The sequence below is a fragment of the Xiphophorus hellerii genome, chromosome 16 (genome assembly GCF_003331165.1).
Source record: "Xiphophorus hellerii strain 12219 chromosome 16, Xiphophorus_hellerii-4.1, whole genome shotgun sequence".
NCBI lineage: Eukaryota > Metazoa > Chordata > Actinopteri > Cyprinodontiformes > Poeciliidae > Xiphophorus > Xiphophorus hellerii.
In genome coordinates, this window is record NC_045687.1 from 3613027 (window position 1) to 3757205 (window position 144179).

Sequence of the window (144179 nt, forward strand, 5' to 3'; positions counted from 1 at the left end):
GTCTAAGTAATATCTTATATGACTTGTTTTTTCAGCCTTCCTGGTTCTGGAGCAGACAGCAGAGGCGACGAGTGGGTTTGGTCCCGGAGGAGCATAAGGAACGAAGTGAGTCATTCTGAGAAAGATCTTCCTGGTGATTAGAAGAGACACAGCTGAAGCTCCAAACTGAGCCTCCCAAAAATAAAAGGATGTTCCTCACAGTTAGAGGTGTGGATTAAAAACAGCTGGGCACGGAAAAATGAGGTGATGTAATGTTGACACAGGGATCATCCCTGAAATACAGAGACAGATCCAGTCAGCTGGTCCCAATGGAACAACTGGGAGACGCCCAGTAGCTGCGTTTCCTTTGGCCTTAAAATTGAGCAATTTGACATTTTGAAAATAAATTGGCTTAATGGAAACACATCACTTCTGAAAAAACTAATTTGCTTTTTTTTTAATAAAACGTTTTTGCAGTAGGATTAGAGTGTTTTAGAGCATTTCACAAAACTGCAAAGAAAACACTTTTTTCATATCATACGAGTCAACAGGATGTTACTTCTGGCAGAAACGACAAAAAGACGTAGACAGGAAGTGGTTGGAGGACGATGGCGCTGCATGTTTTTAACGACTTATTGCATGAACAAACTTATTTACGTGTGATTTTAATTGCGTTTCTTATTGAAAGGAAACACAGCAATTGTATTTTTTCGACATTAGTGGAATATTGACAAAGTTTTGGGCACATTTGTAATGGAAACACAGCTACAAATAGTTTGTGTTTCTCTAACATATCTGTTACAGAAACATATATTATACATTTTATGAATACTCAGAGTTACAAGTGATATAAAAACTGAAGAAAAGACTTTTCACATAAAACACAATAAAAATACAATTTCTGGCGAGGAATGAGTTAGAATACCCTCAGATTTATTTTCACTTGAAATGGCTAAAGTCAAAATGCTATAAACTCTGAATTATGAACGAAGTTTGCACTGTTTAAAAAATCCAAGACATTTACGAGACTGAGTCTCAGAAAATCTGAAACATTTTTTTTTTCTTTAAATAGTCTACAAATGTAACAGTCAAAGCAGCAGCTACCATACTCAGCTATGAGGCAATAAAGAGTCAAAACATGTCAAATAAAGTTTATAGTATCTTTGCTTGTAAAAACACACCTGTACGGTTGAAGTAGATAAATTTATTATTATATTGTGCTGTCATGAGAAAGTTGTGTTTTCATTTCCATTTTATTCATATTTATACATTTTATAGTTTCAAAATATGTTTCATAGCTAAATATTTAGCTATTATCCAAATTCACTTGCTGAAAAGCTCTCAAAGGAGTTTAGATGTTCGTAACGCCAGCTTTTATTTTGATAGTCCACATCCGCTTATATCGGCCAGTGAATTAGCATAGCATCCAAATATTTAGCTTCAAATTAGCTTTCTAACTAAATATTTAGTTTGAACCTGTGACATTTACGAATGTATGAATAAGATGGTGAAAATATGACTGAGTTAATCTATTTTTTAGTCTTTTGATGCCATAACTGAATAACCGAAATTGCTAGCTAGCTAGCTTGCTATGTAAATCTTTGGCTGCTGGTTTAACCGTTTTCCATATTTTTAAACATAATTTGAAATTACATGGACAACAGGAATGAATTTATACACAGTAATCACTACATTTTTATACAGTTACAAGTCAACTGTATATAATTTTTACTTTACAGAAAAACTTAAGCCTGATAGTCAAAAAATATGACTGTCTCCAATAAAACGGCAACCTCTCCAGTAGAGGGCGCTAAAAGAATCGTTTTGATTAAATTATTAATCGTTTAATTCTAAGATTAGGCCATTTCTTATTTAATTTCACTTATACAGAACACCTGTCTTCTGGTCATATCAGATTATACTTTCATTAAGACTTTAGAAGTCATTAGAAGCTTTATTCTGTAACTTTTATTCCCCTTTAAGTACAAGCTTATCAATAAAGCAGATTTAAAAACAACTGGAATTTTACAGAACAACATGAGTCTAGTGAAATAAAAAAAACAAAACAAAGACAAGTAAAGTAATAAATACTTTATTTTCCACATTAGTAGTAAAAGTGCAGTCGCCTGCAGGTCAAAGTTTCCTCTTTACTGTACAGATTTTAGATGCACAACAAATATGTTCTTCCTTAAATAGCTTTATGTACAGCAGATAAAAACTGAGAATTATTATTCAGTGAATGATACCGGGAAAAAAAACTAAACAAACAGCTGATCATCGACCACCTCCGTTGGCGGCTCCACCCCCGGCGCCGCCGCCTGATTGGTCCTGGGCGCCTGACATCATCAGGAAAAGAACGAGAGGCACGATGTACATCCACTGCAAGAGAAGAAAAACAGACCTTGTATAAATAACTACTATAATTTACATAGAATTAACTGTGATCACTTGCATGTATTTGGTAAAAGTTGCTGATTTATTTCCTCCCAGATAAGGTCAGATTTATTTCTCAACAGAAAAAGAAAATGTTAAAATATTCCAGGAGGGTTAGAGACTAGAGAGTCAAACACCAAAAACTTTTAGGCTCCACTAACTTTCTAAAGGTTTGGATTCAGTCGATTTTTAGAAACTATCAGCCTAAAATGTATTTGGTTTTAGACTTTAGAGGAGGGCTAACAGAGGAAAAAGAAGGAATAAGTGAGAAACTACAGTTTGTGGTTAAACACAAACGGAGAAGAAGAATAAAAGGAAGAGGAGGAGGAGGAAGAGCCACAAGTAAGGAAACTGTACTTCAGTGGGAATCAGCTCTGCTCTCTGCCGCCCCCTGCTGGGGGCTGTGCGGAATTGGTGAGCATGAGGAAGATGGCACCTCCCAGAATCAAATACCACTGGAACACAGCAACACAGTCACTGGACACACAGTGAGGCACAAACACGGCACAGAACAACCGGACCGGGCCGGGCCGCACAGAACCGGGCCGCAGGAACCCAATAAAATTACCAAAAAGAGCTCTGCCTACTGCAACAGCATATTAGACAGAAAAAAGAGGAGTGAATTTACACCAAAATAGGAAGAAGGTTTTAGATTGAGAGAAAATGTTCTAGAAAAAAAACTGGTAAATATTTGAGTTTTCAAAAGTTGACAATTTTCTGAAAAAACTCAGAAATTTTGTGATTCATCAGAAATTGTCTTGAATTTTTTCTTTTGGATATTTTAAATTTGAAAAGCCGAAAATTTTCCGAAAAATGGAAAAAAAGAAGAAATTTTCCAGAATTTCTTTAGAAAATTTTTGAGCTTAAAAAGTCAAATCTTCTAGAAATTACAATTTTCCAAAATTGGACATTTCTTAAGTTTGAAACATCAAAAGTTTTCTAGAAAACTAACTTGGAAATGTAGACCTTTTCAAAGTTAAACATTTGCTAGAAAAAAACTTTGAATTTTGACATTAACCTAAAATTTCTTAGGGAAAAAACGTGGAACTTTCTGAGTTTCAAAAGTTAAAAAAAACTATAATCTCAAAATGTTAGTTTTTTCTAACAAATTTTCAACTTTTCACAGTCAGAAATGACAAAGTTTTTTGGGGTGAATTTACTCCTTTTTTCTTTGTCTCCAATGGCCGTCGAACTGCCTGGTGCTTTACATTTGATTTAGCAGGTGAAGGAAAGTCAGTCTGTAACTTAATTATTTTAGTTATTGATTAATGTATTGATTGTCAGAATAATGGATTAATCAGATAAAAAAATAAACATTCTCCAGATTTTTTATTTAACTGCTTAAGCCTTTTTTATTTAATATAAATTAAACTATGCAAATAAACACTTTAATTCCTTTTTTAAGTAAAAGAAAAAAACAACCTAAAATGAAAAAACAGAATTCCTTCAGTAAATCTGAACCAGGTAAAGAAACATATTTACAAACAAAAGTGTTTCTATCTTAAATTCAAAATATATATATTTTGTACTGTTTTGGGTTAATTCCTGCTCTGAATGTTGTTGTTTTTCAGTAAATGGCCTTTGAGTCTCTATTCTCCAGTTAGCAATCAATCAATTACTAAATTAGTTGTTGATTATTTAAATAGTCGATTAATCATGATTTCAGCCATGAAGGAAAACTTTGCAGCTCTGAAATGGTTTAAAATGTTTCATAATTTCTGTGGCTGGAAGCTCACATTTACAAGACAGGCTGGAAAAACAGAAAGCATTCTGTTATTTTAGCCAAAAGCAGCCGATGAGCTTCATGCTTCCTCCGTCTCTGCAGAAGCTGCACACAGGCAGAAAGTCATGCTGAGTGAGAGAATCAATAAATATAGCAAATCTGGTATTAGAGGCTCAGGGCTCGAAAACTTTAAGAAAATATAACATTGTTCAAAAACGTAGAATAACTGATCCCACTGCAGCTAAAATATGTTGATCATTATGGATGATTCATTGATTAAATTAATTAATTGCTAAACAAATTGATCAATTGCTCAATAATTTTATCAATTAATCAAATTTTTGGTTTTTGAAGATTTCATTTGTGGAAAATTGAGATTTGTTTTCCTTCAGTTTCCAAAGGTCAGAGTGATGTCAGCGCAACCAGGGCGGCCATCTTGTTTTACAGCCTCTATTTACTTTGAATTTGAGTTCATGTCAACTCTACGACAAAATATTAGGGCTAGGCTACGATTTTCTTTTTCTGATTATGAGAGTACAGTCGTAATATTACCAGAATAAAGTCGTAATTTTACGAGAAATCTTACATGAAAAGTAAAAGCTTTAAATGAGGAAAGTTGAGCATCTTGTGAAGGTTTAGAGATAATACTTAATAGAACTACTTAACACTTTAACACATCAGCACTAAATTATTATCAGCAGCAACAGCTGAGTCTATTTCCAAAGAAGAACAACACAAACTGAGCAGATCCTGATAACTCAACACGTTTTTTTCTCATTAAAAGGTTTTTTCTCGTAATTTCAAGACGTTTTTGGTGAAATTGCGTCTTTATTCTCTTAATAATTTGCCTATAATCTCTTAAACCAAAATTCTCGTAGCCTGACGCTAATAACTCACAGAAGGGACGTTTGAAATAAAAACAACTCTGAAAATATTTTTGTAAAATAAAATAAAAATAAAACATTTATTAAAATCGGATTTGGTGTGAAAACAAAAATCTGAGATTTTATCTTTAAGCCATATCGCCCAGCCGTATCTATAAGATTTATTTCTTGGCGTTGGTGGAAGATCAGTTAGCGAAAGTTTTCAAGTCCTGCATCAGCCAGCTGACTGGCAGTGCACAGCCAACATACTATCTACACTATTAGCCATAAAACAGTGATTACTTCATCTCTGATCTGATATTAAACACGCTAAACGCTAACTACGAACTGACTGTGACTTTTTAAACCTTTTATGAACCCTGACAGCTTTGGCAGAAACTCGGATCGCTCTTACGTATTTGGCGAAGAACGATTTCTGCTCTTGTGGATTCTTTCCTTTCTTCTCAGATTCTTGTTCCATCCGTTCCAGGAACAGAGCCGTCTCCGGTCTGGAAAAACAAAACAAAAGAAAACAGATTTAAATTAATCAGTTTTCAAACAAATTGAAACTGAAAAAAATAAATTATAAAGTTACAAAATAAGAAAACAAAAAAACAGAAACGCACTGACGTTTTCTTTGTCTCAGTGGATTATATGTAACTAAGCAGAAACATTAAGATCACGGGTGTTCAAAGTGGGTTTGGGGGCCATTTTTGGACTCTGAATTGACGTTATGCGGCCCTCCCAACCACAATTCAAAAATAAATTAAATAAATTAGGACAAAACTATGATTTTTAAATCAAAATCTAGTCTCAAAAATGTTAGATGCAACACAAACTGATCATCTTTTCCTAACTTTCTGCTTTCCTTTTGTTGTCATGGTAACCAGGACCACATCGACCCGTCGACTTGCACACTAAATTACACCAAATCTGGTTTTACTTGCTGTACCAAAACTCGGCTAAATACACAAAATGTTTTCAAATGAGGACTGCCGTAGATCCTAATACAAAATATTTTGTTCAGTTTCCTTCAAATTGAGCCCAAAATAATAAACAAACTGGATCCCTTTCATTTAACATAAAAACATTTGAAGTGTTGCATCTACAAAAAACATAAATAAATCAAGTTACTTTGTTTAATTAAAATAGTTCAAGCTCTACTTAAGCAACAATGCTTAATTTATTGTTGCTTAAGTAAAAAGAAAAGAAAAACAATTTTATTTTCTAACTATTTCTTATGAATCAGAACCAAATGAAGCTTAAAGACTAAAGACTGACCCTGGAGCGTTTACAGGAGCCATGATGCTCAGAGTTGTGTTGTAAACCTCCAGGTCGACTTCATCCTCGACCTCGGCGCCTCTGCAGGCTCCAGGTAAGGTTACTATGGAGACGCCGATCAGGTATCCCGACACGTCGGTGTGGAGCGTGATCACGTCGCTCAGGTGGGACTCGACCATCGCACACTGGGAACGACAACAAAACAAAACTTCTTCACAGAAACCTTCATTTTGGTGACTTCTGTTCCGTTTTTGCTGCCATTTTTGAAGCTGAACACATACGGCTCTGACGAACGCTGTGAGGTAACCGTCCATCTGCCACTCCGTCTGTCTGTCCGCCTGCAGGAAAACCCGAGGCACTCGGATTCTGTACAAGCCGTCGACTGCAGCCACTTCCTGAGGAGACCACACCAGACAAAGGCATCGCTTTTTAAAAAACAAAAACAAATCCAGAGGTCCCAGTCAAAGATTGGTTTTTCAGTTTCACCTTCAGCTTGGAGCGGTCGTCTTCTGACAGCTGGTTCTGAGTTAGAGAGACGCTTGGCTCCCGACCCGTTTTCAGCAGCAAGGATCCACGCGACTGAAACTTTGCAACATCATCTGAAGACAAAACAGAGCAAACAACTATGAGCATAGATAATTAAAAAGCAAAACGGAATCATCAACTTTTGAGTCGGAGACAGAAAAAAAGTCACTTCCTGAAAAAAAAAAAAAAACTTATTCAGAGCAGAAATTAAACCAAAATGGCAAAAAATTTGCTTTTAAGATCAAATAAAACAACCTTTGTCTGTAAATATGCATTTTAGGCAATACATTTTTTTTTAAAAAATGTTATATTATATTTTTGTTTACTTAATTTCCTCTTGGGATCATAAAATATTTTTTTTTAAAAGGAATTAAATCATTTATTTGTATTTTTTAATGTATTTCAAATATTTAATAAAAAGGTTTAACCGGTTAAGTAAAAAAATCTGTAGAATTTGTCAGAATAATCAATGGAATCGATTACTAAAATAATCAGTAGTAATTTGGTAATCAGAAGAGCTGACAGCCGACCCACTGTGATTGATAATATGAGGCGTTTATGTTCAAATACTGATTTTGACTTACGTTTGATTTTCCTCAAACACAGCCAACATCATTAAACTGTTATCATTGTACTCATGTCTTCAATAAATTAATTAGTATTTTTGCATGTTTCCCCCCTCACGTGACTTGTTTTTGTTTTCTTATGGGTTTTTACTGTAAATTACATTAATTTTAGCCACATATTGCAATCTTTCATAAATGACAGGTCATGTATGCTGATTTTAGTTCTTTTTAATCCATCCAATCAACCTGCTACATGAAAATTAGCCTGATCATCTTTTCCTAACTGGGCTAAATCTAGTATATGTATATTCATGTTGACAAATATACATTATCCTCTTTATGTAGTAAATAAAAATTCTAATTTATACGTTAGTTTCATGTGTTGGAAGCGTGTTTTTGCAGAAGTCTTTCATTCAGATGCAGCTTTGCAAACCAAAGTCAAGCCACCATCTTATTCTTCAGTTCTTCCAACGAAGACATATTTGTTCCCTCATGAATTTAAACATTTGCCATGCTAACTGGAGCTATTGAGCCTGAACTTAAACTTTTGGGTTATTTATAGAGTTGTCATAATAACAATTTTTGCTATGTAGACAAATTTAATATGCGATATCATTTCATGTTGTCCCCTAATCTGAACATGTTTGAAATTCTTGAAAGGGAGCGTAAGTGCAAAGTTACATTATATTCTGACTTGTATATTTACATTTTTTTAGATACATTTTAAATAAAGACAAGGCTTTATTACATGCCAAAATTACAACGCCTGGAGGTAAAGTTGAACATTAAATTTTATTCAACCTGGTCAATAAACTTCCAAAGCACAAACTATGACACAAACTATATATATAAAATCACAAGAAAAACAGAATGTCTGTCCTTAGAATGACAGACAACGGAAATTGCGTTAGCTTGGTGAGCACAAGAATACTTAGTTAGCAAACTAGCATGAGTTATGTTCTACACGCTTCTGTTTCTTCGCAATTAAAATATCTTCTCACCGAGTTCAAACGAGTGTTCAAGCGGCACAGAGAATCCACTGAGTTCGGCCTCCAACGGATCACCGACCTGAAAATAATCAAAATCTGCGTTTAGCCTCTATCACACAATGCTAACGCTAACTCGTTAGCATAAATAAAATAACCCTCATCGCTTTTTTTGTTAAAAATATATTTACGAATGATTATTTAACTCTTACCCTTCGGCCGTTATTACATGATACTAAATTTGCGCATATAAATAACAAAACAATGGAAATAACAGCAACATTAAGCGGTAGCAGGCGAGCCATTGCTGCTAACTGTGGACACCGGAAGATGGCTAAAGAAGTAACATCTGCATTTTCAGAATAAAAGCACATTAACTAGTCTACGTATGTAAGTATGTGCACGCTGCGTTTTTGATCTTTATTTTGAAATCTTTGGCTTCACATACATCTTTAGTCTGTTATTTACCGTGAATAGTATATTCTTAAAACGGATTTATAAAAATAATGTAGTTATTTTATTATTGAAAGGTTGTTTACATCAATACAATATACTTTATTGATACCCAATGCGATTTGTTGACAAGCTACTCCATCCAAAGTGTTAAATATTAGTAAATACAAATATAACCACAAGCTTTATAAAATTTATATAAATATATATATGAGATATTGTAAGTAATTTAAATTTGTCTAAATATAAAATAAATTAATAAATAATAATAATAACAAGCATACACATAGAAATACATTAATCTATAAATTAATACAGAGAAAGTTAGACATTGTAAAATTTATTAGTGCCTGAAATGTTTCAAATCATTTCATGCCTGAAACAATATTAATTAGTATTTTTACGTTTCAAATCAACTTATAATCATACAAATGACTCTAAATCTACAAAATGATTTAGTTATTAAAGTTAAATTATTATAGTTAAAGGAGTTCTAAAATACAAATGTACATAAGACAGACAAACTAAAGGTTTTAGACAATATTTTTTGATAGATTAAAATAGAAATAGTCTTTATTTATGTAACATTGTGTTCATTTGTTTCAAAAACTACTTTTTATGCATTGTTATTAATGTCTTTTTCTGTTTTAGGGTTTCAGAATATCATACAAGTGTGATATTTAACTCACCTTTTCCTTAGTTGTTTCTGTTTTCTTGGCACCTTACATGATCAGAAATGAAATATGAATATAGTAAAATCAGTCTGAGTTCAAACTGATGATCACGTTTGAACCAGCAGAGGTTGCTAACAGACCAGAAAAAACTTCCTCACCCCCTCTGTGATCCAGCAGTCCTTTTCACAAGAAACACTAAATATTTATGTCCCGCTGGAAGGAAAGTAATTCATGTTTTAAAATTCTTTAGTCAGCACACATAGCTCCGCTTTTGCAAAAAAAAAAAAAAAAATAGTTTGTCAAATTCAAGGGGTGAGTTTATGCTGGAGCAGCTCCTGGCTGCTTTAATCCCAAGCCTTGGATGAAAGTTTTACTGCGACATTTTAAGCTGGAAAGGACAGCTGTCCACATCTGGCCTCTGTCCCCAGAGAACCGCTGCAGCTTTTTTACCCGGATAAAATAACTTCTCCAACTGTGGGAAGCTCTGAGTGGTTTATGTCTGACATATTTACCAAAAAATCTCACACATCCAGATGTGTGGAGAGATCTGGATTTAAATTATGACAATATGAGATAACGTTGTTTATGAAGAAAACAGGGCTGCAAATGTTAACACTTTACGATCTTTCTATATCATAATAATATATCAAGAATGATAAGTAAATAAGCAAGTAATTTAATTAAACTTACACTATTTCATCAATCACAATAATTATATTAATTCTAAGAATTATAAGTAAATAAATAAATGTGACATATAATAATAAATTATGCAAAATATATTGAAGTAATTAAATTAGCTACCACGTTTATCGCTACATAATATTAATAACAATGAATGTGGAATAGATTAATAAATGTAATAAATATATAACAAGTAACTGAGTAAAAGTATTAGTTACTTAACTATTGCTGAATTATTCTGATTATTTTAAGATAAGTAATTAAATTAACGCTATTGCTACTAATAAAATAATAATCCTGAATGTAATATAAATTATAGAATAAATATGATATGTAATAAATAAAATGTAAATAAGCAAATAATGTAGTAAAAATATTAGCTACTATCACTATTGCCAATACATTGCCAAACATGATAACTACTACTAATAACAGTATTAATTTATAATTAATGTACTATAAATTAATTTAAAAAATATAGTATATAATAAATAATAAAATGTGAATAAGCAAGTAATTAAGTAAAAATGTTACCCACTATCACTACATTTTAAATATTATTATCATTATAAAGGAAATAAATGAATACCATCACCACTATTACATCAACGAACATGACGACTACTACTACTAATAAAATAATAAAAAAATGAATGCAAATAAGGAATAAATAAATAAATGAGCAAATTATTAAGTAAAAGTGTTAGCTATTAACACGATTGCCACATTATCATGATTATAATTATCATTATAAAATGAATAAGTAAATAAATCAACACTTATTCACTGCTACATCGAGGAGTTTGGGTCATCAAAAGGGCAGAAAAACACAAAGTTTAACAGAAAGAATCAAACCTTTCAAAAAAAAAAAACATGATGAAAATATTTTTGCCAAACATAATTAATGTGCTCTGTGTTTATTCCTGTCTGACCCACAAATAAACCCAGCTCAGACAGAAGTGGAAAGCCTTCATCTGCCTGCTGAAAAAGCACTTTCATTTTGACAATAACGATCCTAAAGTCTGAAAATTCAAACGTCTGAGCTATTTTTGGGTCTCTAACTTGGTTTAGACTTTGGTGCGCAGAACTCTTGTCAAATCTGCTCTGCTGGAGATTGTCACAAGACGCAAGTTTATTTTTCTGTCTGACACTGACATTAAAGACATTTTTTAGCTTATAATGTTTGTTTTACAACAAACCCAGATTTTAGAAAAATAATCCACAAACCTTAATTCAGTCCAGACAAATCCGATCTATATGTGAATATATGTTACATAAATTCATTTAGCACTCTAGCATTTTTGTTAACGATGAAAATGTTTAGCTTCCACTAAATAATTTTTTTCTGGATAAATTATGATTTACTTGGCTGGTTTGTAAACTTTCAGTTGAATAATGTTTCAAATCTGTGTTGAAGTTTTGTTATAGATTGTAAAAAATTGTTCAGGTATTTAGACGTTTATATTTATGCTCTTATTTTGAAGAGAGTGAAACTTCTGTTTCCTCTGCTCGCGCTCCCCGCCTGGGAAAAAAAATCCAGAAAAGTATGTTTATTCGGTAGAGTACAGATCAAAATCGACTATTATCCTGCGTGATTTTTGAGAGAAGCTAAAGTTTATGATTAGCGTTTTAGAATTAGCTCAATTCTTTTTATTTTCAATTATAATTATTTGCTAGCTAAACAGCAACTTATTCTATACTTTCCAGCTAAATGAGTTGCTTGCTATTTAGCTAGCAAGCAAGCTAACTATTTATTTTGCTAACAAAATATTTAGATTGCTAGCAAATATTTAGCTAATATGTAAATTAGCTTGCCCATTAGCAGAAGTGGGATATCAAAATAAAAACTGGTTTTGCTGACCACTAAATAAACTGTAAAGATTTTTTTTAAGTTGCAAAATATCTAGCAATAATCTTAATATTTAGGATATTGCTAAATATTTATATTGAAAAATAAGCATTGTTTGAAAAGTAGTTATAGAAAAATAAATATTAAATTTTGAATTAAATATATAGTTAGAAAAATAAGCATTTAGTTTGAAATTTAGCCATAGCACAGTAAATATTGAATTTTGAACTGAATATTTAGTTAGCAAAATATTAAAATGTGCAAACTAAACATTTAGTTTGAAAATTAGAATATGTAGAACAGACTGAGACATTTAGTTTCCTCATTAAATATTTATTTTGAAATTTGTTCATAATTAATTTAATAAAATATTTATTTCTAAATATGCTAGAAATTTAGTTCCCAACTTAATGTTTAAGTCTAGGCTAAATATTTAGTTTTCTCCAAATTAAATGTTTATTTTACTAACTAAATATTTATTTATTGAAATAAATATTTAATTTGGTCCTCTGGCATCTATAAATGTAGGAATAAGATGGTGAAAAAATGACTTAAAAAAATTAATACACACATCTTTTCCCTCTTTAAGAGGCTAAATAAACCAAATTTCTTCTGTTAGTTTTGAATTGTGTTGCTTTACCACCCCATCGGTCAGAGCCCTTGTTGTAAGAACTCGTTTCAGATGCTTGTTCAGTCTCTTTTTCTACTCCTCCTCTCCGTTTTTTCCTCGGCTCGTTTTAAAAACGAGGCCTGCTGCTCTGGGAAGGAAACTTGAACTCCATGTTTGGCTTCTTGGAAAGCAGATTCGTCCCCAGAGTCTCTGATGTGGAGCTTCGACACAGAAAAAACGCTGGGAAACTCTCAGCTAATTTCAAAACTCAACCCAGGTTTCAGTTATGCTAATGCTGTAATAGCTGCAGAGCCTGAATGCGTCCATTAGGACTGAAATCAGTTTAAGATGTTCAGCCAAGTTACATTAGGAGAACGCTGAGATTATTTCCCACAACATAGAAAACATAATATGCTAGGAAACTGCTCTCTCCTTCCCACGTCCCTTCCTTCTGTCCTAGCTGAAGTAGAAATTTGTAATTTCTTGTGTTTTTCCTTCAACACATCGCAACACAAGAAGTTAAACATCTTTCCTCTTTAGCCAGTTAAAGAGGAGCAGCTGAAATTAAGTGTTGTTCTGGTTTTTATTCATATTATTAGTTATTGATGTTTTCTCCCAATTTTGAAATTGTGGTATTATTTTTACTGATCTTTATTTTATGTTTTATCATTTATCTACCTGTGATGTTTTGTTTGTTGTGAAGCACTTTGGTCACCCGCGGCTGTTGTAAATGTTTCATATAAATAAACTTCCATCCTTCTTTGTGTCCTTTCTTACTTTCCTTCTCTGGATCCTTCCTTTTATGCATCCTTTATTCTTTCCATCTTTGCATCCTTCCTACTTTCCAGCCTCCTTCCTTTTTTCTGCCCTTTGTTCTTTGTGTCCTTCCTTCTTTGCTTCCTTCCTTCCCTCTTCGTGTCCTTCTTCCTGTTATCCTTCCTCTTTCATCTTCCTTTTTTTGTTTCTAGTCTTTCCAGGCTCCATATTTTTAAACCGTACTCTGTAGGAAGATCTACCGTAAATTCATAGTGAACTTTAATATTTTATAAAGAGATAAAAATAAACACGTCTTCATAATTGTTTTATGTATTTTTTAGAAGGGTGAAATGTTAAAGTCATAAGTTAGTTTTCAGTTTCATATTTATCTTGATGCATCTGGATATAAACATTAAAATAAACCTTAGAAATGTTAGTTTTAGTTAACTATAATAACCTTTCTTCTCTGCTCCTTTACTGCTACTGCAGAATGTATTTGAAACTACTGACGAATAACAAAAACCGAGATTGAGAAAACATTTTTGTTTTAGCTGAATTAAATAAAAAGGTAATTAATGGGGAAAATCTACAACTGGCTGGAACTAGATTGTGCGTTTGTAACACTAATAACTAAAGCATACTGAAATTAAAGATATAATATCCTTCGTTTACTTGTTCATAAAGCTGCTTGTTAGCATTTCGAACTGATATGTAAACACAAGCAGTTTACGTCATCCGTCGGCAAATTACGGCACTTCCGCTAGTTCGCGAAATGGCGGCGGCAAAAGTTGGAAGAAATCACCAGAATCAGTTGGTTGTTCAACAATAATTCAATACATTTTTAAAACGACGGTATTCCTGTTGAGTATTAATTACCCAATCCACGTAAACATAAGCACAATACAATATTTGTGATTTCTTTTTTAAATTCTGCACCGAAAAATGAGCGTCGGTGCGCTAATGCTTAGCCTCCCGGGCGTAATGAGTTCATCGGCTGGCAGCTTTCTCCTTAACGGCTCTGAAACAGTTTCCCTTAAACTCTTTCCCCCCTCTCGGTGTCTTCATCCTCCGGTCTCCTTAAAGCCTCGTAGCTCCTGCCAAGGTTTCATGTGACCGCCATTCTGCCGCTGTCCTGCTTTCTAGTTCCTCCCGGGGGAGGATGGCGGCGGCGGCGGCGGCGGGCGGGGAGCGAGCTCATAAAATGAGGGGAGGAAGAGACGCGCCGGCAGTTCCACTGGGAAGCAGGAAGGAGGAATCCCGTTAAACAGACACAGACATGCCTGAGCCAAAGAAGACAGGTAAGACAGTCCAGACGGGAAACCCTCACTACACTCCAAAAACACAAACTATTACCAAGTAAATTTAGCCTAAATTCAATTGCAAATGTCTTAGTACACATGAAATAACTAACAACTAACTTTTCAGCAAGATGTAGGAGCTCTTTTTGAGTAAATACTACCTTAATATGGATGGAAAAGTGCTATTTACTAGTAGATTATAACATGGGAAAAATGTCTTGTTAAAAGTTAAATAATATGCCAATGGCGCTAGAATGTTTTCCACTGCATAAACACTCAATTTTACAGAGTATTTTTGGTCTGGTTTCTTGGTTTTGCATTATTTCGAGTGTACTAGCATAGAAATAACTTTTTACAGGGAGAAATATTAGTAAATAATTATTAACAAATTATTAACAAATAATTTAACATTATGAAAATGTTCTAGATCCACTGGCGGATTACGTCACTTATAACGCAGGAAAAATGTCGTTACAAGTGAAATAATCTGCAAGTGGAACTAGTACTTTTTCCACTGAAAACCCCCCCACAAAATTCCTAAATATTGTTGAAAAAATACGAGCAACTTTGCTTGTAATGAGGAATAATGAATGAAATAATCTGCCAATGGATGTAGTACTTTTTATATCAATATTAATGAATTATTGACCTAAAACAAGCTCCCATATCTTGCTGAAAAGTCACTTGTAAGTTAGTTTTGTCTTATTAAGTGTACTGATTTATTTGCACTAGAAACTAGACCAAAATTACTTGGTAAGATTTTGTGTTTTTGCAGTGTAGACCACAGACTGAACCCAGAAAACGCCTAATGTTGAATAAAAGAGGCTGTTTTTGCATTAATATGCACAGAATGTTGGCTTCTAGTTATAACTAAAATTGAATATGGTCAAAGTTGGTCATTTTGGGGGTAGAGGGGGGAAATACTTTTAGGATTATTTTTACTCATAAAAATACTCCTTAAAGTATTTAGGAATTAATGCAGTATGACTCCATTAATTAGAGTGAAAACATCTCTGAAAGAAGAGCAAATACAGGATTGTGTTTGTTTTAATCACTAATATTTCTAATGTTTCTTTAGGGTTAAATGTAAAGATATTTGCTGGTAATTGTGTCTAACAGACGCGCTTTTGGTGTCTGGTTTGTAATTTTTGGACGTTTATATTGCAACAAACTTGCAGTTTGAGAGAGAATAATCACCTGCAGTTAAAGCTCATTAAGTAGAAGAAAGTAGTAATATGATTGGGCAACAATCTGTGAACATTTAGAGTAAAAACAGTTGGATTAAAACCTTTTCAAACTCAATATTTCTAGGGTCAAGTCCAGATTTCACAGCAGATTTTCTCCAACAATATTCCAAACTCTAACTACCACTGCTAGGTTCAGGTTTAGCAATACATGTTCATTTTACACAAGAATTGTTGAAAGTTTGTAAATTTTTCCTAGTCTATGCATTCTGTTCAAATGTAGACTAAACAAAAACATTTAAAGTTAATCCATCTGATCACCATGTATTTTCTTTCTCTGCTCAGAGTAATAGTAGACTTTAACCGGCTTTTAACAACAAAGAACATTTGAAGTTAAAGTTGTAAATCACCAAATTTCCTCCACAATTTAAACAGCTGTGTATGAACTATTTGTTAAGCAGGCAATAATTTTGAGTTTTTCAATTTATTTGAATCTGAACACTAATAAACAAAAATTCAATATTTTAATCAAACAACAAAAGTATATTTAAATTCTTTTAGCTCTGAAACATCTGAAACGTAAAATTTTCAAAATTCTCAAAATAGTTTTTCATTCGGCACCGATCAATGAAACTTGGGTCAGTCAGACTTCAGTCAAACTGACATTGTAAAAATGCAATTGTTCCCTTAAGCTAATAGTTCATAGCCATTTGCAGTAACTGCAAATAAGACGTTTGCAACAGTTTTGGTCGACTTTGCTTTAAAACATTGTTTTAATTCGGGAACATTTGAGATTTTTCAAGCTTGTTTTAGATCAGGTTGGAGCATTATGTGTTAGTTTTAGGATAATTTTGCCTACTTCATGTTGTCAAACAGGTTCTTTGTAAGTGTTTTGAAGTGTGGCTTGTGATATTAAACTAACCACATTAGCAAAATGTGGTTTGCTAATGAAACACAGCAGGATTCTATTTTCAGATTGGCATAAGTCAATTGGGATTGCTTTATTTCCTTAATACATTAAATTAAATAATAATTTCAAAACTGCTTAATGTAAATATTACGATAGAGCAGGGATGTCCAAACTTTTGCCATGTGGTCTGAAATTGTCAAAAGTAGTCAAATAAAATAAAAAAATCTAAAATCAAGCAAATAAAGTAGTCAGTTTTTTTTTGTTTAGTATTTTTGTTGGAAAAGAATGTTATTCATTGTAGATACAAAAATTAAAACGTATTTTGCACGTCTAGTTTTCAAATTCATTTGTGCTCGATTAAACAGTTTTAAGGACAGGATTTGGGTCACTTTGTTTCAAAATGTCCGCTATATTGAGCCAAGTTTAATAGACTAAATAAAAGCTTATTTGGGTTCAACAAAGTCAACTTTTCAGTAAAAGTCTCTTAACTGATGTGGTTCAACTTATTATAAAAGCTTGTTTGTAAAAATATCAATACTTTATGTTGAATTTGCAATTTTCCATAGTAAGAAAATTATTTTGGTAACAACTTCACCTTTAATAAAAATAAAAAATCTCCATCTATATCAACCACCAGGCCAAATTTGTATCTTGAACTGTAGTTGGGGGCAATCGGTCCAAAGGCCACAAATAGCCAAAAGGACACCCATGCTATTAAGAATAAAAACTTAAATAACATTCAGCAGACACCCTTGCATCATCAGCGTTAATGATAAGCTCTTAATCACACCATAAATTTGCAGTTTATTCCAGTAATGTATCATCTTACAAAAATTGCGACGTAACCTAAATTGCAGTGAAACATTAACCAACCACAAGACACCATTCCTAAAATTCAACCGTGCCAAGGCTGTGGTGTTTTTATCTGTCATTGGTGGAGAGATAATTACAAAAGCTCTGTTTCAAACTCCATAAATGCACAAATGCTGACAATTTCTAGTTTTCTTTTTACCCAAGTTTAGAGATTGGACCCTATACTTGTAGAAATTTAAAATACAGGATGTTTTATTAGGTCTAGACAATAAATCAATAATATTTACCGCAATAAACACATGATAAATACCAATAGATAATAAGTCAAATAGAATTTTAGCTGCTAAGAAAAGTTGGTGGAATAGACTGACTCACTCACTCTTTGGTCACCTAGCAACTCGCTCACTCTTTGGTCACCTAGCAACTCGCTCACTCTTTGGTCACCTAGCAACTCGCTCACTCTTTGGTCACCTAGCAACTCGCTCACTCTTTGGTCACCTAGCAACTCGCTCACTCTTTGGTCACCTAGCAACTCGCTCACTCTTTGGTTACCTAGCAACTCGCTCACTCTTTGGTTACCGAGCAACAGTCTGTTGAGTAACTTGCCCAGCAGCAGTTTAAGTTCCACCACTGTCTCTCATAGCTGCTTAAAAATAAAAAATGACATGGAGTGAAAACAGGACCGGTCATGTCAACATTTTGGCAGCCTTTCAGATAGTTAAAAAAAACTAATCAATAATTAGCAATATTAACATAAATGAAATGCTTATATCGTGATATTATTTCATTTTGCTTTGGGATCAATAAAGTAGTTTTGAATTTGATTTGAATATGATTTTCAGCCGTATGTATTTATTTAATATAAATACATTTAAATATATTTTATACACAATAATATAAAAGAATTTCATATTGAAACATATTTGTGAAACCTCAAAAAACAACAAAATCTTTGTAAAAAATCTGATTTTTATAACGAAAGCCATATAAAAGGTTAATTGTTATTTTTTTATGTCTCTGTTGGGTCATCCAGAGTATTTAAGCAGGGAAATGATTTGTCAGATTGGCCTTCGCCAAGTCAGGTGTGACTACGCTGCATCACGTCTTCGTTAAGCCGACACTTTATCCGTCTGACCCGGCCTGCTCTCTGTCGGTTACACCGTCTGCCCGGCTGGCATCCACCTGCACCATTTTCACCGTCTCGCTCATCATTATCTAAGGAAAACTGGGATTTAATGGTTTTATATGTTCCAACTCTGACAAAGTTATCCAGGGTAAACAAGTGGTGTCCAAAGTGCGGTCTGAGGTCCATTTGTGATCGTTGGACTGAAGTTGTGCGGCCCTTAAACTGCAGTTCAAGACTAATACATAGTTGGACATGTGGTTGATGCAGATGGAGACTTTTTATTTATAATCAGGGTAAAATTATTAGCAATATAACTTTCTTACAATGGAAAATGTTAATATTACAATGGAGTACTAGGGCCATACAAAGATTATAATAAAATTCGGAGAACAAAGTAAAAAAGAATCACAAGAATAAAACTGAAATAATACAAAAATATTCATATTTTCGGAACAAAGCCAAAAATATTTACAGAATAAAGTCATACTTGTGCAACTTTATTCTCGACATTTTATACTCTTACAAGTTTATTCTCATAATATGTATCTATTACAACTTCTCATATTTTAATTTTTTGTAATTTTTTTATAGATGGCCCTAATACTCCTTCGTTTAATAAACACAAAGTATTCGTCTTTTTATAGCCAAGCTTTTATATAAGTTGAACCACATTAATCCAGAGACTTTTAGTGAAATGTCAATTTTGTTGCACCAAAATCTGCATTTTTAAAATGTATTGAACTTGGTTAAATATTTGCAAATATTTCAAAGGGTTTGAAAGAAAGTGAAAAGTCCTGCTCTTGTAACTGATAATACATTTGGTCAACGACGCCCAAAAGAATTAGAAAACTAGATGTTTTTATTTTTATTTTGTACAGAACACCAAACTGGAAGACATTTTAAATAAACAAAACAAGCAAAAACAAGAAATAAAAAGGGAATTAAAAACCACAAACAACTGAAACCACAAATAAACTGGATTATTTAGTCTGTACTATTTTAATTTATCATGTGATTCAATTAATAATTGATTATTGTGACACACTTAACAACAAATTACATCCCATTCCTGCAAAACAAAAACTGTATTTTCTTGATTTTAATTATTTTGTGTTCTACATTTTGGCCCATGTGGCAAAAAGTTTGGACAAACCAAAGAAGGTGTTTTCTTGAAATATTGGAGTCCATATTTAGAGATGCATACGAACGTTGATGCGTGATGAAATGTGTCGATTTGATATGTCTTCCCTGCAGAGACCTCTAAGCCTTTTCCATTTCTATTTCCCCATCATGCAGTAATTTCATCCTTGCATTTTATTATATCCTACAAATGAGTCTCCGATCCGACATCCTGACATCATTCATATTATATTCCCAACACCACATTATCAGGCTCCTCTTTTTTCCTTCCTATCCACCCGTCCTCACTTTGCTGCCCCCGTCTTGAACTCAATTGCACTGTCTTAGCTTCAAAGTCCCCTCTGTGCCTGTCGATCAGCTGGTCACTTTATTGCGACTCCTCCCACGGCGTCTTGCTCTCAGCGGGGAAAAGCTTCCCGAGACTCGACGGAGCACGCATCCCAATAAACAGCAACAAGAATAGTTCCCAAATGTAAGGGCGGCTGCAGAACCGTTAATTCACGTAGTAGACGATGGACTTGACTCAGCTGGACTAATTAAGGAATATGAAAAGTACATCAAACAGGCAGAATCAGCAGAAAACTGTGGATCAAATTCACATTTTGCATGTTTGTGAGTTTCCGTTTGGGTCTCAACTGTTTTTAAAAACAGTCCATGTGCTTAAAAAGAAACACCCAGATGGTTTTTGGCAATAAGTTAATGTTTTATAGAGTTTGGGAAATGAAACATTTCAAAAACCTCCAGAATGTAACGTCACAAGTCATCAGGCACTGCCCGTTACCTAGCGACCTCAGCCGAATTCTGCCCGTTACCTAGCGACCGAAGAAGAATTCCAACATGTTTGGTCAGCTGGTTTTCTAATTCACAAATCAAAAATACCTCATTGATCCCAAAGGGAAATTAAATATTGCTGTAGCTCATATTAATTCAAATTCTTCAAAGTTATTGTATATAGTGATGCCTGTTTTATCGCTGTACGTATGCCAGGGGTGTGAAACTCCAGTCTTCAAGGGCCGGTGTCCTGTAGTTTTTAGATGTGCCACAGGTACAAAACACTGGAATGAAATGGCTTAATTACCTACTTCTTGTGTAGATCAGTTCTCCAGGGTCCTGCTAATGACCTAATTATTCTACTCAGGTGTGGTGCAGCAGAGGCACATCTAAAAGTTGCAGGGCAGTGGCCCTCCAGGACTGGAGTTTGACACCTGTGCTGAATGCGCTGTACGTACAATGGGTGCTGGAAAAGAAACCGTGTTCTTTTGTTGACTTACCATCCAGAGACCAGTGGCTTCATTCTTATTGGTTGTGCAGGAGGCTAATTCAACTGTGTTGATACTCATTGAAATGGTCAAATTTGTCGCTGAACACCTGCAGTTGCGATTCAGGAAGTGATTCTTTGGAACAGACCTTTAACTCTGGTGCCAATTTAGCCTAATTAACTACAGTAAGGCTTTGGTCAGAAAGCATGGAGAACATTCATAGATTTTAAACAGTTTACTGTATAGCTACAGCGATGCTTTGTGGGTATAGAATAATGTGAGGAGTACCAACAATAAAGCTCTCAAAACAATTCTTATAAGTGAATTTCGTATTTATTTGTTGAATTTTTTTTCTGTATACTTCATTGTATATTTGCCACTTGCTCAATACAGTTTCTTTTAAAAAAGAGAAAGAGCAAATAAGGGCATGAATACAAATGCATATAGCAGCTGATTACCAAAGCTTTAGCACAGATTTTGAAGTTTATTCAACTAAAAGTTTACAAAACAGCCAAGTAAGGTAGCATTTTGGAAAGTATTTGGAAAAATTAATTTAGAGGAAGCTAAGTGTGCTAAACTTTTTCACAATTGACAAAAGCGTCAAAGCACTAAATGAAAAATTAGCTCGGCTATTAGCTCATTAGCAGATTGGCAGAAGTATGCCCACCACTGCAAATATGGCACACAATTCATAACTCAATGGGCAGGCGAGACAAAAACAGTGACAGCAAAGTATTGTCATGTTTTGTGTTTAATAATAAATGTTTATATTGTTCTTTATTCAGTGAAGTGGAGGAAATCAGGGGAAATCCTAACACACTGGCCCTGCACGTAGGACTTTAAAAGCCTGTCTCTAATCCAACACAACAATAAAATTCACTAAAATGGCAAAATGAGCTTGAATTTTCATTCCTCAATAATCAATTGGACCAATATTACAGGCCTATATGTAGCTCTGTTGCTAAATTAATGGTCAGTTTGGAGTGGTAGACAATTTTGCAGAAATTGACGTCTTTCTGTTTTTGTTTAGTAATCAAACTGCTGGAACTTTAGCATCTCAAATCAAACAGAAATCCACAAATTTAGCAGTGAGAACTACTTCCAATTTATTTAAATTTTTGAAATTAAAATGTAGAAATACGAGTTTGAATATAAACTGGGCTAGTTCATGTCTGCATTCTGTTTGTTCCCAGACTTAAAAATAAACAAAGCTCAGTTACTTCCAAAGGGATCGTATTCGTAAAGTGACTCCACTGATGGGGAGCCAATCTACATAATCTGGCTACGAAGGAGTGTACCAGTGAGAATGATCCTCTGTCATAAAGTACGGTGGTGGAGGTGTAATCATATGGAGCTGCTTGAGTGTTAAATAACATTTGTAGACATATTTTCAGAGAGGCAAATGAGATGAGTCACCCTCTCCACAAGTCTGGCTGAAGACGCTTCATTCCTGTAGAAGAAGATAAATATAGAGCTTGACTCAGACTGATGCTAATTTTCTTTAAATGGTTGGTTGTTATAATCGGTACAGTAAAGACATCAGCCCTGTTTAGTTTTAGTTCACTTTAATTGAACTATAGTCTGTTTGTCTAGAAAGTCCGGTGTGAACGCGCAATCAACTAAAAAAAGTAAACTCTGGTCCGCCTACAAACCTCAGTTTGTGTTCGAACTGAGGTTTACCTTTGAAAACCTCAGTTCACATATTCATATCTTTGAATGCATATGTGAACGCCAAGCAGACTGGAGACTGATCCAGAAGTAGGAAGTGGACTACAGACCAGAGCATTCTTGGTAAATACAACCAAAACAAACGCAGGAGGCTAGCATTAGCAGGAGAAATTGCTAATTGTGTTTTGCCAAAGACAAAAGAAAAATCCTACAACCGCTAAAATCTGACGACACTATATTTTTGTTAACATTTTGGGAAGAAGGAAGTTGAGTTCAGTGTCTTCTTCAGAGGTTTTTGTGTTGTTTCCTTCAGTATTTCTTGGTACAACATCCCCACAGGTGGGGAGGGGAACAGCTCTTTCAAACGGTTTGGTTTGTTTGACTTAATGCAGTGTAAAAGTGATGGGCAGGTGCTGAAAATTTATCAAAATGTTATTTTGATCCCCAATTGAACCGAGTCTACAGCGCCATCAGGTGCGAAAACGGCCTTCATGTCTAGTGTCTGTGTTGGACTTCTGGCCTAGAAGTGAGGAGACATAAAGAATATTCTCAGTATGTCTTGATAAATAAATCCCTGGCAGCTGGAGCGGTCAACATGACCTCTGTTTGCTTTTCATGCAGACTCAGGCAGACTGATGACAGACAAACTGGTCGCCTAAGTGGAGCTACGTGGACAAATGAAAGCTGCTGTCCTCGCTGGTGTGCATTTACAAGAAACTGTAGCCTCATTACTTACTTGGTACTCTCTGAAGTGGAAGTGAATTTGACAACTAACTGCAGCTGGTAAATGTTTTTCAACACTAACATGAATAATAGTCCTTAAATCCTAGAACTGTTCTTCAGGTGACAGAAGGCCGACTTTGTAACTGTCTTTATGTGAAGGTTTGGGTCAGAGATCATCACAACATCCAGATTTCAGGCCTGATCTTTTGTTTCTGGTTGTAATAACTGAAGCTGTGCATTGACCCTAGATCGTTCCTCTTTCAGTCCAAAAATAATAACTTCACTTTTGTTTTTGTTCAGCTGGAGAAAGTTTTGGCACATCCACACATTTCTCTGCTCTAGGCATCTGTTCAGTGATTGAATGGTTTTTGAGTCACCTGGTGACATCATAATGTAGAGCTGTGTGTCATCTGCTTAGTTAAGGTAGCTAATCTGGTTTCTTGTTATTACCTGAGCTACCTGATCAGATTACAGATTAAAAGTAATCTGTTATGCTTCCTTGATAGAAATATAGGCAATACAAAACATGATAATTAAATTTTTGGCACAAAATCTGATCTTAGATGATCTGATTTTAGTGTGGTCAGTTCAGAATGAGCTTTTTTAGGGCCTCTTGTCACTTTAAATCCTAATAAGCTGCTGCTGGCCACGCCCCTAAAGTAAAAATAGCTGCAAACAGATGCGCAATTATAGAACTGTACATTTTTGAAAAGCCAAAGTAGAACTTCCTAAACAACCATCAAGACTGCAGAAAGTGGTTTCTGAGTTTCTGACATTTGTCTTTTCCAGCAGCCATTGTACAATGCATACAGAGGTAAAACCAGGTGGCCAAACATGCTGGAGCTCCGTTTTAGTAGCCAGGTAACAGGCGGAAGTATGCTGGGGTTGCTAGGTAACGGGGAAGTGACTGCTGATTTGTGATGTTACATTTAAAAAGGTTTTGAAACGGCTCATTTTCCAGACGCCAAAAACATTAACTTATTGCTAAAAACCGCTGGGTGTTTTTTTAAGCGCTTAGGCAGTTTTTAGAAGCACTTGAGACCCAAATAGATGTATAAAAAAGGGCAAGATGTAATTTTTGCATAGCTCATCTCCTATAAATATTTTTAGCACCTGGTAAACGTCAGATCATTTTAAAAAAGTGGACGAGGTTGTACTTTTTTTCCGAACAGTACATAAAACCACAGTTTTGAATAACTACCTTGACCCTTGACCCTTGGGGTACCCCATATGTAACTACTGTGTTATCTATTCACACAAAGAGGTTTCTGTTCTTGAGAGAGTCAAACCAGTCCAGTGCTGTACTCCAGTCACTTTCATTATATGTCTGGCCAGTATAAATGAGATTCACAATTATATTTGTTAAAAACAAGAGAGGAGTTACTTATGCGAGAAAACAGAAAAACGACTAGGTATTGAGCTTGTTTAAATTGATCATGTGATTGATTTATTGTTTATTGCGGCAGGCCTGGGGACTCCAGTGTCCCTACCTAAAGTTAGAGCTGGGAAGAGACTCAGTGATCTGTCCTGAATAAATTAAATGAACCCATTCCCCTCTGGGCTTACAGTCGGCGGCGAAGGCCTTGATGGTGCAATCGCTGGTTGCTGAATCGAGCTGTATGAACATGGGAAGATAGTTTGAAAACATCTCTGGGGTGTTGTACTGAGGCGTTGGATTTCAAGCAGCGGCTTGAGGAATTCTGGGCATCGACGGTCCATCTTTTCTTTCTGCAGAGCGACAGTTGTTGAGTGAAAGGTTAAACCCTCCAGATGGGCTGCAGAAAAAAGGGAAGCAAACATCATGTCCTCTCACACTCCGCCCTAATCACCCCACCAAAAAAAAAACAACATATCACAACTGGCTCAGTGTTGCGTTACCTCATACCGTGGCCATCATCGAGTTCCCGCAGGTATGCACCCGCTGCGTGATGAATTACAGACAGATGCAGAGGCAAGCGACTGTGCCACGCGTTCCCGAGAAGACGGACTAAAAAGTTGACAGATACGCCATTACCGAAGACTTTGAACACGGGCCGGGCGGAGGAAGCACACCCAGAATTGATTTCTGTTTGTTAAATCTTCCTCACAGAAGCCTTGGCCTAATTAGAGAACAATCTGTGTCGACAGCGGGAGACAAAGGGAAAGCAGAGGACTGCATCTTAAAGCACAAACTACATAACGCAGGACTGTCTGCACCTTTAAATGTTATTAAACATATCATACCAGCTAAAAATTACAAAACAGTAAAGAAAAGTTATGAAGTTATCTTTCTATTATCTTTTCTGTTCAATAAATGTCCCACTCTTTGCACAGTTGTTCTAATTCAGCCAAAAATAAGAGATTTTCCATCACTTTCACGCCATAGCAACTTAGTCAGATGAAAGTCTGGGTTTTGACTAGGACATTTCGAGAGTTTGCTTATTTATTCACTCAAAATCAACAAATATCCACATTTTCTGCAAACTCTCACCTGCAGGTGGCAGTATTTCTTATTTCTACTAAACTGTGGCCTTGGATTTTCTTGATGTTAAGTTACAGTACATGATAAATTTGGCGAGTAACAAAAAGTCACATTTGCTGTCATACATAAAGGCAAACACTGCAAAATTTTGTGAAAATATAAAAAAAATTAGCAACACAAAATCTGAGTTTCACCTAAAAAAAACTCAAAAACATTTATGAAATCATGTGGGACCAATCAAATTGGAAAAAACTATTGAATATTATTACATTTTAAGAAGAACATATTTTGATATTAACATTTTTTGTTTCATGAAGTTTCAGTCCCTCCAGTTTTTCGCAATTAATGAAAAATCCACAGACCCTCACATTTTTTTAATGCTAATTCATAGTTATGAATTTAGTGACAATTTTTAGCAAAAATGGTAAAGAAAACAAACATTTTGTTTAAGTGACCTTGCTTTTACTGCACTACTAAGTTGTAATAGTCCATAATCTGTAACAAAAATTGAGCTTTTTATGTTCTTTAAGGAATAATAATTTTTTAAAAAGTATTGTTTTGTAATTTTTTTTCTACATTTAGATTTTGGACGGGGTTTAATGAGGAAAATATATTGCAAAAATCTTGCAAATATCTTTAAAGTATCACCAAGAAATCTGATTTTGATAGCAAAAAAAAAATCAAAAATTAGTTACTCACAGAAAACTTACTTACACTGCATTTTCAATCTGGTCTGTAAATATAGAGAACTTTTTCTTTTAAATAATCAAATCAAATTCTTGAAAACTGCCTTTTAAAATTTCCTTAGTGTCTTCATCTAAACTGAAACAAAGCAAATACTTTTAAAAATCCTAAAGTAAGTCAAAACTTGCTAAAAATAAAACCAACAATGTATTTAAACTTTATTTAGTGATTTATCATTACTAAAATGGTCAAATATTTTCCTTCTGATGCACGTTTCCACCTCTGAACCCTTTAAAATCTTTGCAGAGTAGCTTATTTTTATGTAAATGACTATAATTATCTCTCATACAGTAATTAAGAACAGTTTAATCCACACATGGAAGGACAAACAGCCTTGTTTTGTCAGGCGTTTTCACCTTACACAGATTCTGAGAAAGGTTCATTAGGAGAAAGGATCTTCTTAAATATTAAAGGCTGAAGCACAGCAGCCAGAAACAAAAAGTAGGTCAACCAAATTTACACAGACCTCCCCTAGCTCAAATCCTCCTGTTGAAAACTGAGCGCTCTTATTTCCTGCAGAATAACCTGCTTTTTGAAATCTTTAATTACCAGCAGAGGGGAATTTTCTGCATGCTTTTGGTTCTTGGATGGTTTAAAGATCTAATTTTCTTCTTCTTGCAGCGTGATCTCATTTAAAGGTGACCTAATTTAGAATGTGACAGATTTTATGGTTTGTAACTGCAATGCTGGATAAATTTATTCTTTGATGTTTTTTAAAAAAAGTGAATTTATCCATTTTACTCTTCGTGTAAGAAATACAGCTCTGTTTGGGTCATAATAAAATGCCCTCCAGCCAGTAAATACCACCGATGTTCATCCAGAATATAATAACCAGCATTCTGCAAGTCTATATATAGACATATATTTGAATTTTGCACTTGGTTTCAGGTCAATTCAGGATAGTGGAAGCAGTTTGGATAAAGGTGATCTGAGTGAGCTGCTTTTATAGTGGGGCAAAAAAAATCAATAATATATATTTAGGCAATAGATGCATGATCAATATAAACGAATAATATGTTTAATAAAATATTGCTGCTCAACTTTTCACTGCTGGCTGAAAGAAATGGTGGAATCAACTGGCTCACTCACTCTTTGGTTACCTAGCAACCCAGCCATTCTTTGGTTACCTAGCAACAACCTGTTAAGTAATTTGCACAGCAGCTAATCTGGAGCAATACAGTTATCCAACATTGTATTTTTACATTTAAGTTTTAGTTTTAGACTAGTAAATCTCATCCAATTAGTAACAATTAGCTTGAGACATTTTAAGTTATTATAGCACAAATTAGCTCAACTTCTCCATTTTTTGTCATGCCACAAAAACAAATTTACGTGGAATTTCATGTGATATTTCATCAACAAAGCGTGTTGAATAATTATAAAGTGGAAAAAAAAAGTACTTTAAAAGCTATTAAAATTAAATAACATTTCTTACTTCATTTCCAAGTCGGTGTGGCGGTCCTGAAAAGGGTTTTCTAATTACGATTTCATCAGAAATATGTGAATGTGAATTTGTTCAAACATTTATACTATAAAGCACACATGGTAACAGGAGCTCTCAGTTTTATTGACACAGCTGTTGAGTGGCATGACTGCGCTGTACTATAAAGGGCAAAAGGTTGTATTAACAAAGCACGCGCAGCGGGAACATTTTACTACGACCCAGTGTTGGGTTCTGGTGAAGCGGAGGCGCTCGTCCCAGAATCACCAGCAGTTAACACGTTAGCTTTAAGCCTCGGCTGAAAATTGTAGACACTTTTAAATTGTCTAATGTATTCAGCATCCCTTTAACCTTAGACTGCACTGGAAATAAAACCGGGTAATGCTTGGTTTCCCCATCATTTTCTGCCTCATCTGCGTTTATTCGGGTAAAAAACAATGTATATATATATATCTTTTTATATATAAATATATATATAAATATTTATATAATATTTATATTAAATAAATATGATAAATATATATTTTATATATTTTTATATGTAAAAATTGATGCTGCTTAAGTTATCAAAATAATATAAACTAGCTTGAATGATTAATTTTTATGAGAAGCTGAAAATATATTTTTTCTGATTCCATACACGCAATTTTTTTTGCGGTTAGATAGCATTATGATTGTTTATTTCACGGTTACAAATGATGCATTTTCTTTACTGCACATGAACATGTTTTAAAAACAATCTTTTTCCATAAAAATCATTTTTTACAGGAAAAAACAACTTTTACAAATGTAAAAAGTACAAACTACTGTTTCTGCCGATTTATGTATTTACGACAATTTTATGTCAAATCAACAAAGTTGAATTATAAATTGTTTTATAGTTATGGATTTTTCCTGTGACAGTTTTACTGTTTATAACTGACAACCAAGATCCTATCAAACAAACATTTAAAATGGCCGTTTCTAGCTTTGTTGTTCAGTGAGGAAATAAAATCATTTTTATGAGTCAAATGTTAATTTGGTTGGACAGTTTTTCAGTGTAACTGCTTAAACAAGCAGAGGAAGACGAGAAAATGTCAGAAGAGATTAACGCAGCGTGCTCCACCGAGGTTAGCCTTCAAATGCGAGTCGGCAGGAGAGACAAACAGACGGAGATGAAGAGAACATTGTGATATTAATCAGCTTGTTTTCTGAATTATTAACAGTTGCGTTTGTTTGTTTTTTAATGTGCTGCCACAGAACAAAAAAACTAAATCATAAAGCCTTTGGTTCTAAATAAAGTATGCTTTTAATATAAAATTTATATCACAATATTTAAGCTTTATCTTGTATAAGTTTCTCAGACACAGACAGCTAACGGACGCTAACAGAAGCTAATGGTGGCAACTAAAATGTAAACAGTTTTACGTTTGCACACACTTTGATGTTTTATGTAGTTTATGTTGATATAATTTCTTTTAGGATCCAGCAGAACTCCACAGTTGATTTGCTAAAGAAACTATGTGTCTGAAACAGTACAGTTAAAAGCTAACGAAAGCTAACTGTAGCATTACCTAAAACACTTTTCTTTTACTTTTTCATCATATTTTATAGATGTTTTCATATCAAAATGATCTCTGGTTTGAATCTGGTGTCACTTGTTTTAGGAATCAGCAGAACTCCACAGATTAATTGTTAAAAATAAATCCAATATGAAACTTATGCATACAGGTAAGCTAACAGAAGCTAACAGTCGTATTACCTAAAACATAAATTGTTCTACTTTTTCATCTTCTTTGATTGATGTTTATATGGTTCATTTCAAAATTAGACCTAGTTTGAATCTGGTGTTGGTTGTTGGAATCATATAATTGCTAACGAAATCATAAGCAAATGGAAGCTAACTGAAGCTAACGGATGCTAATGAAAGCTAACCGTATTATTCTAATCTAAAATGTCAGCACTAATATTCTGTGTTCTGATTATTGTTAACAGTGGAAAGATTTCACACCAAACTTCTGAAGGGAGTTTGTATGAAAATATAATAATTTATTACTTTTTCCACAGCAAATTTCAACACATTTCAAGAGTGAAAATGAGAAACTAAACAAGATCTTTCCTGTTTCCCCTCAAATTTACTATTTCTGTCAGAAATAAGAAAAATATCATTCCTCTTGACATTTGTGAATTAAGTGGAATATTTTTAGACTTTAATGCAGTCCAGTCATCAATGAATGTATTAAACATTTACTTTGTTGTTTTTTTTTTACATGGTTTAAAAACTTTTTGTGTTTTTGAATTTAGTCCATTAATAGTAAGTAGATACTAATTATTATTTTCATTTTTCTTCTTTGATAATTGGTTAGATCTTAATGTGAAATATTTTAGTATTAATAATGACAATTAATAACAAATATTGTGCTACTCATTCATTCTGAGACTGGTTGGTTTATGGGAATTAAAACCCTTTACAGTAACTAATAGCTCCTACAGTTATTTATGTAGTAACTCTGAGGTACAGTAAAATACCTTCTGGTAACTAAGCTTTTATCATATCTTAACTTTAGTGTTACTTTGTAGTTAGCATTAGCTAACTAGCTAGATGAGCTTTGGAGAGTAAAAACTGGTTTTAAACTTTAGATACGTGTTGAATTATTTGTATTTCAGTTTGGTATTGATATTTATAAGGTCACCAGTAGCTGAGCACAATAATGTCAACAAAAATTCCACATTATTAAATATATATATATTATAGTATATAGAGAACATATTTCATCTACATTGAGTTTTGCTCTCCCTTCTCCCCTTTAAAAAAAACATGGAATCAGATTAAAGTAGGACAGAGAAGCAGCGGAATAAAAACTGCTGAGAATGAGGATTTGCATTAAGCAAAGAGGAAGATATATTATCCATTTAACAGATACCTGGAAGACAGGGAAACAGATGACTGCTGAGTAAAGTTATTTAGGTCAAAGCATGAAGGCCGGACGATAATGAGAGCGAAGATAGATCTGCAGCTGCGGCTTATGTTTAGCGTTAGCATGTTAGCAGGGAGGGATTAGGTGGTCATAGTGGTTCCAGTAGTGTGTTAACAGCCTCTTACAGAGAACAGCAGGATCTCATGATGATGGGTGAAGGAAGATGAATAGAGGAGAATCACAACATTTAGTAGATCTCATTTTTATCACTTAAGGAGTTTTCACACCTGATAGATTTGGTTCTGTTGGGGAACAAAGTTGCTACATTTGTTCCATTTTTATCTGCTGCAGTTAGTTTTCTCACTGCACTGTCAAACAAAATTAACTCTTAAAAAACCCTGTTCCTCTCCTTACCTGTGGGGGCGCTGCACCAAGAACCATTGAAGGAAACGATTCAAAAACCTTCTGAAGAAGACACTGAACGCAGCTTTCTTCTTCAGAAAATGTAAAAAAAATTGGAGTGGCATCAAATTTTAGCAGCTGTAGGATTTCTCTTGTCTCTGGCAAAAAACTACAAGCTAATTTTTGCGCCAACGCTAAACTCTAAACATTTGTTTTGGTTGTATTTACCCAGAATGCCCTGTGCTGTAGTCCACTTTCTGCTTTTGGGGCGGACTCCGGTCCGCTTGGCGTTCACATTGGCCGATCAACTGAACCAAAACCAAGGCTTATAGGCGGACTAGAGTTCGCATTTTTCAACGAACGAACCAAATTTTCTAGACAAACAATTTAGAGTTTGATTACATTAAAATTCTAAAATACTTTATTGATCCCAAAGGTAAGTTAAATGTTATGTAACTCATATTAACTCAAATAGAAATTGCTATTTTAGATTTTGATGGCTGTTGTTAGAAAAGCTCTCCTGTAGCAGTCTGTATTACAGTGAATTTGAATAAGCCTCTGACTGAAGACACTCGCATGAAGAGGACGGTCACATATAACTTTATACAAAAACATATCTTATAAAGTAAAAAAAAATCAATTTAATTGGATTTTATCCAATTTTTCTATTATTCTTTATATTGGTTTTAGATATTTTTACCCAGAATGCCCTGTGCTGTAGTCCACTTCCTGCTTTTGTTACTATCTGTTTTGTTACTATGCAGTAAATTTCTCCACTTTGAGGTCAATAAAAACTTTTCTATGAATTAAAATGACAGTAAAGTTAAATGTTTTTGTAGAACCATTTCAATTATCCGTTTTAATCTTAATTCATTACTAAATCAGGGTTGTTAAAAATATTTTAATGTTTTTTCTGTGCTTCTTTTTGTAACTAAGTGATTTGCTGTGGTGCTTCTGGCACTGATTACCTCGTATTATAAAGAGTAACTCTGCCGCTGAGTTGTTTACATTCTTGAGCAGCTGATTGAGCTTTTCAAAGCCGGCTAATGCCACGAATAAGACCCCAAATCCCCGTGCGATTTGAGCAGAAGATGTTTGGGATGCAGGGCAGGAGCAGAATGGAGAGCAGGAATCCCTCAGGAAGCGCAATGACAGAGACGTAAATAACGACAAGGACTCAGCTAAGAAACCCAGTAATGACTTTCACTGACTCTCGGCTTCCCTTATTAAGCTGCATTAGCTTCCAACCTCAAGAAGACGCAAATAATTCGTCATAAATAATCGCAGAATGTCAAGTTGTAAAACTTTCTTCCTTCCCTTTCTCCTTTTTCCATTCCTTACTTCATTACTTTTCTCTTTCCTCCTTCTTTCCATAACTCCTTCATTCCTTCCTTCCTTTTTTCCTACCTTTTTCATTTGTTCTTTCCTACTTTCCTTTGATCTTTTTTTATTCTTCCTCTTTTCCTCCCTCCTGCCCTTTCTGTCTTTTTCTTTTGCTTCCTTCTTTACTTCTTTCCTTCCTATATTCCTCCCTTCCATCCTTTTGTCCTTCCTTCCTTACTTCTTTCCTTGCTTCTTCTTTCCATAATTCCTTCCTTCTTTCCATAATTCCTTCCTTCTTTCCATAATTCCTTCCTTCTTTCCATAATTCTTTCTTCTCTCCCTTCTTTCTTTCTTCCTTTATTCATTCATCTCTTCCATCTTCTCTTCCTATGTTCCTTCCTTCCTTTCCTATTTCCTTTTTTCCTTCTGTCCCTCATCCCTTCTTCCCTTTCTCCTTTCCTCTCTCCCTTGTTTCTTCCTTCCTTTATTCCTCCCTCCCTTCCATCGTCTCTTCCAATGTTTCCTCTTTTTTCCCTCCCTACCTCCTTTCCTCCCTTCTTTCCTTCCTTTCCTGAAGTTTAAACAGTCCAGCGATATTATTAACGTAGATCTTTTAAATAGATGCTGAATGCTGCCGGAGCTAAGCCAGCTGTGGGCTTCGGTTTTCCTGGCAGACATAAATTTATTCCTGATCTTCGTTCCTCCGGCTGCTAAAGCAACCCAGATTTCTGCGATCCTGGAACTTTGATGTTCTTTATCCCATCAAAAGCTCATTTGTCTCGAGGCCGAGCCTTTCGGTGAAATTTAAAGCTCAATTATTCCTCATGATCTCTGTAAAAAAAACCAAAAAACTCACTTATATTTATCTCAGCCTTGCTGTTTCTGTAAAGCTCGTTCGGATCGCGCACCGTTCGCTTGTTAAAATCCAATATTCCTTTTTGCCAGAAGCGATCCCTGCAGAAATGAAGGAGAGTTAGACGACTGTTTGTTAAAACTCTGGTTTCATGCACTGGTTGGATTTCTTTACCCAGAGATTTTGCCTTAAAGTGCAAACTCATCCACTTTTAAAAATGACCTTTACCAGGTACTAAAAATATTTAAAGGTAACCTACTATGCAAAATTCATGTTATGCACATTTTCGTTGTTGCATTTGGGTTTCTACTTCTTCTACAAACAATCCAAGAACTTTAAAAATCACTGGGCTGGTTTATGGCAACAAGTTCGTGTTTTTTAGTGTCTAGAAAATGATATAAGAAAAAAGGAGTACATTTTCGCCAAAAAACTCTGGAAAGAAAAAAAATCTCGGAAATGTCTTAGTTTAAAAGTTAAAAAGTTACTTGGAAAAAAACCTAAATTTTTATATTGGTCTTTTAAATTTCTTAGTTTGAAAATTAAAATTTGAGTTTAAAGACATTCCAAAATTTTGAGATTAATCTCAGAAATCTCATAGTTTGAAGTGAAAACGTGCTAAAATAATTTGTACTAAAATTTTTAGATTGATCTTGGACATTTTCTACAAAAAACTCAGAAGTTTCTGAGCTTCAAAAGTTAGCTAAAACTTTCTCCTGCAACGTTTTTTTTCAAGAAAATTTAAAAGTTTGATCTCGCAATTTACTCCTTTTTTTGTTTCCTCTCTACGCCATTGCTTAAATCAGCAGGCCCTGGTGCTCACCTAGCAACCCAGAAGCCCTCACTGTTACCTAGCAACCCCAGCCAAGCTCACTCCCGTTACCTAGCAACATAAGTTCCAGCACTTTTGTATGGCTGGTTTTACCTAAAACAGTTCACTCTGAACGAATCAAACTGAAATCTTGTTATCTGAGATTGATCTGTTTTTTGTATCGGCCACAAAAAGCGATACAATCAAACAATACCTGTCCTAATCTGTACAGGTCATCTTTAATGTGTCACCATGGCAACTCTTTGTTTTCCTACACAGATTCATTAGATTAATTTAAGTTTTGATTATTAAACAATAAATTTTTTCACCTGAAGGTAGATTTAAATGGTTTAAGAAGCTGGTAAACACCCAACCCTGTTGTAATCATGCACCGATACATACAAATTGTAAAAGGGTGCACTTTCTTTTTCCCCATGTCTGCTTTTTATAAACTAAACTGATAAGTGCCCATAGTTATGTGCAGGAATGATTAGCTATTGATGGCAATAATTACTGGGGCCTCTTGAGGATTCAGATCACAAGATGTTGCTCTTCAAACAGTTCACTGAGTCCCAACGTTTTAATGTGACTGCGCAAAATTAGTGCTGCTGGTGCTAGATGATATGAAATAATGAGGATGTACTAATTAATTTGCATAATTGTTGTTTAATTGCAGAAGCCCAGAGCGATAAGGCTGCAGCAGCCCCTGCTGGTAAGAGTCTAAGTGGCACCAAATCTGAGCTCTCAAGGGAATCCACAGTAACTCAGCTTACACTGCAAAAACACAAAACCTTACCAAGTATATTGGTCTAGTTTCTAGTGCAAATGTCTTACTGGACTTGAAATAAGACAAAACTAACTCTCAAGTAACTTTTCAGCAACATAGCAGCTTCTTTTAAATCAATAATTCCTTAATATTGATGAAAAATGACTGGTTCTACTGGCAGATTGTTTCACTTGTATGCATAAACATAACATGATGAAATTCAGATGTTTGGTTTTTAAATTTAAAATAAAGTCATGTTTTTGTTGATTAATGATCTAAATGTATGTATTTTATTTCCTATGGGTTCATTATCTGTCACATTACAGCTGGTGAAATGTAAGAATAGACTTAGATTAGTTGGTTTATTAGAGATAAACCAGTTGTTCTCAATAATCAAAAAATAAAAACGGATCACCAAAACTTCATACAGTAATGTAGTCGGCACAAATGTGTTTAAAGGCTTCTAAACTTAAAAACATCTAATAATTTACTTTGTTTTAAGTGAAATAATCTGCTAGTGGATTTACTACTTACTTTTATTCATATTAAGGAATTATTGACAAAAAAAGTCAAAAAGTTGCCGAAAGGTTACTTGTAAGTTGGTTTTGCACGACAGTGTATTATGGCCGTTATAGATAGAAAAATGAGTAAATTTCTGCCAAAAAACCCAAAATTTTGAGATTATTATCAGAGATTTTCTAGAAAAATAAGTAAAAATGTTAAACTTTTGAAACTCAGAGAATTTTCAACTTTTTTCCCAAAAATTTCTAAGACTAAGCAAAATTTTTCTGATTTCACTTTACAAACTCCGAAATTTCAAATTATTATTTTTTCTCAAAAATGTCTGAGATTCTCAGAATATGAGTTTTTGCCAGGACATTTTCAAAACTTCAATCTCAGAAATTTCCAAGGTTTTACAAAAAAAAAAAAAAAATTAAGCTAGAATCTCTTGAGGGGTTTTTTTTTTTTGCAAATTTTTCGCTTTACAAACTGAGAAATGTCCATGTTTTTTCTTGAAAATTTCTGAGATTATTTTCAAAATATCCAGTTTTTTTTCTACCTTAATTTCAACTTTTCAAACTTAGGAATTTCCATGTTTTTTTTCTAGAAATTTTCTGAAATTAATCCAAGTTTTTTGGCAGAAATGTACTGCTCCTCTACTATTTTATCTGTAATGGCTCTAATACACCATTGCAGTTTTGTTTTATTTCAAGTACTAAGTTATTTACACTAGAAATTAGACAAAAACATTTGGTAATATTGTATGTTTTTGTAGTGTAGCTGACACTTACTCCTTTGCTTTATGCTCAGACTGACCTCTCCAGGATCATTTCTGATTAATGTTTTTGCTGTTCTTCCTTCCAGACAAAAAGGGTAAGAGAAACCCACCACATCCTTCCCAATCGTTCCTATAATCATCATCATCATCATCCGGTGTTTCTTTCCGATCATTCAGAGAAGCCAGCGGAGGAGGACGGTAAGGCTGAGTGATGAAACAAACACAGAAGCTGTGATCTTCTGTGGTGATGGGACTGAGTGTGGAGGTGCATGACTCCCACGGCGTCGCTGCTGGATGGAGCAGGATGCTGTTTTACCGTCTCTGTGGCGTTTATCGGCGCCAAGCGCTCACTTTTAGCTCCGCCATTTAAACCCAGCTGGTAGAATCTGGACCGAAGCAGGAGCCGTTTATTCACTCTGCATGGATCCATGTATGACTTTTGGTATTTCAGCGCAGCTTTATGTCATGCAATCCAGATTATTTCCTCACATCTGTCTTTTACTCTTATTGTAGTCATCTACACTGCAAAACACAAATTTTTACCAATTATTTTTGGTTTATTTCAAATATCTTAATACACTAGAAATAAGACTAACTTACAAGACATTTTTCAGCAACATATAAGAGCTTTTTTAAAGTCAATAATCCCTTAAGATTTATTTTTAAAAAGTGCTTGTTCCACTGGAAGATTATTTTACTTGTAATATGGAGAAATTACGTTGTTATAAGTGAAATTATCTCATAACAGAACTATTACTTTTTCGTCAATGTTAAAGAATTATTTATTTAAAACAAGCTACTGAATATTCCTGAAAAATTACTTGCGAGTTAGTTTTGTACGACGATGTATTAGTTATTGTAGATAAGAAAAAAAGAAAGGAGTAAATTAATGCCAAAAAATTCAGAAATCTGTTAGGAAAAATTGTTCCAGTGGAACGAGTATTATTTCATCAATAGAAAGTAATTATTGACTTAAAAACAACTCCCATATTTTGCTGAAAAATAAATCAAAAATACTTTTTGTTTTGTGTTTTTGCAGTGCATTAAAAAATATGTTAAAAACATTTTTGGTTAAGACAAAAATAATAATTTATGACATACCGATGGAAGAAAAGCTAATTTAATAAAAAACTTTAATCCACTTTGAAGGGAGGTTAAGAAAATCTTTTGAATGAGGGACTCAAAAAAAGGTTTGTTTTATTTAGTTGAAAAGTACGGAGCCCTGCAGGGGACATGGGGAAAATGTTTCTTTTGCGTTCCCTCGCGTTATTCGTACTGCAATATTTGCTGGTCTATTTTGTATACTGTCAAAAATGTCAATTTAAAATTTTAAATGTATACGCATTTAAAAAGCCTCTGTGAAAACGTGTTTATTATTAATTGTTCGGTGCAAAAAAGTGATTGGAAATCAATTTATTCACTGCCTGTTTATGTCTGTTTGTGTAAAGCTGAGATGAAGCTGCACATGAAAACTTTAAAGCATTCAGACAACCAACACAAGAAAGACACCACAAAACTGTCAGATGACTTTATTACCCCGTAATAATAATAACTCAGAAATAGTAAAATGATAATAATAATAATAACTTACCTTCACAAACGTAAACAAACGGGGTTTACTGATCTCTCCTTTTGACCAGATGAGATCCAGTTTTTCATCCAGAAACTCTCCAGATGAGTCTGCTGTGAAACAAAGGATGAACCAAACAATGTTTTCTTAAAATGAAGTTTCAAACCTCCTGAATAAATAAACTCAAATCAAACCTTGGATCTCTCTAAATATTTCAGTTTTATTTCCAGGCTTTCCAGACGTCTTTCCCAGCGGTAATTTAATTCTATATCATAACTCGTTCTGCGTCAAACTCCTGGATTAAATCAAGCGGCTCAGATATTCCCTCAGCCCTTGATGTTAAGCATGTTTGGTTGCGCTCCGCTGAGTGTGTCTGATTTCCTCCGCGCTGCGATCAGTTGTCGCCGCGCATTTTTCCCAACATGCTGCAGATCATGAGACGTTTGAGGAAAACAGGAGGAACCAGTGATTATTCCTCACAATTTATGTCCCCAGCTGCATAAAAAACCAAAGAAAAATCCAGACGTTTTCAGTGAAATTCATGACTGTGGATAAACTAAGTGTGAAATTGTTGAATATGTTATGGTAGATGACCATAAAAGATTTATGTTCAATGTTTTTACAGCTGCATATAGCAAAGGGAATCATAATGAAGGAGATTATTTATTTTCCTTCTGTCCGGGAAATGTGATAAGAGTCCCTGGAGATCCTTTGTTAAATCCAGACTTATGAGTGTTCAGTTTGCTCAGACTTAGTTCACTTTAATGTCAGCTCACATTCACACCAGCCTTGTTTGGTCCGTTTTAATCAAAGTCCAGTCCGTTTGTCTGGAAAGTCCGGTATGTTTGGGAAGGTGTGAATGTGCCGTCAACCCAAAAAATAAACCTCAGTCCTCAGTTCAGTTTAAGAGAAATCTGGTGCAGTTTGAATGCTCATGTGAAAACCAAGCTGACCAGAAACCGTTCCAAAAGCAGGAACGGACTACTGCGCATGGCATTCTGGGTAAATACAACCAAAACAAACGCGCTAGTTTAATGCCAGCATGAGAAATAACTCGTAGTCTTTTACAAAAAAAAAAAAGAAATCCTACATCCGCCACTCCATTTTTTGTTTATTTTTGCGCTCAGTGTCTTCTTCAGAGGTTTTTCTGTCATGTCCTTTTGTAGTTCTTGGTGCAGCGCCCCCACAGGCAAGGAGGGGAACTGGTTTTTCAAAGGGTTTGAATCATTTCACACAGTGCAGTGTGAAAGTGAACTGCATCAGCTGAAAATGTAACAAATGTTGCAGTTTTGGTCCCCAGTTTAACCGAGTTTACCGGACTACCAGGTGGGAAAACATCTAGGTCATTCACAGCAGCCGTGTTTAGTCCGTTTTAATTTAACTCTAGTTTGTTTGTAGAAAGTTCAGTTCAGTTGGTGGTGTTCGTAATCAAACACCTGGGTCTTAGTTTAGTTGAATTGAACTCTGGTCTAGTTTGAATGTATATGTGAACACCAAGCGAACCAGAGACCGCTCCAAAAGCTGGAAGCGGACGAGAGCGCAGGGCATTCTGGGTAAATACAATCAGAACAAACGTGCTAGCGGAACAAATGTCGCAAAAGCAAAATCCTACAGCCGCTAAAATCTGACGCACTCCACTTTTGTCTACATTTTGTGAAGAAGGAACTTGTCCTCTGTTTCTTCTTCAGAGGTTTTCATGTTTTTTCCTTCAGTGGTTCTTGGTGCAGCGCCCCCCACAGGTTTTTGAAAGGTTTTGGTTCGTTTGACACACTACAGTGTTAAATTGAACCGCAGCGGCTGAAAATATAACTCTTCAATCGAACCGAGTCTATCGATGTGAAAACATCCTAAAACTCAAAAGGAAGAAAGATGTTCCTGGGCGTCTGCAGCCAGTTATCATAATAAACTTTCCGCAGAGTGATTAAGCGTTTTTGCACGTGTGCAGTGATGAAGTGGAGCAGCCATTTAAACCAACACCGCAGCTCATTTATAATGAGTCGCGGTCTTCGGGGGGCCAACACTCGGCGAGTTACATTTATGCCCCACAAGACTCCTTTGTAAGCGATGATCATGAGCAGCAAACGAGACATTAAACCTGAACAAGCATGTCTGCCTGTACTCCCTGATGTAAAGCTTTCCCCACCTTCTTCCTCTCTCTGCTTCTCACTCGAACCTGAATGCGTTCTGCTTCCTCACACAGCATAGATCAAAGAAATCGACTCCAGCATTTGTGATGTAATGTTGGTGTTGGCTAAAGATGATAAGAGCTTTCTGGGGTGTCAAGCTCTTATCATGGATCTTCTTAAAGGCCAGAGTGTATTAATGAAACCCAATAACAAATTGTTAAAATATTTATAAATAGCTATAAGTTCTTCTCAAAATTATATAATATTGAACATCTTTTCACACTGATCAGTTCCTCCGGGATTTTATGATTGCTTTGAGATTTTTTTTTTCTGCAATCAAAATTATAGCTTTTGTGGAGCTAATTTAGAAACAGTTCCATTTATGTATGATGGTAAATGTGAATATTTCACAAAACAACTTGACATCAGGTGAGGCTGAGGCAGCAGTAGGAGACATAAGAAACACTGCCACCTGCAGGTGGGAGGTAGCATCACTTAAAACTAATGTTTTTTGCAATTTCTGCTGAAACTTTGTGCGAATAAATGCGGCAATCTGTCGATTTTGTGGAGGTCAAAAAACTGGATGGACTAATTGATGTAATTTGCCAGTAAATAGATAAAAACTGCTTTGATTCAATTGATAAAATGATATTTAAAAACCCAACTGTAATCTTGAAACTTCTATTTATGTGGCGACTAGAGGGTCAAATAAAAACTAACGAGTTTTGAGTTTGACATGTGCTTTACAAGTTTTACACTGCAAAAACACAAAATTGTAAAATCAAAGTGTTTTTCTTTTGTCTGGTTTCTAGTGCAAATATCTCTGTACACTTAAAATAAGACAAAACTAACTTACAAGTAACATTTAAGCAAGATTCACTTAAGTTTGTTTTTAGTAATTAATTCCGTAATATAGATAAAAAAAAAAATGTTTTATTGACAGATTATTTCTCTTCTATTCTAACATGACATTTTTGCCATTTTACAAGTAAAATAATCTGCCAGTGGAACAATTTTTTTCCTCAATATTTTGTCATTATTTACTAAAAATAAGCTCCTATATCTTGCTGAAAAGTTACTTGTAAGTCAATTTCGTCTTATTTCAAGTGTACTGAGATATTTGCACAAAAAAGTTGCAAAATTTCCTGGTAAGATTTTGTGTTTTTGCAGTGTAACGGTGAAAAGAAATGGCTCACGTCTGCCAGACTTGAAGTGTTTTTGCATCTTCATATCTTGCATTTTAACATCTCTGCAGACCTCACACATCCTGGACACAAAATGTTCTTCAGGCTGGCATTAGAAAGTGAAATAAAAAAAAGAAACATCTGTCACAGAGACATTTTCTTCCACCAGTCTGTCTCTCTGATGAAACCCTTACTTCCTGAGTGCAAATTCATGTACATGTTCCTTTATTCTAAGATTTAATCTGTTAAAATCCTGTTCATATTCCAAAGAGTCATTAGCACGGCTCTGTGTGTAAAGCTTACAGTACATTACTCCTGCTTTACGGCACATTGACTCTTGTCCTTAGTACCATTAACTGGTATCCAGCCTTCTGTAGGTAAATCTATAGCAGCCTGCTTGTTTCTGCTAATTTACATAGTTATTAATAGACATTTAAAGCCATAATAGTTGTTGCAATGCTATTTAAAATAAAAAAACACATCAGATTAGCGGCTAGTTGAAAGAAGTCGACTTTAAAACAAGTTAATATAGAAGATGAACAAGCTGGTGACTTTAAAGATTAGTTAGTAAATGCAAGCAAAGCGTTGCTATATGATGGATTTGTGCTTTATATGTTAGAAATTAGCTCCTTTATGCTACAGTTGGAGAATATTACAGTCCAATATGTATGTAATTAACACAGTTATGGTTCTGTTGTCACTGTCTTTTCATGAGATTTAGAAATTGCTGCTACAATAAATTAGTAATAACTGTGAAATTAACAGCATTATTCAGCCGCAGTATCTCTGGTGTCTTTAATAGCTTTAAAAATCAGTAAATTGACTGAGGTTTTAATTAAAAGCTTTGTCTAGTCAGCTAAAAATGTGTGCAGCATTTATCTGCTGGCCACTAAAATGTTACTAATTTTTTTATTTCCTTCAGGGAAAGACAAGTGGGACCAACACGCTGAAAAATGCAGTTTAATTAGGATTTTACATCCCAGTTCTCAGAATTATGAAACAAATGCTGGGACATTTAAACTTTTCAAATTATAGAATTATTGAATCCACAAATACATGTTTTATAATAATTTCTTCTATTGATTTAATGAAAAAAATTTGAAATGTGAAAATTCACTGTGTATTATTTCAACTTAGTGATCTTAAATGAATGGCAGCCATGTTGGATTTGAGATAGTAATTGGTCAGAGACCTACACTGTAAAAACAGGAAAACATACCAAGTATTTTTGGTCTAGTGAAAATCCCTTAGTATGCTTGAAATAAGACCAAACTAATTTATAAGCAAGTTTTCAGCAATAAGAGACAGTAATTCCTTAAAATTTATTAAGAAGTACTAACAACATTTCGCCAATGTTATAAGTGAAATAATCTGAGAATGAAAGTAGTATGTTTTCATCAATATTATGAAATTATTTACTCTAAACAAGCTCCTATATCTTGCTAATAAGTTGATTATGAGTTAGTTTTGTCTTATACTGTGTTCTAAGATATTTGCATTAGAAATTAGACTAAAAATACTTAAGAATTTCTGTTTTTGCAGTGTGTAATTTTAAAATCTGAGTTCCACCAGGTGTTAGAACAAAGAAAGTCAGACTTTTGAGTACTAAAGGTATGTGCTTTTAGCTGTATAGCTTGTCCGAAAAGGGACTTATTACGCAAAATTCACTTTTTGCACAATTTTATTCTTCCGCTTGAATCTCTCTAGAAACAGTCCAAGAACAAAACATCCAGCCATTTTTCTGGCAATAAGTTGATATTTTTTGGTGTCTGGAAAACAAGCAGCTACAAAAACTCACGATTATTAAGTCACTCCCCTGTTACCTAGCAACCTCAGCGGAGCTCAGCCCGTCACCTAGCAACCGTAGCCAAACTCCAACACGTTTGGCCAGCCGATTTTATCGCTGTTTGCGCTGCTGGAAAAGACTGTTGTACAATTGCGCGTCTGTTCCCAATTATTTTCACATTTATAATCTGTGAACGTTGAGTTGAGGGGGCGTGGCCAGCTGCAGCTTATTTGCATAAAAGTGGCAGGACCCTAAAACAGCTCATTCTGAAAGGAGCTCAAAATAGGCATAATGAGCAGCTGATATCTAATTATTTCAGAATGATTTTGTACAAAAATCTAATTAACATGTTTTATGTAGCTCACAGAGCTATTCTAAGTGATTTAAAAGGAAGCATAATGGGTCTCCTTTAAGAATGTGGCTACAATTATTCTGCTATTTGTGTCAGAAAATATGAAATTTTACAGCATTTAGAATAAATTATGTTTTACTTTTTTAATTGGCATGACTTGATTTAAAAAAGTAATAATAATAAAAGCAAAGCTTAGCATGCAAGCTTCAAAATAAATAATTGCAGATTTTTTTCCAAGTGTTATCAAAGGCTTTTATTATAAATAGAGTCTCTAAATGTCCCTGCAGGCTTTTGTCCAAAACTCAGATCTCCAGCTTTACTGCCAGATATAGTGAGGAGTTAATTTCACAGAGAATTTTCCCAGCGAACGCGATGGAGGATCCGGTGTTACAGTGTAAGACTGCAAACATTCAAAAGTGTCCCCTGGGTTTTCTTTCCGAGATCCGCTTTCCTGTTTAGCATTCTGACTGAAACCCTTTAAATCATCCTGAACAGCTGAACTTGGATCTGTCCTCTGGGGTACTTTTGATTAAAAGATCGAATTAACTGAACCCATAAAAGCAGCGAGGAGGTTCGGGCGGGGAGTGGCGCCCACAGCATGGCTCTGTGAATTTATGAAGAAGCATGACCTCATTTGACTCGTGACCCTGGATCCATTCAGGAGTTTTTTTACGTTTCAAGGGCACCTATTATGCAAGAATTCGCATTTTACATGTTTCCGTACTTTTATTTGTGTCTCAACGGCTTAAAAATGCTTTAAAAATCCCCTACTGCTGTGTTTTGGCAATAAGTTAATGTTTCTTCTGAGTGTTTGGAAACTTCCAGAGTGTAACCTAGCAACCCCAGCAGAGTTCCACCCTGTTACCTAGCAACCCACGTGGAACTCCAGCACGTTTAGTCAGCTCAAATAACTCAATTCAGAAATACTTTATTGTGATCTTAAAGGGAAGTTAAATGTGGTTATTGCTCATGTAATTAAAGGTCGGTAACAGCTGAGGGTGGAATGTAAGCAGTGGTGAACTCTCGCGGTAAATATTAGGCTACTACCAAGAGTTTCAATGGGCTTTACAACGGCTGCTGGAAAAGACAAGTGTTTTGTTGGTGACTTACCATCCAGAAACCGATCGCTGCATTCTCCTTGGTTGCACAAGAGGCTCCGCTTTTGCTTTACAAAGATGTACGGTTGTAAAATTGCGCATCGGTTTGCAGCCATTTTCAAGTGCAAATGGCTTATTTTGAACTAACCAGACTGGAATCTCATTATCTAAGAATGATTTTGTGCAAAACATGTAAAAACCATGTTTTGTATAGACCATAGATCCTAACATATTCAAGAAGCACAGTAGGTCACCTCTAAAATTGACCTACTATTAAAACAATTTGTTGTCATGGTGACAGAAACATAACATGTGGCTTGGAGAAACAGTTTCTTACAGTTATGTTGAAGACAGGCGGAAAGGTGCGTGAAAGCACGTTGATTTGATTATTAAGAGCAACGGCAGGTTCTGCACAGATTGATGTCTCACTTGCTGTCTCTGTCTTTTGTTTTTTTCCTCATTTGGTGCAGAGTTGCCTCTTGATGGTAAGAAAAAATAATGTTTTAGTTTTTCTGTGAAGAATTCTGACTGGCAAGCAAACACGTTACAAAGATGGCGCTTTTAACAGAAACAGAGTTTTTTTGTCAGACGACTACACAGTTGGTTTCTACCCCCAACAGTTGAGTAAAGAGAGTTAAAATCCTCAGTTCAGAACCTAGAGATGATAATTTGATGTTTTAATTAGGGCTGGGAAATATGGCAAAAACATAAAATTTCCCATTTCTCTTGACTTTTTTTTCTTTCACATTTTTTCCAATAAAGTAATTAGAAATAATAGGAAACATTTTCAAAGAGTGGCTTTTATTTTAGTCACCCCTTTAGTGAGTTGCACTATTGAGTATTAGGACGAGGCTATGGGAATTATTGTTCAATTACAAAAAATAATTCATAATATTGGCAGAATAAAGATGCAATTTTACCATTATGAGACAAACAAAATTATATATTTTTTACTACTACTTTATTCTCATATTAAGACATTATTGTCATTTGATTTCAACTTAATTGTCATAGAACTTTATTCTCATACTATGACTTAATTCTTGTAATATTATGACTTTTCTTCCTATTTAAAAAAAAAATCATAGCGTGAAATTTATATTTAATTGTAAGATTGATCTGAATTCAAAGTACAAAAAAATAGAAGTTGTAAAACAAGATGGCCGCCCTGGACACGTTGACATCACTCTCTGCACTATAGAAAAAAACCCTAGATTTTCTAAAAATGAAATCTTCAAAAACCAAAACATTTTGCCCAGCAACGTTTTGCCCTTAAATTAAACCCAGATATTTTCCCCGACAGTTCAGAGATGCTTTAGTGATTTGCTTGGTCCGTTTGTCTCCTCCCGTGGTGTTCTGTCTGTGGATTCATCGGTGCTGCTGGGTCATGTTTTCCTGCTCTAATCTGTCGTCTGTGGTTGAATTTTCATCTCAGATGCTGCACCAGGAGAAGGTGGTGAGATGTCTGAGCAGAGCAGTCTGTTTGTGGTGAAGCCAGAGAGCGCCACCGCCACCAAAGGTTTGCCAAAATAAACTCTGAGTAATACAGAAGACGTTAAAACGAGTGAAAAAAGCTAACTTTAACTTTACATCATTTTATGATGTAAAGTAAAAAAGAAAAGGCAATTTTTTTCACCTTTGATGTAACATTCTGTACAGAAATTGTTGAAGCCCGTATTTGGTTCAGTTTCAACATGTTTCACTTTGCAGCATTTATTTTTAGCTCGTTAAGGTATCATCGGTTTGCCTTTGTCAGTTTTGCTCACACAACTGACTCAAAGTCTTCTGGAGAGAAATGATGAGGGCAAAGATTAGGTTCTTTGGAAGTTGTCTTTGTCTCCGACTCTCTCCCACTGCAGTCTTCTTGTGTTTTCGTGTGGGAAGTGATCCAGACTCACCTCACTGTTTTTTTTTTTTTTTTTGTTACAGCCAACAGTGACACAGTGTGGCATTATCTAAAATCACCAGTCAAACGTAATATGATAATTAACAGCTCGGGTAAAGTTGGCCTTCCTGTGTTTACCCTGTAGATTCCAGTACAGAATGGACCAAAACGCATCATCAACCCAGCAGGTGAAAAATAGAACAAAAGATGTTAATTTTTTAAGTAATTCTGAGTTTTTTTGTATCACAAACAGCAAATTTTTTTAGTTAATAGAAAACTTACAACATATTAAGGCCAACATGTTCAACTAATTCTGGATCACTTTATGCTTTCTGCCTTTTACACCAAGCAGATTAATTAGTTTTTTTCTTAAACTTTACAGACTATAAGTCATTAAATGTGGGAAACATTTTCTTATGCTGGTTTCATTTTTTTTACATCACAGAAAGCCAATATTTTAACAAGGTTGTATATATATATATATATATATACATATATATATATATATATATGTATATATATATATATATATATATATATTACATTTACAAGTGTCCACTCTTCAAGAGGACAAACTGTTTATCTGTCTGGAATAAAAATGTCCTCCATCTTGGTTGCTGGCAGGGAAGGACATCACGTTTGTGGCCAAAGTCGACTCGTCGACGCTGAGCAGGAAGCCCGTCATGAAGTGGCTGAAGGGGAAGTGGCTCGACTTGTCCAGCAAAGCTGGGAAGCACCTGCAGTTCAAGGAGTCGTACGACAGAAACACCAAGGTACTCGGCCATTTTCTCTGTCTCAACCTGTCTACGCGTTGCTCTACAGGCTGTAAACCTGTCAGTGTTGGATGTTTTCCAGCCTTAAAGGGGCAGCGCAGGTTTTTTGGAAGTGGAGGTAGAAAAAACAAAACAATAGCAAACATGAAGAAAAGCTTAAAAATCCTGATTTATTTTGGCTTCTACTTAAAAAAAAGAAGAAGAATGACATTATTAAATGTGATTATGCAGATTTTTACAAAACCACAACCTTGAAGCTGCAGTGACTGTTTGTGCTTCGGTTTTCATGCGTCTCTCCGTCAGATCTACACGTACGAGATGAGCATCATCAAGGTGGTGGACGGAGACGCAGGTGGCTACCGCTGCGAGGTCACCGCCAAAGACAAGTGCGACAGCTGCGCCTTCGAAGTCTCCGTGGCGGGTAGGTCTGCAGACCGACACGTAATCACATCATTGTCATCTTCCATTCAACGCGTCCGCCATGACGCCGTAACCGACTGTGTCAGCCAATAACACGCAGAGCGCCGCAGACATTAGAGCCCATCATCCAGGTCATCAGTTCATTATTCCTGTGGCGCGGCGTAATGAATTAACCTCACTTCCTGTTTCTGTCTGCTGCTTCCAGCCGCGCAGGAGGACCAGCAGGACAACATCTTGGAGGCGTTTAAACGATCGTGAGTGTCGCTCTGTAACTCGCCGTCTCTCTCTTCCTGTCACGTCTCAAAGCTTCTACTTCCTGTATGTCATCAGGAGTTTCAGCGTCTTTTAACCAGAGTGGGTAGTAACTAGTTACATTTACTCAGTTACGTCTACTTCAGTAACTTTTTGGAAAAAAAAAACAAAACAAACAAACTTGGTTGCATTCACAGCAGCTAATTGAACTCTACACTGTAAAAACATGAAATCATGAAATAGTTTCCAGTCCAAATATTTTAATACACTTGAAATAAGACAAAACTATCTTACAAGTAACCTTTCAGTCAATAGTAAATCATTATTATTAAAAAAGTTCTAGTTTCACTGGCAGATTATTTCACTTATAACAAAACTTTTTCCCGTATTATAACAGAAATAATGTGCCGATTTTTTTTGTGTTTAAGTTGGTTTTTTTAGTTCGCATCAGAGGAAGTTTGCATTTTGTTTGTTGAGCTCAGTATCTTCGTGTCGTTTCCTTCTGTGGTTCTTGATGCAGCGCCCCCACAGGTGAGGAGGGGAACAGGTTTAGTTTGGATTGTTTGGTGCAGTGTGAAATTGAACCGCAGCAGCTGAAAATGTAACGAATGTTGTAACTTTAGTCCCCATTTGAACCAAAACTGCGGGTGAAAACACCCAGAGTATAAAGTGAAATGATAACATAGTCAGAAAAACAAAACGACGAGTTGGTTGAGCCTTTGGCTACATTAGCCAAACGTCCAAACGACGTGTTGTTCTCAGTTAAAATGTTCGCTCCACAAGGAAAGCTTCTTAGCTTATACAATTAACACTTTTGTTGTTTTCTCTCCTCACCTAAAGTTTTTTCAGTTCACACCTTAAAGAAGGTAAAAGCAGATCCATTGCAAGAAAAACAGAAATAAACTCAATTTTCTTTTCTCTTAGATATTTTCTAACAGGTAAAATATTTATTTACGTAGCACCTTTAAAGAAAAAAGAAAAAATCACAAAGTGCTTCAACAAACAAAATAACAAATACAATTGAGCAGATTTTAAAAAATAAATGAGAAAAGAAAATATAATAATTTTAAATCATTCAAAAAGCAGGAAGAAGCAAAAGCTTATTAAATCCTACATCTAATTATCAAATGTTATAAATATTTACTAATTTACTTTATCTAATTTTTACTTTATGTCACAATTCCTACTCTTAATTTATATCTGTACAATTAATTTATTATTATTTGGTCTACATCTACTGCCGCAGCAACATGGATACATTTTTGTACATTTATTTATTTATTTTTTATATGTTTATTAAATATTTTGGTTATTTATACAGAAAAAATAACAATAACTCCTAGAGAACAGAACTTATACAGCACAGATAGAGACAAAATTAAACGATTTATGTAATTCATCTATTTTTATGTAAACTTAAAGACATTATTTTGAGAAAGTCCAGAACTCTGGGATTTCCCATTTAGACAATATCTCTGTTTTTAAAACACAATAAATCTCAGAAATTATATTTTTTCACAACTGAATGAAAAAGGTGTCTATAAATACATGTATTTTTTTAAAAAGCGCCTTTGGAGTTAATATTTGTAGATGTTTTTACACCTAATCTGAAGGATTTGGAGCGCTGAGTCGAATCATTTTGGGCATTAGATCGTTTTAGCAAAAAGCTTTTTCATCTGAATATGTTTTTAAATGTCAGGGAGGATCTGATTAATTGAAATTGGTTAGATAAGAACGCCTTAATCCGCCTTTTACATTAACATATAAGCAGGAAAACGAGATGGGAAAAAGTCCTGGGGGTGTTGAGTCTGCATGGCGATTTCTACAAAGCATCAGCAGGATTTGGTTTTTGTTGTTTTCTAACATCATAGTGAGCGTCGTCCTCGTGTGTTTGAGGTTCATTTAACTCATCTGAGAGCGAGAGAACTCCAAATAACTTCAGAGCCGGCTCCAGTAAGAGCAGATCATCTGAGGCCAGCGTTCATCCGGCTGTCCTGAGGGGAGCGAATCCTCCCAGGACAATACCGTCCCCTCTCAGCACGCAGAATAAAAAATAAATAAAAAGTGGTCGACTGAGCGTGAAAATTATGTTAGCCGTGCAACTGCTTTCACAGCGTTTGAAAATATCAACAGAGTTTACGGCTTTTTTCATCATTAAAAGCCTCCATGATGGAAGTGATGTGAAAACAGGTTTTTATTTCAGTAAAAATATCATCGGTGTGACGAGAGCAAATCAAAAACAGAACTGTCGTTGTTCTTGCACTGCAAAAGCACAAAATCTCACCAAGTAATTTTGGTCCAATTTCTAGAGCAAATATTTTAGTAAACTTGAAGTAAGACAAACTAACTTAAAAGTAAATTTTATATGCAGAGGCTAGTTTTAAGTAAATGTTTCCTTAACGTTGATAAAAAAAAGTTATAGTTTCATTGGCAGTTAAATTAATTTACAACATGGGAAAAATGTCATGTTGAGTAATAATTAGTTACATAAAGATACATTTACTAAACTATTTTTTTTTTTTTCAGAAAATTAACTTTTAGGAGTATTTTTACTATGCTGTTCTTTTTACTTTTACTTCAGTAATTTTACTATAAAGTATTTCTACTGTTACTGTCTCTAAAACTTCTGGATTTTCTTCCCACTGAATGAAAAACAAACATGTTTTAACCATAAACTCACCAGACACAGACACACACCTGCAGTTTTTGTTAAAGTTTCATACATTTTTATTGAAAAAATCTGATTTAGAAACATTTTCTTTCTGCCTGATTTTGTTATTTTTTGTTACTTATATGAATTATTATCATTTTGGTCCATAAAACACCAAAATTTCCACAACTTTATAATTTGATCAGTTACTCAGTAGTTGCGTAGACTTTTTACCAAATACTTTTTTACTGTTGCTTAAGTAATTTTCTGGGAGATTACTGTTTACTTTTACTTGGGTGAAAATATTTTGAAGTAGAGCTACTCTTACTTGAGTAAAATTTCTGGGTACTCTGTCCACCTCTGTTAAAAATTAGCCATAAAACTGCTACTACAACAAATAATAACTAATAAAAACTAGCAAATCTGTTCTAAAACTAAATAAAGCTAAACTCAAAACTAACAGAATAAAGTCAGCATAATAACATTTTTCTTTTTCTCAGAGGAGAGGGAGATGAGGATGCTGGTGAGCTGGACTTCAGTGTTTTGCTTAAGAAACGGTAAGATAAGTAAAAACAATCCACATTTTGACTTTGCCTACATCAGATTGAACTCTCCTTCTGCATTAACACTGATATTCAGGAAGGAGAAGAAACTGGAGGAACCGAAGGAAGAGGTTGACGTATGGGAAATCCTAAAGGCAGCCAAGCCTTGTGATTACGAGAAGATTGCCTTTCAGTACGGCATCACGGACCTGAGGGGCATGCTGAAGCGGCTGAAGAAGATGAGGGCGGAGTCCAAGAAGAGTGACGGTGAGTCGCAGAGGAGACATTTTATGAGACAAACCCAGAATGTGCACAAGAAATTTGACGGCAGGGAGGAAACTAAAGCTGTTTAATGCAGCCGGCTGTAAATACTGGCAGCGTTTAAAGGCCCCCGGAGGGAGGTTACACAGGTTGGATGACAGGTGGGATGTTTGTTAGCCCGTTACTGCTAAAAGCCGGCTGCCATGGATCATTTGGCCCTTAAAGCTGTTCCAGAGCTGCGCTGACATGATACTTTCTCGTTAGCTTTCCTGACGAAGCTGGACCCGGCCTACTCTGTGGAGAAGGGGAAGAAGATCCAGCTCACTGTGGAAGTGGCTGACCCCACGGCCGAAGTGAAATGGCTGAAAAACGGGCAGGAAATCAAACCGTCAGCCAAGTAAGCCACCTGAATGTGTGAGCGATACTGAAGGTTGGTCTCTTAACCAACTTAATATGCTTCCTTAAACAGGTTAGGATAAATCCACGAGCTAAACATGTTCATTAGATTTCTTTTACACAAAATGAATCTTAGATAATGAGATTTTAGTTTGCTCAGTTCAGAATGAGCTGTTTTAGGGCTTCTTATCACTTTAAATCCAAAATTGTGCTGGCCACGCACCACAACTCAGCGTTTACGTTCGCACGTAAAAATGGCTGCATACAGATTCGCAATTATACAACTGTACGTCTTTGAAAAGCAGAAGTGGAGCCTCCTGCACAACCAAGAAGAATACATCCAGTTGTTTCTGGATGGTAAGTCAACAACAAAACCCTCGTCTTTTCCAGCAGCCATTGTACAGTCAAACCAGCAGTTAAATTTTGAAGGTTTTTCAAAGTACTGGGGCTGTTTTTAGACATAGTAGGGGCACGAATGGAAGTATAAAATCATGGAAAATGTTAACTTTTGCATATTAGATCCCCTTTAAAGTTCAAATATTTATTTTTTTGAAGATCTACAACAGCAAAAACCAGCTGACCAAACGTGCTGGAGTTCCGCTGGGGTTGCTAGGTAACGGGATGGGCTTCGCTGATTTGTTACATTATATTCTGGAGGTTTTTGATACTGGTAAACTTTCAAACACCAAAAAACATGAACTTATTGCCGAGAAACGTCTGGATGTTTGTGTTTTTTTTTAAAGTGCTTGGACTGTTTTTGGAAGCAAAAGAAACCAAAATGGCTGCATAAAAACTTGGAAAATGTGCATTTTGCAGAGTAGGTCCCTTTTAAAATCAGTACTAATAATAATAGGCTGAAGTTAAAGCTGCTTACACTCAATCTAAAAAACAAACAAAGAGTTAATTAAAAATGTTTATTTTGAAGCGATTCACCCATCTGGCTGCTACAGGAAGCAAGTAAACTTAAAATCAAGTCAAATTGATTAAAAACATCCCTTTTCACTGCATGTTTAGCACTCAACAGATGGCGCTCTCACTCAAATTATACTTAAATACAACATTAGATGAATGCAAAATTTTTGGTCATTATGACTTTTTTGAATTTAGAGAAATCAGTGCCTACTTTTTACTCCTCAGACATAAAAAAAAAAGAAGTGATTTTATGTAGTTGTTGAATTATTACTCTCCTACGAATATATTTAGTATTCACTAAAGTACAATTTAGTCCAGTATCTGTTCAGGAAAGTGTGGTCTGAGCTCTGGTTTGTGCACAGATCGCACTATAAAGTGTTCATTTAAAGTTTTATTGGCGCGGCTTTGACTTTGAGACGAGTCAAACTGTGCATGTATGTGTTGGTTCTCGGCCCGTTTTGCCCGCTGGGCTCCATCAGGCCTGTATCTCCTTCTGCCTCGCTCCTTTCCCCGCCTCCTTCAAAGGCTTCTCTTAGTGTTTTATTGAAGAGGCTACAGCTGTTGCAATTGGTATTTCATCAATGTCTCTCCAGCATCTGCTATTTTGAGGTCGTCATGCTGTTTATAGAAAGGAAGGAAGGAAGGAAGCAACTTCCTGTTCTGATTAAGAGGAAACTTTTGTTTCACTCTTAAAGTAAGAAAAAGAGGAGGTATTCCCTCCATTAAGCTTGAAATAAATCAAAATGTTGTGATTTTTGATAAACATAATTAGACTCAACCGAAAATACAGTGAAACCCTTAATCATTTTATTATAGTATTATGTGAATTAGAAATATTGATGTAATTCTCAGATTAAAGTCCAAATTCTCAGATTAAAATTAGAATTTTGAGATTAAAGTCAGACTTCTCAGATTGAGTCAGTAGTCTGAATCCTCTAATCATCTTCTGAACTTTTATGCATTGCACTCAGGTCTGTTTTAATAAGCTACAGATTTAGGTGTCTTAACTTTTTTTTTGTTACCCCTCCAGGGGCTCTTTTGTGGGATCTAGTTTCCCTTATGTGACAGTAGGCTGACAGGAAACAGGGAAGGAGAGGGGGGAAGACCTGCGGCAAATGTCGTCGGGTCCGGGAGTCGAACCCGCGACGCCTGCGTCGAGGACTCAAGGCCTCCAAATACGGGTCGTGCTAACCACTGCGCCACCACGGCACGCCCAGGCGTCTTAACTTTTGATAAATATATTAATTATTATTCTACAGAAATGGATCAAGAATTTTTTTTTGCTTTCTCTCCAATTCTTATAATAACACCACAGAAATCCTTTCATCTTACAGCAGAGTAAACACTAATCTGGACGTCTAATTTCAGAATTTTTCACTTTACGGCAAAAACCACTCATTACTAGACGTTGGTGTTGTTGGCCGGTAACCATGACGACTCTGTCTCGTAAAAGCCTCTTGTAAAATGACGGTGGAGCCTTTTTGATGTAACCTGAATCCATTTGTGTGGGAGGAGCCAGAAAGACTGAGTCACTTTCACCTCTAAGCTTCTTATTGTGCCTAATTCTGCTGAATTCGTTGACATGTTGTGATTTTTTTTTTTTGCGTTACGGTTTTTCATCTTACGTTTTGCATATTCCAGGTATGTGTTTGAGAATGCGGGCAACAAGCGTACCCTCATTATCAACAAGTGCAACCTGTCTGATGACGCAGCGTACGAGTGCGTGGTCGGCGAGGAGAAAAGCTTCACGGAGCTTTTCGTTAAAGGTAAATTAGTGAGGAAAACAGGAGAAAGAGAGAAATTTCACCTGAGTGAAGTTGGTTCAACAGCTTCTCCAAATCTAACAAAATTTGTGCCACACATTTGTGCTGCATTTGTGCTTTGTTTCTGTTGCATTTCTGCTGTGTTTGTGTTGCATTTGTGCAACATTTGTGCTGCATTTGCGCTACGTTTGTACTGCATTTGCACCACATTTGTGTTACGATTGTGGTACATTTATGCTACAGTTGTTCTACGTTCATGGTAGGTTTGTGCTGTGTTTGTGCAGCAAAACGTTTCATTCATGCTAGTATCATTTTAAAGACATTAATAAATGTTTCAAGGGGTCATGAAAGGTCAACCAGGCCCCCCTTATTGAAGTCAGACAAAATTGCTGTCAATCAACTGAACTAGGTTTGTGCAGCAAAGATTTTAGTTTGTGCTGCTTTTGCTTTGAAGATATTAATGAATGTTTAAAGGTCAAAACGTCAACCATCGCCCCCACATTACACCCAAAATCTAACAAAATTGGTGTCAAATGTTTGTGCTGTTTTGTGCAGTAAAATTTGTTAATTTGTGCCGCTATCATTTTAAAGATATTAATAAAAAGAAGTTTCCTGAGGTCATCAGAGGTCATCAGAGGTCAACCACCAACCCTCTCACATTTACAAAATCTAACAAATTTGTTGTCAATCCATTCAACTACGTTTGTGCAGCAAAAAAAAAACAACAGTTTTGTGCTGCTTTTGGTCTGGAAAGTTTTTGATTAATATCACACAAATGAAAATCATTACTGCACAAACTCTGGTCACCAGTTTTGTTAGATTTGAAGAAGATCTGGGAGCGACTTCACTCAGGTGAGTTTTCTGCGCCGTTTAAATGTTCTTATTTGAACGCAGAGAATTGCTGTCGGCTCGTTGTGCTTTGTGTGCCTGCGATGTAATCCGTTTATTTCTCTGCTTTCATGTCAGACAGAAACACTGCGGCTCTCTGTTTCGCCTGTCTGCTTAGTCATATTTAATAGCCGCACAGCGAAGGAGATGTTCATGCTTTATTTAAAACCAAGTGTTCTTGTTAGTGAGCTGACATATTTATTAGAACTTGACTGAAGAAACAAATTTTTTACCTTTCTTTATAAATACATTGTTTATCAAAGACACAACTGAACAATCATATTTACACATTTCAAGGTATTAGCATTATTGGATTAGATTTCTTTAAACAATGACTGACTTTCTTAAAAGGGAAAAAAGACAGTTTGAATGTATTAATCATGAGAAATAACAGGGTTTATAAATTTATCCGATTAGAAGATGAACGCCTAGATCCCTGGTTTGAGACTGAAGGCAGAAAGTTAAGTAAAAATTACAAAGTCAAGCTCAGATTAATCAACAAAAGAATGATTTGCTAGGCAGCATTTTTTAAATCTCTAATATGATGTTAGAGGAAAAAAACGGTTTTATGGATTGGAGGTCTTATTCTTTCATTATATGCCACAAATAAAGTGAATCAGCCAAAAACAGCAGCTCTGTTTATTTTTTTCTTAAATTAAATCATATGTTACAATAGATTTAAACGTGAGATCTCTATTTAAACCATGAACTGGTCTTAAAGGTGCTTTCATGCACATGTGGGCTACACAAAACACTTTTATTACATTTTTTACACAAAACTATTCTTGGGTAATTAGATTTTCTTTATGGCAGTAAAACCAGCTGACTAAAGTCCTGGAACTCTGCCTGGGTTGCTAGGTGACGGACAGAACTCTGCCTGGGTTGCTAGGTGACGGACAGAACTCTGCCTGGGTTGCTAGGTAACGGCAAAGTGCCTGGTTGTGACTTGACAACTGGGAGTTATTTGAAATGGCTCATTTTCCAGACATCATAAAGCATTAATTTATTGCCGAAGTCGTTTTTTTTTTTAAGTGTTTGGGTTGTTTTGTCTTTAGAAGGAGTTGAGACCCAAATGGAAGTTCAAAAGTTCGCAAAAAGTGAATTTTGTATAATGGGTCCCCTTTAAAGACTTCCTCCACCATGTTCTTTAAAACTTGTGAAACACCTGCGGTGAAGCTTGCTCACATTTCTGTGGCTCTGAGACTTTGTGCGCTCACCAGCTGAGGGAGTAAAGATGTCTGGAGGGGAAACGGAGCAACGACGATGACAAATAGTCGAGGCTAGCGGAGCGTCAAGCGTCACACCCTGTGGTTGCACAATGCGACTCCGGCCGCCTCAGGGGAACCGATCCACCTTCCACCTCTGAAGACGGATGTGTCCGCGGGCTTGGATAAGGACTTTAGCAGCACACTGTGACATTATTCATTTACAAGTGATGGCTTGAATTTCTGGGGTTTACAGTCACAGAGACAAAGAAAAACAGCTTTAAAAAAACGATTACAGCTGAACATATTTTGACGTATTTCTGTTCAAGTTTTATCAAAAAGTTAAATTCCTCCGATAAATATTTTGAGTTTACGACTCTGGACGTTTCATTTGTCCTCAGAGCCTCCGGTCACCATCACCAAGCTGCTGGACGATGTTCACACTGTGGTGGGGGAGAAGGTGGAGTTCGAAGTGGAAGTGTCAGAGGAAGGAGCCAACGTTAAATGGTGAGCGAACGTCGCATTGGTCACAAAGTCCAACATTACAAAACCGTGGGGATTTTAGGCTGAAAAACTGACAAATAAACAAAAACGACTTCAGAAGGGCACCTTTCTGTCCACAGGAAGAAATGTTTAGCCAGTACAGAGCATTTAGTATTTTAACTGGACATAAACTATAATTATTGTATATTTTTAAGGTAGCGATAAGCAGATCTACACCTACAGTTGAGGCAAGACACATTAAAATGAGCTTTTTTTGCTTGCAATTGACTATATTATGAGACTTATGCAAAACTGTTGGAAAACTGAACTACATTAATTAAAAATCAGCTTCCAGAATAAAATTTGTTGTTTTTTTTCCTACTGAAAAATTAAGCAATTAAATTACATTGAAGCATTTCAAGTTAAATCAAATGTATTATTGTAACTCTTGGATTTATAAGTGAGAGAAAGTATTTATAGTTTGATTCTGATCGAGTTTTTCTCCTCAGGATGAAAGACGGAGTCGAGCTGAACAGAGACACGGCCGGCTCCAAATACAGGTTCAAGAAAGACGGGAAGAGGCACGTTTTGATCATAACCGAAGCCACTAAAGACGACATCGGGACGTACTACGCCTTCACCAACGGCGGAGAGTCCAGTGCCGAGCTGGAGGTCGAAGGTCACCGGAAGACTTGATTTATCCAAACAAACAGGCCAATGTTTGGTATTTATATGGCAAAATGGCCCAAACGCCGTCTGTAAACTATGACAACGTGTTTGGGCCATTTTAGGTAGAAAACATAAAAAGGAGGAGTAAATTTTCACCAAAATGCCTCAAAGCAAGAAACAATGAATGCAGAGAACTTTGAAAAGTTGAAAATTTGCTAGAAAAAAATCTGATATTTTGAGATTGATCTCTGAAATTCTCTTGAAAAACACATTTTTTAATTTGAAAAGTCGCAAATTAAAAAAAAACTATTTTTTTTTAATCTTGCAAGCAACTGTTTGAGTTTGAAAAGTTGAAAATTTGCTTTAAAAAAACAGTTTTTTCAGATGGATCTCATAAAATTTGCAAAAAAAATCTGAATTTTTGACACTTAAAACTCACATTTCCAGTTTGGGGGGAAAATTTTTGGAATTAATCACAAAATGTCTTTTTTTTCCTATTTTTTTTTTTGATTTTTCAAGCTCAAAAATGTCCAAGTTTTTTCTGATAAATTTCCGAGATCTCAAAATATCTGAGTTTTTTGGCAAAAATCTTCCTTTTTTGTGTTTTTTTATTCCTAGCATAATAAACATCTCTCTGAGCTCTTATGGAAATAATAATCAGCTGCTATTTAAAGTTTACCAGCTTGAATCTCCCTGGAATTTAATCCGAACATGTTGACGTTTTCCATTCTGACAAGCATGAAAAGGAGTAAATTAGTCATTACTTATGTGGTAATTAATAAAACTTGGTTAATTCCTTGTATCAGCGGCTCTCAGCATTCGTCAGGCTCATTTTGCTTTCCACCTCTTACTGGTTTCTGCTCCCAGGCGCTCCAGACGAGTTCGCTAATTGATTATGGTGTGAAAATTGCCGTCCGTCCTTCTCTGTTAATTGGGGAGATTACCGGCAGACCAATCATAGATCGGTGAACATCAACATCTCTGTACCATGAGAATCTGTCGTCTTTGAGGATAAAATAATCAACATTCATCACCAGATTTATCAAAGGATTCACATTTCTGTCTCATCGTTTTGTGATATTGTGAAGCAGACACATGAGTTAGAATATATTTACTAAAATAAGTAACTTCTGAAGTCAGTTTGTTGCACTGGATTTTACTTAGGAGTGTCGTAGCTAAAGGGGCTAAAAAGAACGTTACAGTTTTAAAATCTTTCTCCCGTTTTTTTCACTTTCAGCCTGATTAAATGAAAAACATCCCTTTAATAGGATTTTCTATTTGTAAGAATTAGGACCAGGTGATATGGCTTAAAAATCTAAAATGTTTTCATATCAGTTCCAATTGTAATCGTTCTTTTGATTACTTTCTTTTCTAAGAAAGTAATTACTTTTATTTCACTTTTTATGTTGTGCGACAGAGTATTGAGGCCAGGCTTAATTTTTATTTAAGTATGAGAATGTAGTCATGATACTAGCAGAAAAAAGATGCAATTTTACCATAAATTATACATTTAAATGACGAAAAAAAGGTTGTTTTAATAAGAAAAAAAAAGCTCAGTTTCATGGAGTTCTTTCTTTTAAATAGACAATTGTTCCAACGAGTATTTCAAAGTCTTGCTACTGATGATAATTTGATGCTTAAAAATCAAATTATTTATGTTTAGAGATGAAGTATTTCAATTAAGTATTATGTCATCACTTATATATAAATATATGTATATATAGTTTTGGAGTTTTCATAAAATCATTACTTTATTCTCATCATTTAAAAAAAAAGGATAAATCTTAGGCTGACGCTTGGAGTTGACCTGAATTCAAAGTCCGAATAAATAGAAGCTGTAAAACAAGATGGCCGCCGTTGGTGGGCCGACTTTATTCTGAACTAAGGAAACGCAAGGAGTTCATTGGCTAAAAAAACAAAAAAAACACAATTTCCCCAAAAATTTAATCTCCAGAAATTAATTTACACAAAGCCAATTAATTGCCACGCTGTAGTAACACGGTGGGGTTTTTCTTTTACTAATCTTGCTAAAACCTCATTTTGTCTATGCAGATAAGGAGCTGGAGATTCTGCAGAGCATCGCTGATGTGACGGTGAAATCAGCTGAGCAGGCCGTGTTCAAGTGCGAAGTGTCCGATGAAAACGTGACGGGAAAATGGTTCAAAGATGGCGTTGAGGTTCAGCCCAGCGACCGCATCAAAGTCGCCCACATCGGCAGGTACTCCCAAACGTCACGCAGCAACCTGAGTCTCTGCTTTAATTCAGGGAAACTGCTGTTCACACCTTTTCTCCCCTCAAGCTGCTCTGCAAAAACACAAAAAATTCATTATTAGAAGGTTTTTTACTAGTTTCTAGTTCAAATATTTTAGTACACGACAAAACTAATTTACAAGTTGGAGACGTGCTAATTCCACCGTGACATTGTTTCAATTATAACATTGGAAAAAATTTCATTTTCTAAGTGAAATAATCTGCTTTTATCAATTATAAGAACTTATTTACTTAAAACAAGCTCCTATTTCCTGCTGAAAAGTTACTTGTAAGTTAGTTTTGTCTTATTTCAAGTGTACTAAGATATTTTTACTAGAAACTAAAGAAAATACTTGGTAAGATTTTGAGTTTTTGAGTCTATTTAGTCATTCAGAGCTTAAAGGGCTTCAATTAGAGCATTTTCACGTGTTAGTGGTCCAATCAAAGTCCAGACCTCCACTTAATTACAAAGAAAGCAGCAAAATGTGGTTCCAGTAGTTAGTGTAAAAGCAATTTATACCTTTATGCTAACTACTTTTAGTTTATCACCTATAATCTAACTTTGTGTTTGTATTTGGAGTAACTGTGAAAAAGCTGGAGAAGTATCCAGTATTTCTAAAGTACTGCAAAAACACAAAACCTTACCAAGTACTTTTGGTCTAGTTTCTAGTACAGATCTCTCAATACACTTGAAAAAGGACAAAACTAACTTGCAAGTAACATTTTCCTTAGCAAGAAAACCTGAAAGTTCGGTGAAATTGATGTCAGCGCATATATATGTGTAAATGAATAATTTGTGGTGTTTAGCATTTAAATTACTCACCCGATTGATAAATTTGAATTTGCTCAATCTAGTTTCTAGTGTAAATATCTTAATACACTTGCAATAAGACAGATCTAGTCCCTTTGTATTTATTGTATTATTGGCTTAATACAAGCTCCTGTGTGTTGTTGAAAAGTAACTTTAGTTGGTTTAGTCGTATTTCAAGTGTAATAACATACTTGCAATAGAAACTGGACCAAAAACACTGGGTAAAGTTTGTGTTTTTGCAGTGTGAAGAACAGTATGCACTGGCTGCCAAATGGCTTGGCAAACTACTACCAGAGGGTTTTTTTTAGTCGTTTGACCTATTTTTGCAGATAGGCTGCAGTCTGTAAGGCGTTAACCTCTGAAAACACACAATAAAAGCTTCCTCAGATGGAGCATGCACCCCCCAGGGGTCTGGGCTTTCTCACAGCAATCCTTCCTTCTCCATCAAAGCAGGAGATCCATGAGGCGATTGTAATCCCACAAGGTGAAAGCCTCACTTCCTAAGATTGCGTCATCTTTCAGGATAAACACAAGTCATAAAAATATATTTTTTTTGTTTGTTTGTTTTGTGACATCTGCCTAATTATCCTCAGGATCCACAAGCTGACGATTGATGACGTTCAGGCTTCAGATGCAGGAGATTATACCTTCGTCCCAGACGGCTACGCTCTTTCTTTGTCTGCCAAACTCAACTTCATAGGTGAGGGTGATACAGAAAAAAAACCATTTTAAGCTTTTAAAATTTTTAAACAGACACAGCCCTTCAGCCGTTTTTATTTACAAAGAATAATTTCCTTTTTTCTTAGAGGTCAAGATTGAATATGTTCCCATAGAAGGTAATTCTTCTGTTTTTTATTCAACTATCCAAAGAGTTGCATGACGAAATGTTTTGTAATATTTTATAGACACTTCGGCACGATACACTGCGAAAACACAAAGTCACACCAAGTACTTTGGTCTACTTTTTAGTGCAAATATCTAAATACACTTAAAGTAAGACAAAATTAACTTGCAATTAACTGTTCAGCAAAATATAGGATATTGTTTCGAGAAAATAATTCCTTAATATTGATCAAAGAAATTGCTGGCAGATTATTACTAGCGGAAAATATTTTTCTCATGTTACAAGTGACATAATGTGCCAATATTACTACTAGCAATGCACAAGCAAAGCTCCATTTTTACAAAATATGTCTCTTTAAAGCTGTTTTTGGGAAAAAATAAAATCAGTTTCTTAATTATAATTAATCATAGCAACAACATTTTTGAGTTAAAAAAGTGTGAAGCTTAAATTTGCCCCCCAAAAAGACATTTTTTTCCATAGTCAGATCAGGTGGGAGAGACGGAGAAGCAGGATGAATTACTAAAATTATTTTACTGTTGTAGACAAAACAAAAGGTGAAACTTTGTTTTACATGCAGTTATCCACTATTAAAGCAACAACCCACTGTTTTGTAATAAAACATTAAGAATTAAAAGTTAATCAGAACTTTTAATCAGCCATTATCTTCGTAATTTAAATGATTTCCTGGCTCACGTTTTCTCTTTGGATGATCACATGACAGAACCTCCCAAAATCCACCTGAACTTCGGCGGCAGCGGCGACGGGAACGTCATCACGGTGGTGGCTGGAAACAAACTCCGCCTAGATGTTGAGGTCACGGGAGAGCCGACCCCCGTCATCTCCTGGATGAAAGGAGACCAGGTGAGATCAGCAGATTTAAAATTGTTTTTTTATCCCTACCTGGTTATGCACTTGTTTTTATTTTGGGAGATATATTGTTTGTTTACTTGTTTTTGAAGCACAATTGAATCCCAAATAAGCATTTGAGTATTTGAGTTTACGCCAAAGGGCTGCAGGACAGACGTCAATTACCTGAAACCTTCATCTAAAAGGCATTGTATGGAGCTCTGGTTGTGCCAAAAAATCTTGAGTATATATCTTGGTGATTTAAAAAATATATTAGTTAAAAATGTCTAAATTTGTTGGATTTTTATTTTTTTTACAGTGGATTAAAAAAATTACAATTGGAGTCAAATATAGCAATTTATTATCGTTTTTTATATATAATTTGACAAAAGAAATGTAGATACTTCAAAAATGAAAACAACATTTTTAGACATGTGTTAGCTTTATTTTCAGACTAAAAGTATTGACATGGAGTTTGTAATTGCTGAGAAAAACTAAATTAGATTTGTCTTAATTATTTTAAGCACATTCTTCATAAACACGTTTAAAGGAGGCAGTTTGTGACAGGTGATTTCTGAGAGCGAGGGACGGGTCCGGGTGGAGACGGAGAAGACCATGAGCAGCTTTGTGATCGACGGGGCAGAGAGAGGCGACGAGGGTCCCTACATCATCAATGTGACCAACCCAGTGGGGGAGGACAAGGCCGAACTCTTCATCAAGGTTGTGGGTCAGTAACGTTTTAGTTCTCCGTTTACATCTTTATTTCTTAGCACCGAAAGGTGGGCTATAGTTTCACAAAATCATTCTTAGATACTCTGGACAGTTCAGAATTTTCACTTTAAATCCAAATAACTCAACATTTACATTGAAATAGCTGAAAACACAATATAATTATATAACCGTACATCTCGGAAGAGCAGAAGTAGAGCCTCCTTCACAAACAACAAGAATGCAGCAAGTGGTTTCTTGACGGTGAATCAACAACAAAACACCTGTCTTTTCCAGCAGCCATTGTACAGCGCATACTGACATTGAACTCTTTACAGTAAGTTTCCGTCACTAATGTTTACCAAGAAAGTTCACCAGTGTTATTTTGGCAGCTGCTCACATTCCACCCTCTGCTGTTGCCGACCTTTAATCAAATGAGCAACATCAACGTTTAATTTCCCTTTGGGATCAATAAAGTATTTTTAAATTGAATGTAGCTGTAAAACCAGCTGTCCAAATGTCCCGGAACTCAGCCTGGGTTGCTGGGTTACGGGCGGAACCCTGCCGGGGTTGCTAGGTAACGGGCTGAGCTCAGCCGGGGTTGCTAGGTAACGGGCTGAGCTCAGCCGGGGTTGCTAGGTAACGGGCTGAGCTCAGCCGGGGTTACTAGATGAAGGGTTAAACACAGAAGATTTTTGTAACAGCTCACTTTCCAGACCCCAAAACCATTAACTTATTGCCAAAAACCATCTGTCTGTTTTCTTTAGACGTTTGGCCTGCTTTTAGGAGCAGTAGCAACCCAAATGGAAATCCAAAAACCTGTGAATTTTGCATAACAGGTCCCCTTTGGCGCTGTGGAAGAAAGTTAAATGACCTCTAATTTCTTTTCTTTTTTTCATCCAAGGACTCATTTTAATCACAGTTTCTCTCTGACTGTAACCTCCAGATATGCCCAACGCTCCCAACAACATCAGGTGCACATCAGTTGGCGAGGACTCTGCCGTCATCACATGGGAGCCTCCCGCGTTTGATGGCGGCGTTCCTGTTAAAGGTAAACGCTGCTACACGCCTCGTCTGATGTTTTCACATCTGATGTCCTCCCAGGAGAAAACAGCTTCATGATCTAATAGATCTGTTTTCATTTCATCCCAACTACTCTCTGATTTACAGTGGAGAGGAAAATTATTTGCCTCCTGTATGGATTTCTTCAGATTTTTCTTTCTTGTAACACTTCAGATCATCAAACTAATTTAATATAAAGTTCAATTTCGAAATTATGTCATTGTTTACAGTTGCTTGAGTAAAATTTCTGAATAGCCCATCCAATACAAGTAACTTTAACAAACATTTTAACCAAAAATATATGAAGCATGGATGCACAAGTGGAATTTATGTTAAAGTGAGACCTCCTGTTCATACACCAGCTTTGCTGTTTTGTTATTTTCTATCTGCTGAACTTAGTTACAATATTTACTGTCATTACCTTGTTCTAATTTACATATTACTAACTGTAAATATCGATTTTATGTAAAGTTTAATCTTGAGAATATTGATTTGAAAATTGAATGTGTTGTTTTGTATTTATTTGTAGTAGTTTAATGACGTCATTTTAAAATATTGAATCAGATTTTATTATCAGTTGCTCAAGTAGCACTTTTACCAAATACTTTTTACTTTTACTTGGACAGCTACTTTTTATTTTTATTAAAATAAAATATTTTTGAAGTCGTGCTGCTCTTACTTGAGTAAATTTTTTTGGCTGCTCACTGCAGGGTACCTGCTGGAGAGAAGGAAGGTTGGTTCAGCCAGGTGGACCAAACTAAACTTCGACGTTTACGAGTCCACCACCTACGAGGCCAAGAAGATGATTGAGGGCGTTCTTTACGAGATGAGAGTGTTTGCAGTCAACAGCGTTGGCGTCTCTCAGCCCAGCTCCAGCTCCCAGCCCTTCATGCCCATCGGTGCGTCGTTAACGGAGCGGCTAATTAACCCGGCGCTCATTCTGATGCAGCTCAACCTGCCCTCCCTCCCCGTTTATTCCAGGTATTAAGGTCTTAATTAGCTCTTGTGTCTCTCAGCCCCCACCAGCGAGCCGACTCGCCTCACTGTGGAGGATGTGACCGACGCTAGCTGTTCACTCAAGTGGCGACCTCCAGAAAAGATCGGAGCCGGCGGCCTCAACGGCTACATCATTGAGTACTGCACAGAAGGAAGTAAATAAAACAAATCTTATCTGAAGGCATTACAGTAGCTGACGTGTTGTATGAGCTTGGGCTGCAACTAATGATTATTTTAGCAATCGATTATTCTATCGATTAATCATTTATTCTATAGATTAATTTATTATTTTTATCAGTTAATCGGTTATTCTGTCAGATAATCAATTATTTTTTGTCGATTAATCGGTTATCCTATCGATTAATTGATTATTCCTATCAATTAATTGGTTTTTATGTCAGATAATTAAATATTTGTCGATTCATCTGTTGTTTTGTTGATCAGTCAACAGTTTTTATCAATTAATTGGTTGTTCTATAGATTAATCAAATATTCTGTCAATTAATCAAATATTGTATTGATTGATCAAATAAAAATGATCACATTCTGCTGATCATTTAACAACTTTAGCCTGTTGCTAACAATATTAGAAATACATTAAAAATACAAATAAACATTTCAATAAGAAAATAAACATTTCAATAAGGAAATAAACATTTCAATAAGGAAATAAACATTTCACTGCCTAAGATTCACCATTTATTATTGACCATTTGTTGCAAAGGATACATTTGCAGCGAAAATACTTCTAAAATCAACATAAAGCTCAGACCTTTCTGCTTGACTTAACATCAGTACATTGTAGGGCTGATTTTTTAAAATTATTTTTCGCATTAATTTGTTAATATTTAAATAGCAAAAGGTGCTTCTTTTGTTTTTATAGAATTTGAACCAGATTTCTTCAATTAAGTGAAGAAAAAATTTAAATAGTTATCTCTGCACCAGAAAGAAAATAACTCAAGATAAAAGATATCGTTGGGTCCTTTAGTGCTTTAGCAAAATGTACTTGAAATAACCTTTGACTTGTCAATTCCCTGTTTAAATCAGGGAAATAAGGCTGCAACTAACAATTATTTTAGCAATCAATTATTCTGTTGATTATTACAACGATTAATCGATTAATTGGATAAAAAAAATTTACAAGTTTTTTAGATTTTCATTCAAGCACTTAAGCCTATTGTCTACGATATTAGAAAGATGCAAATAAACAATTCAGCTCCTTTTTAAAATAAGAACATAAACATTTTATTGCCTAAAAAGTAATAGCATATAATTCCTGTAGTAAATGTGAGCCAGGAGTTTTTGGTAGAACATATTTAAAGGCAAAGGAGCTTTATTTTGTTATTTAGTACAAAATGTTTGTTTTGTTTAACAGCTTTGGCTTATTTACTGTTCTTACAGCAAATGACTTACTCTAGTTGATGATTAATCAATTACTAAATTAGTACATTTTTTCAGTAAACGATTAATATGATTAATTGTTTCAGCCCTGGTTTAAGCTGATGCTCCTATGATGCTTGATGCTAATTTTAAATAACAATAACACATTTTTTCCTAATTTGCTGGCAGGGTGTGATGAGCTCTCTGTCTTCCCAGGTGACCAGTGGGTGCAGGCCAATAAGGAACCAGTGGAAATGAGCCAGTACACGGTGAAGGGCCTCCCCACCGGGGAGAAGATGCTGTTCAGAGTGTTTGCAGTGAATGTCGCTGGACGCAGCCCCCCCGCCACGCTGGCTCAGCCCGTCACCATCAGGGAGGTCGTTGGTAAGAGACTCGCTTAATGTTTTAGACTTTTTTCAGAAGTTTTTCTTTGGTTTGGTTTAGAGCTGAAACGATTAATTGTGATTAATCGATTATTGAAATAATTGTCAACTACTTTAGTAATTGATTAATCATTAACTGTATACAGACTCAATAAAAAATACATTTTCTGAAGTATTAACATATTCAGAGCAGTGATTAAGCCATAACAGTGGAAAAAATATATAGACTTTTGATATTTAAGACAAAACAAACATTTTCTATAAATATGTTTGCTTCATCTGGTTCAAATTGTGTAAACAAAATCTGCTGTTAAGATTTTGCCGCCAAATTATTGACTCTAAATATTAAATTGATGCTAAGTTATCGGGTTTTAGGCAATAAAATATATATATTTTTTATTTTAAAAAGTAATTGAATCATTTAATGTTTTTCTTATATGCGCACAGCGCTGTTGGGTCGGGCGAGGAACCAGTGTAACTGCTTGCAGTTCTAGTTTTTATTTGCATCTTTTAATGTTTTTCTAATATTGTATCAAAAGGCTTAAATGGTTATATGAAAATTATGCAGAATGCACCATAATTTTATCCAATTAAAATAAAAAATAAAAATAAGTGACAGAATAATTGATTACTTAAGTAATTATTAGCTGCAGCCCAGGTTTGGTTCATGTTTTTCTCGTTTTCCAGAGAATATTTTAAATCTGAATCAACGTATACACATTGATATATTTTTACTGACTATACAAGTGGCTCTTTGGATCTTCTAAAGGCTCATAATCTCTTTTTCTAAAATTGCTAACTAATGATTTAAAAAAATAATAACTACAAATTCAGGTTTTTTCCATATTTTTGCTACAGAAAAGCACTAAAACTGGATCAGTTGTTCTTCTCATCAAGTTGGAAACAATTTTTTCTTTTATAACAGTTACATAATTTTTCACATGTATCAACATCCAGTAGAAGAAAATATTTTAAGTCATTCAAAAGTTGCATGTTTTTTGTGTTTTTTTGACAACAAATTTCCTATCGTAAAGATTATACGTTGTCTTTTTTCGAAAGGTCGTGTGATTTTTTTTTTTTAGCTCTATTTAGCTTGACTGGGAGAAAAAACGTCTCTGGATTGTTAAGGTTGCAAACCTCTGGATTAATGTTAATGTAACATTAATGTCTCTTTTATGCGCGTGATCCATCTTTTCATGCAGAAAATCCAAAGATTAGACTCCCTCGCAACCTGAGATCTAAGATCATCAAAGCTGTGGGGGAGAAGGTGAACTTGTTCATCCCTTTCCAGGTAAAACTGACTTCCTTGTTCATTTGTTTTCCTGACATGCAGAGGTTTCATGTTTGCAGATCAAAGCCTCTTCGACGGCGTTTGAACATAACAGGAAAAGTTTAAAATGTTTCTGGAAGAATCAACTTTATGCTTTATTGTAAAGAGGTAAACAAGTGGACTCTTTTAAAATAAAAATCACAAAATGCATCTAGAATTGAGCCACTAATGGTGGTTCAAATTATTTCACTTTATTCAATAAAATGCAATTACAATGTATTTATGTTATTGTTTAAAAAGGTTTAAGTCAGTACTTTAGTACATCACATATACCGGTCAATGCTCTAGTTATTATTAATCAAAAGAAACTCTAAAACTGTGGGGGGGTTTATCCTTGATTTAAAGGATCTCAGTGTTTCAGCTGTTTTGCAGTTTTCTAGAAGTTTGTTCCATATTAGTAAAACATAAAAACTGAAGTCTGAATGCATAAGAACAGGAGATTTCCTGTAAGAATGACTGTGTGGAACCAAGAGGAAGGAAATGGAGCAAAAACAAGAGTGGCCCCAAAACAGAACCTGGCGGAACACCAGAGAGATGTTTCTGGTAAGAATTTGAAAAATCTTACCAGAAACATCTAGTGCAAATGTCTTAGTACACTTGAAATAAGACAAAACTAACGTAGAGTAACTTTTTAAAGCAATATATGAGCTTGATTTATGCCAATAATTCCTTTGTATTGATTAATCTCCCAAGTTATGAGTAAAATAATCTGGAACTAGAACCTTTTCATCAATTTTACTGAATTATTGACTAAAAACAAACTCCTATTTCTTGAGAAAAGTTACGTGTAAGTCAGTTTTGTCTTATTTCAAAATAAATATGTGAGTGTGAACAGATGTTTGTAGTAGAAATTAGACCAAAGATACCTGGTAGATTGTTGTGTTTTTCCAGTGAAATGCCCCATTTAGCAGCGTCAGATGATAAACAGCATCAAAAGATGAAGTCAGGTCTAACATTTACCTGCATCAAAATATCATTTGAGACTCTAAGAAGAGCCGTTTCAATTAAAACTCTGAATGAAAGCATCCCAGAATCAAGAGCTTACATCTTAAACGCAACGTTCTCTGTTTTATTTCTGCAAGAATTTGCTGAAAAATGCAGCAAATTATCTAGAAAGACGACTGTGCAACACACCCAGGCTAATTTTCTCATGTGTGTTTTGGATACTAAAAGAACCAACAACTGAGATTCCCCCTGATGGCTGCATTTTCTTTGTTTCATCTCCTGGAACAAAAATCCGTTTTGTAAATATCGCCTGCAACAGAGAGAGAGAGCAAGCGCTTTAAAGGCACGAGGGCAACTACAGCGTCTGACAACAACTTGCAAATTATGGCTCTGGTGAAGAAGAAGCTAAACGCAAGCAGCAAAAGGCTTGTTGTAAACAAAAATAGACAAGAAGAAAGTGATTCAGAGGAGGAAGATGAGATGGAGAACGAAGCTACATGATGATCTCCAGAGACAGAGAGAGCATCAACCGTTCTGTCGTCTTATATAAGAGTCGGACATTTTGCTCCTGGAGCTGTTTCTGTACCAATAAAACTGGAGAAATATCCAGCCTGATTTTACTGCCACTGCTGTTTACAGTCCTAGTGGAAAATAAATGCACCCTCTTTGTTTTTACATCTCAGGACACATTTAAAACAGTTCTAAAACGTCTTAAATCTAACACCAAAATGAAAAACGTGTGTGTGTATGAGAGGAAGAGAGAAGTGCTTTACACCTTTACAATTCTTCTTTGACATTTTTGTGTTGATCTCTCCTGATTTTTTTCCATGACTGCAGGGAAAACCTCGACCCGTCGTGACCTGGTTCAAAGACGGAGCCCTAATGGAGGACAAATCCGTGGGAACTCGCACCAGCGAGGTGGACACCATCCTGTTCATCCGCTCTGCAGAGCGAAGACATTCAGGGACGTACACCCTGTCTGTCCAGATCGAGGACAAGACGGACAGCGCAGACCTTGAGATCCAGGTCGTAGGTCAGTAACGAACGTTACCAAACATGATAGCCGAAAATTCATCAAGGCAAAATAACTGGCTGGTTCAAAATTATAGATAGAAAATAAGGTGTAAATTCCTGCCAAAAACTCTAAGTTTTTTAATTGATCTCAGGAATTTTCTAGACAAACCCTGGAAATTTATGGGGAAAAAAATCAGAAATTTTAAAATTAATATCAGAAGTTTTCTATTAAAAAAAAACATGGAAATTTATAAGTTTGAAAAGTAAAAAAAAAAAAAACCCTGACATTTTCTTTAAAAAATTTTTTAAAAATCTGAATTTAAAAAATCAAACATTTTTACTTTTTAGACTTGGAAAATTTCGAAAAGTTTAACATTTATTTATTATTTTCTTGATTTATGAGATCAAATGTAAAATTTCTGAGTTTTCCTAGAAATTTTCCGGTTTTTTGGAGCTCGGAAAATTCCAAGTTTTCTTTTTTTCTATAAAATTTCTGAGATTAACCTCAAAATTTGGCTTTTTTCTAGCAAATTTTCAACTTTTGGAGCTCAGAAATATCTGTGTTTTTCCCAGCACATTTCAGAGATGAATTTTTAAATTTGAGTATTTTCTAGAAAATATTACTTTTCAGGTTTGCAAAAATTTCCTCCTTTTTTTGGTCTCTTCAATGCTTCTAATAAACTGTAATAAACTAGAGACTGAATGATAAATGTTTTATGAAAAGCAGTTTTTACTAAGTTTGAGTTTAACAAATTAATATGAACTGTTTCTCATCAGATTTTACACTTCAAATATAAATGATATTGTAATCATATTGTCTTTTAATATGTTTTCTTATTAAAAGAAGCAACTGAGTGGTTTATTTACCAGCATTTTCTCTCATATTTAGTTTACAGCCTAAAGTAGCTACTACAGAAAGGGAAATATTTGATTACTTGATTACTAAAGTAATAATTTGCAGCAGCTTTACTTTAGGAACCTGCAAAACCTTGCAGGTTTGAACTCTTTTAGTTATTTTTTCTGTTTAAAAGTTACCATTTTCCTTCTTAAACTCATCACCTGTATGACGTTGACATTTGCCCTCCTAGAGTTGCATGTTCTCTCATTAGGATTAGCGCATCACGCATGTTCCAATTTCACAAGGTATAAGATTAGGAACCTGTTTCCAAATCCGCGGCATGTCGAGATTTCTCCTCCAAACTTGATGATAATTCCTCATTTCCTGATCCGAGGGATGTGCGACTAAGAGTAGCGAACCATCAAAGAGCTCATTCCCCTCTGAGACGTAATCCTGACTCCGCCGCCGCTCCTCCATCCTGCAGGGCTCTTCTCCGTGGGCCGGGGTTCCTTGGGGATTATTTGCACGTTGACTCGGATTAGGGTTGAATTTTGAGGGCGACTCTGTCACTTAGCGGTGCTGGGAAGGTTGAGCTAATGAGAGGCTCAGCTGGCGCCCCCTCCCCGGATGATCCGTCACCACGCTGAGGACTACAGAAGCAGCAGAGTGAGATTGATGATAAACACTCGGCGATGCTGTACTCCGCTGCTGCGCGGTGACACAGACCACACAGACGAGAGAATAATAACAGACTTCATTCTTCTTCTTTGTAATGCAAAGCTTGCTGTTGCTTTGCCAGTTTTCCTTTCTCTGCCTTCCCTTGATCCCTTTTCTTTGCTAAACTAATCTGCCAATCTCTCTAATCTGTCAAATCTCCACTGCTGCAACTGTTGATTTTTGTCTCTCGTTGGGATTTCCCTCCGTCTCAGAGCCGTCTGGCAGAGTTTATCCTTCACTTCTGACAAATCTGTCATTCTGGTTCTGTTGGACCTTACATCACCCTTCGACACGGTGGAGCAATCTGTCCTTCTGACTCGTCTAAAACACTTTGTCGGTATCCGTGGCTCTGCACTGAAGTGACTTACTTCCTATCTGACAGAACGTTCTCTATGTTGTGTGTGGGGTGCCACAAGGCTCCATCCCTGGCTCCCTTCTCTTTTCCCTTTATATTTGCGCAAAAACTGTCCATCAAACGTTATGCAGATGACTTACAAATCTATTTATCTCTTAAAGGAGGACGTATTATGCAAAGTACATATTTTGGACATTTTGGTTCATTTATTTGGGTTCCTGCTGCTTCTAAAAACAATCAAAGTGCTTAAAAAACGACTCTGACAGTTTATAAGTTAATATTTTTGGAAATAGCTCCGGAGAAAAATCTCCGGAATGTAACGTCACAAATCGTCAGGCACTGCCCTCACCTAGCAACGCCAGCAAAGCCCAGCCTGTTACCTAGCAACCCTGTCACCTAGCAACCCAAGCAGAGTTCCAGCAAAAGACTGAATGTATTTTATTTGGTGACACAGATGTGAGTGTCCTGACTTTTAAGCTAAATAAAACTGTCAGAAACCAAGAGGTAATATTTGATTGAGAGTTTAGATTGACTGACAAAAGTTAGATCTTTCTTTAAAAGATTAATAAAAAAAAATAAAGACTGTCCTTCCACTGTTAAATATTTTGTTTAATTTGTTTTAAAAGATCTAATGTTGGTTTAAGAGATTTATTTTCACTGACTTGGAGAAGGCAATTCACGCGTTTGTTAGTTTTAGACTCGATTACTGTAGTGGATTTATAATGGTGACCCTAAGAGACCATGTAGCGTAGCGACATTTTTCCTTATTTTAAATGTTGTTGTTTTTTTTCTTGTGATGAGATTTTTACTGTAAAGTGCTTTGGTTGCCTTATGGCTGAACAATAAATCAATAACATTATATATTGTGATAGAAATGTGATCAATATCAATAGGTAGAATATTCAACATATAGAATATTCCCTGAACTCGGATCCAGAACCACACAGCATTCTGGGAGACGTAGGCAGAGGAAAGGCTTTAGCCGCTTTACTTCTCACCGCTAGCTAAGCTACATTGGTGGCATCAACTAACTCAATCACTCTTTTTTTACCTAGCAACTAGGTTACCTAGCAACAACTTCTTGAGTAACGTGGGCAGCAGCAGTTTCAGGTTTTTCCACCGGGCCTCACAGCTGCTTAATACTAAAAAACAACGTAGAGTGAAAATTATGGGTAAAGCAGGAGCCAGTTTAGCAATATTTCAGATATTTAAAACAAAAAAACTGATCATGATAAGTTTTTCAGCCATATCCTCCAGGCCTGGGTCACCTTAGTTGGTCATGGATAAGCTCTGTATAAATCAATCAATTAATCAGTCAAATTTGCTGAGTTTCACCTACAATCCTGCCACTCACCTCTGTCTGCTTTGCGATCTCTCCAGAGAAGCCCGGCCCGCCCATCAACGTTCACGTCACCGACGTCTGGGGCTTCAACGCCGCGCTGGAGTGGAAGCCACCCAAAGATGACGGCAACTGCGAGATTATCGGCTACACCATCCAGAAATGTGACAAGAAGACGAAGGTATACATGAAGGAGGAACAGTCCCAGTGTGTTCTGGGTAAATTCTACCAGTATAAGCAACCGCCAGCTAAACCGCTCCTACGCTGACGATCTCATTGTTTGGATCATTATCGTACTTAAAGAACCAACCAATGACGGCCCACTTACAGCTTTATAATACATAGTTCCCACAAGTCTGAACCGGAAGTGATCCCCAACACTGAACCGCCATCTTGGTAGGCAAGAACAGCGTAAAGCCTAGATGTACAATGGCTTCCAGACCAACAAAAATAAAATATACTGTCACTCTTGACAAATGGGCATGAAAAATATACAAAATGGCTGCTGTCGGGATCGACCCATATGAGACGGAGAATGAAAATATGTCAGACGATGTGGAAAAGAAGCTGCCTCCAAACTCGGCTGCCTTGCATTATAGGCTGTTAGCTAGACTGCAACATAGCTAACCACCTAACGAACACAAACAGTCATACAACATGGAGGAGCTTTGTGTCCTGAAATCCATGGACGCAAACAATCTAATGTTTCAACGGATTTGTAAAGGACGTACAAACTCTGTGAGTGTCAAAGTTCTGGTGACTGGCGGAGTAAGTACATGTAGTAACAAACACACAGGCTACATGTTAGCAAGCAGATAAAAGCTACATCAGCGACGCTACCTTGCTAGTTTGGCAGTAGGTACTACAGTATATATCACTGATATTTGTCTTGGTACTACACAGAGGTGAGTAGAGTACTCAAAAATCACTGAGTAAGAGCTGGTTCTAAGCTTGTGGTTTGTTTGTTGTTGTCATAGTAACTCCATAGCAACTGTCATGACAGTTAGTTACGAATACCCACCAAGATGGCCGTCAGCTACAAAGTTGCCAAAAGTGTGACATCACATGAGAGCTACGTATACAGGGCAGCAGATTCCGCTACACATATGGTGATTCACAGCGCTAAGACCCGCCTCCTGGCTCTGATTGGTTGTTTTCAGTTAGCAACTGGGTTAAGAAGATCAACAAACATCTCCCCTAGTTTAGTGACAATTAATGATATTTTAAACAATTTAAATGCATTTAATTCCATCATTTGTTTATTTATTGACATACAAAAGTTCCAGACGGATAAAAAAATGTCTTTGTTGTTGAGTTCATGTATCATTTTCACAAATTCAGCACCAAAAAGTGTCTTTGAATTAAAAATGTTGCTTATTTTGTCAATAAAGTTTTGCGATTAATTAATTACAGACCCTGCGATTAACTCAACTAATAATAATACATATATTTCTAAAGATGATTGTTCCTTTGGATAAATGAAGTCAAAGTAAACGTATTTCTCTAAAATCACAGAAGCATGTCCATGTGGAGTGCTTATTTCATATTTATACACCAATTAGTTTCTCTCTGGATGCTCAGGACAATAGTAGTGTATCAGTCAAATCTGTGCGTCTTTATTTATTTTCACACTGCATCACTTCTTTAAAATGCTACTCTGAAAAATGCCAGAACTCCTTCATTTCAAACCACGAACCATTAAAATAAAAATACAGCCAGTCTCCGGACTCTGGTTTCATTCTGCAGCAGATTGTAATATTTCCATTTTGAGTTAAAGGCTTTAATTGATACATATTAAACCATAATTTAAATGACTGTATGTAACACAAAAGATATTAAACCCACAAAGAATTATTACCCAATTAAGCAGCCCTCTGCGCCTCTGCAGAGACTCATTCTGCTGTTCATTTCATGGATTTTAGTTTTCTGCCTCCGAATGCTTCGTTTCCCTCATGTTTGCGCCACACTGGATGGAAATGTTAGCAGCTTTATATTCCTAAGAGTGTCCACTGCACAACCAAATTACAGAGAAACGCAGTTATCCAGGCTGCTGTTGAACATGGCATTAATTAGCAACCACTAGTACTTAGAAAGATTTAACTTTTAAGCTGCATTGTTGTTGTTTTTATCCGCTTCTTCCATTCATCTTTGCTAGCTTGGTTATAATTTAGCATCAATATATGTTGTATAAATCTACAGCAAAATGGACTGAAAAAACAAATTGATAGGTAAAAGTTATAGAATTACGAAAGTATTTAAAATAATTAGATTTAGCAATTTGCTGCTCTGGAGAATGCTAATGTGTGCTAGCACAATGCCAGGGCGGAAAGACATCGGCACAGTCCGTATCGTTAGCTTATTTTCATGTGTGCTAAAGGAAATGCTTCCAGGAAGGTGTTTCTATTTCTTTATTCTTTTTGTATTTCATTGTAATAAAGAATAGTGTATGATTTAAATAGAATAACAACAAATAGATTAAAATAGCTGTTTAGTTGCATTTTGCCAGACTGCTTCAACCATTTATAAACATTTTGTGATGAAAAGATTATTTAGAAATGTGTGTAAGATACTTTTCTGCTCACGTTTGTCATGTAACAGCTTTTAAATTTAATCCCTGTTTGTTCAGATTTGTTCTTTAAATCTCGTCACTGGCCAAAACTCAATAAACCAATCAAACAATCAGACTGGAAAATGTTCAGAGAAATTATAAAATTAGCATCGTAGATGTTACCACAAGACAATTTAAAAATTTTTTCCAAAGTCCAACTTTCAATACATGAACTGTAGCAAATTAAAGCTCTGAGTTATCGTTCCAGACAGTGGATCGGCGATGAAGCTTCTCCTGTGAATTTTCTTGACTCAAAAATTATTCGATTATTAGATGGAGATTGAGTAACTCTACAGGCCTGGACTTCCTGTCTCCGTCTCAGGAGTGGTTCACGGTCCACGAGCACAACCACAGGCTCAGCTGCACCGTGTCCGACCTGGTCATGGGGAACGAGTACTCCTTCCGAGTGTTCAGCGAAAACATCTGTGGCCTCAGCGACAACGCCGCTATCAGCAAGAACACCGCCGTCATCGACAAAACAGGTGAAAAAGATCCCTGCAAACCGTTTTGTTTTGTTTTCAGAAACAAAACAAAAACCAAAACACACGGACCGGAAACTGAAACTGAGATCTGGTTTTTTAAAAAAGAAAAAAGAACTGGGTGCCGTTTGTGACGATACAGTCAGATTTTGGGTTTTGTGCCATGTTATTTTTCAGTTATTTCACCATTAATTAAATTATGAATGTCACAGTTTAAAACTAAATATTTACTTAGCAAGCAAAGTTTACAAACTAAATATTTAGCTTAGTTAGCAAGCTAAATGTTTAGCTTCAAACTAAATATTTATCTCACCAATGGATTATTTAGTTTGAAACTAAATTTTTAGCATGCTAACTAAATATTTAGTTCATTGCTAAGTATCTAGCTTACTAGCTAGTCAGTATTAGTCAGAAAACAATTAGCTTTCTAGCTAAATATACAATTTGGAGCTAAATTTATAGCTTGCTAACTAAATATCTACTTTGATACTAAGTATTTAGCTTACTAGCTAAACCATTTGAAGCTAAATATTATGTTTCCTTACTAAATATTTAGTTTTATGCTAATTTAGCTTTGTAGGTAAATAGTTATTTGAAGCAAAATATTTAACTTGCTACCCAAATACATAGTTTGAAGCTAGATATTTAGTTTGCTAACTAAATATAAAGTAAGAAAGCTAAACATTTAGCTTGCTAGCTAAATACATAGTTTGGAACTAGATTTAGAACTAAACTAAATATTTTGTTAGCAAACTGAATATTTAACCATGTATTTAGCTAGCAAGCTAAATCTTTAGCTTTCGAACTATATATAAATATTTATAAATATTTAAAAGTCAGCTGTCAAAAAGTAGCTGAAGGCCTAGAAGCCAACAAGCTGTGATCACTCCAAGAAGAAAAAGGACCATTTGTAACAGGTCAAAGGATTTTTGAGCTAATAAAAACAATGACTGCTAATGGATGAAACCGTGAAACACGCAGGACTCCAGAATAATTTCTGGGAGAATCAACAACCAGGATTGTTTTAATCCTGGTAAAATTAAAACAACTCTTACAAACATTGCTTTTCTCTCTCGGGTTGAGGTTTTTCAACGTGTTTTGTTTTTTTTCCTGTTTAGGTTTGCTCTGTCAGCCCAAAGCTTTCAAGGAGACGGACATGAACCGATCCCCCAAATTCACGGCTCCTCTGGTGGACCGGAGCGTGATCGCCGGCTACACCACCGCCATCAGCTGCGCCGTCCGCGGCTACCCCAAGGTACCAAACTTCAGCTCAGCAAAACCATAAAGGAACGTTTTGTATGAATTAAGAGACTTAATCTAAATTAAAGCAAAACTCCTTAAAAAACTCAAACAGGTTAGTCAGAAAATAACTAAACTATGAAATCTGTGTTTTTATACTTATCACTACAAACATTTGGAGGCATGTATGGAATCATAAGTATTATTGCAAATAAACATAACAATTAAGAATTTCATTGTAAATTAATAAATATAAATAAGTCATATATTATAGCATCTTAAGAAAATAAAAAACATTAAATCTATTAAAATTTACTAAAATCTCAGCTTTTTCTTATTATAAAAATTACAAAAAATTAAAGAATGAAAATAAACAAATTAATAATTTTTACTGATGTTTAAGTAAATAAAATTACGTTAAAAACAATAATTTCTAACATCTAAAAATATAAAGTTTTATATTCCATTAACATTACTTATCATCAAAATATGTAATTCTTATTATTATTTAAATGTTCATACTTTGTTTATTTATGATTATTAGAAGAAAAAGCTGAGATTTTATTTAATTGTATGTAAATATTTGATGAAAGTATTAATTTAATTGCAAAAATGCTCATTTTTAATTTTATTTGGTTTCATTACTTATTTTTATATATTATCACTTGTCATATTTTATATTTACATTAACAGATGAAGAAAAATAAAGTTTATTTTAATTATTTCGTCCTAGCGACACAAAAATTAAACAGACAAGAACAGAAAATGTTAATATATATTTAAAAAATGTAAATCTTTGAAGCTGTAATTTTGGTAAATCAAGTTATCTGTAGAGATGTAATGTAAGCATGAAGGGAAGTGAGGATAAATAAAAGCAGCAGAGTAAACCTGAGGGAAATGAGGGGGAAGTGATTGCAGCTCGCAGCGGCGGCGGCGGCGGCTGCAGCCTCCTGCATCCATTTTACCTCCTCTGGCTGCAGTTTCATGTTTCCTGTGTTTTACGAGTCAAACTGTGAGCAGAACAATAAAAGGCTCTTCACGTCAGGAGCCTGAGCGGAAAGATCAGAAACACAAACATTGACCTGATTTCACGTTTTCCCTCCCCAACGCAGCCGAAGATCATGTGGATGAAGAACAACATGGCCATCGAAGGCGACCCCAAGTTCCTGATGCAGAACAACCAGGGCGTGCTGACCCTGAACATCCGCAAGGCCAGTCTGTTCGACGGCGGCCGCTACTCCTGCAGGGCCGTCAACGACCTGGGGGTCGACGAGGTGGAGTGCAAGCTGGAGGTTCGAGGTGCGAATTTCCTTTCAAATATCTAGAAAACAAACCAAACTCAATGTCGTTTCCAAGGTGACCCTTTACACATGACGTCACGCTCTTCATAACTCCGCCCACTGCGCCATGACAGACGTCAAAACAACCAATGCCTCGTTTAGAGCTGGTCTAGAAACAGACATCTGTAACCTAAAATCGCTTCTATTTAGTTGATTTCACTTTAAAAATCGCCACAGGATGCTGGTTGAACAAACATACAAGGATGGAAACCAAACTTGTCATTTTATTTTATAACTTTTAATGAGGAACGAAACGCGGTGATGGATAACAGCCGTCAATCATAATGACTGTCAGCCTTCGGTGTAAACGTGGATTTACAGTGGACCCTTTTTTTACAAGGTAAGAAGATTAATGTTCATAAACTTTATAAGTAAGTATGATTATAAAGATATCAAATATCACATTATGGAGAAGGTAGGCGTCTAACTGTAACCACGGAGACAATTCCGCACCGTCATGTAGCCTAGCATGTATGGGAAAAAACTGGTGAGCATCTCGTCTTTTGTACGTTTTTAATGCCGCTCTGGTCTAAAAGGAAACTCTGTTTATGGCATAATGATATAAATCATGTGGTGTGAATTCAGGCAAAGTCGGTAATTTGATCAACACAGAGGAGGGAGGAGGTTTGGGTCTGTTTCTAAGCTAGCTGTTTCAAATTTATACTGCCATCTATGAACCCCAACCAGGTGAGTTAGGTTCACAGAGAAATTAGCTTGATTACAACAACTAGAAGCCATCAATAAAGTGGCAAAAACAACTTTGGAAAACGATTTCAGAGGCTTTGTTCAACACTCCTGTTCCTCACTTTTGACGTCCATCATGGCGCCTTGAATGATTTAGGGACGTAGTTGCAAAGGGTCAATATTCGTCTTCCAAGCAGCCAGGCTTTGTTTTAATCCTATTAGACATCTTAAAGTTCACATTTTGTTCTTCATTTTGGGATTCAACTGTTTCCAAGAACAGGCCAAGCACTTAAAAAAACACCACCCAAGCCAGTTTTTGGAAATAATTTAATGTTAACGGAAAACAAGCCGTTTCAAAAAAACCTTTAGTCAACTCAACTACGTTTGTGCACTCAAATTTTTATTTGTGCTGCTTTTCCTTTGAAGATATTCATGATGACCTCTGGAAACTTTTTTTATTAGTATCTTTGATTTGACAGCAGCACAAACAAAAGCTTTTACTGCACAAACATTTGACACCAAATTTGTTACATATGAAGAAGGTAACTGGGGACGGGGGGCATCTCCGCTCAGGTCATTATTTTTGAAAAACCAATTTGTTCCTACACTGCAAAAACACCAAATCTTACCAGGTATTTTTGTGTAGTTACTGGTGCAAATATTTTAGTTTACTTTAAATAAGACAAAACTAACATAGAAGTAACTTTTCAGCAATAAATATGAGTTTGTTTTAAGTAAATAATTCCTTAATATTGATGAAAAATACTAGTTTCATAGGCAGATTATTTTACTTATAAAAAGTCAATTTTCCCATGTTATAAGTCAAATAATCTGCCAATATTAAGTCATTAAAAAAGCTCATATATGGTGTTGAAAAGTTACTTGTAAGCTAGTTTTCTTATTTCAAGTGAACTAAGATATTTGCACTAGACTCTAGAACAGAAATACTTGGTAAAAGTCGTGTTTTTACATTGTATTGAGTTTGTTGATGTAAGGTGACATAACGTGGAGTATGAATACTTTTGCACAGCACTGCATGTATTTGACTTGGTGGTTTTTGTTTCCACAGTTCTGCAGGAGAAGGCGGAAGAGAAATGAAGCGCCAGAGGACACAGTCCAACGGAAACAGTAAATGGATTATGTATAACAGGATAGTCATGAATAAATATGATCAGAACAGATCATGCTTCACTTCTGCTGTGACCAATCAGAATCGAGCCATAAACTCCCACAGAAAGCCGCCATCTTCCCCCCCCCCACCGTGAAGCGGACCTGTCGCTGAACCATTATAAAACATCCATTACTACTCCCTGTGTCTCTGCTTTCTTTTTGTGTCCATGTGTTTTCTATGGCACCAAAATTACGGCAGGCCGTTTTATCATAAAATCAGTTTCACCACATTTCCACTCCAGATATCTGATTTATGACTAGACGTACAGTATTAGTAAATTAAGATATCTCTAATTATATTTTAACTAGACTGGAACAGTAATTTTTTTCCCCCTCCCCTCCAGGGGTCTTTTTTTGTGGGCTCTAGTGTCCCATATATGAAAGTAGGCTGACAGGAAAGGGGAAAGGAGAGGGGGAAGACATGCTGTAAGTGTCACCGGGTCCGGGAATCGAACCCGCGACGGCTCTAGGCCTCCAAACGTGGTTCGCGCTGTCCCCCTACGCCACCACGGCGCGGCCTGGAACAGTAATTTTGACTTCTCACATTTCCTTCTGAAATACCTTTAGATATCTTTATTGACGGCTTTTCTTTTTAAGATATATTGAGTTAGTATTCCGAAGAGTCAAAACGTCATAGATTTACATAACATCTTTTAAATTTCAATAAAACAATAAAAAATAGAAAAAAGATTTATTAAAATCCACCATTTTCAGTTTGGGAATGGGTCGTTAGCAGCACTTTTAGCTTTTCAAAGCCATTTTAACTGTATTGTGTTTTACAGAAGTGAGAAAATGGGAAATTATTGGCAGATTTTCAAACCAGTCTTCAAGTTCACAAAGTTTAGTGTTGAACTTGTATCCCATACTGCTGAGTTTTTTTCTACATTGTGACGTTTTCTGATAATTTTGTGCATAAAACCAAAAATTCTCCAGGCAACTGATCGGACAGCTCTGTGGCAGAAAGTTTTAATTCAAATATCTAAAAACGTAATTTTGATCAGTCATAATTACAAACCATAAAATAATGATAATAAAGTCATAAAATTCCAAAAAAAAATATGAGAATTAAAGTCACATTATAAGAATAGTCAAAATATCAGAATAAAGTTATATTGCAAGATAAGTCATGATTATTACAAGAACAAAGTCAGTTTTACACAAATAAAAAAACTTATGAAACTTTAACAAAAACTGCAGGTGTGAGTCTGGTGAATTTTTGATTAAAGCATTTTTTTTGTCATTCAGTGGGTAAAAAATCCAGAAATTTTACTCAAGTAAAACTAGAAATACTTCGAAACATAAATTACTCAAAAAAGCTACTCAAGTAAAAATGTAACTGAGTATGTGTAACTAATTATTACTACCCAACTTTTGATGTATTCATACATACAAATATGCAAAAAACATGGAATGTGTATGCATTATATCGCACACATAGGGCGCTGTGCTAGAAGGGGCGCCAAACAACGGCGTAAAAATAATTTCTAGTTTAATAATTTCTGTATTTAACAGCTGCTTCATGTCTATAATCTATAACAGAGGCACTCCTGTAATCAGAGTTAATTATTTACTTGAATTAAGTTTTGAAAAAAAAGGTACATTAAAACTTTTTTTAAGGCACTTTTTGAAAACAGATTCAAAAAGTTTTTTGAAACTTTTGTTAAAGTTTCAAATGTTTTTATTGAAAGAAGCTGATTTGGAAAAATTTTCTTTTGTCTGATTTTGTTACTTTGTCATTTTGGTCCGTTTTGATTATGTAATTTTTAAATATCGATTGATAATTTGATCAGTACTTTTTAACAAAGACTTTTTTACTCTTTCTTGAATCATTTCTTGGACGGCTATTCTTACTTTAGTAAAAATATGTATGTTAGTTGTAGTCTTGGTTACATTCTGGGTTGTCTTGCCCTCTGATTTGGACTCAGACCCTCCTGATGGTCAGTTGTGCTCTTACGCCCTCTGCTGGACACACCGTGACCTCATGCAGCCTAAGGTCCTGCTCTCCGCAGTTTTTGCGCTACATTTGATCGGTGCTGCATGTTTTTTGAGTCGGCTGGTTCAGGTATGAGCATGCTGACCCCGCGCAGGGTGATCTGGCGCCTCCCAGCAGAGTCGGCGCTGTGTTTGTTTTGCGGGTGTGTAAATTAGCGGTAATTCGTTTGCTCAGTAATGACGTGGGAGAGCTAATTAGGCCAGCGCTGATGGGGTGCATTAATTAGTCTGTAGCGTGTGATGCTAATGAGGCCCTGATTTGGAGCGCGTGTTTGTGTAAATCGTGTATCTGAGAAGGCCTCGCGCGATAGGTCAGTGTACTATCAGAGCACGTGCGGCTCTTTAATCCCTGTTATTCCAGCATATCTGCAATGCCTGGCTGGGTGTTGATCCTTCCACTCAACCATCACACACTCAGGAAGCAGGAGTTGGTTTTGGTACGGCAAGCCGTTGTAACATAAAATCTGTTCCGTCTACGTAATTATGCTCTCTAGTCCAGATGTTAAAAAAAAAAAAACATTTTTTTCACCAGACAAACTAGATGGGCTGTTTAAGATATCTGCATTCATATTCTGACAAGTAAGAATAGTAATTCAATTGAGCTACACTTACATTTTAACAAGTCAGAATTTTTTCAGAGTATCGTCTCAAATGACGTCACAGGATTCGTCATCTGAACGGTCACACTTCCGTAATTACATTTTTTATATTGTATTATTTTGCAATATAAAAATACAAAACAAAAAAATATGAAATAATATTGTGAGAATAAACGTCTAAATAATACAAGAATGAAGTCTTAATTTAATATTTAATTTCCCTTTTGGATTAATAAAATATTTCTGAATCAGATTGAATTCATTCTTTAACTTTAACTCATAAAACTGACTTTATTCTTGTATTATTTTCACTTTATTCTCATATTTCAACTTTATTACAAGAAACTGAATTAGAACAACATTATTTTGCCTGATTTTGTTGTTTTTTTTGTTACTTTTATGAATTTTTGTCATTTTGTTCCTTAAAATACCAACATTTCCATTTAACTTTATATTTTGGTGATTGTGTAAATTTTAAATATTACATGATTGATAATTTGATCAGGTACTCAGTACCTGAGTAGACTTTTTACCAAATACTTTCATACTGTTCAGTAGTTTCTTGGATGGCTACCTTTTCTTTCTACTTCAGTAGATCTACTCTTACTTGAATGTAATATTTGGTTGCTCTGCGCACATCGTGCAGTGAACCGCCTGGAACTGGGCCGATCCCGGCTGCTGAGGCGTGTTTACGTGTGCGCGGATGTTGACACAACGTTTTTGTCAGTTAACCCGAGACGCAGCGTGGCGCGTTTCTCCGCTGATTGACACATGAAAGCGGCGCTGGGGATCCACCGCATGGAAAAAAACAGCAACACATCCTTCAGGAAGACGGTGCATAACCTCAATATTCTGCTTCAGCTCTCCTCACCGTAAAACCTGACGCTCAGTTGCTAAGCAATCACATTAATTGTGTCTGCTGGCATCAACCTGAAGCCTTTCGAAACTTTACAAACAGGAGAACGGTTTGGGGGAAGCCGCTGCAGTTTAGCCCGAAAAAAATAAATAATAATAATAATGGAGTGTTTTGTTTTCCCCACATTCCCTGTGACAAACCTTAAGGCTCGTCAAGTTTGTGATGTGCGACTGCATAATTAATAAGTTAGCATGGCAGTGCCACTGTATCTGCTGCTGCTTTTCCAATATTAGAACAGGCCTGGCTGAGACGAAGACGAGACAAAGAGAAGTGACAAGCCTCAGCAGCAGGCGGGGGAGGGGAAGAGGGTGACTGCTGTTGTGTACGTGTGAGCGAAGTGAGACAGAAACAGACCTCCTGAAACAGTGGGATGGAGGGAACTGTAATTATGCAAGTAATTATACATGAAATCACAGACTTGGAGTGAAAGAGAGCCGCGCCGCGAGTCCCATCGGGGTAATTACAGTATAGCAACTAAAAATGAAACAGACACACACAGGACCGTGACCTTTGACCTGCGCACCAAAACTTCACAGAGTTTAATGTACAGCACAGAAACAGAAAGGCTTGGATTGTTCCAATCGGGAGTCTACGACGGAGAATTACGACACAAGTACCAGAATAAACACAAACAAGAGTAAGAAGTCGTACGACAATAAATTCATAATTTTACCAGAATAAAGTTGAAATAATGCAAAAGAAATGTTGCACGAGATTTATAATGTTACAAGAATAACATGTAAATACAAAGTTATATTATGAGAATAAAGTCGTAAATTATAAAAACGTTGCATGAGAATAAAGTCGAGAAATACAAAAAAAGTTGTACAAGCATTACAATATTATAATTTGTCGTTTACAATTTGAAACGACAAAGTTTCAAATGATAAAAAAGTTGTACGAGAATAAAGTCAATTTTGTGAATAAAGTTTTAATATTACAAAAAAATCATTTGAGAATAAAGTCAAAATAATACGAGTCTAAAGCCGCAATATTACAAGAAAAAAGTTGTACGAAAATAGTAATATTTCAAGAATGAAATCGTACAAGAGTAAAGTGTCATTTTCATTCTGACTTTATTCCCGTAATGTTTGTAAGCGGACCAGTTTGCTTTTATTGGTCTGCCTCAAAGTTCAGTTGCGGAATTCCACTGGGGTTGCTAGGCAACTGGCGGAATTCCACTGGGGTTGCTAGGCAACGGGCAGAATTCCACTGGGGTTGCTAGGCAACAGTTGATTTGCTGATTTATGACGTTACATTCTGGAGGTTTTTGAAAGGACTCGTTTCCCAGACACTAAAAAACATTAGGTTTTTGCCTAATGACAAAATGACTGGGTGGGTTTTCTAAGTGTTGTTGTTTTCAGAAGCAGCAGAAACCCAAATGAAAGTACAAAAATGTGCAAAATGTGAATTTTTCTTCTTTTCTCCACAATACAGTGCCATGGTCAGGAAGTAAACGTTGGTAAAAATGGGCGGTGTGGAATAAACCACTTTGAGGCAAGTTTGGCATTTCAGAACGTAAACAGTGGAAACTGTTGTGTTGTTGCGGTTTCTCTAATGAAAGCCGGTGTGACTTACATTCTGCGTTATCGCGCTCATTGTTTGAAGAGCCCAAACCCTCCCTGAGCTCGTGACCCATGTAATGAGCTCAATGTATCTCAGGGTAGATGAAGGTTAAAGCTTGACTGCATCATTGCACCAACCAGGGGAAAACCCTAAAACAAAAACGCTTTAAAATTAGATGATAAGCTTCCTAGAAAAAGCTTTTTATTCTGAAAAATTCAGAGTGGTAATAGTTTATTACCATAGGAACCAAATAATGTTACATAAGCTCTTCTCTCATTTATTATTCCATGAAAATATTCAGTCTTTGAAATCTTTGTGGAAAAATCGACAAGAAGCTGTTCCATCTGCTGAAAGTTCACCGTTTTGGACAAATTGGTCTCTCAGATGTTTCCGGCGGAGGTGAGGAAGGCAGAAGAGACGCTCATCAAACAGACTGCGCCAGTGAAATTCAAACGTCACAGGCTTTGGGTCAAGTGTGGGTTAACCCGACTCATCTGAGCCGCTGGGAACCGTCCAATCAGGAGAACCAACGTTAAAACTCAACCGGGCCGGATCTCAGGCAAACGTCACGGAAACGGCGGCAAATAAGGAGGAAGATGAGGGACAGAAAGGACGAAGAAAATTAATAGAAATAGCAGCTGCCGGTACCTATCAGCTGTTTCCGGAGTCCCACAGGCCAAAAAGGCCCGGTAGGACTCCTTCTTCAGCCTGACGGCATCCCTCACCGAAGGTGTCCACCAACGGGTTTGAGGGTTGCCGCCGCGACAGGCACCGACAACCTTGCGCACAAAGTCCAATGTTCTTGTCCATCATTGGGGTCTTCGGGCTGCGCTTTGTCTGGTCCCTCACCTAGGACCTGTCTGCCTTGGGTGACCCTACCAGGGGCATGAAGCCCCAGACAGCGTAGCTCCTAGGATCATTGGGGCCCGGAAACCCCTTCACCACGATAAGGTGGCAGCCCATGGAGATGTTTAAAAATTAAACATGAACTTTTAATGATCTGAAGTTAAAACAAATAAGAATTATCCATCCATCCATCTTATACCATTAAAACATAAAGTTGTAGAAATATTTCCCAAACTGTCTAAAATCGTTTAGGTCTAAATTTCGGTGTATAAATCAGAATATCTGACATGAAGAAGTTCTACTAACACCAGTACAAAACTGTTTAAATAAATTAATACTTAGCAGCTTTTAGCATCAACACTAAGATCGTTGTAAGAAACCAAGTTGTCAGTTTATGAAAAGCAAAGCTTGGGTTAGTTTATTTCCAAAAATAACCAGAAACATTTGGTCAGATAATGAAAATAAAACTGCAGGAAAGCAGTTTCCTGTCTCTACTTTGACTGTAATATAACAATTGGGAGAATAAAACGCAGTTTGTGTGGAAATCAGGTTTTTGGATGCTTTCCTTTTGTAATTTGGAGCTGCTTTATTTTAGTGCCACCATCCATTTCCCAGAAACACGGACCGGGTCAGCGGAGAATCAGGCATCCTTTTCCCTTCATCACAGCTCGTCCCATTCCCCAGGTACCGCCGGGTCAGAGGGCCGTGTATTTTTATCCCCACGCTTTCTGCCTTGTTGAAAGTTCCCAGAGTGGCAGCAGATTCCCAGCTGGATTTACTCCAGTAAAGCTAATTTTACAGGACATTCCCACAGGGTGTGACTCCAATGAGGCTTTCCTATTGAATCAGATGGAGCCAAACCTGCCATAATAACTCAAATTAGAGCTTTAAGTTCATTTATTTAGAGTCTAAGTAAAAGGTTTGAAACATTTACAAAAAAATATGGCAGCAAACATCTGAATTTAAAATGCACCAACAGGAATCCAACATAGTTTATTACCATAGGAACCAAATAATGTTACATAAGCTCTTCTCTCATTTATTATTCCATGAAAATATTCAGTCTTTGAAATCTTTGTGGAAAAATCGACAAGAAGGATAATTTTGGTGATCCAAACATCCCTGGTATCCTCAGAAAAACTGAAATTTAAAATGTCAATATAAAATTTGGTGTTTATTTTCATATAGATATTCACTGGTGGCTCCAGTTTGAAATAATGTTGCTTCAGAGCTAAACAATTAACTAGTTTCCTCAAAATAACCCCAAAAATATTCACCAAAGAGGCTCCAGAGGATAAGAACGTTTAAAAACATGGGTTCTGTACTAATTTTTAAATGTTTTTCTTTAAAATATTGAACTTGTTCTAGAGTTTGCAATTAACTACGTTTCCATTGACAAGACAATCGCGCAAATTGAAATTCTGAAAATAAATTAACTTAACGGAAACCCAGCAACTTTTTGGTTAAAATGTTTTTGCGCTACGATGAGGTGGGTTTGTCGCTGTATCAAAAATGGTGTATTTTGGAAAAATACATTGATTTTTTTGCGTCACATGATCGACATTCGGATGTTTCTACTGGCGGAAAAGACGAAGAAGATGACAGGAAGTGGTTGGAGAATGATGGAGTGGTGTGTTTTTTAATGACCCATCGTGGGAACAAATTTATTTACACAAGATTTTAGTTGCATTTCTTACTTAATGAAAACACAACAATTCCAAATTTTTTTTCTACATTAACGTTATATATTCAACCAAAATATGCCTATTGATGTATATTCTACACATACCAAGAGTTTTTACCATTTATGGTAAATTTTATTATTATTCATACTAAAAACCTAAGTTCATATACATTGATTCTTCTCCCAGAAATCCGAAAAGGATGAAGAATACCCTGAAATACAGATTTTCTATTTTTAAAAAATTACATTTTTGGAATGTTTTAAGCACCAGACTGAACCAAAACTACCAGAAAAAGGAACATATTTCAAGGAAGCTGCTTTAGAAAACCACTTGGTAACTCTTCTTTACTGGCTTCCTGCTGGTTCCAGTTCAACAGGCTGCTGTCAAAACCATTTCCATGACTTATACATTTTGTTCCGATTTAAAAATCAAATGGAGACAAATTTTTTAAAGCAGCAAGATTGGGAATAAAAACAATTTGGGCAGCTGTGATGTAGCAGTGACAGTTTTAGGTTTTCATTTGTAAATATAAGCAACAGAAGGTTCACATAAGTAATGTGTGGGTGTGCACAGGCATGCAAATGTGTGGAGGTGTTAAATGTGTTGACACACACAAATGAATCACATGTTGTGTATGTAAATCCATCTGCACAGTGTGAAGGAGATAACAGACATAAAAATCCTAAAAACATACGAGAAACATGGACTGAACAAATTATTCATAGGAAGGAATTCTGTTAATAATCACAGGATAAGAAAAAAGTTGCTAACATGGCCAGACGTGAAGTTAGGTATAAAGTAAAGAGTTTGTTAAACAAAACAAAAAAAAACAATCATCAAAAAATTATTCATTTCATCAAAACATGCTTAAAAAGTGTGATAACATTTTTTTTATAGCTGGGGCTGAAACAAGTGATGACAAGGGTAAAAATCGTTTTCAGAACTAAAACCGATATATATATATATATATATATATAAAATAAAAAAATTCCCTTCTCACCCACCGCGGGTGGTTCTTATCCTCTGAGCTCGGGTCCTCTACCAGAGGCCTGGGAGCTTGAGGGTTCTGCGCAGTATCTTGGCTGTGCCAAGGATTGCACATTTCTGGACTGAGATGTCTGATGTTGTTCCTGGGATCTGTTGTAGCCATTGGTCCAGTTTGGGGGTGACTGCCCCGAGGGCCCCGATGACCACAGGCACCACTGTGGTCTTCACCTTCCAGGCCCTCTCCAGTTCCTCCCTGAGGCCCTGGTATTTCTCTAGTTTCTCGTGCTCCTTTTTCCTGATGTTGTAGTCGCTTGGTATTGCTACATCTATCACAACGGCTTTCCTCTGTTGTTTATCCACTACGACAATGTCTGGTTGGTTCGCCATTACCATTTTGTCTGTCTGGATCTGGAAGTCCCACAGGATCTTAGCTCTGGCATTCTCCGTCACCTTTGGGGGTGTTTCCCACTTTGATCTCGGGGTTTCCAGTCCATATTCTGCACAGATGTTTCTGTACACTATGCCTGTAACTTGGTTATGTCGTTCCATGTACGCTTTCCCTGCCAGTATCTTGCACCCTGCTGTTATGTGCTGGACTGTCTCAGGGGCCTCCTTGCACAACCTACACCTTGGGTAGGTTGTACACCTTGGGTCTTGTCTGGTGTGGTATATCTGGGCCTCTATTGCTCTGGTGTTTAGGGCCTGGGTTCCTGGGCGGCCAGGATGAGGGCCTCTGTGCTGTCCTTGAGTCCAGCTTTTTCCAGCCATTGGTAGGATTTACTGATATCAGCCACTTGGGTTATTTGCTGGTGGTACATCCCATGTAGGGGCTTGTCCTGCCATGATGGTATCTCTGGCACCTCAACCTCCGTTCCCTGTTGTCTGAGATATTCACTGAGCACATTGTCTGTTGAGGCTTTGTCCCTGATGTGTTTATGGATCTTAGTTGTTTCGTCCTGGACTGTGGTTCTCACACTCACTAGTCCTCTGCCTCCTTCCTTGCGGCTCGTGTACAGTCTCAGGGTGCTGGATTTGGAATCCTCCATGCATTGTTAGTAGTTTTCTAGTCTTAATATCAGTGGCTTTTATCTCCTCCTTTGGCCAGCTAATTATTCCAGCAGGGTATCTGATTACTGGCAGGGCATAGCTGTTTATTGCGCGGATTTTGTTCTTGCCATTGAGCTGGCTTCTCAGGACTTGCCTTATTCGTTGGAGGTATTTAGCTGTGGCTCCTTTCCTTGTGACCTCATCGAGGTTGCCATTTGCTTGTGGTATACCTAGGTACTTGTAACTGTCCTCTATGTCTGCTATTGTTCCTTCTGGGAGTGAGACCCCTTCTGTGCGGATGACCTTCCCCCTCTTTGTGATCAGCCGACCACACTTCTCTAGTCCGAATGACATCCCAATGTCCGTGCTGTAGATCCTGGTGGTGTGGATCAGTGGATCACTCTGATGGCTGATGTTGGCCCCATTTTTGAGTCGGTATCCGTAGCCAGTCTTGTTGATAATTTGGCTGAGGGGGTTCAGGCCTATGCAGAACAGTAGCGGGGACAGAGCATCTCCTTGGTATATGCCACATTTGATGGACACTTGTGCAAGTGGTTTGCAGTTGGCTTCAAGGGTGGTTTTCCACAGCTTCATCATCCAAGTATGCGGCTTATCTTGGCCGCTATGATGCCTTGTGGAGAGGCAGGTTATTGGTCGGTAGTTGGGTGGGACTGGACCCTTTGATGGATCCTTCTGGATTAGGATTGTCCGCCCTTCAGTTAACCATTCAGGGTGAGTCCCACTTTGTAGCAGCTGGTTCATTTGGTCTGCCAGTCGCTCATGGAGGGCAGTGAGTTTCTTTAGCCAGTAGGCATGGATCATGTCAGGCCCTGGTGCTGTCCAGTTTTTCATACCTGAGACTCTTTCTTGGACATCTGTCACAGTGATGGTTACCGGGAGGAGGTTATTATGGTCCTCTCGTAGAGAGATCAACCACTGTGCATTGCTGTTGTGGGACGCCTCCCTTTCCCATATGCCTTTCCAGTATTGTTCAGTCTACTCTGTTGTTATTACCCTGCCATTGAGAGTACACCTTAGCTGGTTGAGTGGAGAAGAGCCGGTTAATCCTTCTGGATTCATTCTCCCTTGTGTATCTCTTTAGGCGGCTGGAGAAGAGCCGGTTAATCCTTCTGGATTCATTCTCCCTTGTGTATCTCTTTAGGCGGCTGGCCAAGGCTTGGAGCCTCTGTTTGGCAGTTTCGAGTGCTTCAGGTATGGGCATCTGCCTGTACTTTCTGGGTACTGGTCTTTTCATTGTACCCTTGTGGAGCTCTGACAGTTGGCTCACTTCCCTCCTTGATACCTTGATTTTAGCCTCTAACCGTCTTTTCCATGGTGGGTATTGGGTCTCATGGCTGCTCTTATAGCCAAGTGTCTCAAGGATCACTGATGCTGAGTTGTAGATCAGCTCATTGGTTTCTGTTATGGTGTTGGTAGGGATTGTTCTCAATGCTGCATTCACATTCTCAATGATCTCTGATGGTACTTCACTCAGCCGTTGTAATTGGCGCCGAGGAGGTCTGGTTGTCATTCGGGTCATGATTTTCTCTCTCAGGTCAGCAGCCGTTCAGCTCTGATTCGCTCAATGGGGCCGTGTATCCCCTGACTGGGTGGGGACTTGTAGTTAAGTCCCCACAGTTCTGACATCCAGGTTCCTCCTTTTTGCCGTAGCATTTGTGTTGTATCTCGTCAATCTCAAGTTGTGATAGCAGTTGCCGTTTGCGGATGTTGGAACACTGAGCTACTAGTTGTTTAGCGCTTAGTGTTGACTGGGGATGTCGAAGTAACCATTCCTTCACCAGCTATATATATATATATATATATATATTGTCAAGAGAAGTGGAGTTTTGATGACTACACTGAGCCCTCTGTGATAACTGAGGATGAAGAATCTGCATCTTCACATCCCAGACGAACCTCTTCTCTTTCCAGGGGATGAGGACGGCGAACTGCAGGAGGGTGATGGACTCCCAGCATGTGAAAGGTCTGACCTCGTGGAGGGGGTGTCAAGAAAATCCGAGCTCATCCCACTTCCCCATGCTGGAGATTTTAGTTTAACAGTAATAATAAATAAAGTTATCTTTAAAATGAATCACTCAAGTGACATCAAGGCCCAACAGTAGACTTAAGTGTCAATAAATTTAGTTTAACAGTAATAATAAATAAAGTTATCTTTAAAATGAATCACTCAAGTGACATCAAGGCCCAGCAGTAGACTTAGGTGTCAATAAAATAAATCTGGTTGTGTGTGTTGTTTTTGTCTCATGCAAACTTTGCTTTAATTCTACTTTTTTCTATCTAATCATAAGAAATCATAGTCAGTCAGAGAGAGTCATTAAACAGGAAAAGCAGGTTTCCTGGAAAAAGAGGAAGTAAGTTCCAGCCTGCAGATTTATAAAAATAGCTGAGACTATTCCTTATTTTAAAGCATGAAAGTTTTAAAGAATTAAATCTAAACATTTTGAGTAATTTGATAAGATTCAAAGTAAAATACTTATATTAATAATGGTTTACTTGTAATAATATTTACACGAACATTTGTGGGAACACTTACAAGAAAAACAAGTAACTGTAATTTTAGTATTAAATAATTAGAATCATGTATTATTCTTTGGGTTTCTTTTCAGAAAAACATCTGTAATAACTCACATTAGGATTATAATAAGTATAATTAATAAGTTATGGTTATAAAATCATAAATGAATGATAAATCAGAGAAGCTGAAGAAAATAAATGTGATATAAGTTATGGTTATAAAATTATAAATGAATGCTAGATCAGAGAAGCTAAAGAAAATAAATGTGATATAAATGTGATTTTTACATTGAACTTGAAATGGTGTAAAAAGGTGTAACTGCAATTAAACATCACTGATATGTTGGAGGTAGAGAGTAGGTGAAAGGTGAAAGGCAAGGAACTAACAGGAGAGCAGAGATGATCAACGCCTTATTTAGGTAAAAGGTTGTGCAGGCAGCAGACACAGGAGGTTGAGCAACCCCGAGACAAAGAAGCACAGACATTAGGACATAATGTTTGAAGGACAGTGATGGATGTGAGATCATCTGTCTAAGCAGACAGCCAATGAAAACGCACCAAAAGGGTGGATAAACCCTATATAAGGTGGGTGCAAAAGAGGAACCTTTCGTTGGATCCTCCGGGCAGCTTCGAGCCAAGAGATGGACAAAGAACTCTGCAGCTGAAGAAGAGCCGGAGCCACAGAGCCGAAGACTGTCCCGCTCATGGAGACCAACCGGTCAGGCCCACAACCTGTGGCTTCACATCGCACTTCTCTCATCAGCTGGGTTCAGACCCCAAAGACAAAGATGAAGACAAAGGCAAAGACAAAGAAGAAGAACTGGTGCTTTCCTTCCTGCCAGCACCAAGTCCTGTGTGACCTCACCATCCATGCGGAGAAGAAGCTCATCAGACCTACAGAGATCCCTGCCTTCGCTGATCAACATCTTCCTCCTGCTGCAACATCTTCTTCATCATCAGACCTACAGAGATCCCTGTGTGACCTCACCATCCATGCGGAGAGGAGGCTCATCAGACCTGCGGAGATTCCTGCCTTCGCTGATCAACATCTTCCTCCTGCTGCAACATCTTCATCATCATCAAGCCAGGTCTGGGGTTCGAAACGTCAAACTCCGTCCGTCTCTCTCAAAGGTTCCCTTTTTTTAGTTTTCAGTGTCAGCAGTAGGGAAAGACAGACTAGATGATTGATTTTACTTATTTGATTATTTCTGCTACTGAATTAAGCTGTACTGACCCTTGCAAAACTGCCTTACTAATAAAATATTTAGCATAAAGAAAATCTAAAAGATGTTGTGGACATTCAGTTAATGAGTCACCTTAAAGTTCTTTGATGGTTGTAAAATAGCTGTGATGTTTGATTCTGGAGAGGAAAAAGTTTAAAATGTTTTTAGGTTGCTGGTAGCCCAAATTTAAAACGTCATCCTTGGGACTCACCCGAGTCACTAAAACCTACCTGGTTCAATAAGAAATGCAAGTTGTAAAATAGAGAACGAGCGACCGTTAACAGGTGTGCTCTGTGAAACTAGTTGGCTGTAGGCTGCTCAGTCTGGCTAATTCACAGGGGGAAGAAGGGTGGGACACCTGGATGTAGGCCGTCAGAAAACCAGGCGAATCGTTTCTCGAAACCAGCTTAAACAGAGTTTACTTCAGTTCTGGGCAGGGTAAATCCCGGCAGATTTAGGAAACTCAATTAACCCGTTAGAAGGAGAGCTGGTAGCACATCTCCCCTCTCAGAAGAGGAAGTAGAGAGTGAGACAGTAGAGACAGAAGGGGGGGGGGGGGGGGGGGGGTGTTGCGCAACAACAATATATATATATATATATTTTTTTTTAACTTTATTTATTATAATAAACAACAATACAATTGTACTGTGAACAAAACTCAGGAAGATAATAACAATAATTTACCAGGGGGAGCATAAGATAAAGCAAGAAGATAAGAAAACGACAATTAATATAAATATGTATGAAGGAAATAGCACAAATTGTGATACGTGTGCCAGATGTCACAGTGCATTAACATAAAAGATAATCCAAAATTCCAAGTTGATTACAAGCCCGTATTGTTGATTCTGCTTTTTGATTAGTGGAGGATTGAATTGTTGATAAATAATGTTTAAGTTCGATCAAAAAAACTAAAAAATGTGGTTTTTTCTTCAAAAATTTGCATTTATGTAGGTGAAATTTAGCCTTAATAATCAGTAAATTGATAAGGAGACTCTTTACATTCATTCCTCCATTTTGTTGAAATCCAAATAAGACATTTTCCCAATATAACTGCAAACCTGCTGAAATTTTGGAATCAACAAAGTTACAAAAATGTTGCCAAAACCGATATATTAAACTATTGACCCTTTGCACATGACGTCACGCTCTTCATAACTCCGCCCACTCCGCCATGACGGACGTCAAAACAACCAATGGCTCGTTTAAAGCTGGTCTGAAAACAAACATCTGTAACCTTTGCAGTGAACACTTTTTACAAGGTAAGAAGATTAACGTTCACATATTTTATAAGTAGGTTAGATTTTAAAGATATTTAATATCGCATTATGGAGAAGGTACGCGTCTAACCATTGGTAACCATGGAGACAATGCTGCACCGTCATGTAGCCTAGCATGTATGGAAAAAACTGGTTAGCATCTGGTCTTTTGTACGTTTTTAAACCCGCTGCGGTTGAAGGGGAAACGCTGTTTATGACACAGTGACATAAATCATGTGGTGTGAATTCAGGCAAAGTCGGTAATTTGATCAACACAGAGGAGGGAGGAGGTTTGGGTCGGTTTCTAAACTTTCCAACTTATTTAAATAGCGCCGTCTGTGAGCCCCAACCAGGTGAGTCACGTTCACAGATAAATTAGCTGGACTGGAACAAGTAGAAGCCAAGAATAAACTGGCAAAAAAAAAAAAAAACCTTTGGAAAACAATTTCAGTCGCTGTGTTCAATACTCCTGTCCCTCACTTCCGACGTCCATCATGGCGCCTCGAATGGTCAATAGAATAAAATGTTTCAAAATCATCAAAAAAATATTAATTTAATCAAAACACAGTTAAAAAGTCTGATAAAACAGTTTAAAAGTCATTTTCAGAACTAAAGCCGGTATAATTATATGAAGCGTTACTTCTAATGATTTTCAGCTAATGAATGCCGTTTTCTGCTGCTGTCTTCTCATTTACATTACATAGTTTATACGTAGCATGCTACAGCATTTAAACACTATATGGTGGATTTATTTATTTTTTGCTGAACTTAAGCAGCTATGAATCATGTTGCTCGTCATGTTGTAATGAAAACATACCTTGGATCCAGTGGCAGACTCTGCTAACGAAAAAAGACTCCCATTATGATCACATATTTTCAGTTATCCTGGCATTTTAAAACAACTTCCCCATGAAAATCAAACTGATATGAGCTTCTGCCTTCAAAATACAAAAAAAAAACTTTTTAGGTTTTACTATTGCGACAGGCCTCGCCCCTTTATTTCATCAAATTTCAATGGGGAAATGGTTTTATTACCTTCCAAAATGCATGGCCAAAAAAATATTGAACACAAAATATAGTCCTGGTGTGTTGGCAGTGGTGTAAAGTACTTTAGTATTTCAGTGGTGTGAATGGGATTGAGAAAATATTTTATCTGTGTTTGTGAAATTTGAAGAATCCAAGCCACGCTAAAGGCCGATGTGTGGCGTAGCATGTTAATGTTTCTTTATCGAACATTGTAGTGAAATCTTCTATAAATTATTCCTGCATTGCACCGTCTAAAGTGGTTCCAGAAACAGGATGAATTTCATAGGAAGGCCGCGTTGTTGTTGGATTCTTCGTTTATTTTGTTAAATTCTCTCCCTCTTCTTTCGAATGTGTTCATTTTGTTCTCTCTGCATGCGTTTGATCATAATGTCCTCATCTCATCATCAGCTCCCAGAAATCCTGCAGACATGGAGGGCTTCTTTTTCTTTTGCAGAGCAGATTGGTCTGTTGCAATCCAACACACACACCCACACACCCACACACACACACACACAGAAACGATTCCCCGGTGAGGAAGAAGAAGCTGCCAGTACTACCGTCTAATCTCTGCACTTTGGGATTTTTTTCCTCTGCAACCAAAAAACCGTCGCCGTTGAATTAGATTTGCTTACTCGTCCTCAACCATCTTCAAAGGACCCAGATAGCTGAATATACCTTTTATTCATTTCGTGCCGCTGTAATTGTTTTTCTCTCCCACTGAGCAAATCCAGAGGTCTGTGGGGAACAGACTTGTGTATATGGCTGTGCTTTCATCTGCATTATGTTTAGTAATAGTGTTATTATTTTAGAGTGTGCTGCCGTTGAGCATTTATTTTCTTGCTTGCTCGCTGAATTCAGGGTTGGAGAGACTCATCTGCTGTCAAACGCTCAAGTAAAAAAAACGCCTTGAGCAGTTTTCATTCAAACAATTACACTAACAAAAAATGGAAATATTTAAATATTACATTGCAAAAACTAAATCTTAGCAAGTACACTTATCTTAGTACACTTGAATTAAAACAAAACTTTCTTCAAGTCACTTTTAAGCAAGAAATAGAAGCTTGTTTTCAGTAAATAATTCAGTAACAGAATATTTCACCTACAATAAAACATTTTTAACATGTTATATGTAAAATAATCTGCCAGTGAAACTGATATCAATATTAAGGATTTAATGTCCTTTATCTTGCTGAAATTTACTTGTAAGTTAGTTTTGTCTTATTTCATTTATCTTATTTCTTATATACGTCTTATTTATTTATTTAGAAACTAGAACAAAAATATGTGGTGAGACTTTGCATTTTTGCAGTGTTGGATTTTTTTTTTTGGTCCCTATGTCTATATAGTAATTTTTTGTTATGATAGGAAGACAGTTTATCTAAAATAATAAAACTAAACATTATTAAGTTTTTGAAATTTGTTTCTACACTGCAAAAACACAAAATCTTACCAAGCATTTTTTTGTCAAATTTCAAGGCAAAATGTCTTAGTACTTGAAATAAAACAAAACTGACTGGCAGAAAACATTTCAGCAACAAGTTTAAGTCAATAATTCCTTAAAATGGATGAAAGACTACTAGTTTCATTGGCAGATTATTTCACTTGTAACAATAAAAAAATTTCTTGTAAAAAGTGAAACTAGAACTTTTTCAATTCCTTAATGTCAATAAAGGAATTGACATTAAGAAGCTCCCATTTCTTGCTGAAAAGTTTCTTGTAAGTTAGTTTGTTTCATTTCAAGTGTATTAAGACATTTGCACTAGAAACTAGACAAAAATACTTGGTAAGATTTGTGTTTTTGCAGTGTTGGCACATTCAGGGCCCAGTCTGGTGAATTATACTTTATATATTATATATTATACTTTAGTTTAGTACCTGCTGTTGAATGTAGAATACTATCAGAAGATATTGGTAACAGTAAAAAAAATTATATGTAATAGTGAATTGAAACTACTTTATCTTTGGAGATATTGATTATATCTCAAAAGTTTAGTTCTGGAAAAGCTTACCTTGAAAATGCCTGAAAGGAGCCTGAATTTTACTGTGGGAAAAATGTACAAACCTTCCAATTTCTTTAAACTAGAAATTGCGAACCTCCTTGATGTGAAGCTTTGGGGTTTCTACACGTTTCACCAACTCAAATGTAAGACTTTTTAAGACATTTTTACAACCATTATGAATACAGTTTAAGACCTATACAGTGACTGAAATGTACAAAAGAAAATCTCAAATAAATAAATCCCTTGGATTAGCAACAGAAGTGAGCCAATGGCAAAGACGGACATTGTTCAGCCAACTGCAGAAGAAAGCCACCTAGCTACACTGCAAAAATACAAAATCTTAAGTATTTTTGGTCAAGTTTCGAATGTAAATATTTTAGTACACTTGAAATAAGACTAAACCAATTTAGAAGTAACCTTTCAGCAAGACAGTTGTTTATTTTATGCCAACAATTCCTTAGTATTAATTTTTTTTTTTTTAAGTACTAGCTCCACTGGCAGACTATTTCACTTTAAAAATTCTCAAGTGAAATAATCCACCAGTGGAACTATAACTTTTTCATCAATACCAAGAAATTATTCATTTAAAACAAGCTCCTTAATTGTTGAATCATTAATTTTGTCTTATTTGAAGTGTAGTAAGATATTTGCACTAGAAATTAGACCACAACTACTTGGTAAGATCTTGTGTTTTTGCAGTGTAGCTAGCTAGCAAGGGTATTTTAGCAGCTACTAAGCATGTGCACGCGACTCAAAGCTTTGCGTCACAATAAGATCCAGGCATAAAAACTAAAACTACTTAAAATATGAAACTAAATAATCCTGCCACAACAAAATGTAAGACTTGTGATCAATATATTTATGGCCAATTTATTGTTTTTCTATTAATTTAAGACATTTTAAGGTGTCAGTTTTAGATTAATGAATTTAAGACCTTTTAAGGATGCCTGAGTTTTCAAATCTGTAGTTGTAATCCCACAGGTGTAACGTGTGAATATCTGAGAGCAGGTAAACCGGAGAGGAGGAAGGAGACCGGGGTAAAAATAGCGCGAGGGAGAGTTGAAGCAGAGTGTGCAGCAGTTCTGAAAGCGCTTGGCTCGGGTGGAACAGTTGCCATGGTTTCGAAATGTTTCCATGGAAATGCTAGCTGCCAATAAAATGAATTCGAGGAGGATCGCTGCAGCAGGTTGGCATGAAGGTGAGAGCGAAAAGGGAAGGAGAGGAACACGACAGGCTGGCTTGGAGTGGGTCCCTCATGGCGACCCTGAAGGTCACCGGGACGAGTTAGAGGTCAAAAACCTGATGCAAAACCTCACAATTAGTATTATTATATCCATTTAGCATAAATGCTAACCTCATATTCTGATTTTAGTTTGTAACGAGTTCTGTTTTATCTGGCAGATGAACATTTCCATCAGAATCCCCTCTTTTGATAAGAAAATATGTAATATCTAATATAATTTTATTTAATCCCCACAGTTTATATGGTTTGTTTTTCTTGTCAGGAACTTTTGTATTTCTAGCTTCAGGAGAAAACAGTTTGATAAATCTGACAGGTAGCCAATCAGAAAATGAGCTTTCTTTGGGACAACAAAGTCTATTTGCATCTTCAACTTTTATTTTGTAATAAAGACTGTAAGACAGATATGTATATTAAAAAAACCTAGTTTAAAAATTTATATTGAAATATATATTTTTATTTTTAAATGTTTTTTCTCATCTTCCCTCCAACTTTCTGAGGTCCCCTTAGCGCCACCTGGCGGCCCTCTGGAGGGCCACGACCCCCACTTTGAAAAACACTGTCTTGGGCTGAAACGATTAATCGTGATTAATTATCACCTAATTTAGCAATTGATTAATCACCAACTGGAGTTTTTATAAATTAAAAAAAATCTATTTGCTGAAAAACCAACATATTCAGAGCAGTAATTAAACCCAAACTGTTCAAAATATGTACATTTTGCATTCAAATTAATTTCATAGTAGTGATGAATACGTTCTAGTTCCACTGATGGATTATTAGCAAGACATTTTTTCTATAATTTCACTAAAACAAGTACTTTAAATTAATATTAAGGAATTATTTACTTAAAACAATCTCCTCTATCTTTCTGAAAAGTAACTTGTAAGACAGTTTTGTCTCATTTAAAGTGAACTAAGACATTTACAGTTGAAACTAGACAAAAAATACCAGGTAAAATTTTGTGCCGGGTCGGTATCAGCTGATGCTGAACTTTAGATATCGGTACCTTAGGTACCGGAGGTGAAAAAAGTGGATCTCTGCATCCTGAGTCTAGAAAATTAGTTACATTTTTCTCCAAAATTTAGTTTTTTGTTTTTCAGAATTCCCTTATTTGTGAATTAAAACGTTGGATTTATTAGGGTCAGCCCCACGTCTCTTTCGATCTCTCTCTCTCTGAAGGACAGAGGTATTCCCACCTTTCTCGGTCACCATGGCAACGCTGCAGCAAGAGAGGAAAGATGGGCCACAGGAGGAAAAGAGATGTGTGAACAATGCTAATGCTACTTCACTGATCATCGATCGTGCGTTTCCTCCATCCCTCCTTCTTTTCTTTCCGTTTCCCACGATTTATTTTTTCTCTAATTCATTCATATCCACCACCACGTCATTTTCTCCCCTGTGGTATTAAAAAATCTCAAACCTCCACTCCACACGCCACTTTTGTTATTATTATTATTATTGTTATTATTATTATTCCTGGCTCATTTACCAGGCAACACACTGCAAAATAAATTAAATGAAAACCAGAGAAGTGCCACTGGTTTCGACAGGCAGCCATCATCATCAGTCTAATGGAGAGGTGTCCGCTGTCGCGCCCGACTATAAATGATGTTTACTCATCAAGCCCCCTCCACCAAGTGTAAACAGATCTGACGTATGCAGTGCTGCAACAGAAGTGCATGATGGGAAATTTTAATTTTCTTAAGCGCTAAAACAGGGATGTCCAAAGTGCGGCCAGAGGGCCATTTGCGGCCCTTCCAGTGATTCTGTGCGGCCGTTGTCAACAATTTAAAAATATGTAATTTTAATATAACATTTTTATTCCATGCTTAGATACACTTAAAACAAATTAAGGTGAAATTTTTACTGATTAAAAAAAATGCATACAAATTTAAAAAAGAGCTAAATATTTATTTTTATAATACGACAGCATATTGGGGCCATAATAATGAAAAAAATTTGAATAAAGTCATAATATTATGAGAATAAAGTAGTAAATCTGAAATAACATGAGAAAAGTTGTAATATTACAATAATGAAGACAAAGTATTACATGAATAAAGTCTAAATTGATGAGACTAAAGTAATATTTCAACAATAATGTCATAATATTGAAAATCAATTACAATATTTTACCTCTGCTCTCGCACGATTACGACTATATTTGCATAAAACTGCAACTTTAGTCTCAATTTTATTACCATTCTCGTAAGTTTATTTTTATTTTCTTACTATGACTAACTTGGTTGTAAGCTAAATATTTAGATTCAATCTAAAACTAAATATTTGAGCTTGCTAACAAGATATTTAAGTCTTTTTGGGGTGAAAAGACTGCAGTGAAATCCCGGATACGGGTCGAATATGGTGAAAAATGTGTGAACTTGGAGTTACTTGGTGCCACAGTATTGTGACAGAGCTTCAGGTTTGTTTGGAATAGGCCGTCTCAGGAAGCTCCACATGAAAAAAAGAGTGAGAGCAACTTTTCCCTGCTGTGGCCATGTCAGCCATCTCTTAAAAAACAAAACAATTCAGTCTGCAGATCTGTGCAACAAGGCGTGGGATGCTGATTGGCTGTAATGCATTCTTAATTGCATCACATTTCTATAGATTTTGTCCCATTTATTTAAGTCTGCAGAAGCCTGAAAAACTGAATTTAGCTGATAATTATCCAACACTGCAGCCTGTGATCCGATCAGCTGAAGAACTCTCATCTCTCAGCAGAACGTTGTGTGACCCAAATCCACTTTTTTCCCTCCTCAGACATTCGGCTTCTTCACCACAGACTAAACGGGCCAATTTCAACCTTTTCACCCAAAAATCCGATCTACGTAGCACTAAATCGGTCATAAAGCTGTTGCTAGTAGTTGTGTTGTATTTCTATTACGTTCCTTCGTCTTGTCATGATCATGTGACGATATTTTTGGCTCCCATCGCTGAATAACATTTAAAAATCGACCCATAAACGGCGCCATCCAGCAATACTTCCGTAAACAAAGCGCTACTGTGTGACGTCAACGTTCTTCTGCGCATGCGGGTCGCTTCGGAGACTAAACCGTTATAAACAACTATGCAATAAAAATCTATGACGGCGTATTTGGGACATTGTAGATAGAAAAAAATGAGCACATTTCCACCAAAAAAACTCAGAAATGTTGAAAATAATCAAGAAATTTTCTACAAAAGGGAATTTAAGCTTGAGATTAATCTTAGATATTTTCTCTAAAAACATTTTTAAATTTCTGAATTTAAAAATCAAAAAAATGCTAGAAAAAAGTCTGAAATTTTCTAGAAAAATAAAATTGCAAGAAAAAAAGTCACTAACTTTTAGATTAATTTCAAAATTTGAGAAAAAACTCGGAGTCGAAGAAATATTCAAGCGACTTTGCATCTTTTCAAGCTCAGAAATTTCCACGTTTTTTTTTCTATTAAATTTCAAAGATTAATCTAAACATTTCTTAGATTTTTTTGGCATAAATTTACACCTCCCTGTTTTTTTATATATCTGCAATGGCCCTAATACGCCATCTTAGAATTCTGTGTTAAGGCTTTACGTCCCCGAAGCGATCCACGGCGCATTAGCACGGCGCCGCCGCACACAGGGCGCCGCCGCACGCAGGGCGGGCAGGCTGGTTTGTGTTGATGCTGCCGGTCAGACAGAACATGCTGCTGAGGAAGAAGAGGAAGAAGCTTATCTTCACGGACAGCTGTGCGTTAAATGCCGTCCTTCGCCGAATCCTCGAAATGATTTACATCTTGATTCTTTTTGGGAGAGCTGAGTTTCTACTGGTTCGGTTCTACCGGCTCTTCATGTGAGCCACACGCGGCCCGAAGCGTTTTTGTGTTTTTATTATGATGTGATTAACATGGAGTTTACCTGGAAACATCATAGATGGAAAATTATGGAATTTGGTTTCACTGTTTTGAAGGTTTGGATAAATAGAGAAAAAACAAAAATAAATTTGATTCTCCAGACTTTACTAAATACGTCTTAACATAAACATTCCTTCCTTTTAGTTTCCTTCCTTCTTCCCTGCCATCCATCTTGTCTAACTCCGATTTGCTTTTTTCTATATTTTCCAGTTTTTTAGTGGCCTAGTCAAAGTCCAGGCTTGGATCCTGTTGACATGCTGTGGCGTGACCTTAAACAGAACCTTTATGCTGAACTGAAACTATTTTCCTCCATGAAGATTAAAGACGTTTCTGTTTCTTCTAAACTGTTACCTATTCACACGTTTAAAAATCTCAGGTTATTTCTGATTTTAAAAAATAATTAAAGATCTGAAACACTTAGATGTGACAAAAACACAGAAATCTCCCGATCTCCCGTTCAGTCCGGTTCAGTCCGGTTCAGTCCTGTGGCTCGCTGAGTGCAGAGACATCAGATTATGGAAAATCCACGGATTGTGACGAGTTTTTCATGTTTGCACAAACACCGGCTGCATGCAGGGAAGGCATCCGGGGAAATCGCAGTGTCTGAAATTTACTTTCTGTCTGAATGTAAATTTTTGTGGTAACCATGGTTACGCAGTCCCAAAGCTGAAGGCACGAAAAAAATACCTGATGCAAAAATGCCAAATGGAGGTTAGAGATGTGACGGACCAACACTTAGTAGTTTATAGCAAATTAAATATGAGAAAATATATTTAAAATGTTTCAAATGATCGTTGGATTCTGATTTCTATTCAGCCCCATTTATTCTGATAGCCATAAATAAACAGCGGTATAACCAGACGTTTCCTGAAGGCCTCAGACATTTGATGGTGTAGATAATTAGCAAACTACATATTTAGCTTGATTACTAAATATTATTTTGCAAACTAAAAGTTTAGTTGGAAACTAAATGATGAGCTCTTTTTTATAGCTCCAAACTAAATATTTAGCAATCAAGCAAAACTACTTAGCTAACAATTTAAAGATTTAGCTCCATAGCAACTAAGCTCCAAACTAAATCTTTAGTTAGGAAGCTAAAACATTTTATGCTAAATATTTAGCTCCAAAGTGAATATTTAACTGTAAACTAAAAAGTTAGCTTACTAACTAAAGATTTGACTCCAAATATTTTGAGCCAAATAAAATATTTAGGTTTCGTTAGTTAATATTGTAAACTAAATATTTTGCATCAATGTTAAATATTTAGCTATAAACTAAATATTTAGCTCCAAACTAACATATTTAGCTTGTTAACTGAATATGTATGTAGAGTCTACACTACACACATGAAAATGGCTACAAACAGATGCACAATTATACAACCATACAAATTTGAAAAGCAGAAGAGGAGCCTCCTGCACAAAATTTATGTTTGAAGCCAAATATTTGGTTTGCAAACTAAATAGCAGAGTAAAGACTCTGCAGCTGTTTACTCTGCATGCATGACTGGTTGTGTGTTGCTATGGAGATTTTACATGCAGGTTGTGTCGCATGCGTGTCGTCCCGTCTTCGTTCTCCTGCTCTCTCTCTCTCTGCTTTCTAATCAATAACTCATCTCTCGATGTCGATCCTCTTCTGTCCCCACATCAAAACAAATGTCCTTCCACAGGACGAACACAAAGATGGCGGTGGAGGGGCAGAAACTGAGAGCTTAAAAGGAAAGGAGCGAAAACAGTGAAACACCTGAACGGCAGATTAAAGGGGAGGAGAAGAGACGGATGATTAACCCCCGTCTCCAAGGTTACGCTTTGCAACAGCTGGGTCAGTGCAGACGGCGGCGGCCGTTCATCACCTGAGGCCAAATTAAAGGAACCTTTTTTCTGCCTCTGACCTTCACAGGCTGGACGGATAGCGGCCTTCACCTCCAGACGGAGCGCGCCGCGCCGCAGCAGGACACCAGGAGGAGCAACGTGTAGCAGACATGACGAAAACATCACCATTCTCCACACACGTGACGCCTTTCCTGTAAAACTCAACAAGCTGCTAGAAGGAAAACCAACATTTTACTCATTTAGCAAGATGATTGACTTGTTTTCCTTCCCACTGTTGCCACATGCTTGCTCAGGAGGAGGGATTGTTGAAAAGTGAATGAAACTATGCAGACAGCTGGGTTTTCTTAGATTAAAGTGGGTGACCAAAGTGCAGTCAATGGGCCTTGAAAATCAAGAACCACAAATCAAGAACAGTAAATATTTGGCCAACAAAATAGAAAACAATGTCAGAGTGTTAGGGCCACGTTTAGAAAAAATAAAAGTGTAAACATTGAGATGGAGGCGTGGCCAGCAGCAGCTTATTTGTACTGAAACTGAAAAAGACTCATTCTGGAAGGAGCTAAAAATGGACAGAACTGAGCAAACTAAAATATTATCTAAGAATAATTTTGTGCAAAACACATGTAACGAACCTATGTCTGGACAGATATCTACACCTCAGCTCTACGTTAAGTTGCCCCCCAGCTCAATGTTTACACTCACACATGAAAATGGCTACAAACAGATGCACAATTATGCAACCATACAAATTTGAAAAGCAGAAGAGGAGCCTCCTGCACAACCAACAAGAATGCATCAAGTAGCTTCTGGATGGTAAGTTAACAAAAAACACTTGTCTTTTCCAATAGCCATTGCACAGCGGTAAAACCAGCTGACCAAATGAGCTGGAGCTCAGCTCGGGTTGCTAGGTGCCACTGCCGTTGCTAGGTAACGAGTTTGGCTTTGCTGATTTGTGACGTTACATTCCGGAGGTTTTAGAAACGGCTCATTTTCCAGATACCAGAAACATGAACTTACTGCCAAGAAGAAAAAAAAACACGGCTAGGTGGGTTTTTTAAGATCTTGAGCTGTTTTTATAAACAGTTGAGATGGAAATAGAATAACTACAATTTCATATTTTGCATCACAAATGTCTAAAAGTGTTTAATCAGCTGCCAATTACTTGGAAAAACCCCTCCTGCCTCTCCTCCACCTCCTCGCTTGCTCTTTTTTTCTTCCTCCGCTCCCATCCCGACTGACTGACCCAGAGAGGTAAAGCGGCGCCGCGATCGAGTCGCCTCGCTGTTCTGTCACGTTTAAATTAGCCCGGATTTCATGAAGTCTGCTCTTATCTCTCATGTACTTCCCTCTCCACCCCCAGGTCACATTGAAACGAGAGGCGGCGAGGTGAAAATGAGAACTGCAAGGCGACTTTGCATAATCCACTCAGTGAGACTGCAGCCAAGGTGGCGTCGCATCAGCATTTTGAAGTTTCCTTCGTTCGCTGATGATAACTTCCTGCTTAATCTCATGCTGAAGCTTATCTTAAGAAACAGACAAATTACACGCATGTGGGATTTTAACCTCGTAAACATGATATCCTGTAAAACAGGACAATTTGTTTGAAATTTCTGCTCCTTTTTGCTGTTTTCCACTCGTTCTCCCACACAAAGGCTGCAGGACTAAAACATAATTTGTAACTGGATTACAATAATCTGATTAGGGAAAAGAGAGAAAAAGCAAAACTTTCCCACTTTTAATAATTTTATATATCTCTTCTGGTTACCATATAAAAGCAGTTTAAAGGAAAAGCTTGGTCTGAGTCAAGGGAGTCCCAAAGTGCGGCACAAGGGCCATTTGTGGGCCCTCAAATGATTTTCTATGGCCCACAACTCAAAGTCAATATTGGCTAAATTTGGTGATTTTATTTTTACATGAAGATTTTTAAAAATTGGGTACAGTATAAAATATTAATATTTTAATAACCAGCCTTTTTACATTAAATCTAAACACATTTATCCTGATTTTTACTCAGAAGACTTCACTGCATCAAAGTTTTCATTTAAATACTTTGTTGAAATACAGCTAATGTTTTCAGACCAAGAGAAACCCAGCTCCTGTTCTTTAGCTGAGAATCGATTCAATTTTTGTTACAATTTTTTTCCAAATGATTCCCAGAAAGAAGAGAACAAGCAAGACAATATCACCTTGAAATTTGTGAAACAGTTTTTAATATTATTTTATAAATTTCTAAAATTTCTTTCAAGTCATATTTGACTGTATATATATACAGTATATATATATATATATATATACTGTATATATATATATATATAGTATATATATATATATATATATACTGTATATATATATATATATATTGAACTGCCTGCCTCACCTTGAATCTGTTCTCTGCCGTTTCTGATCGCTCCTCAGCACACGAAACACGTTACAGTGACCAAAACACACTGTACATTATATATATAAGCTAAATTATGGAAAATCAATTCATACATTAAATGTATTTTAGCCATTTCATTGGCGGCGTACAGAAAGAAGAAGCCAGTGCAGTTAGCGAGAGGTTGATCAATCCCAGGTGAGGCTCAGCTCGCTGCTGCTTCACTTTCGAACGTTTGAATGGGAAAATGCGAAAATTCAGCGATTTTGAAGAAAAAATAAGAATTTGTTAAGCTACATGAAAAATAGGTACTTTATAGTACAAACCACAAGGAGAAAATAGCAATATAAATTTATCATTATATATTATTTTTTCATGATGACAGGTGAGGCTCTGCCTTACCTGACTGCACGTCACTGCTGTATATATATATATACTGTATATATATGTATATATAATTTTTGTAGCAACTAAATATAACAAAGTGACTTGATTGTGCTGTAAACTGGTATTATGATCCTGGAAAATGCATAATCCTAACAATTTAAATGATTTATTATGAAAACGTAGCAATCTGTCACTAATTATTATTTAATAAATTGCTAAAATGCATTGCAGAGTCAATCAAAACAGCAAATCTTTTATTACTTTGTAAGGCTTCTGTTACAAAAAGCCAAATTAGTTGGGTTGAGTTGATTCAGTTTAGGATCTAAATCCTAATTTAAGTGGAGTTTTTGTGTCTTTGACTGAATGATTTATCCCTGATATCTTTAAAAACGTGAAGGCAGAAGGCGCCTTTTCGCCCCAGTGCTTCGTCTTTTACAGACGCACTCATGGCGAGGACAGCGACAGTAACCCGGAGTCAGAGGCTCAGAGAAGTTGACCTCTTGGCAAACCCCAGCCTGCTGGAGCTAAGTGATCACCGCAGGCTACAAACACAGCGCTAGCACTCAGACAGACAACACGCACAGGCGGACCCGGGGCGGATCGGCAGAACCGAGCCGGAAACGGCAGGAGGAGGAGAACAAGCAACACAATCTCACCTGCAAATTTGTGAAAAACTTGTTTTTTTTTTTAATTATTATGATTTCATAAATTTCTCAGTATGGCACATGAACAGAGATTGAATGTTCTGAAAAAGATTTGGCACAGAACCTTAAAGCAGAACAAACCCGTCCCCTCATCTCCAAAGACACACACACGCCCACGCACACCAACACACACCCTGTTAACATGTTCCTCCTGTGTTAATATGCACATCTGTGGTTATAACAGGATAAAACACAGTCTTAAGAAACAATCACAGAAACAACCAGAGTCAATATTGCGGAAGAGAAACCAAAGCAAAACAAAGAAGCAGATGGAGGCCATGTTTAATTGAACAGAGGGAAGGAAATATCAGAGGCCTCGGTTTGTTTTCAGTTTTCCTGAGAGACGATCGCAGTGGTGCTGTAGAAGGGGCAAACGGGACTAAGAGGAGCTAGCTAACGGGCTAATGGGGGCAAAAAGGGGTAATGGGAGTTAACCGGGACAAACGGTGGCTAACAGGAGATAGCAAACAGGGGCTAATGAGAGATAACTGTTTCTAACGGGAGAAAACGCGTAATGGGAGCTAACCAGGGCAAACAGTGGCTACTGGGAGCTAACAGGAACTAATAGGGTCTAACGGAAGCGAGCTAACAGGGGCTAATGAGAGTCAACCGGGAAAAACCGGGGTAATGGGAGCTAACCAGGGCAAACACTGGTAAACGAAAGCTAACAGTGGCCAACTGGACCTAGCTAAGATGCGCTTACGGGAGATGACAGTGGCTAACAGGAGCAATGAAGCTAACCGGAGCAAACAGTGGCTAACAAAAGCTAACAGTGGCCCACTGAAGCTAATGGGAGCTAACCCCTTGAAAATGAGATGATGCGTCTCAAGTGGTTACCCTTGAAACAAATAAATAATAGAACTAAATGATGTGAGCTAACTGTGGCTAACGGCTAAGCTTGCTGTTTGTGGGAAAGAAAACTGGAACTTGACATTTAGCTACAGGGGTGATGGAGGTGGAGGGTTGGAAAAAGGTGACAGGAAGTGGCATGAGGTAGATGGCTTCTGTTCTCTGCTCTGGGTAGGGAGAGAAAAAGCAGGAAAATGTGAGATAATTTCTGGAGGAACGAGAAGAAGAGCAGGAGTAGCGCTGCTCCTCTGAATCCCTGTGTTGGAAACAAGAATAATTTCCCTTCTGGGTCACATAGCACCAAATCTCCTCCTCCTACAGGTCATTATGTTTTTATTGGGGCTGAATTAATTGGAAAAATCACAATAAATCGATTACTGACATAATCATCAACTAATTTAGTAACTGATTAATCATTAATTGGAATATACAAACAAAAAAGGCAATTTGCTTAAAAAACCCACAATAATTACTGCCTTAATTATTCAGAGCAGTAATTAAGGTAAAACTATCATACATATATATATACATATACAAGTTTCAAATCCAAAAGCAATGAATATGATTCAGCCAAAACTCCTGAAGTGGTAATAGTTATAGCTTATTGCATTTTAGGCAATAAAATGTTTATTTTCTTATTTAAAAAGGGAATTGGATTATTTGTTTATTTGCATCTTTAAATTAACTAATTTAGTGTAAAAAAAAAAAGAAAGGCTTTGGTGTTTAAATAAAAAATTTGAATAATGTGCCATTTTTGATCTGATTGTCAGAATAGATTTTCAGTTACTAAACAAATCATGTCATCATGTCTGACTCTCATCAGCTCTCTTGTCCCTGAACTCCCGCAGCATAATACTGCCACCCAGGGAAGCAGATAAATACTTTCTGATGTGTCTGCAGGGAGTTTTCAATTCATAAAATGCCGTCAAATACAGAAAATGTTAACTAGAAATAATTATTCTGCATATTTTGGCATGTCACATACCCACTTTTTACGTCGCTGCAGTCACACTCAGACCGGGCCGGCCCAAATCAATGCAAGTTAAGCGGCTGATTAGGGGCCCACACCACCTGGGGGCCCCCAAGAGCAACAAGCTAGCATTGTAAAATATTTATTTATGTCTAAAATGAGGTTGAATAATACAAACTAAATGCAAAACCAATTTATATATAATTTTTTAAAATAAATGTTACACAAATAATAAGTTATCAAACTTAACTTGTTTACAATAATTTAGTGTTACTTAAAAATTGTTCTAATTATATAGCACACTTAACGACCACTCTGCATTTCAAAATATAGATATTTTAAGTTTGCTGCTATAGTAACCAACAGTTACAGTAGCACTGGTGTGATGTAAGCTAACGATAAATGAAGCTAATTATGATAGCAGCATTTTACATACGTAGAGTAGCTTAGGAACAATGAAGCATCTGGTGTTGACATGTTAGTATGGGGGGGCCCCAGGTGAAAATCTGCTTAGAGCCCCAGAAATGCTTGGGCCGGCCCTGCACTCAGATGAAAATGTTTTAATTTATGTAGTTAATCCGCTTGTGATGCAAATTCATGACAACATAAAGCGACAAGATGTCCTCCAGTGTCATTTTTCATTCCTGGTGCCCCTTTCTTTCCATATTTATGCCTCCGTTGTCCCTCGTTTTCCTCCGGGCTTGTGGAGGGGGGAAGCCGGAGGCGACAGAATCTGTTGCGTGATGAACACGACGAGGGGCCGTGCAGAAATGAAACAAAACAAAAAAACAGAAAAACGGGAAATAGAGCCGCTCAATGCGGCGGAGAGCTGCGCCGTGCCGGCCACGCGTTGCTCGTGGCGATTCACGCGCATCCGGGGTGAGAACCCGCGTCTGCGTCACGTCGGAATGAGAATGAGCGAGAAATGAGGCCAGAGCGGAAAAATAAACAAATATTCATGAGAAGTCGCCTCCCTCACCGGCCGACACGACAGGAAGAGAAGAATAAATAGAAATCCAAAGTCGATCCGTCTGGACGGCGGTTCTCCGGAACAGAGAAGCGGTTCTGATTGGGAGCTCAGCTGGGCAGGATTATCTGGGTCAAAGATGATTCCTGCTCCAGTTTCACCTTTTGGAGGCCAAACAGACTCTGACCCGAGCAAGCAGAGGGTTTTCCTCCTGTCCGCTAAGGCCTGCGCCGCCCGAACACTCGGATCAGAACCGCAGAATAAAAACAAATCCACTCATTTCCGGAGTTTGGTAGAAAATACTTATATTTACTCACATTTACTTCAGTAGTTTTATTTTAAAAATGTATTTTTACTACGCTGTACTTTTTACTTTTACTTGAGTAACTTTATTATGAAATATCGCTAACAGTGGCTGTTCCTGATATGGGAGACATGGGCAACCGCTCAGGGCGACATGTTGTAGGGGGCGGCATCAGTAAATATGATTTCTATGGGTCCAATTATGTAGAATTTCCTCCTTGTGATTCATCCTATCACAAAAATATCCATTTGTGATAAATATCGACAAACTTGACAAATATGTTTTCCTCGGTGGCCATCTTGATTTTTTTTATCTGCTAATTGTATTTTTTCTTTACAAATGCAGGGTTCTGGAAACATCTGTGCCACGTTGCGTTCTTGTATCATATGTGGCTGAAATATTTGATTATTTTCTTTAATACTTAGGTCTGCAGTTAGTCGATATTCCCTCCGTAATCAGCTGATGGATTGATCAGATGTCTGGGGGATTTTTAAAGCTTTGGATATTGTAAAACTTCAACCTGCTCCAGGTTTCTCCATTTGAAAGTGTTGATCTGAATCCACCAAACGAGCATCAAACACAGCGCAGTGCAATTATGACAGCGAATGAAGAAAACACCCAGGCACAGCGAGGATGGATGAGGAAGTGAGTTTGTCCTCTGAGAGGAGCGCAGCTGCTGGATCAGCACATCGCTAATAGTTCAGGTTGCTTCAAAAACCTTCCAGTAAAAATCCCAAGGATTGTTTTCCACATCCCAACAACAGCTGCAACAGCAACGATTGTTTTCCAAACGCAAAGGCGAAAGAAAATCATTGGTACGGAGCATGCTGGGTGAAAGCCGAGCTCCAAATGTTTCAGGATCCAAGAACGACAGGCGTCGTTTGAACATGTCAAGATCTGCTGTTTTTCCTTCCCCAGTGGAATCACAAAGAAGTTTCAGCAACACAAAGGCTGCAGGGTTTCTGCAAAACAGAGGCGTTCAAGATAACAGCGGTCTGACATCACTCAGCGTTCTGCAGGATATATGTTCCTGCAATGCAAATAATTACAAGGAGATGCAACAGACGCTAGCTAATGTTACGACATGTTGGGGCAATCGAAGAAAAGAGGAGTAAAACTAAGACATGTTTAGATTAATCTAAAAAAAATTATAGAAAACCTTAAAAATCTCCAAGTTTGGAAAGTTGAAAATTAACTTGAAAGTCTCAGAATTTCCAGAATAAAATTGGAAATTTCTGAGCTGGAAAAGTCGAAAATTAGCTTGAAAAAAAAAAAACTCAGATTAATCTCAAAGATTTCTTAGAAAAAAAGAAGAAATTTCTCAGTTCGAAAATTCAAAATAAAAAGAAAAATCAGGAATTTTAAGCTTGATTAGAGAAATTTTCCAGAATTTTTTTTTTTTAAAGTTGAAGAAATTGCTTGAAAAATACTCTGAAATTTTGAGATTAATCTCGAATTCTTATTATTTTGAGTTATATTACGAACTTACATTGTAGAGCATCTTTGAGCGTCCTAATAAAACGTATTGTATTTAGCAAAACTAATTATATTGTACTGTCATATTATGACTTTATTCTCTTACGACTTTATTATTTCGATGGTATTTTTGTAATTTTATGACTTTATTCTCGTATTATTGTTTCTAGTAAATCCCTCTCTCTGCATTGCATTTAGATAAAATTTTAATTTTAGTGCGGCACTCTTGCAGTTTGTGCCCCAGGCCCGGAGGGGGGAAAAAACGCAGACGTCTACTGCTCTCAACATGGCCGCCTTGTGACCGGAGGCGCGGTTTCCATGGCAACCAGGAAATAAGCCAGGCGCTAAAGTGTCGGCCATTTTCAAATTAAGGACACCTTCACAGGGCGTAAAGCACAGGAAGGTAGCAGAAGATTGCATTAACCTCAGCAGGAAGCTGCAGGACGGCGCCGGGTCGATAAATCTCTGATTCCCCGTCAGCAGCGGTTCTCACTCTCACGGGAAAAAACCCCAAAAAACTTTCACGTCTGACAACTTTATTTTACATGATGCGACTGAGCAGAATGACCGGGGGCACGAAACAGAAACTGGAGTCATCAAATCAGCATCAAGGCGGCATGGCGGTGATAAAACCGCAGCGGTATGGCAAGCCGTTCTGTCATAAAATACAAAAATGCATTTTGACTATCGCGAATGGTAATTTAAGATTTCTGCATTCACATACTGACTGGTAAGAATAATAATTCAAAATATCTTTAATTACATTTTAATGAATCAAAATTCCTTTCAAGAAGTTGTACATGACGTCAACGGATTCATAATTATTACCATTCAAGTTAAGTGGAGCGTTATTATACGACGTGTATTAGGAAAATAAAATATGTAGTTACAAGAAGTCATAGTATAATGAGAATAAAGTCATAAAATGAGAAAAAAGTCACAATATACAAACTTTATTCTCATTTTATCGACTTTATTCTTGTATTACAACTTTATTCTCATAATTGTATTTCTTATTTTTTCTCTGTATGTCTCTAATATTCTGTTGTCTAATTATGACTGGTCAAAATAAAATTGTCATATATCTGAATTAAGATGCGTGTAAGCCCCTTCTGCTGCCACTGAGCTGTCCAAACAATTGCCTGCAGAATTTTGGTTTTCTTGCCCAAAATTGTCAGAAAATACTACAATGTAGAAAAAGAAGTATGGAAGATAAAGACAATGCAAAACTTCGTAAACCTGGAGACTGCTTCAGAAATCTGGCAAATAATTTCATATTTGTTCACTTCTGACAAACACGATGCACTTTGGATTATTTACAAAAATCTTTTTTCTATTTGTTGTCTTATTGAAATATAAAAGGTTCTACATAAATCTGTGATGTTTTGACTAAATAAATCAAAATAATCATTTAACTTATCAAAAATGTCGTTTTGACTCCCCAGAATGTTATTTGAATAAATTTGAAATAGAAAAGCTCCCATTAAAAATATCTAAATACATTTTTAGAGGAAATTTGAGTAATCAAAATTACAATTCCTTGTATCTCTAATTAAGTTTTGCCTAATTATTTGCTTTCAAGACATCTGCAATTTAACTTGGACCAGTCTAATCTATTTATGTATCTAAAATACATGTAAGACCTTTAATTGGAATTATGACTAGTCAGAATGAAAAGCGATATCTTACATTTATCTTATAACTAAACATGATTTAATTGCAGATATCTTGAATTAAATCTTCCATTAAACTTAATGTTGTCATTTATACTAGTCAGAATGTAATTAATTAGAGACATCTTTAATAGGTTATTTTTCTAGTCTAAATATAATTAAGAGTTATTTTAATTTCATAAACCAATTTCAGATATCTGGACTGGAAGTGTGTTGAGGCAGATTTTATGATAAAACGGCTTGCCGTAGTGAAGGTGGCGAGTGCTAGGTGACACAGTGGCACAGAAAACGCTCCTGCACGTCTCAGAGTCACAGCAGCCGTCATGTGAGAAGAGAAGCTGCAACATTTGGCTTCCAACGCGCTTCCTGATGGGGCTGTGAAAAATAATCGCAATAACGATGCATATAAATTACAGACGGTTTGATGCTCTTGGCTCCAGCAATGGGGAGAAAATTAGCGCCGGTGCCTCAGCACATGCATCATTGACACCATATGTATCAATTATGCATTAAGCTCTGCTATCGCTTCACTGCTATTTTTAAAGAGGAAGGGGGTGGGGGGTGTCGAAAAAGAAATTAAGTTGTGCAGGGCTTACAGAGGGCTAGTAGAGCCGAGGTTAACATGTGTGCAGAGCGGCCCTCAGGGACCGACCCAAACACGGCGCTGGGTTTGTGGCGCTGCTGGCCAGAACGAGCCTGGAACACGACCACATCTCAGATTACCTCACCGACTGTAAGGGAGCAGCTTCAGAACATTTTCATACACAAGGTTATGACTAACAACAGGGTCAACACCAGTGGTGAGCACTGCTAGCTAAAAGGTTAGCTGCTAACACCCAAGCAACAACCATAAACATTAGTTCTGCTAACACTAAAAAGCTAATCATTAACATTAGTTCAGCTAATGCTAAAGCAATAACCATAACCACGTGTTCTGCTAACACTAAGCTGCTAATGGTAAACATTAGTTCCACTAATGCTAAGGCTATAATAATTAACATTAATTCTGCTAGTAGCAAAGTGCTAATAATGAACATTAATTCTGCTAATATTAAATTATTAATAATAATAAACATTCATTCTGATATTGCTAAAGCACTAATTATAAATATACTTCTGCTAATGCTACACCGCTAACCATACACACCTCTGAAAACACTAAACACAATATTTAGCAGAAGCTAATGCTAAAGCGCTAACTTCAATTCAAATTATATCTGCCCTCAAAAGACTAAAGCAAATTGGCTTGTTTTCATTAAGCAAATTTATTTTCATAATTCCAATTTGCACAATTTTATGGTCAATGTAAACACAGCTAATGTTTATTCCAAATTTCACTTCCTCTGCTGCCATTGCTAAAACTACAGGCAGACTAAAATTTTAATACAGCGCAAAAAAACTGACATTAAAAACTTTTTGTTGTCTTTGCTGACCTGTTGAAATTCTGCCAGAGAAATCAAGCTGAATGGGAGAAATCCCAGACAGTGTAGCAGGGAGATGAGAATCAAAGACAATTGCATGGGAAGGCAACGGCTTAGCTAGGAAGACGTTGACTGCTCATTTGAGCTCCACAGAAACCCGATAAATATTCCTCAAATAAGAGTAGCTCCACTTCAACGTATGTTTACTCAAGTAAAACTAAAAAGTATCTGCCCAAGAAATTACTGAAGTAAGAGTAAAAAAGTGTTTGATAAAAAGTACTGAGTAACTGATCAAATGATCAATCATTTAATGTTTAAAAATTACATCAACAGACAGACTAAAATATAAAGTTCAATAGAAATTTTGGTATTTTAAGGAACAAAATGCCAATAATTAATATAAGTAGCAAAAAAAAAAAACATCGGGCAAAAGAATATTTTTCTAAATCAGTTTCTTTCAATAAAAACTTATGAAACTAACAAAAACTGCAGGTCTGAGTCTGTGGTGAATTTTTGATTAAAACATGTTTGTTTTTCACTCAGTGGGTAGAAAATCCAGAAATTTTACTCAAGTAAGAGTAGAAATACTTCATAATAAAATGACTCAAGTAAAAGTAAAAAGTAATTTTTTCCCCAGAAGTTACTCAGCTGAATGTAACTGAGTAATGTAACTAGTGATTATCCGACTCAGAGCACGAGGAGCAGCTTAAGCAGTGAAAAATATCCTGTCCTTACTTAAAGTGTCAGTGAGAGGATCATAAAAATTGGCCCGGAGCAGAGAGTGAGAGCTGGGATCTAAAATGGAGGTCTTAGCGCCCTCCTCCCTTACAGCGGAAGGCCACCTGAAACCTCAAACGCAGCATCTTTACGCCTCTAAACGTTCAGATTCCTCCGCCTCACACGAAAGCCCAACGGGTTTGTTTTCAACCTGCAACAAACACCTAAATTCTGCCGATTCTCCGCCTCTTCCCTGAACGCGCGGGCCCTTCCTGCACGGCAAGCACAGCATGTCCATTAGATTGTTTGGATCATGTTCGCTGCTCCGTGACTCAGACACTGCAGCAATGTGACTGCGTGTCTCCAGCCTCAATAACACAGCCTCTGGTTTGTGCCACTTCAGAGGCGCCTGAGGGGGCTGCCCGCCGCTTACAGACGCCATCAGCTGCTGCAGCCGCCGGGGCACGAATCCACGGCCTAAACCGCGTTTTTGGCCTGTGATGCGCACAAATACTGACAGAAAGCTACACACGTATCCTTACCCAGGAGCGTGCTCGCGTGATTATTTCTGTTATTTGCACACACAGGCAGATGAATATGGAAATAACTTGAAGGGGGGGCTTGTGTCCCCTGTGCTGGGAGAAGGAAATGCTAATAGCTTGTGCAGAGAATGAGTGTTAATCACAAGTGTAAGGTCCATAAATTTGTTTAGCAATGGAGCGGGGAACATGCAAATTACAATGTTTTGAACTGGGGTTCTGCGGAGAGTTTAGGGGTAGACAGCATCTCACCTGCACTCAGAGCTGTAGAGTTGGGTACATTTACTTTTAAGTTTTGAATAAAATTTACTTTTAGGAGTATTTTAACTACGCTGTACTTTTTTACTTTTACTTGAATAGTTTTATTATGAAGTATTTCAACTTTTACTTGAGTAAAAGTTCTGGATTTTCTACCCACTGAATGAAAACAAACATGTTTTAACCAAAAATTCACCAGACACAGACACACACCTGCAGTTTTTGTTCAAGTTTCTTACTGAAAGAAACTTATCTGGATTTTTTTCTTTTGCCTTATTTTGCTATTTTATCATTACATAATTATATGATTTATTTTCATTTTGGTCCTTAAAATACCAAAATTTCCACATAACTTTATATTTTGGATGTAATTTTTAAATTTGAATTGATTGATAATTGGATCAGATACTCAGTACTTGAGTAAACTTTTCACCAAATACTTTTTTACTTTTACTTGAGTAAAATATGTTTACTCCTCTTGAGTACTATTTTTGGTTTCTCTTCCCACCTCTGGTTATTAAACATATGAAGAAGCTTGGATATTTATTCTGTACCCAGAATGCATCGCTGTAGTTCTTCAGTAAATGGTTTAAAAATCTATTAATGTTCTGCTACTGCTACATTTAGCAACTCTCAACAACTATCAAACTGAAACCATGACTTCCAAAGAATCACTTCCTGAAGTGCAACCGCACAGGTCGGTATGAAATAACTAATTTGATCCTGTTGGGGGCGACATAACTGCATTTCAAAACGTGACATTGACACAAGATGGGTATCACCACAGCTGAGTTTGGCATTTTAGCATTGGCTTCTGCTAAAACCCATGGTTTTATAAAGCACTTAAGCTAGTGGAAATAATGTTTAGCAGTGCTTTAGCATTAGCTTGTTCTATATACTAAGATGGTATAGTGCTTAAGCTAGTGAAACCAATGCTTATGATTAATGTCATAGCATTAGCTACTGCTACCAACCACTGCTATTGGTATTGTGCTATAGCATTAGCTAAACTAATATTTATGATTAGTGCTTTAGCATTAGCTTCTGCTAAATACCATGTTGGTACAGCTCTTTAGCAGAACTAATATTTATGACTTGTGCTTTAGGGTTAGCGCAGCTAGCTTTGTGCCATTGGAGCCTTAAGCATTTATGAAAATAAATGTGATGCTCAAGTGACAAGAAGTAAAGATTTAGCAGATGATATTTTCAAGATTTCTTTGTCTAAACTGAACTTGTCTGCAGATTTTAGTTTATACCATTCAGTTTTTCCACCTGGGTGTGACTTTAAGGCAGCTAATGCAGTATTGCAGCTACATCTTCAAGTAAATGTACGAGAGTTAGCAGCTTGCTAAAATATATTGGTGTGAAATGGTAATCACTGTGTACTTAAAAAACATGAAGTTCTAAACTGTCTGCTCTCGTCTGCTTAGCATTCAAAATCCAAATCAAGACGCTGTGATAAGGGGCTGTCGCAGCAGCAACAGTTGCCAGGGAAACCTGATGGCAGGATGCTGAGGGTTGGGGCGGAGGATGAGGAGGACGAGAGGGAGGAAGAGGAAGAGCGGAGGGTGTTTAGCATGAGGACATGGCTCTAATGCTTAGGTTGATTTGCTGCCACTGAAGGAACGCGGGCCGGCTCCCCGAGACGCGGCGCCTTTCAGAGGAGCGCGACAAACAAGTGGGTGAACGGGGGGGGGCAGACGCCGGTTGGCGCATTAGTGCGTTGTCACGGCAACGAGGCGTTGACATAGCAGAATCACACTCTGAGCACAACGGTCAGCGATGACATTCACAAATGTACACGGCGAGCCTTTTTTTTTTTTTCCTGTCCCTCTGTGCAGAAATAAAATGTAAACAGGAAAAAAAACTAAATAAAAAATAATCACATTCGCTACAGATACAAACCGTGATACAACGACTACAGTTGATCTGAGGGTGACGAGAAAATAAAATAATTAAAGGAAACAGCCACCAAATTTTCACAAACTTCAACTGCCTTTTTTTTTATGTGCCAAGTTTTTTTAATTTTTCAAAGTGACCTCTGCTAACAGAACATCTTTCAGCGTAATCAGCTAATAATAATAACAATAGTACAATAAAGATAACACGTGATTTAAAAAATCAAATCAAATCAAACTAGATAAAAACCAAAAATGAAAAACACTTATAATAATTTTGTTTCATTTTTTTAAAGAGATCTATAAGATTCTATTTTTTGTCATTTAGTTGTCCTTTTTCTTTAGAAAAAAATTCACCCTCCATTGAATTCTGCACCAAATGCAACTCAGCCTCCAGCAGACCAGCGTCTCTTACCTTTTTAAAAAAATGTCCATCCATTTTCACCCCCTGCTGCCATCAAATCCACTCTGCAAAAAGGTGCAGTCTTCGTCCGTAATGTCAGACAGCGTGAGGGTCCCATCGGACGGGGTCAACCGGGGTCGAGGAAGCCATTTTATGAGCCGGGTCAATTCCTGCTGATGAGTTCTCTTAAATCTGCCCAATGAGATCAGCGTCATGTACAAATGAAAAAAACGTCTCTTCTCCGTCACCTGTGGGCTCCAGCAGTAACAATAATACTCAGGTGAGCAATAATGATAGCACAGTAACATTAATGTCATTAGCATGTCCAATTATTTCAATGTTCCACCATTTTAAATGCATTTATGACAAATAAAGCTAAATTTGTTATCATTATTACCGTCATAATTATTATTAGTGCCACCATGTTTGATGTGTTTGTGGTTTTGCAGCAGAGAGCAGAACATCTGCATTATCAAAGGACCCTGTTTCTGTAGGCGGGAGGGAAAACGGCTGCAAAAAAAGAGTCGACACCAAAATAATTTCTGTTTTTTTGTTGTTGTTTTTGCCAGGTTTGCGTTGTAACGCCGCTGTTTCACGTTTATCCAGAGGAAAAGCAGTTCGGAAAAGTAGTAACCAGGTTGTTCCACTAAAACGACAGGGCATGTTTTTAAAATTTATTTTTTTAAATATATATATTCTTCAGTCGTCGTCGTGGTCACTCATTTGTTTGATAAAGACTTTTCATAATTTATTTATTTGAATGAAAATATATTTACGGTATATATAATATGTAACTCCAGTTTTTTTTCATATCTCCTTAATCTTGTCCTTTATTCCTTCATGATATTCCCCCTCTCCCAAAGAAGACAGTAACCAGTAAGGTGTAAAATTGAAAAGAAGTGATAAAGCGAAGAGCAAAACCACTTTTTGTTCCTCCGATATTCCAAGCGGCCTTTGCTGCTCTGCTCTTATTTCGCTTCCTCTGAAAACCTGGGACCGCGCGCTCGCACAAATCATTGTTTGTTATTCCCTGGCTTTGTCAAACACTAATCTGACAACATGCTCAATGGCCAATATCACGTCTCCCTCCAAATATATACACTGAATGCATCTGGAAATGTACGAAGCAATCTGTATACATCCTTGAAGGGCTCACTACATTGTTCACATCTGTCCGCCGAGAGAAAAGGCTTGATCTCGAGCTTTGGCAAAGACCGTATCACGCTGCACACAATGAGTAATTCTGACATTTGGGACTGTGCAAATGCTGTTTGTGGGACTGGTCTACTGTCTCCTTTTGTCTTACTATCTGTTAACAAAGGGCCACCACAAAATAAAGGTTATGTAGAGCCTGTCTAAAGATTGTCCATAACGACATTGGGCTACAATCACTCTCAAATGGTCTCTCTTTAACATCTACTCTGTCTTACCTCAAACCTTTTTAGATTTGAGTCTCTTGCACATTTTCCTTTGAGCCACTCTTAAAAAGCAGCGGCTCGTTCTGGCCTTTTCCCATCAGGCCTTTCAGAGAGCTATGTAGACCCAGCTGAGGCAGGGCTACGGTGGAGGGCAGGGTGCCACCAGTGGACGTCCCCCCACCGGTGCTGGAAGGGACCTGGGAGCAGGATATGCTCTGCGGCTGAGAGCACGGCGAAGGGTTGTTGTTGTTGTTGAGGCCCACTCCTGACCCTGTGCCCATTCCCAGGCCCATCATGTTGCTGTTGAAGTGATGTGTTTTGTAGTAGTGGTTGAGGTGATCCGATCGTGCCAGGTTGGGTAGGTTCACAATCTCTGGGTGGTGCAACCGAAGACTCTGGCTCCCGCCTATTCCACCGCCCGAGCTTTGTGTCACAGTGGATCCTCCGGAGATACCGCTGCCCCGGCCACTTGCCCCGGGTCCCAGCTCGTCCTCCACGTTGATGATCTCAATGGCGCGAGCGGGGCCGTGGTGTTTGTGCAGCTGATGCTGCTTCCTCAGCTTGTAGAACACCACCAGCATCACTGCTGCCATGAAGGTGATGGCTACGAAGCAGCCAATGATGATCTTGGTGGTCTTCATCACATCGTCCAGGCCAGAGAATCCCGGCTCCGTGAACGGCACAGTGAACGTGGGTTGAGTTGTCCGGGGAGAGGAGGCCGACCAGCCGCCAGCCAGAGAGGAGGCGGTGGTAGGAACCACTTCTGGCAACAGGTCCGAAGGAATGGGAATGCTGGCCTCCTCGATGCCAACCTGTGCATAATCATGAGCTCCTCCGTTATCCGTTTCCACAGTAACGGTGGTGAAATAGGTGTAGTTGACACTGGCATCAGCAGCAGATACGTTGAGAACAGCGGTAGCTGTGGTGTTTCCAGCAGCGTTGGTGACCATGCAGGTGTACTGGCCCGTATCCCTCAGGGTGACGTTTGTGAAGTTCAGTGTGCCATCGTGAAGAACAGATATCCGCACCCGGTAAGACCCATGAGTCATCAGCGTGCCGTTGGGCGTAATCCAGTTAACTGACGTTGTAGAGGTACTTGTGCGACACTTCAGCTCAGCAGCCATCCCTTCGGTGACATTGAGGTCGGTAGGGGGCTCTACAATGACAGGAGCAAAGCAGGTGAAGTGGCTCTGGTCAAGTTCCCCAATGTACTTGCCCTTGAGTAGTGGAGGAGCATGGCATCGGGCACAGCAGGTGGTGTTGCTGGGCACCGTCTCCTTCAACCACCAACTAAGCCAAAGTACATCACAGTTGCAGGCCCAGGGATTATGATTGAGATGTACCCTCTCCAGCTGGTGAAGGGGTGTGAAAAGATCATGAGGCAGGGAGCGCAGTGAGTTATGGGACAGATTAAGCTCTTCCAGGTTTTTCAGGTCGTCAAAGGCATTGCGCTCAATGGCGGAAACCTGCGAGTGCATAAGCCACAGCTTCCGAAGAGACACCAGTCCCTGGAAGGATCCCGGACGAATGATATCCAGACGGTTCCCCGACAACTCTAGCTCTTCCAAACGCACGAGAGGCGTCAGCTTGGGAATGTCTTTGAGCCCACACATGCCCAGATTCAGGTACCGTAGATTGACGAGGCCCACGAAGGCCGCATCAGAGATGTATTCCAACTTTTTGAGCTCCCCCAGGTCCAAGCGACGCAGGGAGGGCACGCGGTTGAAGGCATAGCTCGGGAGGGTCTCAATGGGGTTGTTGCGCAGCCACAGCTCCCGTAGCTTGCTGAGGTAATCAAAGGCCTGTGTTGGCACCAACGTGAGGCGGTTGTCAAAGAGCTCCAGCGTGTTGAGGTTAGGGAGGCCATTGAATGCCCCGATTTCAATCTGGCGTATCTGATTCTTGGAAAGCTGGAGGATTTCAAGGTGCCTCAGCTGCTTGAAGGTGTCGGATTTGATGACCTGGAGGGAGAGAAGAAATGAGAATTACTGAAAATATGAGTATGAGGACATGTAATTTACAAAAATTAAAACAGATAAAACTTGTCAGGTTTTATCAGCAAACAAGATCACATAGTAAATTCTTACTATTACATGAAGCAAAACGCAAGTGAATGATTTTAAGTTAATGTTTTGCATTGAACAGCAGTTTTACAGAAAAAGTCATGGTGACAAAAAAAAATCACATTAGCTTGATTTGCTAAATATTTTTTGCCTGGTCACAAAAAACAACTAGGCAAACAATGAGGAAATATGAGGAAATGTATGTAAACTTAATAAATAAATAAATAAATATCTGACATATTCTGAAAAATAACTTTTATAATCCTAACTGGTCTAAAACTAGAGACATTTTGTCTGATTTAACTTCAAACAATGAGGAAAAACGTGTTTTTATTTTGTGTATGTAAACTAGTTTCAATTTTATATCTCAACAGAGTTGGTTAAAGTGAAATACAGATACAGGTATACTTATCAGCTGAATGCTCAAACATGCTAAATTTTTGATATTTAAAATTGCCTCTAAGGACAAAACTTAAACAAAAGTTATTTGTTTAACCCAAATTCTGCTTTACTTTTTCCCTCCTGTGCATTTTGGCTAAAAACTATCTTAGCAGGACAAGTTTTAGCTAACAAATATGAAATTTATCTCACTATTTGTGACAGAAGTACAGTTTAATTCTTGACATTTTTACCTCATTTAGACATTTATACTTCTGTTTAATTTTTTTGCACAATTTTTTATGGTTTTACTTTAATTTCATGAGTGTCTGTGGATTGTAACTGGAGCCCCGCTGACCGGCTCCACCGTGACTCGCGCTGTGAAGCCGTGCCCAGCCAGGCGACGCATTCGTCAGGCGGCCGCCACCACACACAAACTTGACCTTTGTGTAGTGCATGTGCAAAAGGTCAGGCATTGCTCAGTGTTCGCACAGCAACAACGTCATCATGGATGAACTTCACAAGCCCTCGCCCGAGGAGGAATCGACATGAGCACACTTAAGCAGAATATGCAAAACTGCATCGCTTCACTGATGAAACCTTAAGTTTTGATTGTGACTCATGAATTTAAAGGTAATATTCTCACTACATTTTTACATAAATAACAACATATTTCTTTGTTTTTTCTAAAGAATTTAAACTTCTTGAACAATGTTTAGTTAGTTTCAGTCAAATTAGGAGTACCTTGCTTGTACTTGAGAGCTTTTTTATTAACCTCCTTAATGCTAATAAATACTGAGGAAATAAAATCCAAATCAATACATTTCCGCTACAAAAGAGCCCTTCATGTCGTTTTAAAGATTGCAAACAAATGAAGTTTTATTGTTTGCATTTAACTGCACTTTGACGCAGCAAATCAGCCTCCTAGCATGTCGGCTGAGGCGGAGTGACAGTGACCGTGCCTTCCTCCCCTCCGCCCACACTCGGGCTAATTGTGGCCATTAATTCAGACTGAGTAGGTGTGTCCAACCTTCTGCTGGCTGCAGAGAAAATAAAACAAACTTTGAGCTGCTTATTACCGTACAAACAGAAAACTGAAGGCCAGAAGGAATCAGCGGTCTCAACAGACTGTAAAAACACAAAGTTTTACTTTAATTTTGCACAAAACACGTTAAAGCTGGAACTGGAAGACATTTTAGATATCCAAAATAACACGCAACAAGCAAAAACGATAAATGAAAAAGGAAATAATGCTGCAAAAACACAAAATCTTGCCAAGTAATTTTGTTCTAGTTTGTAGAGTAAATAAGTTAACACACTTGAAATAAGACAAAATGAGCTTACAAGTAACTTTTCAGATTTAGGAGCTTTTTAAAAAATAAATAATTCCTTAATATTGATGAAAACGTTTCATTTGGCAGATTATTTCGCTTACAGTAACAGCACCATAAGTGAAGTACTAGTACTTTTTCGTCAAGAAATTGTTCACTTGGTAAAAAATTCTTGGAAAGATTTTGTGCTTTTGCAGTGAAACATCACAAACTGGAACCATGAATGATTAATTGATTAATTGATTATTGCGGCAGGCTTACCCACACTGCAAAAACACAAACTTTTGGTCTAGTTTGTAGTGCAAATATCTCAGCACACTTTAAATAAGACAAAAATAACATACAAGTAACTTTTAATAATTCTTTAATATTCATGAAAAAGTTCTAGTTCCACTAGCAAATTATTTAACTTATAACAAGACATTTTTCCCATGATTTTAGTGAAATAATTATTTCAAGATATTTGCTGCAGAAACTAGACCAAAATGACTTGGAAAGAGTTTGTGTTTTTTACAGTAAATGTTAACAAACGCACTAAAAAGCGTAAGACCAGGAACGCCTGACAACGTCAGAAACTACCAGACCTATTTACATCCACAAAGGAGGCAGAATCAGGCCTTTAGCTCCAAACTGCGCTCTTCTAAGTCAGGAGAACATTTCACAATACGAGCGTTTGTGGAGCTCCGGCTGGAGAGAAGTCAGACACAGAGTAAGTTAGAGGAGGTGAAAGAAAGAGCCTGAAATCTTCTCTGGTTTATTATGTGTGTGTCCTGAGTGGGAGCGCTGCGTTTTCTGTATTTGGAGCAGAAGAAGGGAGGGAGATAGGCAACGAGGGGAGGAGGCGAGAGGAAGGAGGGTGAGGATGTTAAGAGGGGGTGGAAGCTGTCAAGGCTTTACTCTCAGGGTACTCAGTGGAGGAAAAAATAAGCCACTGAATCTAGGATGCCTTCAGGTGTTAAAACATTTTTAGATTTTTAATCATTTCAAGCGGAGCTGCAGGATACAGCAAACCGAATCAAATTTTCTGGGCTGAAAACAAGATGCAATAAATACAGTTATTATTATTTCTTTATTTCTCGCCTGCTTGTTAACAGCTTCCCTTTAAACCTCAGCGTCTAAATCGAGTGGCGTAATGTCCCATTTATGCTCCCTTAACATCACATAATGTTTAATAAGACGTTTTCTCCAACGTTACAAGTGATGCTGTGGAAAATTTTAACAATCTCCAGGATATTCTTGGCTTTTCATTAGAGGAGATAAAATGTAACGGAAACTAATCTAAAAACCACAAAAGAACAAAACACTGTCAGCAACATGAGGATGAATCCAATTACAACAACAACAACAAAACTGCAGAGGAATCAACTGAGCACAAATTCAGTTTCCTCATATATGAAGAAACTGAATTTATGCTTAGTGTACATATATACAGTATATATATATATACTGCTCAAAAACATAAAGGGAACACTTTAAGTGTTAAACACCTGTTTAAGTGTTCCCTTTACTTTTTTGAGCAGTGTGTGTATATATATATATATATATATATATATATATATATATATATATATATATATATATATATATATATATATATATATAAATGGTCTGAGGTTAAGCAACCTGGCCTTGCTGTCCTGCAGCCACACACCATCTTGGCGCTCCAGATAAATTGGTAATGTATACAAAAGGCTGCTTCGTGTTGTGGAAGTGAGTCTGGAGAAAGAGGTTAAAATGACAGAAAAGGACACAGGCGTCTGCTGAACTGAGCGAATGTTTTATGAAACCAAAGCCAATGTCGTTTTTTAAAAAAAATATAAGTGTGCAAGAACCTTTCACAGAACCAGTCAAGGAACATATACACTAAGGTTAGGATGTAATCTAAACAGGAAGATGACATAAAGATTTACGTTGTTTCTTGTTAAATAGAAGTAACTTGTTCCAAACTGCAGATCGACTTTGCCTGGTAATGATGCACTCCTCATTACTGTATTTGTTGAAAATTTAGGTTGTGTTCACACCAGCTTTGTTTAGTCCTCTATAATTAAACCTTAGTTTGTTTGCTTTGAAGGTCCAGTTTTATTTGGGGATGTGTGAATGCATAATCAAATCCAAAAACAGCAACTCTGGTCCAACTGCAAACCTCAGTCTTGGTTTGTTTGAAGTGAACTCTGGCGTCAATCAAATGCTTATGTGAACGCCAAGTGGACCGGATACCACTCCAAAACCAGGAAGAGAACAATACCGCAGGGCATTCTGGGTAAATACAACCAAAACAAACACGGTAGTTCAGTGCTAGAAGGAGAAATGACTTGAAGACTTTTACCAAAGATAAAAGAGAAATCCTACAACCGCTAAAATCTGACACTGCTCCATTTTTGTTTACATTTGGTAAACTTCAGAGGTTTTTGTGTCGTTTTGGTTAGTAGCTCTTTAGCACCACCACAGGTGAGGATGACACGTAACAGTGTGAAAGAGAACCGCAGCAGCTGAAAATGTAACAAATGTTGCAATATTTGTCCCCAACTGAAGCAATTTTTTATGTAAAAACTTGTAACAAACAAATGGGTTGGTTGCTATGGTGATTCCCGCCTTTTTCAGGGAAGGGGAGGAGCCTCTGCTGCCACTATTTCGAGAAACAACTGCGCTGTTTGTTCGTAAATATTGAAAACGTTTATTCCCAGTTTATATATATATACTGTATATATATATATACATATATATTTACATATTCACTAAAATGCATTGTCCCTTTTAAAAGAAACAAACTTAGCTTTGAGATTTGCAACAACCAAGGAAAAACAAACATGTACTTAGTTGCTATGGTGATTCCCGCTTTTTTCACAGAAGGGGAGGAGCCTCTGCTGCCACTGTTTATATAAATCTGAGAGACAAATATGAACTTCAATACGTCAAATATTTGGTCACTGTGTGAAAACCATAAGTCATATTAAAAGGACAGAAACATTCATTGTCTCCATATGTTTGCTCAAAGGCGTCCTGGTTTTGGCGGTATTTACCTGTATCGAGTTCTCCTGCAGGTTGAGGTAACGCGTGTTGACTGATATGCTTTCGGGCACCTGCTCCAGGTTCTGCCTGGTGCAGATGACCCGGCTGGCCTGGTTGGAGCACGTGCAGAGGGAAGGGCAGGTGGAGGCGGCTCCCGCTAACTGCGGCCCGTGGAGGATGAGAAGGAGCCGCAGGAGCAGATGGACCAATAGAAAGAGGAAGGGGGAAGGGCCGGAAAGGCAGGTCAGCGTGGCAATGCGCATGGCAACTGGGACATGACCCTGCTCTTTAATCCGGAGATACAGGTGAGGTGGCTCCACGTCGGTGGATTTGTGGTTCACTTTCCCTTCGGTCCTCCGGTATCAATTTGTTCCCTCTAATTCCACATCCTCTGAGATCTCATTTGTCCTCTGTCAGTCTCTGTTTTCTCCTCCTGTTTCTTGAACATAGAAGTATGCAGATAAACAGATGCTACTCTTTTTTTTTTTTCCTTGGGCTGTCAGGAGATTTGAGTGAGGCGTTTTGTGAAGTGAGAAGAGCCCAGGAGTTACTGCGATGAGCAAAACAAAGAGAAAAAGAGAGAGAGAGAAGCAGATATTAGAGACAAACTGCACTTTGTGTCTTCACCAGCACACATCGAACAAAACAAACAATACCAAGACATCGACAGTGGAGCTTATCAGGGGAGGGATTGTCAAAAAAAAATCTGTCAGAAGTATTAGAAGTTCTGTGGCGCTGCTCACATCAAATCCCACATAATCCCTGAACAGATATTCTGCCAGTAATCAAATCCCATCGCACAGCAAGAGGATTCTGGTGTATCTAATTGTTAAAAGGTCTAGACAACAAAACATGCAGAGTAAATAGGAAACATGTGGTTTTTCCGACTGAAGTAAACATTAAAGAGAATCCATTTTGACATGGATGTGCATCATTAATTCAACCCAAAACTATTGTAGAAGAAAAAAATAACTCATGGAGTCTCTGCAGAAAATTGGTTATCTGGCTGGTTCTTCCAGAAAGAAATATAAAAAATACAATCATCAGGCTAAATTAAAGTCTGATTATATGGATCTGATTTAAAAAAATAACAGCTAGAGGTTTCTGGATGGTAAGTCAACAACAAAACACTTGTCTTTTCCAGCAGCCATTGTACAGCGAACACAGTGATAAAACCAGCTGACCAAATGAGCTGGAGCTCAGCTTGGGTTGCTAGGTAACAGGCGGAATTCTGTTTGGGTTACTAGGTAATGGGTGGAACTCTGCTGCGGTTGCTAGGTAACGGGGTGGGCTTCACTGCCGTTTTTGAAACAACTCATTTTCCAGAAACCAAAAAACTTTAATTTATTGCCAAAAACCTTCTGGGTGTTTTTTTAAGCGGTTGGGTTGTTTTTAGGAGCAGTTGAGCACAAAAACGTGCAAAACGTTTAACCAATAGGTCCCGTTTTATGACCTCTAACACAAGTGTTGATGAACCGACTGAAGAATCATCTGCATCAATCTGGAATACTGGCTTAAAATGAAGGACTTTAAAGAAAATCTGCTGTTTTCAATTACTAAAAATAATGAAATATGACGCTGTGAACAAACCATCAGTTAAAAAGCCAAACATAACGGTGCTGACAGGGTGCAACGAGACATTTGGTACCAACTCTGAGAGCCATTAATAACATCACCAGGGTGAGGTAGCGGCTTCCAGCCATCTCTGCCCCGCTCTCATTTGTTAACACTAATTATACCAAGGTATAACAATTAATACGACAACGATGGATTGATGTGCGAACATGCCACACTTATCAACTGCAATTAAACTCAGACTTATTAAAAGGTCCAAACCCTGAAAACAATAAGCCCGCCCAATCCCGTGGCATTTTCCCCGCAGCAGACCAAAATGCTAATCTCATTCCTGTGCGAGCGCGGCGTTAAAGGCTCCGCAGGACGGAGCCAAAAAGCCCGCTGCACATTACCGCTAATAGATGACCGGTCAAGAATGCCCCCCCTGCAGGTTATTTAGACCCCAATAGTCCCACATAAGGGCATCCAGTTAGTAATGATGATGGTTGTAATGATGGGACAAACCCATCCGACACGCTGAGCATCCTGAGGAAGGGGTGCAGAGATTGTGAAGAAGAGAAGGATTATTAATCTGATAAATGACTGTATGGCTGCAGGCAGAGGAGGGAATTATCAACAGTACAGTAATAGATGAATACTGAACAGCTGCGGAGAGAGAGAGACACAAGAAGAAAGAAATGGAGATGGAGACAGATGGAGGGAAGGCTGGGTGAAAGGGATGGAGGTATAAATAGTGGAAGGAGCAGAAAAGAGATCAGTAGTTGGGGAAAAAAGAGGAAATAAGAGATATTAATATTAATAATCTGGGAGAGAAAGAGCAGAAGAGTGAGCAAGGCTCAACAGAGAGATGAATATAAAGCAGACAGAGATGGAGGGAGGAGGATGACAACACATAAAATGAAGAGATGGAGCTAAAAGACAACACACAGGGATGAATATGAAACAGGTGGAGTTTTCCTCCAGAAGACGGGGAGGTGGGCTCCGATTGGTCGACTGATCAATAACACCAAGTTCAATGACATTAAAACGCACACAAGGACACGGCGATAAATCACACAGGCGACAGCATCTCTGCTGCAGCTGCAGCAGCAGCAGTGGGACTGCAAGCTGCAGCGCAGCAGTCGGCACGGAGACGGCGACTGCTGCAACATCTGCATCCCCCGCTGCCGCCGCCGATACTGATGGAGAAAGAGTGTTATTTTTGGAACACCTCCTTCACATGTTTTAATTTCCACACACACACACACACTGCACCCTCCTCTCCCTCTGCGCAGCGAGGTTTAAGTGCCAGAGCTATTTCAGGTAGACATCATCTGAGTGGAAAGGTGTAAAAAAAGACAGCCGAGGTTAAGATGGTGGCTCTGATGTTGGGAGGAGCGAGTTCATCGCAGAGAGTGAGACTAGTTGGTGCTGACAGCAGGCCAGAGGCCGTCACGTTAAAACAGTAAACACTTTCACTCCGGAGGGCAGAGTGACCAAAATATTACCCAGAGTAACTTCAACATGTTTTACTCAAGTTACAGGAAAAAGTAACCGCCCAAAAAAGAAAAGATTACTTAAGTAAGAGTAAAAAAGTATTTGGTAAAAAGTCTATTCAAGTACCGATTAACTGATCGAATTATCAATCACTTAATATTTAAAGATTACATCATCAGACGGACCAAAATATAAAGTTCAGTGGAAATTTTGGAATTTTAAGGACAAAATGACAATAATTCATACAAGTAATAAAAAGAAGAAAATCAAACAAAAAATTTCCAAATCAGTTTCTTTCAATAAAACTAATTAAACTTAAAGAGAAACTGCAGGTGTGTGTGTCTGTGTCAGGTGAATTTTTGGTTAAAACATGTTTGATCTTCAATCAGTGGGAAGAAAATCCAGAAATTTTACTGAAGTAAGAGTAGAAATACTTCACAATAAAATTATTCAAGTAAAAGTAAAAAGTACAGAGTAGTAAAAATACTACTAAAAGTAAATTTTTTTTCAATGAAGTTATTCAAGTAGATGTACTGTAAATGTAAGTACCGTATTTTCCGCACTATAAGGCGCACCTAAAAACCTTCAATTTTCTCAAAAGCCAACAGTGCGCCATATAATCCGGTGCGCCTTATATATGGACCAATATTGAGCCACAACAGGCTCGCAACTACAGTAAGCAGCCGCCGACTTCATTTTCCCCGTAGAAGAAGAAACGGGGAAAGCAGCCACCGACTTCATTTTCCCCGTAGAAGAAGAAACGGGGAAAGCAGACGCCGACTTCATTTTCCCCGTAGAAGAAGAAACGGGGAAAGCAGACGCCGACTTCATTTTCCCCGTAGAAGAAGAAACGGGGAAAGCAGCCACCGATGCAGCCAGCGGTGCACGCTGGGTTTTGTGTAAAGACCCCAAAATGGCTCCTATTAAGAGACACGCTTATGACGCAAAGTTTAAACTCAAGGCGATCAGTCACGCAGTAGAACACGGGAACAGAGCAGCAGCCAGAGAATCTAACATGAACGAATCAATGGTGCGGAAGTGGAGGAAGCAACAGCTGTTCATTTTGGGAATGAACGGAGTTTTCAGAACGCTGGTTTGTTATCTATTAATAAAGTTTGACTGACCTATCTGACTATTTTGTTGACATTCCCTTTAGCGCAGCTCCATCTAATGGATGCATAACGTAACCCCAGCCTCTACTGTAGCGTCTATTCTATGCGCATTATAATGTGGTGCGCCTTATATATGAAAAAAGTTTTAAAATAGGCCATTCATTGAAGGTGCGCCTTATAATGTGGTGCGCCTTATAGTGCGGAAAATATGGTAGTTTATTTCTTAACTCTGCTTTTACGCTGAGTTTTCTCCACACAGGGCTGTGAAAAATGTTCCCTCTCTTATTTACTATGATTTCTAATCAAAATGTTTCTTAAAATGAAACTAATTTAAATCTCAGTAAAAGATGAGCAGAGTGAACTCAAGGGACTCACCGATTCACTTTGTTTTACTTCCGACACCGATACAGATATCTGAGTTTACGCCAATACAGAAAAACAGCTGAATTGACTCCAAATGTTTCTTTTTTTTTAAAACACAGATGTAAATATAGTGAATTAAATGTATTTCATAACTCTGCACCAGTACAGTTCACTTAAAATCACCAATAGCTTCACAAATGTGGTCAAACATGTGAAATCAACTTTAGTTTGTTCAGTCAATTAGGAGTAGAAGAGTCAAAGTGAAATAAATAAACATTGGCTAAACATTTACAGAATAAACTGCAACAAACAATCTGTAAAATGTTTTAAAGTTATGTTCATTTCAAATGGTTTTTATTGCTACTTTTTTTGTTGAATTTGACATTTTATATTCTGATTTATTATTAAATTTCTGACTCTTACATATTGTTGTTTGTGTAAATAAAATATTTTATTATTTTATTCTAAATTGTTTTGGTGGCCATATTGTATTTAAAGGACAGAAAACAATCTTTTTCTCTGAAAACTCTTGCTAACTCATCCTCTCCTCCTCTTCCAGCTCGAATCCGAATCCTTTCCCCCTTCCAGCATTCCCGACCTCTGACCCCTGCCCTGTTTGGAGCACTGTGGCGTCCATTGTGCAGGGTAAATGCTGCACTGACCTTGTAGTTTGATGAAAAATTAACCTGCAACAATGATGCACATTAACCCCTCACCCCGACTCGTTCTCTTACAAACATTCACGCTGCAGTTTCCATCTTCGCTCGCCCCGTTTTCGTTCTCTCGTTCCTCTCTCCACATTTAAATCTTAGCCAGCAGAGTTGCCATGGTTACCTATTCACCACAGTCTCCCGCTCCGTCCAGCTGCATCCCACCGACTCCGCATCCTCCTCCCGTTCCCCCCTCATTAGCACTCTATACACACAATCATACACAAGAGGCCTAAACCAAAGTCTGAATGACATCAACTCTCCACAAAAAGATAAAAAAATGAAAGCCACGAAGAAGAGCCACAAGCAGCCGGCGCCAGCGACTGCGGCAGGGATGCTACAGCGATGACGCTAAAATCAGCAGAGAGTCACACGCTCGAAAAGTCAAGGTTGTTTTTAAGTTCTGGTTCATTTTTACCAGGATCGACGTCAGTAAGTTGATTGCTAATATGCGCTGCTGCTCCTTTTCCTGCAGCCCTTCTGCTAGGGAACTGATCAGAACTATAAGGTGCACAGATTTATCTAATTTTGGGAGATCGGCCGATATTTACATGGGAAGCCGATCTTATCCACTGATCTTCTCTACCTCAGATGTCTAAAAATCGACCGCTGTTCTCTTCCGCTCTGCAGTCAGAGGTTTGACTGTTAAGATGCGTTCACACCAAACCCAATTTGAGCGTCAAGAGCGTCTGGTTTACATCCAAAGTCGATGTGAAGGCGCGTCGAGGGCATCTCGTGCGTCAAGCGCTGCGCGATTGAAGCGTTTTGAGCGTCCAACACGTCCGACGCTGGAGTTGAAAAATCTGAACTTTCGCCGCTCAACGCGGCACATCAACCAATCAGAGAGACTTCGCTACGTGACGCCAGCGGTTGGTGTCCCGCCAGGAGATGCAGGCACCAATGCGGGTTAGCAGGTCGTCAAACTGGGCTCAAGTAAAAGGAAAACAGTGCTAACAACTCACAAAACTCACAACACCTCTGAATTATCTGGGGAATTTAAACCCCAGATAATTCAGTAAATAAAATCAGAACACTCAATATTTAATCCGCCCTTGTTCAAAGTAACTGGGAGAAGAAAACAAGGAAAGAAGCTCCAACGGGCATCGTGCTGCTATCAGCTGCCACTGTTGTTTGTTCAATAGAAAATGAACACAAAATGTTCATCTGATCCTGCGTTATGACTGCAGGAGCTTCACTGCTTCATAGTTTGGTGTCAATCTCTCAGTTTCATTGTACAAAGAGACCGACAACGGAAAACAACGGCTCCTCTCAACGCTCGCCTAGAGCTGGAAGTGTCAGACGCGTTTTTGATGCACGTTTGGTGTGAACGCACCATTAGCCCCGCCCACCAGGTCACGTCTGCACGTTTGTCGCTAACAACAGTTGCCCCACTTTCACCAATTTTTCTTGTTATATTTAGCGACATTACAGACAAAATAAAAACGTATCGGCCAAAATCAGAATCGGCAGGTCAGGCTTTTTGAAGATCGGTAATCGGCCAAAAAAACTGCAATCGGTGCGACACTAAAGAATTTATCAATACCGATTCCATAATCGATTCTTATTGATTTAGAAAATAAACTCTTTAATTCAAAATATGCATCATGTTGTATTCAACTCAAAGAAAACTAAAACTTGCTTAAACTATAAGAATCCTTATTATAATTCTTATGTTCATGAATGAAACTTTCTGCACGTCAACAGTTTTTGTGATTTTAACATAATAATCGAGTCTGAAAATATATTCTAATTTATCAAATATGAATGTAAATGTTAATGCAATGATGTTGTTTCTTACTGTGGTTTGAGCCAGCAAAGTCGCTCTATCGTGTGCAATCACTAATATTAGCTTTCTAGCTAAATTTAAGCACCACAGCACAGCTAGTGGTTACAGGAAGTTAGAAAAGTAGCTGTTTAAAATTTTCCTGAGATGCTACAAAATCTGATTTGAAGTGAAGTGCAACTAGTGTGCTGCTGATGAAGCCGCTATATTACAGATTATTATTAAACACTTCATTACAAATTATTTTCAGTATTTTCTGGGTTTGGCAAAGTTGATAAAAGCTAAATAACTTGAGCTCTGTTACTGACATTTTAATTGGAAGTATTTTACATTAATATATGTAACATCTAACATCCTCCCACAGATCCAACCTGGAAGTGTCATCTTACAGAACGTCTGAAGTTTTCACCACCAGCTTCCTACTCACGGGCACCGGATCCGTTTTCCTCTGTAAGCCAACAGGTTTGGCTTCTCTGAATATATTTTGATCCAAACAGTCAAAGCTAATTAGCGTATATTCACAGGCTGAAGTTACTGGAGCTGAAAACTTGAATAAGTAAATATTTTTACATTTGAAATTTTACTATTTAGCAACTCGTTTTAAAGTTTTCATAAATACTTATACTAACATTACACATCATTACTCTAAAGTTGTATGGATAGGACAACCATAGTGGAAAACATTTGATGTGACATGAAAATTAGTAACATTTAGTGACAATAAAAGGTTTGAAATACAGATCCACTTTTTTACCTTCTGATACAGTTACCAATATCTGAAGTTTAGTGCTAATAATAGCGCTGAACGTTTCTTTTTTTTAAATGCAGATATAAATGTGTCAAATTACTAATTAGCAAACTTAAAATACACCAACAGCTTCACTAGCTTTGGTCAAACCTGTAAAAACAACTTTAACTTGTTCAGTCAATGCAATTAGGACAACAGCCAATGTAAAATAAGTAATAGAGAAACTGAAACTGATAAAAACAATGGGAGGACTTCCATGCACTTCAAAAAAATAAAATCTTACCAAATACTTTTAGTTTAGTTTTTATCTTAGTACACTTGAAGACAAAACTAACTTAAAAGTAACTTTTCAGTTTGTTTTAAGTCGATAATTCCTTAATATTCATTAAAAATTACTATTTCTATTGGCAGATAAATTCACTTATAACAAAACATTTTTCCCATGTTATAAGTTTAGTAATTTACCGATGAAACTTGAACTTTTTCACCATATTAAGGAGTTATTGGCTCAAAACAAGCTCCCATATCTTGCTGAGAAGTTATTTTTAAGTTAGTTTTGTCTTGTTTCAAGTCTACTAACATATTTGTGCTAATATCTAAACCAAAAGTACTTGGTAAGATTTTATGGGGAAACATGTAGAAAATAAAACAAAACTTCTTCCAAATGGGTCAGAAAATGCAATTAGATTTCTAAACATTAATAAATAAATAACGCATAGAATTTGACTTAATAGATTTGCTCTTAAGAATCGGCCACATTGTCTCTGAAACATCTAGAATTTTTTTCAATATCGTAGCTGAAAAACCAAAAGGCGGCCATCTTGAAACATGGCCGTCATCCTGAAATTCAAAAATCACACACATTTTTATGCTTGTATCTACAGTTGGATGATTTTTTTTTTTTTTTTTACAGTAATACGCTCCAGTATGACAAGAGTTTAAAAATTTCCGAAGCGAAACGAGAGGAGACAGAGAGACACGCAGCGAGTCAGGCAGACAGGAACAAAGTCCTGCTCTCCAGTTTCCTGTCTGCACATCAGCGTGGAGGCCCATCAATAATGAGCTGGCACACACCAAGATGGCAGCTCACGCAGCCGCAATGAAAAAGGAGGAAAAAAGACGAGGAGAGCTCATCATGTCCGATGTGTGCAGTGGGAAGAGAGCCACGACCTTTTCTGATGCGGCGACTTCCCTCCAGTCGGCCGCGTCTCTGAAGCTTTAGGAGGAAAATCTGCTGTCAAACACCTCGACTCATGAAACCAGCATCAGGAAGCATCTGCATTTACTGCCCAACAGCTGCTGCTGCTTTATCAGGGTGAGCGACACAGACTGAAGGTTTATCACGACATGCTGCGGATCTATTATGAGAACGATTAAAGTGACGATAAGAAATATTTATTCTACTTTTAGGTAACTGTATGACTGCATGGCAGCATTAATAGACCCACAAACACAAATATTGGAAAATATTCCCATTTATAGCATTTATAGCGATTCTTTATGACTCCAGTCACATGAAGAAGTGTGATTTGTGTCACTAGTCTGTAATCTATTGATATTTATTCGCTCCTTCAGGATAATAAATTTTACTGGACGATAAATTATCCCAGAAGTTATTGCTATAAACAATAATATTGTTTTGTTTCACATAATATAATGGTAATAATGGCATAATAACGCAAGAGCACATTCTCAAAGCTGGAACTGGAAAGCATTTTAAACATCCAAAAGAAATAAACATAAAAAATTAATTATTAAGTCTCTAAACAAAATTGTCCTTCAAAAAAAGTTTCAGTTGAGACCAAAACACCAGACTGAAGACTTTTATCTTCCAGTTTGTGGTAAAAAGAGAGAAAAGAGAAAAGCAATAAATCATGCAAATGAAAATTATTGAGCTCATTTCAATTTAACATGTGATTAACTGATTTATTGCCTAATATTTACTGATACTTTTATAGAAAGAACAGTGGAGGGTTTGACCTTTGCCCTGTGTCTTCATCCTTTCTCACCTTCCTGTCTGACATCTGCTAAATTAAGGCGACTCGAGCCGACAACCTTACAAAAAATAAATATAACTTACAATCCGGACCGTTTTGGAAGTTTTTGAACATAATTAATTGGAATTTATTGACAATAAATCAAATTTTTTACGATAAGAAATTTATCACGATAAATAATCGATCAAGTTTATCCGTACGTCACATTTCAGCAACACAGCCGTTCGAAGTGAAAACAAAAAAACACAAACAGACGTCACACATTCTGGATTTATTTTTATTCGTTGGCATTTAATTACTGTTACTCTTATTTTTTGGTATTATTTTTTTTTTTGCACTTTGGTTCAGTTTTAAACCTGTTTAGAAAGAGATGTCTAAATAAAACCAGTAACAGACAATACTACTCCTGTTGCAACAAATCAATTAATATCGTGATAAATTAAAACAAGCTCAATAATTTCCATTTGCATGAATAATCTTTGTTCTCTTTTCTCTCTTTTTAAACACTGGATGATAAACATTTCCAGTCTGGTGTTTTATTCTCAACTAAGCCTTTTTTTGAAGAACAATTTTGTTTAGAGAGACTTCATAATTCATTTTATTAGTTTATTTATATTTAAAATATCTTCCAGTTCCATTGTTAAATATTCATTATAATTTAAAGTTTATTTATCTTTGAGAATGTGTTCTTGTATTATTACGCCATTATTACCATTATCTGACTTGAAAATGGTCTCAAACCAACAATATTATTATCGTTTATCGCGATAACTTCTGGGACAATTTATCGTCCAGTATAATTGACAGGCTCAGATGTTACATTATGTCCAGTGAGATCATTAAAACAATCAATACCCATAGAATAATTGTTTTACTTTTTTGTTTGTTTTATGGTTGAAACCAGCTCTAATTCCTCCCCTACATCAGGGAGAATTTGTGTCACGTTAGCTGCTGATTTAGTCGGTTTATTCAATCAACCTAATCAATTCACATTTGATTAGATTTCAGATTGCCGCGGTTGACGTCGAAGAAGATGAATATCGTGAGTGTGGCTTGGCGACAGCATCTGATTCTTCCAGTCTGAACTAAATTCAATGACCAGATTCCCCTGAGAGCAATTAGCCGTTTTGCTACCTGGTGGACTTTCACCACTGAATCTGCTGCAGCCTTAAAAGAGCAAAATAACGTTCGCAGGGAGATTGCCTCCTTTTATCTAAACGCCATCGATATTGGCAGCAACAGTCCGAGCAGCAAACGGTCATAAAAAAACGATTTGGAGAATTTGCGGCGCATGTCTCGTGCGACGCTTGGAGTCTGATTGGCTGCAGCAGGCGGTGAGTTAAAGAGCGCCGGAGCGAGGACCCGGAGCCACCGCCCGTCTTCCTCCCTTCGCCGCTTCACTGTGAACAAAAACAAAAAGTGACTGCCGCCCCCGCCACCTGGAGGCAACGCCTGCAGGTTTCGTCCCGGAGTTCACCATTTCAGATCCTGTTTCCTCTTCGTTCGCCGCTGGTTGAGTCATTTCAGATCTCTACCAAGTTCCTGGGAAATAAAGTTTAGTGGGTCAGGAGTCCAAAAAGGACTTTCCCAAGGAACACAGGCTCGGTTTAGTCCACATGTCACTGGATATCTGGGAAACAAATTTATTTTATGGGTTTTGGTCTTTCATCCACAAGAAAACTCAATAAAAACTATTACACTGCAAAAACACAAAATCGCACCACGTATTTTTTATCTAGTTTCTACTGCAAACATCTTAGTAAACTTGAATTAAGACAAAACAAACTGACAAGCTACTTTTAAAAAAGAGATAGGGATTTGGTTTAAAGGAACTCGGTGTTTTGGCAGTGTTGCAGTTTTCTGGAAGTTTGTTCCAGATTTGTGGTGCATAGAAGCTGAAAGCTGCTTCTCTATGTTTGCTTCTGGTTCTGGGATACAGAGCACACTGTAAAACCAGTATCTTTTAGTCTAGTTTATCGCGTGATAAATTAAAACGAATTAAATAATTTCCATTTGCATGATTTATTGTTTTTCTCTCTTTCTACCTAAAACTAGATAAGATTCTTCAGCCTGGTGTTTTGGTCTCAACCTGCCATTTTTTTAAGGATAATTTTGACTTCATGATTGATTTTATTTGTTGTTTCTGCTGTTTTGTTTATTTATTTTGGATATTTTCCAGTTCCAGTGTTAAATGTTGATTAGAATTTAAAGTTTATTGATCTTTGAGAATCTGTTCTTGTATTATTATGCCATTATTGCAATTATTGTACATGCAAATGGTCTCAAAACAACAATATTATCACTATAGCGACTAGGACAGTTGATTGTTCAGTAAAATTTGTTATTGTAACCTAGCCACAAATAATGCACATACTTGCTTTAACAGGATTCCCTGGAATATTATTTCATTTTTAACATAGGAAAAATATCTTAGTAAAATAAAAAAGTCAGTGGAACTATAACTTTTTCATCATTATTGATCAATTATTGACCTAAATAAGTTCCAGTATCTCGCTGAAAAGTTTGTTTTGTCTTATTTCAAGTGTACTAAAATATTTGCACCAGAAAAATACTTGGTAGGATTTTGGTTTTTTGCAGTGTGCTCTGCATCCCCAGAACCAGAACCGAACATGAAGAAGCAGCATTCAGCTTCAAATCTGGAGCAAACGTCCATAAAACAACAAAACAGCCGAAACACTGAGCTCCTTTAAATCAAGGCTAAAAACCCATTTGATTCATAATAACATTTATCAATATATTTGCTTGACGGCTTTTGACAAAATGTTTATTGCTTGTTTCATAATTGGTGACTGTACGACGTTTTTATGGTGCCCGTTGAACCGTTTTACACAAATAAAAACGCCAGCGCTCAGTGTTAGAGTACAGCAGCGTCTTTGGGCCCCAAGTCTCATTAACAAGCATCTGGTGTAGATTTCAAGCCAACAGTTCATCCTGTTTGTCCTCACTTGTGGAGTTTGTTGGGAAGAAAAGACAAATCAGACAGAAACAGAGCAAAGTGCAGCTTCAGAGGTCACCAGATTTAAGCAAACACATGTAATTTCTTTAAAGTGCAGATTTAAGGTTCTTTTAAATGGTAGGAAAATATTATCTGAGGTTAAACTGCCAATCTGGTTGCTGTATTTGGTCTCTAATTTAGCTAGCAAATGCTTCAAAGTTTCAAATCTACAAAAAAGCTCGTAAAAAGTGCTCAAATACTGAGCAACTGATCAAATTATCAGTCATTTAATATTTAAAAATTACATCACCAGATGCAGCAAAATATAAAGTTAAGTGGAAATTTGGGTATTTTAAGGCCCAAAATTACAATCATTTATTTAAGTAATAAAAATAACAAAATCAGGCAAAATAATTTTTTTCCCCAAATCATTTTCTTTTAATAAAAAACTGATTAAACTTTAACAGAAACTGCAGGTGTGTGTCTATGTCTGGTGAATCTTTGGTTAAAACGTGTTTGCTTTTCATTCAGTGGGTAGAAAAATCCAGAAAGTAAGAGTAGAAATACTTCAAAATAAAATGATTAAAGTAAAAGCAACTGAGTAGATGCAGGTACAGCGATCTCTGACGATCATGGATGGAGGAGTGGAGGAAGCCCTGCTCTCCTCCGCCTCCTCTCCTCCTCCTCTCAGCCGTAGAAAGGAGCGCCGGCCTTGCTGATGAATGAATCGCTGACGTCACGTTGGAGCCCACGAACACAAACGCTGACTGTAAGCCGGCTGACTAACGCCGTACAAACAGCCTCCTTCCCCCTGATTCATGTCTGGCTCCCTGCAGCAGACGAGCCGTGGCCCCCGGACGACTGAAACAACAACCTGAGGTGTTCGCACAGGTGAATCGATGACTCGTAAGGCCAGTGATGTGTTACAGGTGCAACACCTCCACTGTTCTCATTGATTATTTTTTTTTTTCCTAATATTGCACGCTGTAATTTCATCTGTAATTACAGGTTTATAGAAACGCGTTCTCTTTTTTTTTTTCCCGAGCGTTTTGAATCGATGCTCGCCTGATGGCTGATATCATTATGAGGCAGGAAGGATGTAAAGCGGGTGAAAGGGGCGGAGGTGATGAATTTCTCCCCGTTTCCAGATGAAATGAGCCTGCAGCGCGTTGGAAGTGAGATACGCATCTTCACAGACAATCGTGAGACTCTGCGTGTTTTACTGTAACTCTGGTTGCAGATGCGGAGTTTTATCTTTTTGCATTTTGAATTAGTCCCAAACCAAAATGTTTCTCCTCGCCTCTCCAAGCCCGTCTTGCTTGTCCTGATGAAATTACCATCCATCGAGCCGCGGACAGAAGAACACAAATAAATCTACAATTATATTTATTATCAGTTTAGTTTTAGAATTAAAGTTGGGAATGATAACAGAATTAACCTTGATAAAATTCTGATAAAACTTTATTTAATTTAGACATAAATTTATTGTTTATTTAAGTTTTATTAGCATGTGAGCCTGTAATTAACTTTATAAAGGTTGCCTCCTGATTCAAACTTTTTGTTTTGTTTATTTGAATTAATCTGATTTATTATTTGTTTTTTTTGTTTCCCACTTTGTGTTCATTTATGTTTTTAATATTACATATTAATTTATCTTTTATATTTCTCATTATTTACTTACTTAGTCATATTATTTATATATTGTTTTATTAGTAGTAATTTGCTATCCCACTTTATTTGTAATTTATTTATTTGTTTTAATTTACAAAGATCATAAATTTTTTCCCCAGGTGATTTATTTAACTTTTTAAAAAAATCTGTTTTAAGTTGATTCCATTTATTTATTTAATCACATATTTTGCTGTTTATTTAGGGGTTTAGTATTTTAATTCTAATTTATTTCCAAGAATAAATAAGATTAAAAATATTTAAATTTTATATCATTAGACCTTTCATAATAGCAAATTTTGCTGGACGGTAAATTATGCCAGAAATGATCACAGATGTCAATATTGTTGTTTTTAGACTATTTTCAAGTTGACAACGGCAAAATAAAGCAAGTTTTCTCTGTAATACTAATAAACTAAAGTTTTGTAAAGAACATTTCACACTGGAGCTGAAATACATTAAATATCCACAAATTAAACACAACAACAAGAAATAATAAATAAACTGGAAATAAAAAACACACAAATGAGTAAATGTAAATACTTAATAACTCTGATTTTTGGTAGATTTTTTCCAAAAAGTAACTCAAGTAAATGTAAATGAATAAATGTAAATAGTTACTTTCCAACTCTGAGTGACAGTAAAAAAGTACTTGGTAAAAAGTCTACTCAATAAACAAAATAAAAAACTTCAGGTGTGAGTCTGGTGAATTTTTGGTTAAAAATTTTGTTTTTCATTCAGTGGGAAGAAAATCCAGAAATTTTACATTACTAGAGTAAAAATACTTCATAATAAAATGACTCAGGGTAAGGTAATTTTATTTGTATAGCACATTTTCACCAACAAGGCAGCTCAAAGTCCTCAAGTAGAAGTAAAAAATACAGAGTTGTAAAAATAGTACATTAAAAGTTACTCAAGTAAATGTAACTGAGTAAATGTAACTAGTTGCTCTGATCTATTTCAGCTCACGTTCCAATTCTATGATAAACTATTA

General features: G+C 36.9%; 3 protein-coding genes across 8 annotated transcripts in view; 1 reads left to right on the forward strand and 2 right to left on the reverse strand.

Annotated features, from left to right (window-relative positions):
• Positions 1–2055: 2055 nt before the first annotated feature.
• On the reverse strand, positions 2056–8711 carry emc10 (ER membrane protein complex subunit 10). Of its 2 annotated transcripts, XM_032587842.1 has the most exons (8): positions 8569–8711; positions 8372–8438; positions 6766–6878; positions 6561–6674; positions 6280–6464; positions 5414–5507; positions 2770–2867; positions 2306–2358 (listed from the first exon to the last, which is right to left on the reverse strand). In XM_032587842.1, the coding sequence occupies exons 1-7, from the start codon at positions 8659–8661 to the stop codon at positions 2781–2783; spliced, it is 753 nt and encodes a 250-aa protein (XP_032443733.1). In that variant the 5' UTR covers positions 8662–8711; the 3' UTR covers positions 2306–2358; positions 2770–2780. The 2 variants fall into 2 exon arrangements, with proteins under 2 accessions (XP_032443732.1, XP_032443733.1); XM_032587841.1 differs by lacking the exon at positions 2770–2867 and having other exon boundaries at positions 2056–2358.
• Positions 8712–14555: 5844 nt separating this feature from the next.
• On the forward strand, positions 14556–81168 carry mybpc2a (myosin binding protein Ca). Of its 3 annotated transcripts, XM_032588233.1 has the most exons (31): positions 14556–14680; positions 35109–35144; positions 36564–36572; positions 36655–36675; positions 45063–45077; positions 46028–46111; positions 47102–47250; positions 47554–47671; positions 47876–47924; positions 51073–51129; positions 51212–51381; positions 51640–51772; positions 54325–54449; positions 56941–57046; positions 57532–57701; positions 59744–59909; positions 61346–61452; positions 61559–61588; positions 62318–62457; positions 63010–63169; positions 64097–64201; positions 64923–65111; positions 65229–65363; positions 66805–66972; positions 68174–68262; positions 70084–70279; positions 73551–73690; positions 76440–76599; positions 77715–77851; positions 78948–79134; positions 80929–81168. In XM_032588233.1, exons 1-31 carry the CDS (start codon positions 14659–14661, stop codon positions 80955–80957), a joined length of 3402 nt encoding a protein of 1133 aa, XP_032444124.1. In that variant the 5' UTR covers positions 14556–14658; the 3' UTR covers positions 80958–81168. The 3 variants fall into 3 exon arrangements, with proteins under 3 accessions (XP_032444124.1, XP_032444125.1, XP_032444126.1); XM_032588234.1 differs by lacking the exon at positions 45063–45077 and having other exon boundaries at positions 80929–81078; XM_032588235.1 differs by lacking the exons at positions 36655–36675; positions 45063–45077 and having other exon boundaries at positions 80929–81078.
• A 40160-nt stretch (positions 81169–121328) lies between these two features.
• lrrc4ba (leucine rich repeat containing 4Ba) overlaps positions 121329–144179 on the reverse strand; it is a 45129-nt gene continuing 22278 nt past the window's right edge. For all 3 annotated transcript variants that reach the window (XM_032588045.1, XM_032588047.1, XM_032588046.1), the window contains exons 2-3: positions 128809–129347; positions 121329–123977 (exon numbers count right to left, since the gene is read on the reverse strand). In XM_032588045.1, the coding sequence (XP_032443936.1) occupies positions 122040–123977; positions 128809–129060 (2190 nt within the window). In that variant the 5' untranslated portion in view covers positions 129061–129347 and the 3' untranslated portion in view covers positions 121329–122039. The remainder of the gene's footprint in view (positions 123978–128808; positions 129348–144179) is intronic.

Excerpts from the sequence above, each read along its gene's own strand:
- emc10 (XM_032587841.1), bottom strand. The coding sequence starts at position 8,661 with ATGGCTCGCCTGCTACCGCTTAATGTTGCTGTTATTTCCATTGTTTTG. Across the intron at positions 5,508-6,279 it reads GCTCCTGTAAACGCTCCAGG|ACCGGAGACGGCTCTGTTCC; the intron begins GTCAGTCTTTAG and ends TTGTTTTTCCAG. Across the intron at positions 2,359-5,413 it reads AATCGTTCTTCGCCAAATAC|TGGATGTACATCGTGCCTCT; the intron begins GTAAGAGCGATC and ends CTTCTCTTGCAG.
- mybpc2a (XM_032588233.1), top strand. The coding sequence starts at position 14,659 with ATGCCTGAGCCAAAGAAGACAG. Across the intron at positions 47,251-47,553 it reads CGTACGACAGAAACACCAAG|ATCTACACGTACGAGATGAG; the intron begins GTACTCGGCCAT and ends TCTCTCCGTCAG. Across the intron at positions 54,450-56,940 it reads CACGGAGCTTTTCGTTAAAG|AGCCTCCGGTCACCATCACC; the intron begins GTAAATTAGTGA and ends ATTTGTCCTCAG.